The sequence below is a fragment of the Mustela putorius genome, unplaced genomic scaffold (assembly GCF_011764305.1).
Source record: "Mustela putorius furo isolate JIRA1106 unplaced genomic scaffold, ASM1176430v1.1 tig00000095_pilon_pilon_pilon, whole genome shotgun sequence".
In the NCBI taxonomy this organism is placed as follows: domain Eukaryota; kingdom Metazoa; phylum Chordata; class Mammalia; order Carnivora; family Mustelidae; genus Mustela; species Mustela putorius.
In genome coordinates this window covers 41,006,311-41,130,044 of record NW_025421280.1, presented here as the reverse complement: position 1 = coordinate 41,130,044, position 123,734 = coordinate 41,006,311, and the positions used below count along the sequence as shown (strand labels likewise).

Here is a 123,734-nt window from a genome sequence, read left to right as displayed (position 1 = left end):
TGTGTGTGTGTGTGTGTGTGTGTGTGTGTGTGTGTGTCTCGGGTGTGTGTGTGTGTCTCGGGTGTGTGTGTGTGTGTGTGTGTCTCGGGGTGTGTGTGTGTGTGTGTGTGTGTGTGTCTCGGGTGTGTGTGTGTGTGTCTCGGGGTGTGTGTGTGTCTCGGGTGTGTGTGTGTGTCTCGGGTGTGTGTGTGTGTGTGTGTCTCGGGTGTGTGTGTGTGTGTGTGTGTGTGTGTCTCGGGGTGTGTGTGTGTCTCGGGGTGTGTGTGTGTGTGTGTGTCTCGGGTGTGTGTGTGTGTGTCTCGGGGTGTGTGTGTGTGTCTCGGGTGTGTGTGTGTGTGTCTCGGGTGTGTGTGTGTGTGTGTGTGTGTGTCTCGGGGTGTGTGTGTGTCTCGAGGTGTGTGTGTGTGTCTCGTGTGTGTGTGTGTGTGTGTCTCGGGGGGGTGTGAGACTCGGGGGTGGGGTGAGGGGTGTGTGTGTTTCGGAGCAATGGTCGCCGCATTATTAGGATGGCGTTCTGCAATTTCCGCAGCGATTCCTGTTGCGATTTTCAGTGCCCCAGTGTCGACCGTGGGGCGGGAGCTGCGTATCCCGGAGGGCCCCAAACCAGGGGCATCGCCCTCGGCCACTCCCTCCAGGCTCAGGCCCCCCCCAGTCAGCTCCCAGACTCCGGCGGGCACCTAGAGCGCACGAACCTCCCGGTTTGAATGGATGACGAATGGGATGAGATAATCCGCAGAGCCTGGAGCTTCCCAGCCCCCGCCTTGAGAGCGACCCCACTCCCGCCTGAGAATCAGACCAGGAGGGCACTGGGGAGACCGAGGCCAGGAAGGGCGCGTCCGCGGGCATGGGAAGGACAGGAAGACCACTCTGGGGTAGCTGTGTTCCAGGCAGCGTTCCCAGCAAGTGCAAAGGCCCTGAGGCAGAGTCAGGTGTGGGCAGCTGGAGGAACTTGAGCAGAGTCGGAGTTAGGGACAGGAAGCAGAGACAGAGCTAGAGAGGCCCTCTGGCCAGACCATGGCGGACCTCAGGGACCAGGGCTCATGCTGCCGCCTGCCCTCAGATACTGAAACTTGGTTACCGCATCAGCCCAGAGTAGAAGCTGGACCTGTGCTCTGGGAGGGCCAGCCTCCTGGGCCCGGGGCCTCTTGACAGCACATTCCAGACGCAGCTGCCCACGCGGGCTTGCGCGTTATGATTCCACCGGCTGGGAATGTCTTCAACAGACGGCAGCGTCCTCACGAACCTGCCCCAGCCCACTCCAAGATGCCCTGGGGGCCTCGGCCTCAGATCTGACTCACACCTGGGAGTGCCTGCCTGGCCTGGGGGCTGAATCAGTTGGAGCCGGTCTCCCAAGACCTAGAGACACCCCCTTGACACCCCCCTGCCCCCAGAGAGCCAGGAACCAGGGCTGAACGGTCTCCGTTCCCTCTTCTGTTCTTTGGGACATCAGATGCCCTCAACTGGTATTTCCCCAAGGGCTGGGTTCTGGCAACCAGGAGTGAGGAAGTTACTCTTTCTGATCCCGCTTGACCGTGGCAGGTGTCACTCCACACCTGCCTGGTTCTGACTGCCGCCTCAGCTCTCTGCCCGCGAAGCTGTGGTCTGAGGGTCTGTCCCACGGCTCTCTCCTCGCCGCATCTCCTGTTATGGCTTAAGTCAGTGCACGGCTCTGGTGTTCCACTCCTCATGGTGAGATCACGTTCCCTTGTAAAACGTAAGCAGGAAAAATGGGAAGAACACACAAGACCGGTGGACAGAGGTATGACTGCACGGGAAGCAGAGCGTCAGAGGGTGGGGTTCGGAGGACACCGTGTTGCAGGAGCCGTTTGCTTCCCTCGGGTTCTCACCCAAAACGTTTGGTCCAATTCTTGCCCAGAGATGTTCCCACGAACCTGGGCCGGGCCTGTGTCGAGAAAGCCAAGGATCTCTAGCGGGAAGGAGAGGCTGTCGGATCCCTGGGATTGCCTGTAGTCAGCCACACAAACCAGGGCGCCTGGGTGGCATGGTCGCTTTCCGCGCAGGTTGTGATCTCAGGGTCGTGAGATCGAGCCCCACGTCGAACGAGGCCCCGCTCCGTGTGGAGTCTGCTTGAGATCTCTCTCCCCCGGCCTGCTCTCTCTCTCTAAAAATATATAAGTAAATCTTAAAAAAAGAACACAAAACTGAATTACCACACACCTAGTGCCTTCAACAACGGGAACGTATTCTTCCATTTCTGGAAACCAACCCGGCAGACACCCAACCTCGGTGTCCGCTGAAATCAAGGGCTTGCCCGGCCATGCTCCCACTAGAAGCTCCAGGCGCAGGGTCATTCCCGCTACCTCCAGCTTCGGGGGCTCCAGGCACCCCTCGGCTGTGGCTGCACTCCTCTGGTCCCCGCCTCCGTGGTCACGTGGTGTCCATGTCAAATCTCCCTGTGTTTCTCTCTTATAAAGACACTTGTGACAGTACTTGGGACCTGCTAGGACGGTTTCCTCATCGGGTGATCCGAATTATTTATTTATGTATTTATTTATTAAAGATTTTATTTATTCATTTGACAGACAGAGGTCACAAGCAGGCAGAGAGGCAGGCAGAGAGAGGGGAAAGCAGGCCCCCGGCTCAGCAGAGAGCCCGATGCGGGGCTCCATCCCAGGACCTGAGCTGAAGGCAGAGGCTTTAACACACTGAGCCACCCCGGCGCCCCAGGGTGATCTGAATTTAATTGTACCCACCAAGACTCCCGATGAGGTAGATTCCACAGGTGCCTAGGATGAGAATATGGGCCGGTCTCCGAGGGCCATTCTTCAGCTGATCTCAGACTAGCCTGCATTTGTGACGAGGGAGAAGTTAAGGTGTCATGGGGACAGCAAGGGCCGTCTGGGCACGGGTGGGGGATTGGATCATAGGCTGGTCACTCCGCAGGAGACATGTCCACGTGTTTGGAGATGAGGTGGCAGTGGCTCGGGGGCTTGTTCTCAAATAGCCACTTACATAAAATGGTGGCACCTGTGCGTTTCTCGAGGTGTGACGTCACACTGCACGTGTCAGGAATACAGCTTGATGTTCGCGCCCAGCCCCCGGCACCCGTCACAGCCCCATCGCTGGCTGCCAGCGTGATGCCCCTCATCCTGATGCCTCACGCCGAATTTGGTTTTGCCCGTTGAGAACTGCGACAGAAACGACCTCCTGGGTGAGACTCGTGCACGCTGTTGTTTCCGGGGCACAGTTGTCGCACTGTTTACTCAGCCCCCTGCTGACGAAGAGCAAAACGGGTGGAGCCGAGGACGCAGGTGCAAGGTACTCGCAGGGACACCACTGTGCCCCCATTGCAATGGCTGTCAGCCAAGACAGTGGGCACTCGCCAGCATCTGGGGACAGCAGACATCGGAACACCGGCACCCTGCTGGTGGGAGGTGGCTGGGGCAGCCGCCTTGGGAAACAGTCGGGATCACATGGCCCAGCAGCTCTGCTCCTATACGTATACACGAGAAGGGTGAAGACACACATGCACAGAAAAACCCGTACAGCCAGGTCCGGGACAACACCGTCCACAGCAGCCGGAATAGTGTCCGTCGGCAGACGTTACAGATGCTTCCCCCACACGCCGGAGCATCTCAGGCTCCAGGAGGAGCGAGGCCCCCATGTGCCGCCCCGGGGACAGACTGGAGCCCACGGTGCACAGGGAGGCAACCAGACACACGAGGCCACACAGGGCATGAGTCCACGCGTGTGACACGGCCAGACCAGGCTCCTCCACGGACGGGAAGGGAGCTCACAAGGGCCGGGGGCTGGGGAGTGATGGTTGATGGGATGGCGTTTCCTTTGGGGTGATGGAATGTTCGGGAACTAGATAGAGGTGACAGCTGACAGCCCTGTCCTGAAAACACTGAGTTGTACACTTGCATGGGTGAAATGTGTGGTATGTGAATTTTATTTCAATGAAGCTGTTATTAAATTCCAACAACTCCTGGGGCAGGACAGCTTCCTGGGCGTCCCTGGGCGTGGGTCCCACCCCCATCACACAGATCCCCGAAGATTGTCCTCCTGGAGGGCAGGGTGGGGACACTCCAGGACGGGAAGACTGAGTTTCTGGCGGGTGGGAATCAGGATGTTGTTCCAGGTTTGTGCGTTGCACCCTCTGCCCAGTGCTGCTGTGGATTACCTCATTCCGTCCCTCCTGCCTTCTCACCGGGCCCATTTTCCAGACGTGTCACTGAGGCTTGGGGAGGTGACACAGATACGCAGGATCCCTCAGGGGTTGGCCGCAGGGCTCTGGGGACACCCTCTCCCATCTCAGTCCTGGGGTCCTGCGGCTCGGGCACACCCCATACATGGCCTTCCTGGGACCAGAAAGAAGGATCAGGGAATCCCCAGAGCCACCAGGAAGACTTCCTGGCTTCTGGCGAGACCGGCTACCCCTCCTGCACCCCACTGGGTCAGGCTTGTCACCTTGTCTTCGCCCAGGTGCTCTTAGAAGGTGCCACCTGGGGCCCTGCCAGTAGAACTGGGCCTAGCGGAGCAGAGGGGCAGGGACTCAAGTCCTGGGATGTGGCCTGTGTGGGGCCTTGGGGAAGGTGCTGACCCCCTCGGGCCTCCGTTCTGCACCTATCAATGACGTCTCTCGACTCTGAGTCCATGGGGGTTCACTGCCCCTGTCAGGATCCAGGACACGGAGTGGCTCCCTGTGGGGCTTGGGTGTGTCTGTAAATGACAAGCAGGTATGGCTGGAAAGGGGGCCACCCTCGTCCGACATGCAGCTCTGGAGGACCATGGGGACAGGATGCTGGTGCCCCAGTCATCGTCCATGCCCTGCCGGCTGGCCACAGGCATGCACACATGCGGGTCCGCCGCCAGCCCCCCTCTCGCCTCAGCACCCCATCGCTGCCCCCCGGAACGCGTGTGTGCACCACAGTCCCTCGACCCACACGGCCGCCCGGGCCCAGCCCTCAGGGAAGACCCTGAGGGCCTGCCTCCTGGGGAGCAGACAAGGGCCCCGAGGCATGCCCAGTGCAGAGGCCTGGCTGGCGCAGACGCGCAGGCCGGAGCCGCCCACGCGCTGGTCTCGGACTGCTCCGGGTCCCCTGCCCAGCGCCTGTCCCTCACAGACTGGACTCTTCGCAGGCTTCCCCGCGTCCCTCCCTGGAGCTGTGTCTCTGTCTCCCTCCGTGTCCCTGCGGGCCCGCCTCTCTCACACCCACAGCCCCGCAGCCCCTGCAGGCTAAGCCGGTGACTCACCGACACGCACTGCCCTCCCCGCCCCGCAAGACAAACACGCGCCGAGGCAGGCGAGTTTTCCCGAATGGGCCCCGCCCCGCATCCTGGCCCCGCCCCGCATCCTGGCCCCGCCCCCGAGGCGCTGAGCCCGCCCGGCGCCCCGCCCACCGGCCTGCCGCCGCCTCTCCACTGGTCGGCTCCTGGCCCACGGCCCCACCCTGGCTCCCCTGGCCCGCCCCCCTGCGGCACAGGCCACGCCCCCCAGGCTCCCTATTGGCCCGCGCGGGCTGGCCCGGCAGAGTCGCCCCGCCCCCGCCCCGGCGATGGCCGAGCCGCGGACGCGCCGCGGGGAGGCAGAGCCGGCGGCGATCGGGGCGCGGGGCGATGCGCGGCCGCCTGTGGCTGGGCCTGGTGTGGCTGCTGCTGGCACGGGCGCCCGGCGCCGCGGGGACCCCGGGCAGTCCGCGGAGACCACGCAGCTACCCGCACCTGGAGGGCGACGTGCGCTGGCGGCGCCTCTTCTCCTCCACGCACTTCTTCCTGCGCGTGGACACCAGCGGCCGCGTGCAGGGCACCCGCTGGCGTCACGGCGCCGACAGTGAGTTCGGGGAGGGGTGCGGGGCAGACAGGCCGGCGGGAAGGACAGGGGCAGCAGCGGTGGTAAGGACCAGCAGGGCCCTCTGTCCCGTAAGGGTGAGTGGCGGCTGCTGGGGCCTCAGTTTCCCCATCTGTGCAGTGGGCCAACGCCCGCGCTGAGAGGGCTGGGCAGTTGAGGTAGGCGTCGCAGAGGAAGCTCCCAGCCCTGGCCCTGCTCCGCGGCACAGTAGCTGAGGCTGGGATCCCTGGGTCCCTTTCCAGGGGGGAGATGGCGGCGCCTGGAAGCCCCCCACCCCAGGGCCCGGCTGCATAAAGAAGCGGAAGCAGAGCGAGGGTCTGAGCCCTGGACCCCCCACACTGCACAGCCAAACTCAGAACTTGCTGGGGTGAGGGACCCCTGTCTTTCTTCCCACACATCATTGTGGTAGATGAGGGACAGAAAGGGAAAATGACCTGCCCAAGGGTCACATTGCTGGGGTCAGGGTGGGGGTGTTGCTGGGGCTCCTTAATGCCCAGAACTGTCCCTGATGCCCTGCCCAGCAAACAGTAGGCGCTCCATAATGTAGGAGTGATGTGTAATGTAGGAGGCAAGAGGAGGCACGGGAGCAAAGGAGAAGGAGCAGCCCCGGGATTGCCGGGGATCGAGAGCCTCCGTGACCCTGCAGCCCTGTCTTGGTCTGCCCAGAGCTCTGAGGCCCGGGCTGGGGATGGCTAATCACTGGCCACTACCTGAATCACCACCATTAGGGCAGGTAATCACCCCCTGCCCTTCCATCTGCTTTCATTGGGCACCCAAGGCTTTCATTACGCTCACCGGACAAGGACAATGACAAGGGGACTGGCTGGGCCAGTCCATCGGTGGTGGGCACAGGCAGGCAGGGTGTCTTCAGGCTGGGTGTGGGGCCTGGATCTTAGGTGGGTTGGGACAGTCACTGCTTCTCTCTGAGCCTCGGTTTCCCCATCTGGGCAGCAATAGTGGTGACATGGTTGACAGTTGTGTGGAGGGAGGCTCTTGGAGCTTTTCTCTTTCTTTAATTCTGTGGGTATTGATTGGGTACCTCTTGTAAACTGTAGTGGGCAGAAGGGGCACATAGGAGCGACCAGGACAGCCCACCATCATGGGGCTCCCGCGGCAGTGGGTAAAGTGAATGACTGATGCAGTAATTTCACGGGTGGCTATGTAGGGAGCAAAGAAAATGAAAACAGGGTGATGTACAGGGGATGACGGACAGGCAGCTTTACCGGAGAAGTCCGGGCGCTCTCCAAGGAGGTGGGCTTAAGTTGACTCTCATGTAGAGAGAAGGAGCTGGGTGCCTGCTAGGAGAGAGAGCAGGTACAGAGGCCCCATGTGACATGAGGTGAGTTCCCCATCACCTTAGGCATCCAAGTCCAGACTGAAGACCAGAGAGCGAGGCCTGAGCTCCAGAATAGGCCTGGTCACCCCTGGGTCAGCCTCGCTGGACCACTCCAAGTGGGCAAGTCTTCTCCAGGGTCTCCCATCTGCCACTTCCCAGGCCTCAGGGTTCCTCTCTGGGAAGCAGGCACATTGGCCCCTCCCACCTGGGGTTGTGGGGTGCAGAGATTGGCATACGGCTGGGGCTCCTGCAGTGGCAGTGACCACCATGGAGCTGATCATCACCCTGAGCCCCCCCCACCGCAGGGCCCGTCCTGCTTCAGGCCTTTACACTGGCTTCAGTGTCCTTCTCGCCCCTCCCACGCCCACCCTGGGGTGCTCCTGGCAGGGCCTGTGTGCCCCCTGTGTCAGCACACCCAGCACAAGGCCAAGCTCACGGCAGGGGCTGGGTGAACGCATAAGCGCCAGTGGGAGCGTGCGGGTGAATGGACGGTGGGCTGCCGGCCCTGAGCCCTGCCCCACCCCCCCACCCCCAGGCATCATTGAGATCCGCTCCATCCGCGTGGGCGTCGTGGTCCTCAAGGCTGTGCACACGGGCTTCTACGTGGCCATGAACCGCAGGGGCCGCCTCTACGGGTCGGTGAGTGCAGCGTGAGGGGTGTCTGGTGGGCGGGTGCTGGGGGGTGCAGAGGGTCCTGGGCCTCACATGCCCGACCCCCCGAAGCGGGTCTACACTGCCCACTGCAGGTTCCAGGAGCGCATCGAGGAGAACGGCTACAACACCTATGCCTCGCTCCGCTGGCGTCACCGTGGCCGGCCCATGTTCCTGGCACTGGATGGGCAGGGGGCCCCGCGGCGTGGCGGCCGGACACAGCGGCACCACCTGTCCACCCACTTCCTGCCTGTCCTGGTCTCCTGAGACCCCAGGTCTGCAGGATGCCTGAGCTGCACGGCCACGGACCTGGGGCCGGTGAGGTCCAGGCCGTGGCCAAGCCGGTCTGATCACTCCTCTTCTCCCCAAGCATTCATGGAGTGTGGGCCATGTGCCAGGCCGGGGGCACTGCAGGTCCCCACGGACACGACCTGACCCCCAGGAGTGCCTGAGTGGGGAGGAGGTGGACAATGAGCTGAGCAGAGGCCACAGGTGTCCAGTCACAAGCTGGGCCACAGAGGCCCATGAAAGACATGGCCATGTGTCACCAGAAGGGCTGGGACACAGCCTAGGCAAAGGCTCTGTGATGGGAGCCCACTGGGGTGTCTGAGAGAGGTAGGTTGGGAGAGGCTCGGGCAGAGCAAGGTCTGAGGCTGGGGGAGAGAGGGCGGCATGGACATGCCACAGGGTGACAGGTCCCTGTCCTCGTCCCGGGAGCTGGGACATGTCCCCTCCCACGGCAGAGGGGACCTTGTCAGGGCCCCAATGTGGGGGTGACTCTGGGCTCCCAAGGGTACCCGGCGTCCTCACCAGGTCCTCAGGAGAGGGAGGCAGAGGGCGGGGGTCCCAGAGACGGGCAGACCCGGTGCTGCTGGCGGGGAGGATGGAGGGGGCCGCAGGCCAGGCAAGGGCAGGAGCCGGGTCTCCCTGGGGCCCGGAGGAAAGAGGATGAGCCTTCCTTGCTGTATTTCTGAGCCTAGAACTGTCAGGGAATCGGTGTGTGGTGGTCACAGGGCGTAGAATGAACACAGAAGCACACGCACACGCACACGCGCAGTCTGAAGCTGCTTCAAAGGCAGCCGTGGCCAGGGCCCCCCGCTCCTGTGGTTGGGGAGTCGGGGAGGGCACGTGCAGGCCACAGGGGCTCCGTGCCTGCATCCTCCAGGGGCTCGGGGGAACCTGGGGTGGCCGTGCCTGCTGCCCTCCCAGCACCCCTGAGTCCTCACCCCCAGGCTGAGCCCCAGCAGACAGAAGAGGGGCAGAGGGAAGAGCCCAGGTTCAAAGCCCAGCTCTGCAGCCTTGGGCCTGGTGGGTCCGCTCAGGTGTCCCACCCCGGGCGGGCTTCAGGCGCCCACCCTCTCAGCAGCCACCTTCCACTTAAAACACGGAGAGTGAGGCCGGGGAGCAGGTGCCTGCCGGCCGGGCCGTGCTGACCAGAGGATGCTCGCCGCGGACAGGGGCGGCCGGGCTGGGGAGGCGCTGGTCCCCGGCAGCTGGGTCTACCCTCAGGGAAGCTCTGTCGTCTTCCGGCAGGGGGGGGGCGGGGGGGCTGCTGGCGAGCTCCTGGGTTGGGGTCCGCAGCCGGCAGAAGCGCCACAGCTCAGCCCGCCCCCAGCGCCCGCGCAAAAGGAAAACACGAACCACCTGCTTCTCTTTCTAAGTAGGTGTATTTTTAAATAGCTTTCAAGATACACATATTTTTTTCCTTTAAAAAACGTCTGTCGGAGCAGTTTTGTTCTTGTTTTGCTGGTCATCCCGTGGCCCCGAGCCCCCTGCGCCTGGGCTGGGGACGCCCGGGCTGGGGACTGGCAGCCTGTCCGGGCATCACGGAATCACGGAGACCCCGGGCCTCACGGTTCCACCCGGTCTTTCCACAGATCATGCAGGGCCGCGTGTGAGCTCAAACGTCCGTTTATTTCAAAGCGGTAATAATTTAAAATTATAAAAACCTTTCCGCCGCTGCTGTGTGGAGGGTGAGGTTAGAGACAGATGGGTGGGGGAGCTGGGGACGCCCCCAGGGGTGCCGTGTGCCCAGGCCCCTGTGCCAGATGCCAGCCTGGAGGCGGCGGTGCTCCGAGTCTCTGCCCGCGGCGGGGGTGGGTGGTGTGGGAGCCAAGGCAGGTGGGGCACCTCCAGGCTCCGGCTCCGTGGTGCCCCCCTGCCCCGGCCACAGCCCCACAGGGCCCGGTGCGGGTGGGGTCCTGTGCTCACTCTGGGGGCCGGCCGGAGGGAGGCGGGGGCTCAGGAGTTGCCGGCCGGGTTCTCGTTGCTCGGCGAGCTGGAGGACGAGGAGGACGAGGAGGACGAGAAGCTCACGCCGGTCAGGCCTGGGGGGTTGGTGGCCGTGTTCTGTCCCGTGAGACTTTTCCGGCACACAGGGCAGCTGTCGTGCTTGGTGGGGACACGGGGGGGAGGGGTCAGAGGCGGAGCACACGGGGGACCCCCAAGCCGCGGCCCCCGCTCACCTGTTGCAGCCAGGGCACGATGCAGCCGTCGTGGAAGAGATGACTGCAGGGCAGCTGCCGCACGCGCTCCCCCAGCCCGTAGTCGTCTTTGCACACGGGGCACTCCAGCCCGGAGCCTGCGGGGCCAGAGCCCGTGAGCGCCCCCAGGGCACTGCTGAGGGGGCGGTGCCGGGGAGGGAAAGCCGCCCAGCGGCCGAGACTACGCACCTACATGTTCCTCAGTGACGGGGACGGTGGGGAGGGCCTGGATTTTCTCTTTGTCTGCAGGCGGGGGGCCTGTGTTTTCAAACTGATTGAGGAGCTGAAAGACAAGAGGCCAGAGTGCCGGGAGCTCGGCAGGCAGGCGCGGCCCCTCGCCCCGCGGGGCTCTGAAATGCAAGGCTGAGCTACCTGCAAGAGCACCAAGGCTGTGTCTGTCCAGGTCCCCGGCCCCCCCCACAAAGCTGAGCCCCACGCTCCTCCCCACCCGTCTGTGCGTCCAGTCAGGGTCACTCGGCACCCAGGGCGACCCCTCCTGGCACCGGGGGTCCCGCCCAGGCGCTGGATCCTGCCCTGACCAAGCGCCACAGCCTCCCCAGTGCAAGCCCTCACAAGGCCCACCAGGGTCACGGGGACCACCCCATCCCAAGGACAGCTCAGGACTCCGTGGAGGTCCACGTGGGGCACCCCAGCCCCAGGATGGGAGTTATGGAGAACTGGGGAGCAGGGCATCCCCACCAGGGGCCCTTTCATCCTCTGGTAGCCTCGTCCTCAGCAGAAGGAAAGATGGTGACACCCCGGTGCCCACCTCAGGCACCCCACCCTGTACCTGCGTGATGATGGCATCCAGGCCGTTGGCCCCCCAGGCGTAGTCCATCGGATTTGAGTGCAGGACGCCCCTGGGCAGAGAGGTCTGGGGTTCAAGTGGCGGAGGGGCCGGGCAGGGCGCTAGGGGACCCACCCACCTACTCACCAAGGGCCCAGGCCCAGGCTGGGGATGCTGGCCGGGGTGATGATGCCATTAACCAGCTGCTGGATGATCCTGGAACAGAGCAGGCGGCCAGGCCTGCGGTCAGCACCCACCCGAGGGTGGCCCGGGCAGCATCTGTGAGCACCCACCACACCTGCTCCCCATGCGACAAGCCAGGGTGCATCCCAGAGGTTCCCGGCCCTGCCGTTCCCAGCAGCTCCGAAACATGCCGGCTGAGGGGTGGCAAAGCCTGGGCCTGGGGGAGCCAGGCAGGTCCCAGACGCCGGACACCAGGGTCATCGGCGCAGCCCAGGCTGTGTCCCGGGCTGGATTCTAACAGAGCAGAGCACGCCAGGGCTGCCCGTGCATCTGAGCCCAGCTTAAGTGACACAACGCGAGTCTGCACTTGGCCAAGTCCCCACTAGGAATCTCCTGAGAAGCCCGGCCCACGGAGGAATGTTCTCTTGTCAGCCCCGTCCTTCAGAACACGCCCCGGCCCACAGGGACGCCGCCCTGGTACCACGGACGGAGCTCCAGGCTCCACCGAGGAACCGCCCTGGGAGACAAGGACCTGAGTGGGAACCACGCCCCTGCCAGGTGAGCATCTGGGCAGGGGGCGTGGGGGAGAGGCAGGGACCCCATCAGAAGGATGGGGGCACCGAGGGGACAAAGGGCCCTCGGTGCTGTCCAGTTCTCGCCCGTCCTCAGGCCCTTGGGCCACACTTCCGGGCCCCTGTCTGCACCCCCCCAGCAGGGTGCGCTGAGGCAAAATCTGCCTGGACGTGCTGGGGACCGCCCTGCCCGGAGGTCAGCCCCAGAGCTAGTATCCACCCCTCTGTGCCCACAGACCCTTCCGGAAGGGCCGATGGCCGGTCCGCCTGCGCTGGGATGGGGCAGGCCTCAAGACTCCCCCAAGCATCCCGCCCGCCGGCTACCCCCCAGGGGCCTCACCCTTCCAGCGTGGGGACGCCTTCGTGCCGGCCGGTGGCCCGCCGTGCAGTGAGGCGGGCGCGGGGCTGCCGGGCGCCATACCGGTGCCGGGAGTGCTGCTCTCTCTCCCGCCGGCTCTCGGGGTCCCTGCCCTCATCGGCCTGCACCCCGGGGGGGAACGTGGGAATCTCGAAGCTGTCGTCAAAGATGCCGAAAGCAAACTGGCCGTAGCCCTGCGGCAGCGTGAACAGGTGCTGGTCCACGTTCTGCGGGGGAAGGGCTGTGGTCACAGGCCGGGCCCCTGAGCTGCCACCTGGGAGCCCAGGCGTCCTCCACGCACCGTGGGGTGTTGCCCCGACCCAGGGCTCTGGAGGATGGGGACACGCCGGGGGGGGGGGCCTGGCGTGTGTGGGAGGAAGGCGGAAGGTCAGGCCCGGCAGTCAAGGGTCAGGCGGACGAGGGAGGGCCGGGTGGCTGCCTGCAGGAAAGGCGCACGACCTGGGGCCGGACTCACCTCAAATGACGGCCTGCTCTGGTCTGGGGGTGCCGTGGAGGGGGCGGACCCATTTTCTGTACTCCTGGGAGGACGGGGGCAAGTCAGCACCAGGGGTGTCCCAGCAGGGCTCAGGGCGGCGATACCCCTCCGAAGCCCTGCCCGTGCCCCAGGTCAGGAAGTGGAGGCTGACTCCCCAACATCCCCCGCCCGCCTGCCACAGCCCGTCCAGACTCTCCCCGCCCAGAACAGAACCAGCATTCGGCGCAGCACCCCGTGTCCCAGCCACAACCCCGCCCGCACCCCGAGGGTGGTCCGGCCAGCGTGCACCCGGCCTGCGTCACCTGGTTTCTTCTGGAAGCTCCTCGATAAAGCCAGACTCGCATCTGGGGCAGATGTAATCCTGCAGAGGAGAGAGCATGTGAGCGCCGTCTCGGGGCCCCTGCCCCGGGCTGAGCTAGCGGGACCCCCCCGCCTCTAGCCGTGGCACACAGCAGAAGCTCCAGGCACACCTGGGAAGGTGCCCCAGGCCAGCGTCAGAACTGGCAGAGGCCCTGCCGGGTGGCCCTGGCGAGGGCATGAGCACAGACCCCCATCAGCCACAGCGACGACCTCTGTGTCTCCATGACTAGTGACCCCTGCACCTGCTGCCCCTCGTGCCGGTGAGGCCCAGGCTCCTAGGTCACCTCCTGCCGTCCCACAGTCCATCGGCCCACGCTCCTCAGGATCACAGAAGTCATTTCAAGGTCTCCACTCACCCACATCAGCTGTTAAAGGCTCTGACAAGGCCTGTAACAGGCCAGCTGCTGGGCCCACTGAGCAGTTCCCGACTTGGACAGACCGAAAACATTCTATGAGCACCTCTCCCCACCACGTGCACATAGAGGCCTCTGTACCAAGCTCTGGAAGGGTCGCAGGAGTGACCGTAGGGCCCCAGGACTATGGAGGCCTCAACAGTCCGAGTTCCAGGATGGGGGCACCTAAGGTGGGAAGTACCACCCAGGGACAGGGACCAGCCTGTGGACATCCATAGTGGCATTTCTGGAACATTCTAGTAGCCCCCGCACGGGGCCCGTGACCCCATTCCCAGTGGCACACCCCCTTCCCACCTCTGGCCCACGGGTGCTGTCCCGACTGGAGAGTGAGGGACTGGCCCCAGGGGAGCCACGGGCACAGGTGGGAGGCCAGGCCCCTCTGTCAGGGCCGCCGGAGCCATCACAGCACAGGCCACGTCCCCTCACCTTCCTGGACGCCACAAGCAAAGGGGGCCCCAAAGGAGTGTCTGAGCCAGATGGAAAGAAGCTGCACAGGCCACAGGAGCTGGTGTCCAGGACCCACACAGACCCTAACAGCTCAACAACAGAACCACAAACCACCCAGTGCAAAAATGGCCAAAGAACCAAAACAGGCAGTTTTCCAAAGACACAAGGGCAGCAGGACGCCGGCAGGACGCCCACCCCGTCGGGAGCAGGGAAATGCCAACCAGAGCCGGGGAGACGCCACGTCACGGCCCCCCGGACAGCCCGACCCCGACACGCAGTGACAAGTGCCGGCCAGGACGTGGGGACGTCGCTGGCGGGGACGTGACGCAGGACCGTCTCTTCGGAAACAGTCCCGCAGCTGCTCGGACAGTTGCACACGGACTCACGCGACGACCCTGCGAGTCCACGGCTGCGTACGTGGCCGAGACACACGGAAACACACGTCCCACCAAACCCTAAGTGCACGTCCACAGCGACACGACTCACGGCAGCCAAAAGTGGTGACGAGCACAGTGTCCCCGCACAGGTGGATGTAGCCCACCCACATGCGGGAGCATCCCCGGCCCCAGCAGGAGCGAGGCCCCCACGCCCCGCCCTGGGGACAGACCCCAAGCCCACCACACAGAGAAGGAACCAGACACAGGAGGCCGCATGGGGTGTCCACGCATGTGACACGTCCAGACCAGGCTCCTCCACGGGCGGGAAGGGGACTCGTGGGGGCCCAGGGGCTGGGGCAGGGGATGGCAGATGGGAACACGGTTTCCTCGGGGCTGATGGAAAGTTCTGGGACTGGATGAGGCGGTGGGTACAGGGCTCCTGAGCACACAGGAAACTCCGGAGAGCACGCCGTGAGCAGGTGGGTCATACGTCAACGAAGCCGTGAGAAGGAGCACGGATGGCAGGGACGTGGGGGCACTGGGCAGCTTGCGGCACAGGGAGCGAGCAGCCCTCAGGGTGCGGGCTCTCACTGCCCGGCAGAGCCTCTAGGGGAGGGAGGGTCAGCACGCAGGCTGGTGGGGCTGCCGGTGTCTGTGGCTGGCCTCGGTTAGGACGCCCGGACCCAAACCATGGCTTGGCACGGCCACGTCACAGTACCGGGCGTCACCCAGGGCTGCTTCGGCTCAGGGTGGGCAGGAAGGTCCAGGCTCTCTCTGCACCCTGCCGGAGCCCACCCGCCCCACCCCCGCCCTCCGGCTGAGCCGGAAACCAGGCCTGCGTCCGCCGTCACCAGGTGGGAAGGCCAGGGAGGGCCTTCGTGAGAGGGTGCCGCCCCCTCCCCTCGGAGCGCGGCCGCTCCCACCTCCACGGCCGCCCCGCGCCTGGCCCCCTCCCCGGCCGGCCTCGGAGTGTCTGCTGCCTCAGCCCAAACCGCGCAGCCCGACCTGCTGCAGAACAGGCAGCCCCTCCTCCCGCCGCGAGGCTTGGGGCGCTCCTGAGCGTCCCCGGGGGGCACAAGCCCCTCACCCCACTCTCTGCTCGCCACGCTGCCCGGCGTCAGCTCAGGACAGGCCGGCCGGCCGCTCGGCTGCCCTGCCCCCACCAGTCCACCTCCGCCTGCCCTCTCTTCTCACGGCCTGCACACCGTCCCCTTCGCCAGAGCGTTCTTCCCGGATAGCTACCTGGCTTGCCCCCGCTCGGAAGTCGGGTCTCTGCTCAAACGTCACCTCCTGGCTGCAAGCCTCGGTCTCCCCACCTGTAAATGGAGGATGGCCTCAACCCTAGGGCTCTGAGATCCGGCAGCCACCGAGGACCAGAGGGCTAGCTGCTGGCCGTGGTCAGGGCCCTGCCTCAGCGCTCTCCAGCCCCGCGCAAGCCCCACGGCCGAATCCAGGTTGGCCTAAGCCAGGGGCCCCCTAAGATGTCAGGCAGGACTCCAGCCCCTGCCTGCAGGCAGCGAGGAAAGGACCAGATCTGGGGGTGTCCCCGTGCCCTCCTCCTCCAAGGGCACACCCCAGAGACCTTTGTTCAACCTGCGCAGCCAACAGCAGACGCCTGCAACCCAGCAAGGACACCCTGGATGGAGTGCCCGCCGCCACGGGACAGAGCCTGCCCCTCCAGCCTGGGTCCAGGGGGTGGCAGCCCCAGGCTCCCAGCCCTCACCTGTGAGCCCCCGTCTCTGACCCATGGCTCCTCACGGTGAAGCAGTGACCTCTCCCCCTCGGAGGAGGGGCCCACCCCAGCACCATCGCCAACAGCGGTGGCCGGAGCACGGACAGGACGGACACTCAATCCAGAGCGCCCTGCTCCTGTGCTCAGCCCCCACGACGTGCCTCGGAGGTGCGACTCAGCCCCTCCTCCGTGACGGGGAGGACACGCGGGTGCAGACGCGGGACTGACCTGCCCAGGTCGCCCAGGTCAGCTGGGACGGCCCTCGGGAACAGCACCGGCCGCCCTGCCTTTACGACCTCCTTCACAGCATGGCCAGGCCAGGCCCCACAGGATGGTCTGCTCTAGGGTGACGCTGGGCTCTGGGGGCCGGGCCCCTCGGGGCCCCCTGCAGGACCCACAACTCCAGGTGCAGTGCAGACGCACCACAGGGACACAGACTCAGGCCCAAACACAGCCCCGCGTCCCAGCCTGTGCCCCACCAGCCCACGGACCTCAGGAGCCACCTGCTGCCCCACGCAGCTGTTCTCAGCAGTCACTGGGCGGAGGGACCTGCCCAGACCCCACAGGAAAGGAGACCCTGCCCCTCACCACTGCCCAGCCCCCCTGCCCTTTCTTCTTGCGCTCTGAGCAGCGGCCACCACGGCCCACGTCCACACCCCATCTGCCTCCGAGTGTCTGGGAGCGCCGTGCACACCGCTGGACGCCCGGGTGCAGAGCCGTACCACGACCCGGCCGTGGGGGAGGCCTGCTGGGAGCCGAAGATGTGCACACACAGCCCAGCACTCGCTTCCCCCCAGGGTCCCCATGCCCACCTTCCTCCGTCTTCCCAGGGTGCTTCAGACCCACGGCTAGCCGGGAGCCTATACGACAGGACAGTGTGCCCACTGCGCTGGGGGTGTCCCCTCGCTTCAGCTGCCACATGGCTCAGAGGCCTGGGGTGCCCTAGGGTGCGGCTCACCCCGGCACCCAGCCACCTCCTTGGGGCTCAGCCTGCTTCTGCCTCTGTTGACTTCAGAGCCTGAGCAAACATCAGCCCTCTTCGGGGCTGCAGGGTGGGGTCCACGTTCCCCGGGAAGTCAGGGCCCCCTAGGCATCTCCGGGGCCCGACGTCCACTCCATGCTCCGTGAGTCCAGCAAGCCACTGGAGTCAGTTCCACCCTTCACCTGCCCAGGGCCCCGGTTTCTGCAGCTGCAAACGGACAGCTCACCACGGGCAGGGCCCCACACGGCTGTCAGGTGGCCAGAGGGCCCAGAATGAAGCCACATGGTGCCCAGGAGGCAGGCCCAGCCCCAGGGCTCTGTGGGGAGGACTCCACTCATTCTGCTGAAACCTGAAGGCCAGGACGTCTCCAGACCCCCCAGGAGCAAGCAGTGGCCGCGTGAAGAGCGCGAGGGCAGCCTGGCTCTCCGCGCCCCGGCACCTCTGCAGGCCCGCTCTCCGTCCGGGCACGCACTCAGGGCATCTCCGAGAAGGAAAGCGGTCGCCGTCAACGAGACAGGGGAGAGAGGGCCACCTGCCGCAGGGAGCTCAGGGCGTGACGACCCCACGCTGCCGCCTGCTCTGTCCACCCGGTGGGACTTCCCGGAAGCCCTGCAGACGCCGGGCACAGCCAGGCTCTGCCCTCAGGGGCGCCACGTCCACAGCCCTGCAATCACGTCCACCCAAGCCGGCACCCCCGCTGCATCCCGAGCGCGGCCTTCTCCTGGGAAGGATCGAGTCCAGGCTTGTGCGCCAGCCTCGGAGGCCCTCAAGCCAGCCGGCCTGTCTGGTTCCTGCTCCCACATGCCCTGCGCCAGCGAGGCCGCCGCTGTCCCTGTGCACCCCGCGGGTCAGGGCCGGCACTCCTCCACACGACGCGCTTCCACTGGACCCCACAGGGCGGACACGGGTTAGCTCCTCAAACCCGTCTCGCAGGCCAAGAAACAGAGGTCCAGGGAGTGGAGTGCCTTGCCCGGAGCCACACGGTGGAGACGTAGCACAGCTGGGGGCGACCTCAGCCTGATCCTGCAGAGAAGCCCCTGAGAGCAGGCACTGTCTCAGGGCCTCTGGAGGGACCTCAGCGGTGACAAAAATCCCAGGTAGGAACTGCACAAAAGCCAGGCCCCATGTGTGCAGCGTGCGAACCCCGGGCCACCTTCCCCTGCTACGACGTCGACGGAGCCTGCGTTTCCGCCCCTGCGTGCCCCGCGTGCCCCCGCGGATCAACGGCCGGTCGCCTGCGCCTGCGCCGCGTGGAACCCTACCCAGGCCCGCGAGCAGGCACGTCCTCACCGTTCCTGGCTGTGACAGAACCTGCCAGCGTCCTAACCAAACATCTGCCAATCACGCATCCCACACGGCCTCTCTGCCCAGCCTGTGAACTCTGAGGACGAAGGCCAAGGGTATCTCCACACCACTGGATTCCGTGCTTAGGAAGGTCCTCACCAGCCCCGTGACAACTACAAAAGGTCAGGGTCCTCCAGGTCCAAGGCCACAGGGCCAGGCGGTGGCCACACCTGGCCAGGACCCAGGCTCTGGGAGGTGCTGGCCCCAGGGAGAGAGGCCCAGGGCGGACAGCTGTGCAGACCGCCCGGCCCCACCACACAGCAGGCCCCTGTGGGGGAAGCCCGAGACCCAGGGCCCGTGGCGGGACTGCAGGCCATTAGGCCAGGCCGGCGAGCCGTCAGGGGACCAGTGCCTTCCCACCCTGGTCGAGAGAGACGCGGAGCCGGGGCTAGAGGCAGAAGCGGGACTTCCAGGAGGGGCAGGCGCAGGCCGGTCCGCTCGGCTCCCCCCAGGGCTCCACATCTCAGGGCACCTTTTATTCTCCCTTCCCCGGAGGAGGGAGACCCTCGCCTCTGGAAGCCACACCTCCCTACCCTTCCCAGGCTCGGGGGCGCAGACACTGCGTGCTCCAAACCCCGACTTGAGCCCACTTTCCTCCTCTGTGGCCGGGAGGACACCGACAGACCCCTCGCCCTGGCCCCTCTCCCAGGGGTGCCCACGGCTGGAAAGGCGGACCCCAGCCCGCCTCCGATAGGGGAACAGCCTCCACCCGCCAGCCGGGCCGCTGCGGAGACGAAGTGCCAGGAGGGCAGGGAGCGGTGCTCCGGAGCCGCTGACACCGACCCCGCACCTCCCTCTGCCTGCCCCGCGGGATCGGCCAGGGCCAGCGTCGGGGCCGCGGCCGGCCCCAGCTTCCCAGGGTTTCCCCTTCGGCACCCGCCGAGGAGGAGAGGGTGCGACCAGGCCGCCGCCCGGGCCGGCGGGGGGACACGGCTCCCCCCCGGGACCTCCGCGATGAGGAGTCTGGGAACCCGCACCTGCAGCAAGCTGCCCCTGCCGCACCGCGCGGCTGCGGGAACGCGGGCCTCAGCGAGCAGAGAGCAACACCCGGCCCCAGGCCGGCCTCCGCGCCCCCGCCCCGAGCTCCAGGGAAGCTCGGAAACGCAGGCCCGCGGCCCCGAGAGCCGCCCGGGGCAGCTGTCAGGCCGGGCGCAGGTCCACCGCCTGCCCGGCCCTTCGCGACCCCGGGAAGGCGGGCGGGAGGGCTGCGGCGGGCGGCCCGCAGCCAGGCGCCCGCAGCGCCGACCACGCGCGCCGGGAACGGCCTCCGGGGCCCCCCGCCTCTCTCCTGCGGGGCGGCGCGCCGAGCGCGGGTCACGCGGCCTCCGCGGGCCTCAGTTTCCCCAGCAGGGACCGAGGGGCCTGCGGGGCGGGAGGCCGCGCATCTGGGGTCATCGGCCCCGCAGCGCCCCCGGCGGCGGACCCCGCCTCCTGGCCCTCCGCAGAGACCCGGGCCGACGCCTCCCGGGCCTCAGTTTCCCCGTCGGAGCCCGCTCGCCTCCGGCCGAGAGCGAGCGCTCCCGCCCGCCGCCCCGGCCCGGGCCTCACCGGCAGGCGCGGCACGATCTCGACCGAGCAGCAGTGGCAGAAGTACCGTCCGGGGTGCGGCGACGCCTCGGCCATGGCCACTGCCGCCTCCTCCGCGCCGCCCGCCCCCCGCGCGGCGCCCGCCGCCGGCCGTTTGCTGCTCCCTTGCCGGCCGACGCGCCCGCGCACGCACACGCACACGCACACGCACGGCACGCACGGCACGCACGGCACGCACGGCGTGGGGTGGGGAGCGCGCGGGAGCGAGGCGGGCGGCGCGCGCGGCAGGCGCGGGCCCGGGCAACGGGGGCCGCCGAGGGACAAACTCAGCGCGGGCGCCTTTCGCGCGGGGCTCCGGGCGGCCTCGACGACCAGGGGCGGGGGCCCGGGGCGGGGGCTCGGGGCGGGGGCTCGGGAGGGGCGGGCGCCGAGTCTCCCTGGCAACCCGGATCGGGGAGCGGCTGGGGGCGAGGCCCGGCTGCGAGCGGCGAGGAGGCCGAGGGGCGGGCCAGGCCTGGGCTGGGGGCGAGCCCCTGCGCTCCGGAACAGGCCGTCGCTTTCACTTCCCTAGTGGCGTCTCCCACCGCCGCGCCCGCGCTTCTGTCCCCTCGCCGTGCTCGCTGGTGCGGGGTGCCGGGCGCGCTCCCCCCTCCGGCCCTTTGCGCTGGCTGTGCCCCTTGGCGGGTGCGCCCCAGACACCGGCGTGGCTTTCTTCTCGCTTTTCTCCAGTCTTTGCTCAAATGTGTCACCTGCCGGGACGCCTTTCTCAATAGCACTTCTTTCCACCTGATCAACGGTAGGGCCGGCTCCACAGAAGGGACGCCTGTGTCTCGTTCCCAGATGGCCTCAGGACAGCGCCTGGCGCACAGGGATTCCATAAACACTCGTGCCCTGAATGCAGAGGACAGGCCAGTTCCGGGGTCGAAGGAGGACCGCCTCCGTGCCACAGTGTGACCCACGGGATCAGGGAGTCAGGCCCGCCAGGGGTGGCCTTGTTTCTGAAAACGAAGGAAGCCTAACCCCCCCGCCCCCCGCCCCATCCCACAAAGTAAGTCAGCCAAACATTCACTGTCACCCAGCACAGGCCGGGGTCAATTCTGAGGTTACGTCCAGCCCAATCATGCATTTATTGATGTACCCACTCAACAGAACATTCACTGAGCACCTGCTGCGCGCCGGACCTTGTGATGCCTGCGAGAAGACAACGTGGACAGACGGTGAAAATGGCTCCGTGGTTCCAGGAGACACCGCAGTCCCATGAGACTGGGCCAGGGGCTGGGTTCCTGGGGTGGTGCTGGCTCTGCCTTGGAAGACAGACAGGGTTTCCTAGGGGAAACCAATCCTAGGGGATTTGGGCCAGGGCTTTGAGGAACGAATAGGAGTAGGTTGGAGTTGGGCTTCCCACAAAAGCACTGGAACCAAAACGGAGCCTATGTATAAAGGATCTTGAATGGCAAGAGGTTAGGGACAAGGACTTGTCTGCCAGCCAGTCTTGTCCCCCTCAAGGTCGAGGGGTGATTGCAAGGCAGGCATTCCTGCTCTGACCACTGGCATGTATGCTGGTCCCATCACTGGGAATCCAGGAAACCCCAGGTCCAGGGAAGGGCAGTTTGCTTCCGGCTTCTCATGCCTAGGCCTAGCTCATTTCACTCTACAAACACGTTCATGCTTTCATTCTGCAGAAGTCTATGAGGTATCGCCCAAGAGGCCTCAGAACCAGCAGGCCTGTGTTCTAGACCCGCCAAGCATTGCTGGCTGTGCGGCTCGAGGTGGGTCACTTCATTCTCGGTACAGATAGCACAACCTGCCTCGGGGTTCTGGGGCTGCACGAGGCTTGGAGGACACAGGGGTACCCATGGCGCCTCCCGGGTCCCCATGGGACCTTGCTGCCTGCCCTGAGTTCACCTGCCCCTAGCCCACCCCTCCCAGCCCAGCCTCACTGGTTCCCTTGGGTGGGCCCAGCTGCAGCCCACCTCAGGACCCTTGTCTGGTCATGCCCTCTGCTGGGAGTGCCCTTCCCACTGTCCCTTCTCTTTCCTTGCTTCTCCAGAGGCTGCCCCAACCCCTTCCTGAGAGGGTCCCCTCCCATACTGCACCCTGATGCCAGCACCCCCTTTCCTTCTCCTGGAGCCATCCCCTACAGCAATCCAGGAGTAGCAACGACATTGCCCTAAACCTGAGACCACGGCTCAGCCTAAGTCAGTGTCCCACAGATTCTTGAATACATGAATAATTAGTGAGTCCCTGCTGGGTGCCGGCCCCTGGAACAGAAAGCAGGATTTTGTATATCCTAAGACCAGGAGCTCAGTAAGCAGGGTGCGTTGTTGGGAGGTGGGGAGGGGGGAGCTGAAGTTCAATCTTCTAGCAAGCACGACAACGTGAGGGCAATTGAGAACCCCCCCCCCCACCTTACATTTGAGACTGAGGGCGCACATGAGTTCATGCGCGAGGCCAGGACTCGAGCCCCAATCATTGGGCCTCTGTGTCCTCTGCATGGGCCCCTGCCTGCGGGCTACCCTGGAACTGGGGCATTGGAATGCCGGCTCAGGCAATGTCTGTGTATAACCCCATGGCTCTGAGGTTCTGGGGCCCTCAGGTACCCATTTTTGGCCAGGTGGCTGCCATGCTGCTGATGGGACAGATGGGAGGGTGCTCTGATGGCCTGGCACAATGAAACACAGGGGACTCCTGATGGATTTCCCAGCATTTCCTTGAAAGGTCTTGGACTGTGGATCATGGAGGTAGGTGGCACCTGGGCCCTACAGAGTCCCCCAGGACAGGGCCATGCCTACCCCCTCCGACTTCCCACAACACAGTTGTGCTCCCCTCTTAGACACTACAGGACAAGGACAGACATCCCCTCCAACAGTCTTCCATCCCTAAAACGGGTCTCCCTCCTGCCTCCCCGGCAGTTGCCTCTGTAAAGGGCATATGTCTCGTCACTAGACCTTTGTGTGTCCCCTCCCCTCGGCCTAGAGCATCCTCTCCTTCCGCTGCCCCAGGCTGAGTCAGGAGCCTCCCGGCAGGAGCAGTCAACAACCATCGGAGCTTCCCCCTGGGCAGGTGACTCTGGCTCTTTCTGGGTTTCCTCCTGTCCCCTGGGACACAATAGCTTTCACCTCTGAGTGGGGACGATTCAGGGGGTAAGGCCTCTCCTAACCCTCTTCCAGGGTCAGCTTTTTTTTCCGGCTTTGGAGTGGGTTTTGATTTTGGGTGAGTGACCATGTTCAGAGCTTTTTTCTAGCTATTTAACTTTCCATGTGAGTGTTAGGACCTCCTCTCTGGTGGGACGATTCCGTGGAAGTTAGGACTGGAGCGGCACTCAACTTGTTGAGCTGGTAGCATTCGAGGCCCTGTCCTGGCCCGGGGAGGCGGGGAGGGGGGGTGGTAGGGGTGCTCAGGTACTCGCCTACTGAGGTGCAAATCAAGCCTCAGAGGCCCTGGGGGGGTTTGGGGCCAGAGCAAGGGATTACCCACATTGCAGGCAAGAGACTAAGGCACTGAGCAGGCAGGCCACTGTCCCACTGGGCAACATTCCTCCAGGCCAACAGGCGACTTTTGCAGTTTTGGGGGTTTTCTTTTTAATCTTTTATTTGTAGTTTTTCAGTTATGTCTTTTTATCCTTTACATTTATATTTGTTGGTCTGTATTTTTTATTTCTATTTTTTCATTTGATTCATACACACCCAGGGGTACCTCCTCTACCTGAACCAACAGCACTTTACCAAACGGGGTGATCAGCACCAAAGACCCGAAGCCCAGGCCCATCTGCAGCCTCATCCACGCTGGCTGCTCACCTCTACGGTTGGGTCTCGGTTCCGCATCCCGCTGGGACATTCCTTGGCCGTGCCCTTGACACAGCGGCACGGGCTCGGATCAGGCCAACGGAGCGCTCAGGCTTCCTCTTTGCGCTCCCCGTGCGGTCGCCGGGGCAAACACAGAGGGTGGGCCGGGAGCACTAACGGATGCATGAATGAGAGGAGCAGGGGACCAGGTCGCCGCCTGCGGGAGGCGGGGCCGCGGGAGAAGCACCGACGGGGGGACCGCGCGGCGGAGGGCGGCGCGCGGTCCCGTCCCGTGGGACCTCACTGTGCGGAGCCAGCCGCCTGGCCACGGGCTTGCGCTCGTGGCTCACGCCACCCCGTGAACAGTGCCCGGCCGCCGGGGCGGGACTGCGTCCACGGTCCCCCTCTCGCAGGGGGCCCAGGGTGACAGCTTCCGGGCCGGGTCCCGCTGGCCTGGCTTCTCCTCCGGGTCGGGGGTCCCCCCACCCCCGCTCCCCTGGCGGCGGCGGGGCCAGTAATGCCCTGCTCACCGCGACCCCCGACACTCGCGCTGTCGGCCGCAGAGGCCGCCGCAGACTCCGGATCTCCAGCGCCGCGAGCAGACGCGGCGGCGCGGCGGGACGCGCCCTAATTTGTCAGAGCCGCGAACTGGACACTGATACACCCGCTTCCGCCGGTCACGTGCGCCCTCGCCCCGCCCGCGGTCCCCCAGGCCCCGCCCCAGCAGGCTCTCTCTCCCTCCGTTGGCCAGAGCTGGGTCACATGGTCGCCTCTAAGCCAACGGCTAGCGAGGGGAGTGGCTGAGACTACGTCGATTCGTTCGGCCTATCAGCTTTCGCCTTTGGCCTAGGGGTGGGCCCTATCGTCCACCGCAAAGAACACTGCCTGCGCAGAATCTGTTCCCTTTTCAGGGAGGCGCGTGGGGGCGGCCGTGGGGGGGGCGGGGGGCCTGGGGGCGGCGGGGGCGGCGGGGGCGGGGGGCCTGGGGGCGGCGTGGAGGAGTCGCGGCCCGGGGCCTTGGCTGAGCGGAAAGGGCCTGGAACCCGGCTGGAAAGCCAGGTCTTCGTCTGAGGGCCGCGGGGCGCCGCGCGTGCCGTCGGGGGGGGGAGGGCAGCCCCAGGAAGGCGCTGACCAGGCCCGGCTCCGACCGGGCTCTCCCGGAGCGGCCGCCACGCGCGAGGCTTCGGTGGCTGCCGTGGCTGTCCGCCTCACACGCGCGGTGAGAGAGCCCGCCAGGCTCCGCTTGCCAGAGCCCTGACCGTGGCCGGTCCTCGTGCACGGCCCGCAGACCTTTCGTGGATGAGGGGTCTGTCGCAGGCCTCCTTCCGACGGAGGACGGTGGGACGAGGTGACCCTGAGAGTCCTGGGGTTACATCTTGGAGGCAAAGATGGGCACTTCCGTGTGGGTGACTCCTACAGCCCCTGCGGATCCGCAGCTCTGGGTCCTAAAGGCTCGACTTGAATAAAATGTCAGCGGGCTTAGTGAAAGCTGGTTTTGTTCACTGCAAGTGACGGACACTCGGCTTAGATGGACTTCATCTTGGGGTGGAGGAATTCAGGCACAGCGGGATCCAGGACTTCCAACCACAGTACAGGGAATTTCTGCTGCCCCTCTTGGCTCAGTGTCCCGCTGGCCTGGCTTCTCCCTGGCCCTTGGTAGGAGCCACCAGCAGCTCCAGGCTCACACCCCTCCAGCTCAGGCAGGAAGTGAGTATCTCTTTCCCAGAAAAGAAAAATCTCAGACTTGACTCCTCCTGGTTTGCTGAATGCTAGATGACCCTAATTGGTTCAGCCTGGGTTGCTGCCCACTCCAGGGATCCTTCGGGTTGGGAGCCCAGGAGGTGATTACTCCAAGGAAAATCTGATTACTCCAAGAGGGGCCATGCCAGCCGCAAGTCTGGGGGCTGGCCATCATTGTCCAGTCCGGAATAGGAGGGCCTTGCCCCACAGCTCAGCACATGGGTCCTCGAATCTTGCTTATCTGGTACTGATGCCATGCCCCAAAACGGGGGCGCTTTGTGATGGCCAGAAAGTCACTTTCCTTCCTCCACCCTCTGTATAATGGAAGCCTGTCTCACGGCATCATGGTGAGTGGCAAAGAAAACTCATCAGGCATCTCCCCTGGACAAACACCTATCTGCTCATCAATAAGTATCTGTACACACATGTCCGCCCCTGCTGTGCACCATGCACTGTCCCTAGCCTCCTGGCTGGAATTGGCAGTAACGGGATTTGTGCCCATTTTACAGATGAGAAAATGGGGCACAGAGAGGTCCCACGTAGTCTGGCCAAGGTGCAGTTCCTGTACCAGGCTTCCACCAGACGGGTCCTTCCCCTGCGGGCCCAGGGTCACCGCCTTGCAGGCTCCACAGCCTCGCTGCTCCCAGGGCCTCTGCTCTGCCGCCTGCCTTCTGCTTGTGTTCACGCCTTGTTTGTGTCCAGCCGGCAGGGACCCTATCGCTGTGGCACTAGGCCCAATGTAGACAGCCTGCCTGCTGCTTCTGTGACAAATTGCCCCCTACTTGGCAACTTAGCAACACGACTTTTCCTCTTCTCATTCTGGAGGTCAGGAGTCCAACCTGGGTCTCACTGAACTAAAATCAAGGTCTTGGTACAGTCTGATTCCTTCTGGAGTCTCAGGGGTGGGGGGATCTGTTCTTGCTTTTCCAGCTTCTACTCGTTAAATTCTCTGAAGATTTTCTCATTTTGAGAGCAAGAATGAGAGTGCACAATTGTGGGGAGAAGAGGGCGAGGGAGAGAGAGAGCCCATGCTGACTCCCCACCGAGCGTGGAGCCCAACACACGGCTCGATCCCAGGACCCAGAGATCATGACCTGGGCCAAAGGCAGCTACTTAACCCACTGAGCCCCCAGACGCCCCAGCAAGCGCCCTCCTTCTGCCCATCACCCACCACCTCCCTCCATCAACTCTCACTTTGTTCTCTACCGTTAAGAGTCTCTTAGGGGCACCTGGCTGGCTCAGTCTGTGGAGCGTGCAACTCTTGGTCTCGGGGTTCTGAGTTCAAGTCCCATGTTGGGCATGGAGTCTACCGAAAACAGAAAGAAAAAAAGTAATGGTTTGCGATTGTGTAGTATTTGTCCTTCTCTGACTGACTGACGCTTTTCCAGCTTCTGGAGGCTACTCACATTCCTGGGCTCGAGGCCCCTCCCTCTTTGTCCATGGCCGGTGACGGCAGGTCACATGCATCTCTTTGACCACAGAGGGAAATGGTCTCTGCTTTTGATGACCCTCTGATTCCACTGGGCCCACCTGTGCCATCCAGGACCCTCTCCCCAACCAAACGTTTGAGGCGGGCTTTGTCTTACCTAGCACGAACGTCCGACCACTTCAGTCCCTGCCCCCTTGCCTCACCATTGTCCAGTCTAGTGTGATTTAAATGTCCTCCTCCTCTAAGAAGCCAGCCTTGACCTCCCCAGTCCGCACTGGGCCTAGCGCCCGCCATCAGAACTCTGATCGCTCTGGATGGTCATGGCCTGTTTTCTGTGGGGTCTGGAGGAGTGAAGCCTAGGGCCGTGGGGAGTCCTGGCGGATGCCTGAGCTGGGGAGGAGCCTGATGGTAGACACCTGTGGTAGGAAGTGGGCTGCCGAGGATGAGGCTGAGGCCAGTTCAGGGTGGAGAGAAGGGCATGAAAATAGGGCTCCTCAGTGAGGGCCAGTGACTTGCTGGAGGTCACCTAGCACATGGCCTCTGGGTTGGGGAGACATGCCAGGTCAGGTGGGGGCAGCAGCTGCTGGCAACCACTCTCAGTTCAGAGCCCACGCCAGGCTGACAATAACCCTTTGGTACCACCCAGGCTGGGGCAGCTGAGCCATGGCAGGGTCAGGTCTCGGCCAAGGTCGCAGTGTCTGGCTCTCGCACACCCTTGATGAGAACATCAGGTCCCATCCTTGCCCCACTCCCCAGCCAGGGGAGAATCCCCTCACACAGTCAGAGGTCAAGGACAGGCGAGACGGCTGGTGTCCTCCCTCAGTGCCACGGGACAGGAGCGTGGCCCCTGGCCGCTGGTGGGGGCCCATGGGGCAAGTTGAGCTGCTGACATGGAGGAAGGGGTCCCGGCGTGGCATACTCGGTGGCAGATCGCAGGCATGTGGGAGGTCTGGAATCTTTGGCTTCCACACCTGGGGCCGGGGGCGGGGAGGGGTGATGCAGCAACAGGAGGTCACTGCCCTTGAAAGACCCCATCGCTCTCATCCTTTTTATGTTCCTGAAAGCACTGCCACTCTTCAAAGTTATCTATTAACTTGTTCGTCTATGTATTTTGTTTTTCCAGCCCTTACAAACCGCGGGCGTGGGAGCGCCTGGGTGGCTCAGCAGGTTAAAGCCTCTGCCTTCGGCTTGGGTCATGATCCCGGGGTCCTGGGATCGAGCCCCATATCGGGCTCTCTGCTCAGCTGGGAGCCTGCCTCCCCCCCCCCCTCTGCCTGCCTCTCTGCCTACTTGTGATCACTGTCTGTCAAATAAATAAATAAATAAATAAATCTTACAAACTGCGGGCCTGGTGATGAGACTGGGTCAGCTTCGGTCACTCTGGTACCCCAGCACCCCCCAACAATCCTTGCCCTAGGAGATTGTCTTGATTTCTTACAAATTCAATCGGAATGGGGCTGTCCAGGACCCATGAACATGTGGAGAGGGCCCTGACCATTTGGGGGCAGGGAGACCCACAGATAGGAGGGTTAAACTCCCGAAGAGGAGGAACATCGGGCTGACCCAGTGCATTCAGTTCCTTCCGGGACCATGCTGATGTCTGGCGTCACTGTCACAAATTGTGGAAAGGCTGGGAGTCCCGGAGGCCGAGGGCTCCCGATACAAGGACTTTCCGATGTGGCCTGGGCGAACGACGTGCAAATGTCTGCGGGTGGGGGTGGGGGTTGGTGCCATCTCCCAAAGACCAGGCTTTTGGGGGGGGCACACTCTGCAAGTCTCGCCTATGGCTCCCGTGTGTCCCCGAGTCGGGGCCGTTTGTGACTCTGCCGCACCCCGCACCCCTCCGTCTCCGCGGCCAGCCAGCCCCCGCCCACCTGTGCCTGCTCGCACCCAGCCGAGCCCACGGGCTCCAGCCGCCAGGGGCCCGGGGGCGTGAGTGGGTGGGTGTTGCTGCGGCTGAGGTCTCTGGAGTGTGTGGGCGCCTAGGGCCGGGGAGGAGGTTGGGGGCCCAGGTCGCGCCTGGGCCGCATGAGCGCCGGCTCGCAAACCACGACGTGATACACGGATCCGCAGACCCGCTCCCCGCGGGACTCCAGCCTCAGCCACAGCCGTCCGGCTGAAGACACCCCCCCGCAAACGCAGCGTGAGCCCCGGAAATCACGGTCTGGCCCCACTGGCGCTGGCCGCAGGGACACCTTCCCCGAGCCTCGGGCTCCCGGGAATGACCCCCGCCCCACCCCCGCAGCTGCCCTCGGGGTGGCCAGGCCCAGCCCAGGCACACACCGGGCGCGACACGGCCTCGCGCCCCGCCCCGGCCCGGCCCCGCCCCGCCCGCAGCCCGCGGGACCTTTATAGGGAGCGCCCGGCCGCCGCGCGCTGGGAAGTCGGTGCCGCCGCCCTCCCAGCCGCCCGCCCGCGCGTCCGACGCGGGGGCCGCCGCCGTCTCTGCGTCCGCCATGCGTCCCGGGACGCCGGGGCCACTGTGGCCACTGCCCTGGGGGGCCCTGGCTTGGGCCGTGGGCTTCGTGGGCTCCGTGGGCTCGGGGGACCCCGCGCCCGGTGAGTGGGGCGGCCGGAAGGGGCGGGCGGGGTGGGCCACCCACGTGGGCCTGCCCCGGAATGCGGGCCTTGGGGGAGATGTCGGGGGGGCGCGGCGTTAGTGGCAGCCGGTGATGGGAGGCCTCCTCAGGTTCAGTCTGGGAGGGCTTGGGGCTCCCCTCCCCCAGCCCCAAAGGGCCTGAAGAAGGGTCACCACGAGGTCAGCAGATGTGGCTCTTTCACAATGGCCAAGAGGAGTAGTCCCAATGACTGCTGACATTTATTGGGTGCTGAGTCTAACCGTCGGAGAATGCATACAATAGCCCAACTGGGCGTGTAGCTCATTATGCCCATTTCCCAGATGGGGAAACTGAGGTGCAGGGTCACCCAGCTTAAAAGTGGCAAACTCAGGACTTGAACCTGAACCGCTTGAGTCCTGAAGACCCGGAGAGGTGGGGCTGGGTGGCTGGACCCAGGACTTCCACCTGAGGTCTCATATCTTCCCCAGGTTGGGCTGTTGGAGTCCCATAGCAGCCACTTGTTGGGGGATGCTGGGCAAGGAACAGCCCCAGTCCTGGCCTCAGTTTCTCGTTTTGTAAGATGAGTGCCAAGGTGATGAGCTCCCAGAGCGGGTCCGTGTAGGGCGCTCAGCGCAGCGCCTGGGAACCAGTGAGCTCTCTGGGCTGGGGGCTGTGGCCTCTCCTGCCCCCGTTTAGAGTGCAGAAACTGAGGGCTCTCTGCCTGTCCACCCCAGCCAGCAGCCCCACCCCAGCCCCGCTCGAAGGGGAGAGCTGAGCCCCCTCCCCGAAGGCCGTGTCCCCAGGGAGATGGTGAGCTCATGCAAGGGGAATGTTCCCAAGTTGGAGTGAGTAAGAGGCGGGCCAGGCAAGGGGGGGCTGCCAGGCGAGGGGGGCTCTGCGTGCCCTCGGGTGCTGTCTAGACAGAGGGCAGAGGCGGAGAGGCGGCTGCAGGGCCCACTGACCCTGACACGTCCAGCTCTGGGCGTTTGGCTGGTTGGGCAGGATGCCAGGCCTGGGTCTGGGGGCCTGGAGCGACAAAAGGTGGGAAGAGTTGGGGTTGTGTGGGGGGTGGAGCTCCGAGAAGACAGGGAATCCCAGAAGGACCCAGAGCTGAGCTGGCATGGGAGCACCCCTGCAGCTCTCTGGTCCTCCTTCCCAGCTTGGGAGCCAATCATCCCTCTGCAGTTACTGAGCACCAACTGTATGCAGCCCCTAGGGCCGGGAGCTGGGTGTTGGGAGTGGTGCAGGAGGGCACCCCTGGTGTGGCAGTGACGGCCCTGCGGTGCACAGGTGGCGTGTGCTGGCTGCAGCAGGGTCGAGAGGCCACGTGCAGCCTGGTGCTGAAGACCGACGTCAGCCAAGCTGAGTGCTGTGCCTCCAGCAGCATTGACACCGCTTGGTCCAACTTCACTCACCCGGGGAACAAGATCAGCCTCCTGGGCTTCCTGGGCCTCGTCCACTGCCTCCCCTGCAAAGGTGAGACCATGGGCGTCAGCCACAGGTCAGGGTCACTGGGGGAGAACTGGGAATGAGCTCCCCATCTCAAGGGTATGCAGAAGGAGGCTGAGTGTTTGTGGAGGGAATCCAGGGTTCAGAGAGAGGCTGGGGACTCTCTCCGGCCTCTTCTGAGGACTCAGGAAGAAACTCTGAGGGCTCCCCAGCCTCGTTTCCGGCCTGCCGGGGTGAGCTTTCCCTCCCGCACCCCACCTGGGAGAAATGCACTGGACTCACACCTGACTCCAGGGACAATGGGCTTTCCTGACTGGCCGCTTGGCTCTGTCGCCTCGCCCCCCAGTCAGTGTTCCCAACACTTCATCTGCCCGTAGCCCCCAAGATTCCAAGGATCTGTGCTGGGACAAGAGATGTGTATTTAACAAGCATGCGCCTTCTGGCCCATGTTCTGAGAAGTGTTCTCGGCTGCCTCCTCCATCAGACTGGGAACTCCTTGAGGACCGAATGCATGAATGAGCCAAGACACGTGCCTGGCCTTGGAGAGGGGCTGGGGGCCCTCCCGGGCCTATGGTCTGGGCCAGACATGCAGGGGCCCAGAGGGGGTGTGGGGGCATGGCTTGAAGGAGGTGGGCATTAGTATCAGGGTGCTGAGGCGTCATGAGGAGTTTGCCAGCTGGAGACAGTATGGGATCGGGCGCTAGTGGGTGGGGCCGGTGCAGCGAGGAGGCTGCAGTGGGCCGCTGGGACGTGACTAGTCTGGTCAGTCTGGCTGGGTGGTCTTGCACTCAGTGCCGTTTGCCCTGGCTCCCTCCGGAACCCCCGCTGGGCTCTGGGAAGAGGACCCAGCCGCGGTTCTGGAGGGAGCACAGACTTAAAAAATGGCCGGGCCTAGGCATAAGGTCCAGGTCACCCCGCCCCCCCATCTCATCTGGCCTTGGGGAGGGCAACTCAGTCCTCCCACTTCCGTTCCTGCTTGTGGAGCCACCCAGGGGGAGTATTTCCAGATGTGTGTGTGGGCAAGCCGTGTGGGAGGTGCCCAGGTGCGGCCCACATGCCCTGGCAGGGGTGACATGGGGGTGCCAGCACACACGCTCATTTTATGCGCGCGCTTCCCCAGTCAGCCTCACTTTACACACGGGGAAACTGAGGCTGCGCTCAAGAGCTCGAGTCTGCCCTCCAGGACCACAAGCAACAGAACTGGGGGGGCGGGGCCCATCTGGGGTCTGGAGTTTTCCTTTGGAGGAGCCCTTGGCTCGCGTCCACCCACAGCTGTGACGGGGCCTCAGTTTCTCCCTTTTGTAAAATGCTGACAACATGGCATCACCTCGTTGGGGGTGGCTGGGAGGGCCTGTAAGGGGAGCCGCCCACCAGTGGGGCTGGGGCCGGTCTGATCTGCATTTCCCAAGGTCCGGGGAGAGGGGTGCTGGGTGGAGTTGGAGACCCCAGAGAGAGAACTGCCCTGCCCAGGCCTGTTTCCCTGAGTGAGAATTGGGGGAGGGCAGGGGTAACCCCTGGTTCATCAGGCCCGGGATGTGGGAAGCCCCCTCCCCAGGAAATGAGCCTCAGGGCCCAGTGCCAACGCCCCGCCCTCCCCGCCGCCTCCTCGGGGTTGGTCCTGGCGGGCCCGGGGAACGGACGCTGCCCGTCCTCCCCAGACCCGCGCATGGACCCGGCGGGGCCCCCCCGTCCGCTGACGCAGCCGGGGCCCCCGCCTGCCGTCCCTTCCCGGCGCGTAGATCAGGGAACAGGCGCCAGCCCGAGCGGGTGGCCCAGCTGCGGAGCGCGAGCGGGACCGGGCCCTGGAAGCTCGTTCCCGAACCCCCCGATTCCGGGCAGACAGCCCCCCCCCCGCCCCGTTCCCGCCCCCTCTGAGCCCCGCCTCCAGAGCCCCAGCCTCGACTCCCGCCCCACCCGGCCCGGGGCTGATCTCGGCACCCACACTCCGAGCCAGCCGCCCTCGCCTGTGCTCTCCGGCTGCGGCCCGGACCCCGCTCCGCGCGGCCTCCGCGGCCCTCCGGCCTCGGCCACGCGGCCCCCTCCCACGCGCGCGTGCCCTGTGTCCGCAGATTCGTGCGAGGGCGTGGAGTGCGGCCCCGGCAAGGCGTGCCGCATGCAGGGGGGCCGCCCGCGCTGCGAGTGCGCGCCCGACTGCGCGGGGCTCCCGGCGCGCCTGCAGGTCTGCGGCTCGGACGGCGCCACCTACCGCGACGAGTGCGAGCTGCGCGCCGCGCGCTGCCGCGGCCACCCGGACCTGCGCGTCATGTACCCGGGACGCTGCCGCAGTACGTGGGGGCGGGGCCGGGGCGCGGGGCGGGGCCGGCGGGCGGGGCGGGGCCTAATAACTGGCCTCCAGGGAGGGCGCCTCTGGATTGGGTCAGCTGTGCGTCGCTGGAATGAGGGAAACCGGGGTGCGGTTTTGGAAGGGGAGGTCTGGGGCTCACGTGGGGTGGAAGATAGGAGTGCGTGACTCAGGGCGGGGCTTGCGGATGCGGCCAGAGGGGCGGGGCTTGGGTGTGGCCGGAGTGAGGGCGAGGCGCGCGGAAGGGGTGTGGCTTTCGCTCGGGGGCGGGGCCTGGGGTGGAGCCTGCCTGCGGCCCGCCAGCGCCCCTGACCCGCCCCCGCGCCCCGCTCGCAGAGTCGTGCGCGCACGTCCTGTGCCCGCGGCCGCAGTCGTGCGTGGTGGACCAGACGGGCAGTGCTCACTGCGTGGTGTGTCGCGCGGCGCCCTGTCCCGCGCCCTCCAGCCCCGGCCAGGAGCTCTGCGGCAACAACAACGTCACCTACATGTCCTCGTGCCACCTCCGCCAGGCCACCTGCTTCCTGGGCCGCTCGATCGGCGTGCGCCACCCGGGCAGCTGTGCAGGTGCGGCGCGGAGCGGGGAGCGGCGGCGGGGTCCAGCGTCCCGCCCCTCTCCGCGCCCCCATCTCTCTTTTCTTCCCCCCCGCTCTGCAGGCGCCCCTGGGCCGTCAGACGCAGAGTCGGAGGAGGAGGAGAACTTCGTGTGAGCCTGTGGGGTCGACTTGGGCCTGGCGTTCAAGGCCTCCCCGCTTTATTTATTGCCGCAGCCGAGTCTAATTTATGTCCCATGGACGCTCCCCAGAGCCTGGGCCGGGAGCCCCCTGACGATACTTTGGAAGGATTGGGGGAGGAGGCCTGGGGCTGTGGCACGGAGCTGCCCAGGAGGACCCCCGCTGCTTCTGCTCTAGGGGACAACTTAATTATCGCTGCTCGGAGAGGGCTGGGGACTCACCCCTGCTGACAGTTAGTGAAGAAGCTCCCCAGCCTTCTAGACTACAGACTGGGACTAAGGCCTGGGCGTGTAAGTGAGTCTCGAACCTGCCCAGGCCTCAGACAGGCCGAGGAAGCAGCCATCGTCCCCAGCCAGCTCGAGGACGCCAGGGCTACCTGCCGTCCTGCCCTTGTTTCCCGAGTATGTCCTGTGGTGGCCCCTTAGGAAAGCCCAGTTTGTCCCCTGGACGGGGTGAGGGGAGGGGCCGCCATCTGTGTCTCCTGACACTGGCCTTGAGCCAGAGCATTATGTCCAGTGGTGCCCCGTGCACTTAGGGCAGGACCCCGTGGGCACACCCCCTGCTCACCCACAGGCCCTGGGGTGGGGTGTGTGTGCCAGCACCCACTCCGTGCCCTGCCTCCTGGAGCTGCGTGTCTGAGCGGCACACTAGTTTTGGCAGTCCCATCCGCAGATGACGTCTGGATCAGAACCCCTGGTCCCATGAGACTGGTCCCGGCGGAGCCTCCGCCCAGTGCCCAGCTGGACCCTCCTCACCCTGCAGTCGGCTCGGGAGTCTTGACACCAACCAGGTGCTGGCCTTGGGTAGAGTCTCTGCCTTCTGTCTGGGCTGTTGCTGGGTAATCCCACCCCGTGTCTGTATGGGGGCCAGAGGCTCAGGCCACACATCAGGAGCCCCCAGCAGGCAAGAGCACAGCTCCAAGTTTGGCGGGGAGACACACAGGGCCAGCTGTGCTCACCCTCCCCTAGCCCCTCAGAAGTGCCTTACCTGTGACCCTGAGAAGTGCCCGTGGGCTCCCAACAAGGCCAGGGTGCGTCCACCAGCCTGGGGTTCTGCCTCACCAAAGAAATAAAGACTCCACTCCAGAGAGTCCAAGCCTTGGTTTGCTCCCTCCGCCTCTGTGTAATGGGTTACCACCCAGGCACCTGGGGTGCTGTTAGGGTGGTGAGTGGGGGAGACCCCTCCTGTCTCTGGGCCTCAGTGTGTACGTCTGGGCCACGGACAGCCGCCAGGGAGACAGCTGAGGACAATGATGTGTGGACCTGGAGGGCGGGGGAGGAAGCCTCTCTAGGGCAGGAGATGCAAGAGGGATCAAGGTGGCTGCGGTTAGCTGGGGGCTGAAGGAGGTCCACGTTGGGGGCACTGCGTGGGCAGAGGCCAGGAGGCTGGTGAGGGGCCTGGGTCCTGAAGCGAGTGGCCCCAGGTCACTCAGGGAGGCCGTGGCAAAGCCAGACCCTCAGCCACGGTGAGGCACGAGAGAAGCTCGAAGGAGTGGACGCACCCTGGAGATGAGTCGTCCCGTCTGGTTATTCGGTTAACGTTTTATTTGGTCATTTGGGTTTGGCACGGATGCCGTCTCCTGCCCCACCCCAACCCCGTACCCACCAGGCTTCCCCGGGGCCTGTGGGGGCCTGTGGATGACCTGCCAGGCCATGGGATTTCTGGGGAAGGAGCTGTCTGAGTCATTCGCCATCCCGTCTCTATCCCCAGTGCTGTTGTGGTTCTGGTGGCTGCGCAGGGACCCGGTGGTCCTGGGCAGGGGGCTGGGCCGGGGCCTTCGAACCACATCCCATATCCAGCTCACAAAGGCAGACACCTGTGTGTACACATCGGGGGTCTTGCGGTCGCCACACCAGAGTCCGGAGAAAGAGACAAGGCCATGGGCCCGGTTCCTGCACACCAGGGGCCCCCCAGAGTCGGCCTGAGGGGTTGGAGGAAAGGCAAGGTCAGGTCCATCTCTAGGCCTCTTTCCCTGAAGGGGCTTCTATGCGCAAATCTGACCAGGACCCTCCCTGCCTCGAGATCTTCCATGGCCGCCTCGTGTTCTTCCAGCAGGAACCACACTTGCGGCCTTCAGGGGCCGTGGGTGTCCCGCTCTCACCCACCTGTCTACCCTCCTGTCCCTGGGTTTGGCCCCACCGGCCTCGCAGGCTGTTCCTAGAGTAACCAAGCTTGCTTCGGTCTCTGGGCTGTTTCCATACCCTTGAGACTCGTTACTGTCCCCACCCGACGCTGCTGGTGTAACGATACAAGTCTGTGGAACTTTGTGCAGTAGGTGACCAGCACTGCTGTACATGGCAGCCCTGAGATGGGTCTCTCTGTCTGGCATACCTTCCCTCAGATCTCCTTAAGACTCCTTCAAATCTCAGCTCAAAGGGTGCTCCCCTCAGAGAAGCCTCCCTGAACACTCACCCTAAAATTCCCGCTTTCTGCCCTCCATCCCCTCTCCAGTCCCGTCACCCTAACTGTAATCTAGAACCAGCTCTGATGCTATGAAGGGGGTACTACTAGTGTGGCAGTTTTACAGATGGAAAAAGGTCCAGAGAAGTGAGGTGACTTTTCCAAGGCCACACACCTGGGAAGTGGCACAGTCTGGATTTGGGTCCAGGCAGCTGGACTCCAGAGTCTGTGTTTTGAATCATTATACTCTTCGCCTGGAATAAAAAATCCTCCAGGTTGAGTTTCTCCCTCAGCTTCAGGGCCAGGGCTGTCATTAGTCTACACAGGGTCTCAGGAGCAGGGACTGCTTGGTTGCAATGTGTACTGCCCCGCTACTGAACACTGCTTATGGATACACAAATCTGTGGCTCTCTGTGCAGTGTACAACCTGCACGGCTGTACATGACAGCCCTGTGACCTTGGAAAATTATTTGTCCTTCCAGGGTGTCAGGTGAGGTCTCAACTGGTCTCAAAGGTGAGCTGGGACTTAGTTCCCAAGCCTCTGCCCACCTCTAGCCCTCTCTGTAGGCCTCATCCTTTTCCCCATACCCTAGGCAGGCAGGGTGGAGACAGTATCTTACTGAGCAGAAGCCACGCCGCCGGCGGTCCCCACTTTGGGTGCAGAGCATGGCAGGGCTCAGCTGGCCCCTCCAAGAGCTGTTGCAGACGTCCAGGCTCAGCACGCGGACCTCAGCCTCCATCAGCCCGGGCGGCAGGTCCTCAAAGTCTGATACGGAGCCCCAGCCCGCCACCTGGCACTGTGCCCCAGCCTTGAGTGGCCTGGCGTCTCTCCGCGGCAGCTTCAGCAGCCCCACTGCGGGACCCAGGACAGCAGAGCTGTTCAGCTGCAGAGAAACCTCTGAGTTAAGGGTTACCCCCAACCACCCATCAGTGTCCCTGCCTCAGTTTACCCATCATGACACCTGGTCTCTTCTTGGCCTCAAGGACGGAAATGAGTAGCAACCATCACCAGGCCGTCAGGAGGCCCTTCCCATCAGGCCTCACCCTCCCGGACCAGGACACTGGCCTCCCCCACAGCTGAAGTGCTCTGCTAACCAGCATCTCCCCAGCTTGGAAGGCCTTCTGTAGCTCCCTGTTGTTCTTGGGACAATACCTCTTGGCTCACCATTGGGCCCTCCCCTCCAGGCAGAATGAATTTCCTGCAGGTCCCTGGTCCCGCCCCCCCCCCGCCCCACCCCTGGGTGGGGAACACCTTTCCTCTCCAGCTTTCAGGTCTCATCTTAGATGTTACCTCCTCAAGGGAGACTTCCTAGACTCCCAGGATAGGACGGAGCCTCCTCTGGTCTCCCCTCTGCCCCGTCAGGGCCCTTTGACTCAGCTGCCACCCTGTTGGACCAGAGGCTCTAAGGGGAGCAGCCCTGGGGCTGTTTGTTCACAGCTTTAACCCCGGTGCCCAGCACACGTTGGGGCGCTCAATCAGTGTTTATGGAATGAATGACTTGGGCCCCCAGTTTTGGTCCTCACTCCCTAGCCTTAGCCGTGCTGCTGACCGTACGCCAGCTTCAGTTTCCCCCGCTGCATAATAGGATGGGTGAGCTGTGGATTCCAGGTTTGGGGTTTCACAGATGAGCAAATCCACATGCGAGGTTTGCCGCTGACACATGCCGCCCCTTCTCCTTTTGCCAAGAGAACCCGGCACCCCAAGACCTGGTGTTCCCAGGGGCCTGTTTCTGTGGTGCTGAGTGTCCCTTGGTTTTGACTTTTCTCCACATTGGAGAGCAGGTTTGAAGTGTTTTCCCTTTAAGATTCCTGGGGTGCCTGGAATTGAATTTGGGCACCTGAGTGGGAGATACGGGGGTGGCCCCCAAGCAGGAGGGGGCCATGGGGACACCATAGGGATGCAGGCTGTGTTGGCAGGGAGGGAAGCCCACATTTATGGGAGGAGCTTCTTCCTGCCCAGAAAACCCACAAGGGGCCTGGGGGGGAAGGGGTCGGAGTATCTGTTGCCTCAGAGTCTCATCTCTTCTGAATGTCCAGGCCTCCTGTGGGCCGCAAATGGCCACGAGGGAGATAAAAACCCCTGTCCTCCAAGTCTGGAGGTGGAGGCGGTGACCCAAGAGCGGTGGGCCAGCGGGAAGGGCTGGGGAGACGGTGGGGGCAGGGGCAGCTTGCAGAGGGGCCCTCCTGAGAAGGGGGCACTCGAGCAGACTTGAGAGAGTTGAGGGGAGGAGAGAGCCAGGCGGTGTCTGTGGGAGCAGTGACCTGGAGGGAGCCACAGCCTGTGCAAAGCCCCGGGGGTTTGAGCATGCGGAGATGCTGACTGCTCAGCCCGCCCGGGTGGCGCTCTGCGGGGAGGATGCGGGAGGCACGGAGGGCAGAGGAGCGATGTGACCTGACTTGGGTGCTCATGGGATCCCTCCGGCTGGTTTTCGAACGTAGCCATTGGGCCATCATGGGGGAGGCCTGGGACAGGCCAGACCAGAGTCCAGCCCCCACCCCCCAGCTCACCAGCAGCAGACAGATGTCATTGGCGTGGATGTCGGGCTGGTAGTCCGGGTGCCTGATGACGGCGGAGATGCCAAACACTTGCTGTGTAGGCTCCGGGGCACGCAGGACGTGAGCCCCCAGCACCACCAGGCCCGTGCGGGGGTCCCTGCGGGGGCAGGAGGCTTGAGAGCGAGACCGGGGCCTCGGTGGCCCCTGGGACTCTGACCAGAGCCCCGCGATCGCCACCCTGCACGTCTCCATGCCCCCTGCAGTCACGGCGCTCACAAATCGTGGGGCAGTGACATGCGTTGGCATCAGAACGAGGTGCTGGGGTGGACACCGGGCTGTGGTCCTCACACCCTGAACCCCCCCGCCGCACCCCCGCCATCAGGTGAGCAGCCCACCCCCCGCAGCGGAGGTGGGGGCAGGGCCCCCCCTTGCGGGCTCACCTGTGGCTGAAGCAGTGGGCTGCGGAGACCACCCAGCGGGCTCGCAGCAGGAAGCCCCCACAGTGGTGCTGGCCCTCAAATTGCACAGATACCATGTAAGGTCGGGAGTGGGGCATCACTTCGTGACCCCCAATGATCCGGGCGCCCCAGGAGCCTGCAGGCGGGGCAGGACTGCGTCAGGATGGGGCAGGGGTAGGGGTGGTGGGAATGGACAGCTGGGGCCCTGCTGGAGTGGGGGGCGGTGGGGGCCAGCGGGTCGAGATGGGCAGGGGCAGGGAGCCGGGGAAGGTCCCCAAGCATGCTGGGAGGGGTCTGGACCCCAGAAAGCCCGGGCCTGGGCCTCCACCCACCCCCGCGGCCCCCAAGACAAGCGGGGCCACGACCCAGCCGGTCAGGGGCTCTCACCTGCGGGCCTCGGAGGCAGCGTGAGGACCACGGCCACGGTCAGCAGCAGGCGACCCCGCTCCCCTGCCCTGGGGCCCATGGTAGTCGCAGGCCCGCGGCTCCTTCCAGAGCTCAGCAAGACACGGCCCCCACCCTCACCAACGGCCCGGGAAGGGGAAACCTGGCTGTGGCCTGTGGTCAGAGGTCTGCCAGGCCCTGCCAGCAACGCCCAGTTCTGCCCTGCTGCTTCCGAGAAGCCACAGGAGGTCAGGAAACAGGGCAGCCAGGGGAAGAGCAGGTGGCTCGAGAGGCTGCCTGCCGGGGACAAACCCGGCTCTGTGGGGTCCTGTGACGCCAGCGGTCGCTCACCCTCTGTGCCTCACTTCGCCCAGCAGAGCCGTGCCCATGGCTGCCTCCCGGGGTGTCAGTGAACGGGGTCTGGCCTCCACGCTGCGTGGCCCCCCGTCGGCAGCCCCACAGAGACCTCGGGGCCTGTGACTGTTGCTGTCGGGTAGCATTTATCAAGTGCTGACGGTATACCAGCCTGGGGCAGGAGCCTGCAGTGGAACTGTGACAGGGACACAGCCCCCTGCCCCACGGTGCTGATGTTCTGCAGGGACACGGGGTGTGGGCTGGTGATCTGGGGTCACGGCTAATGCACACTTGAGCCGACTGGAGGACATGGACACGGACAGGGGTCCCCGGCCCACAAGGCAGAGGCTTCTGAGGGCTTGGGAGCCGGGCGCTAGCAGCAGGGCCTGGGGAAGCCTCGGGACACACGTCCCCGGGCAGAGGCTGTGCTGAGACCAGGGCACTGGCCCCGGGGCCCCCACTGGTACTGATCAGCCTGCATGGCGTGGAGGACCCAGCAGAAGAGGGTGGCTGCGGGTCAGAGGTGGGGAAACTGAGGCACGGGGGCCAGTGTTTCCACCTGGAGGGAGTTTCAGGCTCACCCCGTCCATGCTTCCAAGTCCCCAGGGCCAGCAAAGGTGCAGAGCACGTCCCTCAGGATGGCCCCCCACCAGACGCTCCACGGGCGTCCGGGCCCCGATGACCATGGATGTGTGCGCTGGCCTCGACCAGTGCTGGGGGGTTGTCGTGGCCTGAGGCACCCTGGGCGTGGGGGTGGGGGTGTCTAGCCTGGCAAGTGTGTGGGGCAGATGGAGAGGAGACGTGGGGAGACCCTGGGAGGGCAGAGACCGAGAGAGACGGGGGTGACAGCAGGAACAGTGGCCTGAGCCACAGGCGTGTGGCTGTGCACTCGGGCTTCGTCCTGAGCCCCTCGCCGAGGGAAGGCTCACGCACCCTCCCTCCACAGTGCCCTTCTGTCGCTTGCCGGCCTGGCCCCCTTTGGGCGCTGGAGGTGGTGACTGTCCAGCTGGCTGGTGTGGGGAGCCTGGTGAGCGGTCCACCCTCCCACCAGCACAGGGGACACTGACCTTCCCTTCGGGGCGGTAAGAGGACCGGGTGCTCGGCTGGAGCCCGCCCCAGCCCCTCTCTGGCCCAGCAAGCACGTGGCCAGGGAAGATGACTTCACCAGCTACAGGGACGCCATGAAGGGGCTCCTGGGGGGGCCACCACCTCGCGGGCCCCCCGTGACCCCACCTCCCTGGTCCCGTGGGGCAGAGCCACAGGAGTGAGGAGCCGCGGCCCCCAGAGGCTGCCCGGCCTCCCACTCACCCAGTGGATCGCGCCGGCACACACCAATTCTCTGATGGTTCTGGGCTCGGAAGTCCTAAAACCCCGGCGGGCAGGGCTGGTCCCCCCGGGGCTCAGGGAGACCCGGCTCCTGCCCTTTCCTGGTCCGCGGCCCCCTCCATCCTCCCCGCCAGCAGCGCGGGGTCTGCCCGTCTCTGGGACCCCCGCCCTCTGCCTCCCTCTCATGAAGACCTGGTGAGGACGCCGGGCACCCCGAGAACCCAGGGTCACCCCTGGCTCGCGGCCCTGACGAGGCTCCCTCCACTGCAGGAGGGGAGACATCCTGGGTCCCAGGACCAGGATGGGGACGTCTTTGGGGCCATATCTGACCCGCCCCAGTTCCTGATCTCATTTTACAGATGAGGCCCAGAGCCTCAAAGACCGTGGGGCAGGGGTGCAGCAGCCCAGCTCCGCTTGGAGGGAGCGGCCCAGCCAGCAGCCTGGCCCCCAGAGGTCAGCCTGGTGAGGCCCACTGCTCGGTAATAAGGGAAAATCATTCTAAGCCGCTGTGTCTGTGGGGACAGGTCAGAGCAGTGGGAGGAGCCACCACGAACCCAAGACCCTACGGGAAGTTCCCTGTGACAGCAGTCTCTGCTCGGGTCAGACCCTGCGTGGCAGCCCAGAGCCCAGCTGCCGGTGGCAGGGGATGTGTCTCCAAGGGCCATGGGGGACTCTGCTCTGGTCCACTGGGGCTGTCGTCCCAGGCCACACTCCCTTGGGGGCTGGCACACGCATCACCTCATGCAGGGGTCCTACAGCCACCCGGGGACGTTGATGTTGTTTCTATTCCCATGATCGGTGGAGAAACCGATGCACAGAGAGGGTAAGTGGCTTGGCCACGGTTGCACAGCGAGGGAACTACAAGGCGGGGCTGCTGCCTCTGACAAAGGCTGATTCCGCACCCCCCCCCCCGGCTCATTTCCTTCCCATCTGGGGAACGCTTGTGAAACTTAACCGTCCTTCCTGGTCTCAAACAACCAAGCTCCCCAAAGCCCCGAGGAGCAGGCAGCCTGGGGCTCAGCATTTCCATTTCCTCAGCGGAGGCCCAGAGAGGAGAGCCTGACTTGTCTGGGCTGCACAGCAGAGGGTCTGAAACCCAGAGCTGTGGACCTGAGTCCTTGAAGGGTCTTCCCACGGAGGATTTGGGTGGCTCTCCCAGTAGGACTGGACTCTGCCGCAGTAACAGTGGTGATGGCAGCAGTGATGCTCATAGCTCCCTTTACTGAACACTTACTTTTGTTATTGACTTGCTGGTGCTCTTTATATGTGGAGGAGTTTAACTCAGGGTCAGATTAATTTCTTTTTTTTAAGATTTCATTTATTTATTTATTCGACAGACAGAGATCACAAGGAGGCAGAGAAGCAGGCAGAGAGAGAGGAGGAAGCAGGGTCCCCGCTGAGCACAGAGCCCGATGTGGGGCTCCATCCCAGGACCCTGGGATCATGACCTGAGCCGAACGCAGAGGCTTCAACCCATTGAGCCGCCCAGGTGCCCCTCAGATGAATTTCTTTTTCTGAGCACCTGTCAGGTGCAGAGGACACAGCCTCCCCAGGAGCACATTTCGATTCTGCCCAATGGCAGATGGGACCCAAAGCTGACTCAGCCAGAGCAGCTCGCTTTGTGAGACCAAGAACAGTCCCGCACCCCTCACCTGCAAAGGCTGGGGCTCCCAGGGCCATGGCACAGGCCGGGAAGATGGTGGCAGCCGTGGCTCCTGACATGCGGCTCTGTGCAGGGCCTGATCCGAGCTGGGCCTGGGGTTCGGGCCATGAGGCTGGGGAGGGGGTGCCCCGGAGCCCCTTCTGTCTGGCTCATCCCTTCACAGCCCCTTCAGGGGGCGTATGAGAGTGGAAGTTATGGGACTGAGAGCTCGTGAGCGGCCGGCCCAGGTGGGGGTGCCCTCGAGAGCCTCGTAGCGGTGCTGGTCCCTCGGCGGCCACTTGTTTAACGCACACACTTTACTTCTCTCCGTTATTGTAAGGAGCGCTCCAAGGACATCGCTCCGTTTTTCTTGTGGCAGATGCCGGGCTGCCTCAGGAGTAAACACAGCCCCCAGTGACGTCCTGTGTCCCACGAGCGCCCCTCTGGACTCCGGGCCCTCGCGAGCAAGGGGCTGCATGCACCCGTCTACCTCTCTTAGACCCAGAGGCCTGGCAGAGAGCTGAAGAGGTGTGCAGGGGTGAGTGCCTTGTACATGGGGAACCAGTGGGTAAACTGAGGCTAGGGGTCAGAGCCCCACCAGCTCTGCCCACCTTGTCCGCCCTCACGGCTCCTGCTTTCCTCCCTGGGAGGGCTTTGAGGGAAGAAGCTTGGCCATTACTGGGGTCCCTAGAGCCACCCCACCTCTGGGGTAGGGGACTGGGGCAGCTCCGAGTGTCAGAGGGGGCTCAGCAAGGGCCTGGGTGCCCGAGGTTCCCCTTGCAGAGTCCCCATGTGCCCCTCTGCACGTGGCACTGGCGCCCTCTGCCTTACGGGGGACTTCAGAGTGGACCATGGGAGACAGGAAACCGGTCATCCCGTGGGTGTTTGCTGAGCACCTGCTGTGCGTGCTGGGAAGACAGGTCTGTGCCCGGGGGGACCGGGTGGATGACACCATCTGCCAGAAGGGTCAAGTGGCACAGGGGTGGCCAGAGAAGGACAGGGCAGGGTTCGGGCTCTAAGGCCGGGAACTGGAGAGACCCAGTAACCGTGGGCAAGAGTGGGAGATGCTCCTGGAGGCGGGTGCAGCGGGTGCTGACGTGGGGTGTCTGGGTGTGGGGTGGGGGCATGAAGAGAGGGCAAGGCTTGGCAGGGCTCCGCTGGACCTGGGAGGTAGGCCACGGGGCCCTGGAGAGCCACAGCAGGTGTCTAACGGGGACAGGTTAGGACAGAGCTGTCCCGTGCACAGAAGAGGCAGGGAGACTCGGGAAACTGTGGGGCTGGTGACAGGGGGTGGCGTGGACACAAGGCCTGAGCTGGGATCAGAGCCCGGGGAGGTAAGGGCGTCCCTGACTCAGGGACAGGGGAAGAGGGGGCTTTGGGGAGTGAGAACGCCCCCTGAAGTCCCAGGGTCCCAGGGGATGTCTGGCGCAGGCTGGAGCTCAGGGCAGGACAGGGGTGCTGGGCCAAGCCCTGGGGGTGGCCACGCCCAGGATGAGCAGAGGTGGCCAAGGCAGTGGTGTGTGGGTTGGGGGGTGTTGTCATGGAAACCGTGGGGGCACATGGCCCAGCGAGGGGCCAGCCGAGAGTGCAGTGAACCAGACTGGGATGGGGGCTGCCGGGCACTGAAGGGAGAGGACGGGGTGTGGCTGACGTGGCCTCTCCGGCCTCTCCGGGAGAAAGCTCGGCTCTGGCCCCCAGGTCGCCCCGCCCTGGCCCACCTCCTGGCCGAGGCCTGCCTCCCCTGCTGCCCAGGCTGCCTGCTCACTGTCTCTGCCCCGCCCGTGTCCCCGTCTCCTGGGGCGTCGCCTCCAGGCTGGTCCCCTGGAACATGCCCGAGACCGTGGGTATTGGAGCCCATGTTCGGGGGACCCTGCGAGGACCTTGCTTTTGATCTGAGGGAGGTGGGCACCCTGGGAAGGTTAGGGCAGGGAAGGGACCATTGCTCCCATCAGCCTCCCCAGGAGTACACTCTCCTGCTTTCCCTCCTGTTCTTGTGAAAAACACACCCATCAATCTCTCAAACCTCCAGACCCCAAACACCCATGTCCCGGGGCGAGGCTTCTGTGTCCAGGCACCTAACGGGTCAGGGGTACAGCAGGTGCCAGAGAAATCTACGTGGGCTCTCTCCATGGACTTGGAGGCAGAGGGGCAGTGATGAAACCACTCCCCCCACTCTTGCTGAGCACCTGGTGTGGTGTCAAACCTGGCCGGGCACCTGCTCTGTAAATAAAGCTTTACCGGCACACGGCAACACGGAAGCATTTGTGTCTTGCTCTGGTGGCCTGGACGCCGCAAGGGCAGAGCTGACTCCTCACGACAGAGACCGTCTGGCCCGCAATGCTGAGCACATCAACTATCCGGTCTTCTACAGAAGTGCTGAACCTGAGCTTGTGTGCCCGGCTCGCTCGCACCCTCTAGCAGCCCTGGGAGGTGGGGGAAGGAAGCCCAGAGAGGTTAAGAAACAGACCCAGGGGCACACAGGCTCTCTGAGAGAGAGACCCCTGAGACTTCTCGGGGCTTTTCTGTGTGCTCTTGGTGTGTGATCTCACCTCACGGTGCTCGTGCGGAGGGGCACGCATTCGCAGCAAAGAGGAAGAAGCAAAGACCCTCCCCACTCAAGGCTCGTTTGAGGTTACTTCCCTCTACGCACACCCCTCCTTTTACTGAAGACTCTACTTTCCCCCACTTCAGACCCCATATGTGTTCAGGGCCAGGGACTAGTGTTCTCGTGTCCTGGGTTCCTACCCGGGACGTTGGGGCCACTGTCTGCATGTTGGTGGGGACAGGTCCTGCCTCACTCCCGGCCTGTGGGGTCTACTTGGTGACACTTGCAACGTGACGAACTCAGGACGGACTACAAGGAACCAGGGTGGCATCACCTTGCCCAGGCCTCCCCAGGCTGGGGAACCCCATTGCTACCCCTGGGCCTCACACTGAACCCCAATGTTGGTGTCCAGATGTCCACCCAATGTCACCCTTATCATCCCTCCGACCCTGTCCATGTCATTGTGTCCTTCCGGGGGCTCCCCAGGAGACAGGGGGACTCTCATACCTGTGATCCCACATCCCATCTGGCGGCAGTCCTGCCGGATCCCCTTTCAAGATCTGTCCAGAATTCTCCTGCCTCAGCCCGGTCCGGCCTCCATCCTGTCCCTGGGGGTCCCCTTCTCGGCCTCCAAGCCTCCCCTCTTTGCTGTCCTTAGTCCACTCCCCACCTGGCCGCGGGAAGGGCCTTCACAAACATAAAACAGGCTGAGCCCTCTCCTGCTCTGAAGTCTGCTCTGGCTCCCCAGTGCTCTTGGAACAAGGCCTGCGCTCGGTGGGCTCTCCCCACTGCCCCTTCCCTCCCTCTGGCCGCAGGGACCTGCAGTGTGGCCACGGGAGCTGGGGGGCGCATTAAATGGATCAATTTTGATTGCCCAGCGCTCGGCAATGGCGGTGTTTTCATTCCTCCCCCGGCAGGCAGGTGCGGCTCAGCCCCACCAGCGCAGCTCGGCTCCGGCCGGCGCCCTCCACCTGGACGCTCTTCTCCCGGACCTTCAGGTCGCAGCAGCGGCCTGGACACCCCCTCCCCGGCCCCAGCCGTCCCTGGCTCGCTGGGGCTGTGTGCCCCCCGCCGCGCCCCCTCCGGGCCACGAGCTGGGAGGGGGCGGGGGGCACCTGGGCTCCGCAGGCCCCGAGCGGCGGCCGCCCTGGGACCGGGGCTGCACGGCGGGGGTGCGCGGCTGGGCCCCGCCCCCCCTCCCCCACTCCGGGGCGCCGCGCGGGGGGCGCTGCGGGGCGGGCGGCGGCCGGCAGGGGGCGGGCGCGGGGCCGCGGCGCCGGGAGCCGGCAGGGAGCGCGCGGGGAGCGAGCGCAGGACGCGCAGCGGCGGCGGCGGCGACGCGCGCGCCCAGCCCACCCCCTGCGCCCGCCGCCGCCCGGACAATAAACAGCCGCGCGCGGGGCGATGCCCGAGCCGGTGCCGCCGCCCCCGCGCCGCGCAGCCCCGGCCGCCAGGCCTTAGTCCGCCAGCCCCCCGCACCCCGCCGCCGCCCGGCCCCCGCGCCCGCCCCGCGCCCGCCCCGCGCCCGCCCCCGCCCAGCATCGCCGACCCACCCGGACCTCCGCGAGGAAATGGAGTGAGTAGGCGCGCTCGGGCCGGAGGCGGAGGGCTGGGGGGCCGGGGCGGGGAGGAGGGGGCGAGGGAGGGGCGAGGCCCTCCTGCACTCCAGCCCCGCGTAGGGCTCGTCGCGGCCCCCGCGCGGGGAGGGAGGCGGCGAGGGGCCTCCGGGACCCCAGCTCGGCTGGGGAAGCGCCCGGGTTGGGCCGCGCCCGTCCTGAGGCCTCCCCCACCCCCGACCCCGGCGGCCCACGGGCTAACGGGGACTCGGGCCGCAGCGGCTGGGAGCTGCCCAGGGGAGAGGGAGGCCGGGTGTCCGCCCGCGCCCCGCCCGCGCCCCCGGGCTAGCCTGGACCCTGGGCCACCTGTGGGCTCCAGAGCGGGAGTCCCGGGGTGATGGACCGACCCCTCCCCACCGCCTCGCGCCGGCCTGGAGCTCACCGTCGCCCCCCATCTCCAAGCCTGAGCTGGCGCTCCCTGTACCCTGGACGGGCCAGTCCGGGCTCTGGCTGGCGGCTCTCCCTCAGGGCCACGGCGCTGTCAGGGGCCTCTGCTCCTGCCTGGGTCCAGCCGCTAGACACTGTCCTGAGAACTGCCAGAGAGAGGGGGCTGTTCTAGCTTTCCTTGTCCGCGATGTGTGTGGCCCTGGAGGTCCAGGTGCTTTCCAGCCCGGGAGCCTGGGTCTGGTCTTTTCCCAAGGAAAGTGTTCCCGAGATGGGGCCCCAAATGGTGTAGCCAAGAGCCTGGCTGGCCTGTGGTGCAGGTGGGGTGGGCCTGGGTCCTTGCGGGGTTCAGGGTAGAGCTGCTGGGGGGCAGAGAGCTCTCACACAGGTTCCATCCATGAGGGTGCCTGGGCGTTCCAGGCAGAGTCCACTCTCTTCCTGGCATCAGGGTGACCCCCAGGCCCCACTCCCACAGGTGGGCGCTGGAAGGTTGCCGGGTGTGTTTACGACGCCAGGGGATGGGAAGCGGGATCTGGGATCCTGGAGGCCCCCTACTGTGTGCCGAGGCCTGGCAGGCACCTTGCTGTGGACCAGGTCCCCACCCTGGCCAGAGGCCTGGACACAGAGGTCCAGCCAGCCCACCGGACTGTCTCCTCCTGCCCTTCTCACTGGGTGTGAGCCAATGACTCCTCTCCAGGGATTCGCCCGTGACCCGCCACCCGCCACACCCTCGGCCGCCGGTGGGAGCTGCTGCCTCCCGCCCAACCCAGGAAGGCGACACCCGATGTCCTCTGCTTTTGAAAACTCAGACAAAAGCCCAGTTTGCTCCCCCACCCGGCCCTGGGAGCCCAGCCAGGGCTCAGGGGAGCCAGGGCCCGGATGTGTCTGCGCTAGGTTCCCCGACTTGTTTATCTGCTCTGCTCCCCAGGCCCACAAGGGAGCCTCCAGGCCTCCTGACAGCAGACCCTGAGTGGAGTGGGGGAGTGGGGAGGGGGCTGCTGAGGGGACAAGGGGTGAGGAACTAGGGAAATGTCCACGCAGAGCCAAAGAATGAAGGGGTAGTCTTGTCGGACTCCGCCTGGGACTCTGCGTCGGGCTCCGCCGTCGGGCTCCGCCGTCTCCTTTCCTGCCGTCGCTTTTGCTCTCCGTGGCGGTGCCGAGGCCCAGAGTGGGGCAGACACTGCCCAGAGTCACTCAGCACACGCTGAGACCCCTGCGTGCTTGCTGCCCTGCCCCTGTGCCCCTTGGATCTGCGCCGCATGGATCGCTGGATTTTCTGGGTGCAGACCTGGGCAGGGACTGAGGAGCCGGGAGAGAAGGCCTCTGTCTGGGGTGCTTGGGCGGATGATGGGTGGGGACTGGTTCCGTCTGGTGCCGGCCCGATGGAGCGCCTACCCCTCGCTCGCGCCCGCGCTCCTTTTCCGAGGGGCAGATCGGGCTTCGGCCTGGAGGCAGCAGCTGCGGGGACCGAACCCCTCATTCCCTTCCCATGGGTTTTTGCCATCAGAGTTGCGAGAGGTGGTTGTGGCTTATGGTGATGCTGACGAGTTTGTTTTAAAAATAAACTTAAGAATTTCACAAAATTTTGTTAATATAAGCATTAAATTAAAGATTAAATTAGTTTTTGTTAATTTAACAATTTGAGGATTTAACAGTTCTTTTATTTTTAAGATTTTATTTATTCGACAGAGATCCCAAGCAGGCAGTGAGGCAGGCAGAGAGGGGGGGTGAAGCAGGCTCCCCGCTGAGCAGAGAGCCCGACGCAGGCCTGATCCCAGCACCCGGGGACCACACCGAGCCGAAGGAAGAGGCCCCAACCCACTGAGCCACCCAGGCGCCCCAACAATTTTTTTTTCAAAGAGTTTATTTATCTGAGAGAGCGAGCTTGTGAATGCAGGTTGGGAGGGGGGACCCAGGGAGAAGGGCGAGCAGACGGCACGCTGAGCCAGGAGCCCGGCTCAGGGCTCGATCCCAGGACCCGGCGTCGCTGCCTGAGCGGAAATCCGGAGTCGGATGCTTTGCCGACCCAGCCACCCAGGCGCCCCTTAACAGTAATTCTTGAGTAACTCCAGGGAGGCAGAGAGCAGGCTGCTGAGGTGGGACAGACGCTCCTGAGAGCATCTCAGGCGCCGCCGGGTGGAAATCCTGCTCTGGGAAGGATTTGCTGTGGGCCCCGGGGCGAGGGGCTGCTACCCTAGGAGCCTCAGGGGCTGGCTGGTAATGAAGGCTAAGTTAGCTCAGCGCCTCAAACGCCCCTCCTCCTCCCCGCGAGTCTCAGACCCCAGGGCCAGAGCCGGAGAGCACAACCCTTCCCGGACCCCGTCCCTTCCCTGCCCAGGCCTGGACATCCTCCAGGAGGTGGTCTCGGCGGGGTGCAAATGGGTCCTTCGCGCCTCTCTCCCACTCGGTCATTTCACGAGAGATGGAGCCGGTTAAAAAGGCAGCACCATCCCCTGGTACCTGAACCTGAACCTAATAAGAAGATTCTATTCTCGTTGTATCTGTTTTGTGATGTTTTTACTCCGTTGCTTGTGGGAGCCCCTTCTGCTTCTCAGTCTTGGTAACAGTGTAGCATTTCCTTCTGAAACAAGGGGAATGCGCGGGAACAGCGAGTGGATTTGAAGGCAGAGAACATTCCGGTGGCAGTGGAGATGGTGGCAAGAACTCAAGAAGGTGGTTAACATTTAGTAAGCACCTGCTGTGTACTGGGCCCTGTTCTGAGTGCTTTGTCTATGTGAACTTGCGGGATCTTCACGGCAGCCCTACAAGGTAGGGGAAGTGAGGGTGCAGAGAGGTGACCGTGACACTCCTGGAGCCACACGGGACATACGTGCTTCTGGGTTCTTCCAGCTGCCAGAGTTGGGGGCGTGGAGGGGTCTTTGCACCTTCCTGTGTCCCGCCGGGCTGTAGTCTGGGCGTTCCTAGGTATCCTGACATTGGCTTTTCACCCTGGTTTGTTTCTTCGGCCACATGGAAGGTGGCTTTCGCCCCTAAAAGCATCTGCCTTGTACCTGTGGCCCCCCAGGGACCCCTTCTGTGTCTGCTGAGTGGGAGCGGTGCATGGACAGGTGGAGTCCTGACCCCTCCATGAGCCTTTGAGCATGTCACTCACTTTCCTTGGTGAAGCTGGTGCGTGGGGACATGAGTGCGCCGCGTCCCCTCCCGGGCAGGATGTGCGGAGAGACGCGGGCTGGCGCTGAGTGCCCGGCAGGGGCTCTTCCCCAGCCCGGTGCTGAGGTCCGTCTTCAAGATGCTCATGCTGGGGAATGAGTTGATGTTCTTTTAAAAAATTCGCATCATTTTCCAAGTCCGGGACCCTATTTCTCTCTGGCTTCTGCGCGGAGAGCTGTCGGGTCGTCCCGCGGCACCCGCTGAGCCGCCAGCCGTGTGCGGAGCAGGCCCTACGGGAGCCCGTGGACGGCCTTCTCTGTGGTCTGGGAGGGTTTCCTGGTCCCTCTCTTCACGGACTGTTTCTGCGAAAAGTATTAAGGGTGTACCTGGGGGCGCCTGTGGGGCTCAGCCGGTTAGACATCGGACCCTTGGTTTCAGTCCTGATCTCAGGGTCGTGGTGCGAGCCCGGGATCCGCCTGGAGCTCAGCGCGGGGCTGCCTGAGACTCTCCCGCTCCCTCGGCCCCTCCTGCCGCTTGCACATACGGACTCCCTCTCTAGTGAGTAAGGAAAGGTGTACATCGGTGGGCAGAAAGGCGTGCCTGGTGGAGGGTCTGGCCTGTGCAAAGGCCCGAGGGCCCAGTAGGGGAGCCATGGGCAGCCATGGATGGTGCCCTCGGGAGGGGAGGGGTGAGGTTCTGACCTCACCTCTGACCTCTGGGGTCTGAGGAGCAAGTCGGGCTCAGTGTGGACACTTACCATGGGGGCAGCTTGGAGAAAAGTGCTGGGGTTGTGGGGGTAGACCCCGTGTCTGGGCAGCAGAGACCTGAAATCAGAGCTGCCCCCAGGTCAGGGAGAGATGGCGCAGTCCCTGGACACACAGGGACAGGGACCCTTTGGCCGGGCTACAGAGGGACCCCACATGGCATGGGATGGTGGAGTGTAGGTCTCGGTGTCCGGAGAGTGGGACGTCAGGCTGAGGTGTTTGTCTTCTGCCCAGAGGCTCAAGGCAGGAACTCAGGGACCATCTGAGCCCATCACGGGACAGTCTGGATCAGGCTGGGAATCCGGAGGGGAGCCCAGGCCGGGCCTGGTGGTGGGAAAGAGAGGTAGGAATCGGAGTGGGTGGCAGTTGCTGCGTGAACAGAAGGGTAGTGGTGGGACGGAGCCCGGCCTGGGGGAGCAGAGGATCCATGGGGCTGTGAAGGCCAAGTGAGGGGCAGGGGCTTGGCGGGGGCACTTCTGGTGACATCTGTCGCAGAGTAAGAAGGCCCTGCCCGGCTGGTTTGCGCTCAAACCAGGCGGAGTTCAGGGCAGGGCTGGCGTGATCTCACAACGCCCCACGGGGTGGGCTGGACCCCAGCTTTGGCCGCAGCCCAGCCCAGCGTGAGAGGGTCCGCGTTCCTGCTGTACGGATGCACGTGTGTGTTCTCACTTTAACTGAGATGCACACACCACACGGTCCCCCTGCCGGCAGTATATAATCCAGGGTGTTTACACAGTCGTACAACCCTCGGTTCTGTCTAGGTCCAGAACATTCTGTCACACCCAGCCGTCACCCCCCATCAGCCGTGCCGTCAGCCGTCACCCCCTCCCCAGCCCCCCCCCCCACGAGTCCCCTTCCCGTCCGTGGAGGAGGCTGGTCTGGGCGCGTCACACGCGTGGACCCACACCCTGTGTGCCCTTCTGTGTCTGGTTCCCTCCCTAAGCGCCATGGGCTTGGGGTCCGTCCCTGGGGCTGCGCGTGGGGGCCTCGCTCCTGCTGGTGGCCGGGGACGCTCCCACGTGTGGGGACCTGTGTTTATCTGTTTATCTGTCAGTGGATATCGGGGCTGTTTTATACGTTAATTGTGTAGTCCCTTCTGAAGTGGTCGGGACTTGTCCCTTGTCCTCTGCTGGATGTGGGGGCCACGTCCTGTTTTCAATGAATGTAAGAGGTCACAGTAGGTTTCTTCAAAAAAAAGGAAGTGATCACAGGACAGGTGGTCCACAGGCGTGGGGTCGGGAACGTGACGGGGAGGGAGTTCTTGGGTGGGGACCCTAGCTGACTCCCCGGTCCAGTGACCATTTACTGAATGTGTATTGTTCACGCATTCACAGCATCCTGCTGTGCCCTGGGTGCTGGGGACATGGTGGGGACAGAAGGAGACACTGTCCTTGTAGCGAAATAAGAGACAAAATAAGTGAAATGGCTGTAGGGTGTTGGTTGGTGGTGAGTCCAGGAAGGGACTGGTGGCACAGAGGAGGCCTCCGTGAGGAGGAGACTCTGAGGGAAGTCCTGAGGGGGTGAGTGAGGCCCGGGAGACAGCATACCAGGCAGAGGACACAGCCAGTGCAAAGGTCCTGCGGTGGGAGCATGCCTGGAATGTTGGAGGGGAGAGGGGCCGGTGGGGACCTTGGCGCTCTGGGGCTGGTCTCTGCAGCTGATGGAGGCCCAGCTTACTTGAAGCTGGAGAAAGCCGCTGGATCCCTCATTCCCATTCGTGCCCCGCTGCCCTTCCCTCGTGAGGGCCCAGGGCAGGGTCCACCCGCCCTCCTGGTTAATAGGCAACAGGTTTGCTCTTCTGGGTCTGTGGCCTGCTCTGATCTCAGTCTCCACCATGGAGAGGATGGTGGAGAGCATTGAGCGTTCTGGAAAGCCTGTGCATGCCTCCTGAGCCGGCGACGGCGGCCGTCACCTGTGCCGAGCGCTCAGGGTCTCGGAGGAAGAGAATTCCTCCCCAGTGAGGGGGGTGGGGGGGGGGAGATCATCCGGAAGGCTTCCTGGAGGAGGCAGTGGCCCTTGACCTGAGCTTGGAGTGGAGGAAGGGCCGCAGAAGGCAGGGGCCGGTAGAGGAAGAGGGGCAAACGGACGAGAGGTGAGGTTTATGCAGGATGGTTTGGAGGAAGGAAGGTTCTGGGGCTAAGGGCACATGAAGGCCCCCACAGGGAGCTGGGAGCCAGCTGTGACCTTCAGGCCCCCCCATTCCAGCCACCCCAGTGGAGCAGGGGCCACGGGGCTCCCTCCCTTCCCCCCCGCCTCGGTGAGGCTCTGCTCCCCTTCCCTGCCCCATGGCCAAGGGCACAGTCAGCTGTTTCCTTTGAGTTAGCCCAGGCATGTTGCTGGGGTTGGGCTCAGTGCCAGTGCGGCCCGGACCCCTCATGCTGCTGCTGGGGCTGCCTGGCGTGGGCTCTGGCACCAGCACCCGCGACCCGCCTCAGACCCACCTCATCCTGCCTCCTGGGTGACCTTGGGCGGGTTGGTGACCTCTCTGGTGCCTTTAAAAACTACATGGGTCCCAAGGCTGAGGCCTCTGCAGGGCCGTTGGGTTTGGGCCTCATTAACTCATCTCCTGAAGCCAGGATTATCTCAGACGCGCTCAGCCCACAGCCTCCCCAGTCCTGAGCCGCCCACACTGGGGCTCGAGCCCGGAATTTGCTCCAAGCTCTGTAAAAATAATCAGGCAAGGACAGGAGTGTGTGTGCGGAGGGTGGGCCTCCTGGAGGGCGTGTCCCTCCTTCAGCAGCCGCGAGGTGGCCTCTTGCCCAGCGGAGCCTGTGGAGGCTCAGAGACAGGCTGGTTTGCCCTGGGTCACACAGCCCGTGAGGACAGCTGCCACACCTCAGTGTCTCTGCCCAGCGTGTCTTGTGATCTGGGCTCTGATGCTCCTCCTGAGCCCCGGCGAGCGTCTCAGCCACCCACTGACAATGGGGGCGTCCCCCCACCCTTGGGCGCCTGGCAGGGGCTCTGAGGGCCGCGTGTACACTGCGCACACACACGAATCTGGCTGGACCCGGGTCCCCGCTTCCCCATGGAGCAGCTTCAGGTCCTGCATTGACAGGACAGGGACGATGGTCCCACCTGCCCCGCACACCCCTCCTGATGGGCTCCGCAGGGGTCCTTGACACACGCACCCCCTTCTGCCGTCCAGCTCCCCTCCTGGAGACCGGGCTGGGACTGTCCGTGGGAGGCGGCGAGTGCGGGGCCGCATGCTCTTACTTTGCTGACGTTTAATTAGGTTCTGTGGTTGTACTCTGTTTTACTTTGAGCATTTTCTTGGCTTGACCTGAGCTACTTGGCCCCGGGGGCAGGTCCAGAACTGCCCTGGGGAGAGTCCTGTCCCCTGACACTAGGGCGGGAAGCAGCCCTAGGCGTGGGGGGCGGGTAGGCCCCAGTTCCTCTCTGCATCCTACCCTCGCCGGCAGCCCCTGAGGCCCAGGGCAGGAAACCCTTAGCCCCCAGCGCCTGGCTGGGGGCGGGAGATGCTTGCTCTGCGCCGGCCCAACCCCCCTGCGTGCCGGCCTCCGCGTTGCCATGGGGACGGCGCAGTTACCAGGGCGACCGCCTCCCGTGGGCCCCACCAGGGGGGGTGGCGCCTGGGGCGGGGCCGCTTTGGCGCCCTCAGGCCTGGGGAGTGGGGCTCACTGCCTGTGCCCTCCGGGCTGGGCCAGGGTCGTTGCCGGGAGGGATGGAATTCTCTTCCTGGGCCGGTGCACGCTTCTCACTGCCCGCCTGACCTTCCCCTGACCTGGCTCAGCCGGCAGGGACACACCACCCAGGCGAGGACACTGCCGGCCTTGTTGTCTGCAGCCCGGCAGGCTGGCCAGAGCTGTCCCTGTGTCCGTGTCCTGCCTCAGTGACCACCTGCCTGCTGGGCCGCTGGGCCTCTGCCCTTCAGGGCCCTGTGTGCACTGGGGTCTCGGCTGCTCCGTGCTCCTCCCCCAGCTCTGCCTCTGTCCCCGCTGGGTCCCCGGAGGCCCCGTGACAGCTGGGAAAGGGCCAGCTGGGAAAGGGTCCACATGTGGTGTGGCCCAGAGCTGGGCTGTTGTGGTTCTAGTTCCAGCTCTGCCCCTTCCCAGCTGCGTGACTGTGGGCAAGTGACTTGCCCTCTCTGGGCTTCACTTGCCAGCCAAGGAAAGAGCGTATCAGGCAGGAGGAACAGTAATGGAATGATTCTAAGTAAGGACTGAGATTGGTGCAGTTCAGGTGTGGCCAGAAGGTCCTGGAGGCTGGAGCAGCGTAAGCAAGCAGGAGAACAGAGGAGGTGAGGACAGAGAAGTGGGTAGGGCTGGGCTGCACTAGCATTTCTTTCAAGGGGTGATGGGAGCCAGGGAGACTTAAGAGCAGGAGAATGAGTCGTTCTGATCTTGTTTTGAGAATCTGGTTCTGGTTGGGACGTGGGTAGGGGCTGTCAGGGGCCAGGGAGGTAGCAGGCTACAGTAGAGGCATGGGATGGAAAATGTGAGGTTTGCAAAAAGTGAAGGGTGGGTCTCTATAGGGAACAGTGGAGGTGTCACCTTGCCTGGGTTACACAGGACGGTGTGGCTCAGAAATGTAGTTGACCTGGCCCTTTAGGAAGGGCCTCCAAGCTGGATTGCTGGATCAAGCCTTTCCTGAGCTCCACCCAACTGAACCCAGCCTCCCTGAGGAAGGAGAGACGGAAGCCACAGAGGGTGTGACCAGTGCTGGGGTCCCTGGGAAGCACAAAGGGGGCAGGTGCCACCCGCCAGGAAGGGAAGAGCTGGGTGGGGTCAGCTGTCTGGGGCGTGAGAGCCAGATGATTTTGTGTGTCTCAGCTAGGCCAGGAAACCGAACCCGAGTGGAGTGGGGGGAAGGTCACCGCAGTTCATGATGGATGTCCACCGGGAGCAGCCACCTGGGCTGGGGGAGGGCTGAGGCTCAAGAGTGGGCCCAGCACAACGTGTGACTTTGGGTCTCCGTTTCCTTTCTGAAGCACAGGGGGAGGGGGCATAGAACAGGAGCTGGGGCGTCTGTTCCTGCTGTTTGTGCAGAAGGAGAACCAAGGCCTAAAAGGGGTGGGGGGTCTTTGGAGGCCACAGAATGGCTCCCAATCCCGATCCGGGGCCAAAGGCTGGGGGTGTGTGTGCGTAGCAGAACCAAGGGGGGGGGTGTCTATAATTTCAGTCCCTGTGCAGATACGGGGCTTGGAGTGGGTAGGGGGACGTGAGAGGTCTGGTTCCCAGTGCTCAGAGCCCCTCCTTGTGGGCACAAGGCCCTGCCCCCGGGAGACCGTTGAGGCCTGCGTGAGTGGCCCTGGGGTCATTCAGGATTTGGGCTGAGAACAGACTTCCGGACCCCGCCTCCTCTTCAGGCCGCATCTGGTCCCCCAGCCCTGGAGGCCGAGGTTACTATCAGGTGCCTTGTATGCAGTCGCTCAGGGCTGCACAGGTTTCACTGAGCGCCTACTGTGTGCCATTCCCAGGGACCCCGGGAGAGACCGTGGAAGGGAGCGGCCAGGTTTGCAGTCTCCTCCCTGGCCTGCCACGTGGGTAGTGGGGTTCAGGGGAGCCAAGGGGAGGGGAAGGGCAGGAAGGATTCACCCGCCCTCCTGGCCCTGGGCCTGCGGCCTGCCCCCACAGGGCCTGTCCCTTCCTTGCCTCTGACATTATCAAGCTCCTGGTCCACACGGCTTTAAGGCAAAAACCACACCGCGTGCCTTTCGGAAAGCATCCAGTGGACAGAAGAGGGAGTCTGGGGCCGAATTCGGGTTTGCCTCTTCTTCCTGCGTGTTCTCGGGATGCTCGGAGCCCTTTCTGTGTCTTGGGGCTCCGGGCAGACGCCAGGGAAGCAGCTTCTCGAGAGAGGACGTCCCAGGGGCAGGGCGGTGGGTCTGGTGCGGCTGGGTCCTGCGCGTGTCCCTCCCAGGGCTGGAGGTGCTTGGTGGGCGGGAGCGTGAAGCGGGGGCTGTCCCGGTCGTCTCCCTCTTCCTGATCAACCCCTGACCGCTGGGAGTCCCGCCGCCTCTTTCTTGGCTCAGCTCAGCCTCTCGCCTCCCCAAACCCTTCCCAGGTCTCTGGGTAGAGCCTCACCCTCCCGTCCTTGGGCCCTGTTCCCAGGGAGCCCCAGGGGGCTGTGGGGGGGGTTGGGGGGACTTCGTGATGTCGTAAGGCCAGGTGGAGAGAAGGACGCTGCCTCGGAGGCGGGGGAGGGACCCCACTTCGCAGCAGGGAGCCTGCGAGGCCAGGCCGCACAGCTGGACGGCGGGCTGGGGTTGGGATCCGAACCAGATCTGTGGAGGGCAGGAAGGGGTGGTCCCCACCGTGACTTTGCATCCCCGCCCCCAGGGTCCTGGCGGCAGAGACCACATCTCAGCAGGAGCGGCTCCAGGCCATTGCAGTGAGTTTCCTGCCCCCCAGCCATGTGGACGGGGGGTCGGCGGCCCTCACCCAGTCCGGGGCCTTGGGGACTCCGAGCCAGGGTGTGGCAGGGTCCCCGGGGAACCAGTGCCTCCCCTTGAAAGGAAGAGGAAGGGAGGGAGCCTCTGTGCGTGGCAGGGTGCGGGCCCTCACACCGCCGGCTCATGAGGACCCTCTGTGCGTGGCAGGGTGCGGGCTGGGGTAGATTTCTAGAACCTTGCCCTTATGCTGGAGCTGGGGGTGGGGGGGACCTGGGGGTTAGCGGGGGACAGGGGGCTGGGGAGGGTCCAACGGGCCACTCCACAGAAAAGCAGGGTGCGCGTGGGCAGAGCCTCCGGAACTTTGGGGGGTCGGCGCGCCCCTGGCCTCGTCCTGACCTCCGTGCCCATCCCCGTCGCCAGGAGAAGCGGAAGCGGCAGGCCGAGGCGGAGGCAAAGCGCCGGCAGCTGGAGGATGACCGTCGGCAGCTGCAGCACCTGAAGGTCCCCCCCCCCACCCCGTGGACCCAGCCTGGTGGGGGTTGCGGGGGCGGGGGGCGGCCGTTCCCTGGGGACCAGGCACCGGGCGGGCCTCGGGCGAGGGCGGGCAGGGCCGCACCTGAGCCCGATTCTGACCTCCAGCCCCGTGCCCCCAGTCCAAGGCGCTGCGGGAGCGCTGGCTGCTGGAGGGGACGCCGTCCACGGTCTCGGAGGGCGACGAGGGCCTGAGGAGGCAGATGCAGGAGGACGAGCAGAGGGCGCGGCTCCTGGAGGAGTCCATCGGCAGGTGCGGCGCGGGGCCGTGCGGTGGCTACGGAGCGCGGGGGGGCTGGGGGGGGCCCACCCTCGGGCCGGGATGGGGTGGGGCCCGGGGAGGCTCCTGTGCAGGTGGGAGCAGGGAAGGGCCCTGTTCGCTTCGACGGGGCTGCGGGCGTCCAGGCTGGGCTAGACGGGGCTGGGGGCTGCCTGGTGGGACCCCTTCTTCTAACCACGCAGCAGAGCGGGTGCCGGAGCCGGGGAGGACGGGAGTGGCCGCCGCCTTCTCCCTGGGGCCTTCCTGGCGCCAGCCCATCGGGTGAGTCTCCCCCCGCTTGGTCCTGATGCCCCACAGCCGGGCAGCCGGGCCTGCAGCAGGCCGGGGGAGAGGGGCCGGCCCCCACCCCCCACCGCCCGTCGGCCCCAGAGCTGGACAGAAGGACTGGAGTTTCCAGGCAGGCAGAGGCCCAGGCTCAGCCCCAGGGCAGCAGGGTCGGGTGGGGGGATGTGGCGGCCAAAACTCCAGACGTCCGCTTGGCCAAGGAAGGCGCAAGAGGCCCGGGCCCCGCGGCACGCTGGCTCACCGCCTGGCTGGGCACGAGGCACACCCGCCGGGAAGACCTGGGGATCCTGGGGGGTCGGGTTTGGAAGAAGAGGGGACAGGGGTCAGCTGGGACTTTCCTCCCCAGGCCTGTTTCCCTGCATCCTCCTGGGCCAGAGCAGGGGTGAGGGGGTCAGACGGGCCTGCACGCCCATAGCCAGGACTGACCAGGCAGAGGACTGTGGGCCAGCGGGACAGAGAGCTGTGGAGATCTCTGCCCATGGGGGCTGGACAGGGCGGCTGCTTCTCGATCCGCCCTGCTGGGTCTAGCCCTGGGTGGGGGCACCCACCTAAACTCGGGTGCCTTGATGCCAGAGGGGCCCTGCTGCGAGCCCTACCCTGTGTCTGGCATACACGGAGGGCTTTGGGGCTTGGCTTTCTTCCTCCCAGGGAAGCCCACTCCTCAGGTGCCCCGCCACCGGCATTTTGCCCGGTTGGTGCCCTGCCTGGACATCTCCTCCAGGAAGCCCTGCAGGCCGACCCTAATGGTGGCCGCTGTCGCTCCCTTCCGTAGGGGCCTCAGACTCACCCCCAGGGCCCAACAGGCCCGTGGCCCCAAGCCTCCGGTGGGCACTGGCTGCCAGGGGACTGGAGATCTTTGTTCTGTTCCCGCCGGGTCACATGCGCCGTTGTCGTCTCGTACTTGGAAGGTGACATGGTTTTTCCAGTGTCCCCGGAGAAATAAAGCTTCCCGTAAAAATACACGCCTCTGAGCGGAAAGCAGGAGCGCGGGTTGGAAACCAACAGAGAAGAGAACTGTGGCAGTGAGGTGCCCGTGGACGGGCCGGCCTGGGGTCACACTAGCCCTGCTGCTGGCCGGCCTGTGCGGCCGCCGCGCTGCGTCTCAGTTTCCCCAGTTGTAAGGGGGAGGGTGAGACCACCTCACGGCTTGTGGGGAGACCTCGCGGCCAGGAACCCGGAGCAGTGCGGGTGCCCACAAGTGCCCAGTGAGGACCGTGGCTCCCGTGCCCCACCCCCAGGCTGCAGAAGGAGATTGAGGTGCTGGAGGGCGCAGGCCTGCCCGCCGCCGCCGCCGGGGAGAGGCCCGCCGCCCGGAGCCCAGCCAAGGACCAGAAGGCAGACGTGGTGTTGGAGTCTCAGCAGGTGAGGGGGCGGTGATGTTCCCGGGGCCCCGGCCCTCCCCGGCCCTCCCCGACCCTCCCCAGCCCTCCCCAGCCCCAGAGCTGGGGCAGGGGCCCCTGGGGCATCGTGACGACCGACATCGCAGCTGTGTGTCTGAGCCCTGTCCAGCTGTTCCCCTGGCAGCACTGGTCCCCCTCTCGCTGTCTGCCAAGGCCTGGTGTGGGGCACACTGGGGAGATGCGGGCTGGGCCCAGCCTCCCTGACTCACGTCCGTTGAGCAGAGGGAACGTGGTATCAGCGACCAGAAATGCAGCGAGGATGGTGGGCCCGGGATGGGTAAGCCCAGGGGCACCGTGCAGTTCCTGGGGAGGAAGCTGACGCATGGGAGCTCTAGGCAAACTTCCTGGAGAAGGTGGGTTTTGAAAACTGAATAGGAGTTCTCTAGGCATGGACTCAAGATGAGAGGGGGCTTCCCCTGAGGTTGATGGAGCGCAGACTGTGGGGTCCCTGTCCTTGAGATGCCCACATCCGGAAGGAGCCAGAGACAGTACCTCAAGGGACAGAGACATGACTGGGGGGACTTTGATTGTGGTCGGGGGGCTGAGTGGAGAGCTGGCCAGGCAGAAGCCACGGTGCAGGGGATGCCACACACAAAGGCCCCAGGGCGGGAATGTGTCCCAGGAACAGTGAGGTTGGCCAGCGATGGTGGGGGGAGCTTATAGGCCGGGGTCTATGGACACAGGGCCCTGGGGGTCATCTAGAAGGGTTTCGGCTTTGTTCGGGGAGCACTCGGGAGCCATGGGAGGCTTCTGCCCAGGGCAGGGATGTGAGGTGGCCGTCAGGCTAGGGCAGGGCTGGGGAACCCCTTCAGGAGACGGCCCCCGCAATGGGGCCTCCAGGGGCAGAGTCGAGCCCTCCGCGCACGGGGGGACCTCCATCAGCGGGAGGGGAGCGCTGGCACCCTGACCTCTCTCCCTTCTTTCTTGCAGGACCCGGTGGGCACGCCCAAAGGTAGGCTTCCGGGGGGGCCTCCGTCCTGTGGCCCGAGTGGGGTGGTGGGCATGAAGCCGGCACCTGCGGCCTGACGGCTTCTGTCGCTGATAAAACCAGCAGCAACAGGGACCGGGTGCCGGTGCTTCCCCCGAGCCCAGACCCCAAGCCCGTCCCACGCCATCACCTCCCTTAGGGCAGTGACCCTGGGTGGAGCTGGTGCAGGTGAGGGACCTGAGGGCTCAGCCCGAGAGGCCCGAGGCCCGGGGTGTCCCCCCCGCCTGCAGCAGGTGCCCTCGCCCAGCCCCGCCTCTGCCTCACGTCCGGCCGCTCTGGGCAGCGGCACAGGTGGGCAGGCCTTGGTTTTCACGTCTGCAAAATGGGCTCTGCGGGGTTAGGAAATCAAGGTCTCAGCCGTTCTGGGAAGGGGGCACTATTAAAACAGAAGGGTCCCCCCCCCCGCACAGATGTGGAAGGTGGTTATGCAGGAAACAGACCAAAAAAAGAGCCAAAGTTTGGAGTCTGGGATCTGTTTTTCCCCTTCCTCAGCAATTATTACAGGTAGATAATGTGCATTTGCAGGTATCTCCCAAATTTGTAGGACGTTTAAATATATTTAATTTAAATGTAAGAGCTTATGGAACATATGAAAGTATTAAGTTATATTTTTAAAATGTATTTCAAACTCATCTATTTTCCCATCTAAGGCACGGAGGGAAAGCCGCCAGCCAGGGTTGGGTGTGGTGGTCAGAGTGTCTTCGGCCTGATTTGTTGTGTGTTAATTATTCAGGGGAGTGTCTCACTGTGGAATTAAAGTTTAATCATTAAAAAGAAATTCACAGAGGCCTCTCAGGGATTTTATGAAAATCATCTGGGCTGAGAGATGGAAATGGACCAGGGGCTGGTTGTGTTTGGGGTTCTGGGTACGCATGCGGTGGGGGGTCTGGGTGCATGTGTGCATCAGGGGAGGCCCAGGCGTCTGGGACAGTGTCTGGGGGTCTGGGGGGTCATGGGGGTGTCTGCAGGTGTGTAGGTGTCAGGGGTCTGGGGGGTCGTGGGGGTGTCTGCAGGTGTGTAGGTGTCGGGGGTCTGGGGGGGCCGTGGGGGTGTCTGCAGGTGTGTAGGTGTCGGGGGTCTGGGGGGCCGTGGGGGTGTCTGCAGGTGTGTAGGTGTCGGGGGTCTGGGGGGCCGTGGGGGTGTCTGCAGGTGTGTAGGTGTCGGGGGTCTGGGGGGCCGTGGGGGTGTCTGCAGGTGTGTAGGTGTCGGGGGTCTGGGGGGCCGTGGGGGTGTCTGCAGGTGTGTAGGTGTCGGGGGTCTGGGGGGTCGTGGGGGTGTCTGCAGGTGTGTAGGTGTCGGGGGTCTGGGGGGTCGTGGGGGGGTCTGGGGGGTCTGGGGGGTCTTCTCCCTTCCGACCCCATCTCTCTCCACCCTTTGCTTACTGAGCAGAGAAGCGAGTCTCCAACACGCCGGTGAGGCCGGTCGAAGGCTCCACCCTGATGAAGGCAGGTAGGTCATCTCCGGACCCGCTGCTGTCCTGGGCTAAGCTCTGGTCCTGGGGAGCCTGGAGAGACGGGCGCGAGGTCCGACGCAGACATGCCCTCAGCAGGAGCTGTGGTCCTGGGGGTGGTGGCTGGCCCCAGGCCCCCTCTGCTTTGGCTCCATGGTCACACGCTGGCCCAGCTTCCCTGAGAAGATGGGCCCCTCGCATGGCAGCGCTCTAACCCAGCATCCCTCGTGGCATCCCCCAACCTTGCTGCTCATTCCCGGGGCCTGGCAGGGGCCGCACACCTGCCCACACACGCTTGCACACGCCCGCACACGCTTGCACACGCCCGCACACACTCGCACAGCAGCTCGCACACGCCCGCACACGCCCACGGCGGATCTTCCCTCCTCCACTGTCCCCAGGCTGCCTCAGGATAGGGAGGGAGCATCCTGTTCCTGGAGGGGACCAGGCGGGGACTCCGACTTTTCTGTGCTTCTGGGAAGCCGAGGGAGACGGGGTAGTGCTAAGCCTGCCAGAGCTGCCGTTGGGATCGGGCTCTGCCCCAAGACAAGCGCCCCTCCAGTCCCTGCCTGCTGGCACTAGCCCAGAGAAGGGACCAGTGAGCACAGCGGGCAGAACCTGACTGCTGTACCGGGGTACTGGTGTGAGCTGTGCAGCCCCAAACCTGAGGGTGGTGAAGACCCTCTTGGGGACGCGGTGGCCGGGCCACCAGGACACCCAGGAAGAAGAGGGCGGCAGGGGTGGCCCAGGGTCTCGTGCAGGGTCAGGCCACTTTGCCCCAGGAGGCAGGAGGCAGAGGGTAGCATCTGCCAGAGAAGGGAGTGTCTTCGGGGCCTCTCTGCCATTTAGACCAACCCTGCGCTGACCCTTAGCCAACGGCCTTGTGTGGTGCACAACCCACCCGACTGTATGGAGGTGAGGGTATTAGGCTGTGTAGGGATGTGGAATTAAATAACATTCATTTGATCAGTCATTCAAGAAGCACTTACTGAGCACCTGCTGTATGCAAGGTGTGAGGGCCCCAGCCTGAGGGAGCTAACGTCCTGATAAAGACCCTGCCCTGCCCGGGCTTTTGTTCACTCCAGGAAGCTGTCCACCATGAGCTGCTGGAGCAAACACAGCAACGCACAGAGCTGGGGGGGTGCGGGTCAGTCAGAGGGCTCGGGGGTCAAACTTAGCAGGCGACCTTTGAGCGAGGCCCCAAAAGAAGTGAGGGAGTCGGGGGTGGGGGGTGGGGGGCAGAGGTGTGTCGGGGGAGGGCACAGCACATGCAGAGGCCCTGGGCTGACCCCTACCTGCCTTGTCGGAGGAGGAAGCGGAGGCCGTGGAAGGAGTGAGGGGGAGAGGGAGGACTGGGGCCTCGACCGCGAGGCACCGGGAGCCCCGGAGGGCTTCAGGCGGAGCCGGGACCGGCCCCACTCGGTGCGCGCGGCGCCCTCTGGCGGCAGCGGGGCGAACAGGCCGTGGGTGTAGCGGGAAGCGAGGGGGTGGCCGGCCCGGATTCCCGAGGAGGCCTGGACAGGGGCCCTGGGGGCGCAAGATGTGGGCGGGTTCCAGGTGTTCCCAAGGCAGAAGCCACAGGACTGCAGAGGACGTGGGGGGTGAGCAAGAGGAGGAGGAGGGTATTGCCTCGACCAGGCTGCGAAGACCCCGCAGGGGCAGCTTACAGGGCCCCCTGGGAGCGAGGCTGGGACGTGGGACTCCGAGGCTCCCAGGGGACCCCAGGGGCAGGCGTGGAGGAGAGGGGCGATCCTGGGGCCCAGGGCGAGGTCCTGAGGCTGCGGTCAGCGCCCGGGGGCGGGTGTGCTGTGGGACCGTCTCCTCACGTAAGCTTGGCGGTGATGATCTCTGCGGAGTGCAGTGGCTCCTGAGCCACGGTCCCGACTGTCCTGACGCTCGCAGGGTCTCGTGCACCCTTCGTAGCGCAAGTGCTGGGGACCGGGTCCCGCGCTGACGGAAGGAAGGTGCGAAGCAGACCCAGGCTGAGCCGGGGGTCCGGGGTGGGGCCGAGACCCAGCTGGGAGCGCGGGCTAACCCCAGCTCACCCTGGGCTGTGCCTGGGGTCAGGGCCCGCCTCCCTCCGACTTACTGTGCGGCTCCGAGGAAACGGGAAGAGTCTGAGGCTTTCCCGACGGGGGGGACAGCGAGCACGGGCCTCGAATGCCAAGCAGAGGAGCTCAGGCGGCCGCCCGTGGCGCAGGAAAGCTGTGGCGGGTGTGGAGGTGGGGGTGCCGCGGAGAGGGCGTCCCCACTGCTTGGCTCCGCGCTGCCGGCTCCCCTTCCCTGGCTTGCCTGCCGCCGGCGGGGGGCACGTGGGCGGGTGGCCTCGGGTAACCCGTGCCTCTCGTGCCAGCCATGTACTCGGTTGAGATCACGGTGGAGAAGGACAAGGTGACTGGGGAGACCCGGGTGCTGTCCAGCACCACCTTGCTCCCTCGGGAGCCGTTCCCTCAGGGCATCAAGGTCTACGAAGACGAGACCAAAGGTATGCAGCCCCCACCCCCCAACCCACCCCGCCCCCTTCCCACAGCCTGAGCCAGCGCGTGACCTCCACCCCGATCTGGCACAGACACGGTTCAGGGCAGGGTCCCACGGCTGTAGCCTGCTGTTGGCGCAGAGGCTGTTCCCGGCTGGACCTGCAGCCCCGTCTTTCGTTCACTCCAGGAACCTGTCCTCAAGCTTGGCTGAGCGCCAGGTCCTGGGCTGGGCTCTGGGACTCGAAGCAGAGTGGAAATTAGCTCTGTCCTGGGAGAGCCTTGCAGCCTGAGGTTCACAAATAATTTGAATAAGTATTGTTTTGACGAAGGTGACAAAACCCCCAGAGATGCACAGGGGGCTTGGGAGGTTCTAGCAGGACAGGGAGGGGGCCAGGGGGTGGCTCCTCAGAGGAAGTGCACAGAAGCTCCCTGAATGTGCAGCAGTGTGCAAAGAAACGGTGCGTCTCACAGAGGCCACAGCATGTGCAAAGGCCCTGTGGTGGGATGAGTTTGCTGGACTAGAGGAACTGGAGGGAGCCTGTGGGGCTGACGTGGGGTGGAGGGATGGGGTCCGATGAAGCCCTGGAGGGAGGGGTGAGCAGGGGACTTGGTGCTGAGATCCGGTTTCGTTTTGGGGTTCCCTGTGGCAGCTGGGGGGGGACAGGGAACGAGAGATACCCACAAGGAAACCTGACTGGGAGGAGCAGGGCGACCTTAGTCCAAAGCCCCAGCGTGTCTGTCTGTCTCTGTCTCTCTGCCTATAGATAATTCACACATACAAAATTCACTCTCTGTTTTTAGGTAAGTAAGACTTTCATTTAAACGGTGTTATCCATCAGTATTTGGACGGCGATTTTATAAGTGGTTCAGCATTTCAACGTTGGTCATTTTTGGCCTGGCCTGTAAGGGTAGTTTACAAGCGAACCTAGGGAGGGCAGTACTGACTCTGATGGCAGAGAAGGAGACGAGCCCACTTTAGTTAAAATATGTTTTAAGAAGACGTTAAAAGTACATTGAACATGAAGGCAAACATCTTTCCGCCCGCAGTGGCGCTCGGGGAGGTGATCACCTAAGCCAAGTGTGAGATCCCAGCACCCGGCTGCGGAGTCCGTTAGCAAGTCCGCAAACGCCGTCTTTACACGAAAACGGCGTCCGGGGTGGGAGCGCCCGGGCCGCGCAGCTCCGCGTCCGGTTCAGTGGCTTTCGCTTATTCACAAGGTCACGCAGTCTCACTAATTCCGGAACATTTTTCCTCCCCAAACCGAAACGCCATCACCTCCTATCCCCACCAGAGCGTCCACGGGCCCCTTCCTGCCTGTGGATTCGCCCAGTCTGGGCGGGTCACACGCGTGGACTCACACCCCCTGTGGCCTCCTGTGTCTGGGTCCCTCCCCGAGCGTCGTGGGTCAGCGTCTGTCCACGTTCATATTTTAGGACAAAATAACATTCCGTTGTTTGGCTGGGTCACATTTTATCCAGTCATCAGCTGATGGATGTCTGGGGTGTTTCCACCTTTTGGTTTTAGAACGCTGTACAGGTTTTTATGTGGACGTATGTTTTCATTTCTCTTGGGTGATATCTAGGCATGGGATTTCTGGGTCGTGTGGGATTCTGTGTTTAACCTTTTGAGGAACTGCCAGGGTAGGGTTGTCTTCGGCAGCGGTGGCCCCACGCCCCTTCCCACTAGCTGTGTGTGACGGGCCCCTCTCCCACATCCTCAGTAACACTTGTTACTGTGTTTAAGTTATCATGATCTCGTGGGCACCGTGGTGGCTGTGGAATGATAGCTCACCGTGGTTTTGGTTCCCAAGGCCTCATGTTCTTAGAGGCTGGTGGGGCTCTGCAGCATCCAGGATGTTTTGAAGGGGGCCTAGTATCAGCCATAGGTTTGGGGACATAGACCTGAGTGGTACCCGGTTCCAGCTCTCACTAGCTGTGTGACCCTGGTCAAGTCTCAGCTGCTTCATCTCCTGTGCAAGAATGAGCTCATGGGGCTAGAGGCAGAGGACTCGGCCACTCAGTGCAGCCTGGCCCAGCCCTGGGGGACTCTGGACATCTGCCAGACTGGAGTCTGGTTGCTTAGCAATGGGAAGGTGAGCCATTTCCATGGCAACTGAGGGCTCGGGTTCCTATTTGGGGGCAGTGGCCGGGGGAAATACTCAGCCTGATTCTGTGGGCCTCCAGCCCAGAGTTGCTGCAAAGCCTTGAGGTATGGACACTCCTCCCCAGGGGTTTGGAAACTGAAAGCAGAAAACACTTTCCTCGTGGCCAGCAGCCAGGAACCGGCGCCCTGACCCTTGGCCCAGGAGGAGGCAAGTCCGAGGGCCGGTGTGTCCCTCCCTCCCACAGGCGGGCAGCTGTGTTTCTCGGAGTTTGCTGGGCTGGTGTCAGAGTGTGGTCGGTACTCCTGCCCGCGTTCAAACCGGCCCTCAGGACACGGCAGATCAGACCCCATGGGGCAGTTGGAGAGGTTTGGAAAAGATACTGAGCCAGATTCCCTGCACACAGGGAGCTGCCTAGGGGACACCGTGGCTTCCTTTCAGACGCAGGGAGCACCGTTTCAGAAAGTGATTGTGCCCGAGGTTGCAGAGGTGGCCGTAAGGAACGTTAGGAAGTTTCTATCTCATGCCCTGTGTTCCTGGACCAGAGTCCCCTTCCTCCCCAAATTTAAAAGTACCCTTCTCCATGACCCTTGGTTTCAAGAGACAGGCCATCAACGTGGGAATCATAAAGTGCTTACATGTGACAGAGAAGGCCAGGGCGCCTGGGTGGCTCAGTGGGTTAAAGCCTCTGTCTTGGGCGAAGGTCATGATCCCAGGGTCCTGGGATCGAGGCCCGCTTGGGCTCTCTGCTTGGCGGGGAGCCTGCTTCCCCCTCTCTCTCTGCCTGCCTCTCTGCCGACTTGTGATCTCTCTTTCTCTGTGTCAGATAAATAAATAAAATCTTTTACAAAAGTAAAATAGAGAAGGCCATCACTGGTTTCAGGGACAGAGTAAAGCAGACCTGGCCTGCAGCGTGTTTCCTAGGGAACAGGACACTGAGTGACCAAGCTAAACCACAGGGACCCAAAGACGGAAGCTGTCACAGTCCCTGAAATCCCTCATGGAGGGAGATGCACTTAGCTCTGGAGACAGAACAGCGGCTCGGCCCGGCCAGCTGTGGGACCGTAGGCTGGATGCAGCCTTTTCCCGAGCCGGACCATTTTCGCAGTGGGAGAAGCAGACTGGGTTTGCCGGGGGGCCGTGCGGGACCCAGTTGCAGGCAATGTGGAAAGGCCGCAAGAGGCGGGCACACAGTCCGCAATCCAGATTCCAGTCCCCCAGTCTCTGACCGGCGCCCGGGCCTGGACACTGCCCTCTCTGGAGCTTGGGGAGGCAGCTGGTTCTAAAGGTGTGACTCAGTTTCTCATTCCTCCCAGCCTGGAGGGCGGCCCGCAGCCTTGCCAGGCCTCCGCCTCGAAAGCCCGCTCACTCTCTCTCTCTCTCTCCCCGCCCCCGCCAGTGGTCCACGCCGTGGACGGGACCGCGGAGAACGGGGTCTGCCCGTTGAACTCCTCCGAGGTAGACGACCTCCTTCACAAGGCAGACGAGGTCGCGCTGAGCGAGGCCGGGTCCACAGCTGGGACGGCGGAGACCCGGGGGGCGTCCAAGGAGCCCGTGCAGACCACACCGTCCAGGCGGGAGATCCCCGGAGTGCAGGCGCAGCCGGGAGAGGCCACGTCCGGCCCGCCAGGCGTCCAGCCCGGCCAGGAGCCCCCGGTCACCTTGATCTTCACGGGTTACCAGAACGTGGAGGACGAGGCCGAGAGCCAGAAGGTGCTGGGTCTTCAGGACACCATCATGGCGGAGCTGGTGGTCATTGAGGACGCGGCGGAGCCCAAGGAGCCCGCCCCGCCCAACGGCAGCGCCGCGGAGCCCCCCACCGCCGCGGGCTCCAGGGAAGAGAACCAGGTGGGGCCCGAGGCCCCCGCCAGCGACCCCCAGGACCTCGACGCGAAGAAGCAGCGCTGTAAATGCTGCTCCGTCATGTGAGCCCCCCGGCCCCCCCGGCCCCCCAGCCCCGCCCTCCACACCACAGCCCCCCACCAGCCCGGCCCCGGCGTCTGCCCCCGCCACCTGCAGTCACGGGCCCCAGGATGTGCGGTTGTCACATGTTCCTTCCGAGGTTTCTTCTGTTGGAGAGAGAGGGACAGGGGTCCCCCACCCCATCACCACCCGACACCCCCAAACCACTGAGCCATGCACCTACGTCTGGTAGGAGAGAGACATGGACAGACCCGCTTTCCCCGAAATGAAGGGCCCCCCCTCCACGTCACGGCAGCTCCACAAAACGGCCCCCAGCCCCAGCGGTCCTGGCCAGGGTGACCGGGGGCCTCGACGCAGCCCCGGGCCAGCCAGCCGCCCTCTGGGCCTCCTGCCTGTGCCTTCCTGCCACTCCAATGAGGTCCCTGAGGGGACATCCTGCCAGAGAGGGACCCGGAGAGCCGAGGGCTCCTGGGAGCGCGCTCTGTCCCCGCTTAGCCCCTGGGAGTGGGGCTTCCTGGCCAAAGCTCTGGTGTCCATAGCTTGGACAGTTGGGGTAAGGCCATGCCTCTCTGGGGAGTCTTGGTCAGAGGTCAGGTTCAAGGTCGTGGAGAGGAGCAAGGCCCCTCTAGGCATCCCCAGCCTGACGCGCTCCTCCCCCCATGCCCTCTTGGGGCATGGCCAGTGGGTGATGGAGCCTGGGAAGGGAGAGCCCCCCCCAAAATCCCCCCCACGCAGGAGGGGTCCGTGACCCCTGCACTGTGTCCTGCAGGCCGGGCCCTTCGAGCCGCCCCTTGCATAAGGCAGGCCCCTATGAGCCACTTCCTGTCCTAGCTCCGACTCCCATTGGGCCCTCCTTCCTCCTGGTGCTAATTTGGGGACCCTGGGGGGCGGCCCAGGACCTGCTTGGACCAGGGCGCTGGGTCCCTCCAGCCGTACCCCAGAGATCAGGCCACTGCCAGCTCCACTGGGCTTGGCACATTTCGGGCAGCGGCGGGCGCACGCAGCCCGGGGCAGGGGGCTTCCTCAGCAGAGTCCCCTGCGCTGCCCCGCCCGACGTGAGCCTGTCCCCCTCTGGCCAGGAGGGGTGAGGGGTTCCCCCCGGATGCAGCCACACTCGCCCCCAGAGGCACATCTGTGCGCACGCTCACAGACCCACACCTGTGGGCGGTGGCCCGTGAGGCCCCATCTCGGCCCGCCCCCGGGGCCTCCGGCCTGGTGCCAAGGGCAGGTGCAGGGCCCACCTCGGGCTGCAGCCTGGACCCCGACTCAGCTCTGCCCCTCGGTGGCGGGGGGGGGGCGTCTCTGAGGTGACCCTGGGCAGTGGCCGTGGGACCCCTCCTCCTCGAGTCCTTGAGCTGTGAGCGTCCGCGGGAGCGCCCCTCTGCTTTGATGTGCGACAAGGCCCTGATGTTCCTGACTTTCCCAGAGAAGCAAATAAACCGTGTGAACAGCCCCCGGCCCCGCAGTCCTTGGCTTTCACCTGGGTGGGAGGGTGTGGCCAGGCCAGGGGGCGGCCCCACGGGGGCGGCACGGCCGGGAAAGGGGCCCCCCCCCCGCGGCCAGGAAAGGGGCCCTCCCGGGAGCTGGCTTTTCCCTCCATCCGCAGTCTCCGGGCCCCCTCGGGCTCAGCCTAGTGCCGGGGGCGGGGGTGGGGGGTGTCAGTGGGTGCCCGCCTGTCCCGGCTGCCCGTCTGAGCAGCACCTGGGCGGGGGAGGCCTGGAGGTAAGGGGACCCGGCGGGGACAGCACCGGCTCTGTAACTTCCCCAACCCGCCCCGCCCACGGCGGCCCCTTGCTGGATTCCCAGCTTTCCCCCAGCTCTGCAGAGGAACCAGTCCCTGGGAAACCGGGTGGGGGGCACGGGGGGGGGGCGGTCTACAGTGGCTGCCGTCCTGATTCTGTCTCCCCAGCTGAGCTCGGACGTTCTCCGCCCTCTCTGTGCCTCAGTTTGCCTCTCCGGGGGCAGGATGGTGTCCTCGTCTCCGCCACTGTCCCAGTAAGCGGGGTGACCCAGTCTCTGCCCTTTGGGGCCGCACTTTCCCTGTATAAGCAAGCTGGGGGAGTGGATAGGATGAGGGGCTCCAGTTCAAATCCCAGTCCTCCCATTTGATGAAAGAGGAGACGGAGGGTCCAAGGGTCCCCAGAGCCAGCCACGGGGCAGTCAGGACAGAGCCCGAGAGCAGGGGATGAAGGTCCCGTTCACAGTGTGTGTCCCTCTCCTGTCCCCACTGTGGACTGACCGCCGGGCCGCTGGGTCTACTCCCCAGAGAGACTGGGCTTCTGCAGTCCTTGACGGAGAATCAGGCAGGACCCCTGCCCACGCCAAGCCTCGGTGCCCCGTCCATCAGGGGTCCTGGGCTTTGCACACCCTGCGCGTGTTTTCTGGCACTTTCGATGTTCTCCTTTGGTCTTTTATGTCGAGGTGGCCGGGGGGACCTTCCCAGCCCTGTAATGTCCCCATCTCAGAGGGGGGGGACAGGCTCCGGGAGGCTTAGTGGGGTTTGAATCCAGGCTCGGCAGAGGTGCCGCCCACCCCGACCAGCCCCCCACCCCGACCAGCAGGCCGGGCCTGCACCCGAAAGGGATCTCCGGGGTAGTAGCCCCACAGGATGGGCTGAGCCAGGCGGCAGGGGCGCAGGGGGCTGGGCGGGCCCCACTGTGGGACTCTGGGCAGGGACACCCCCTCTCTGGGGTCCTGGAGAGCCTGGCAGCGGCAAGAAAGAGGCCTCTGTGAGCTCTGGCTCCGTGGGGCTGGAGGCCCTGGGGGCTGAGGGACGGCGGGCCATGGGCATGCTGCCTGCCCTCCGCCCTGCCTGGGTATCGTCTTTCTCCTTCCTCCTCTGGACTTTGTTTCCCGAGCCCAGGTGGAGCCCGGGAGGAGGGGTGCACCTGCTTTCCCCTGGCAGGGCCCTGTCCCCTGGCAACCTGTGGGCGGGGCGGCACCCGGCGTCTCTGCGCCTGTCGGCAGGTCGGAGCCAGGCTCAGGGGCTGCTGGGGGCCAGGAGCCCGCAGGTGAGGCCCGGGATGTGGCAGGCCGGGGCGGGGGGTCCTGCGTGGGGCGGGGGCGGGGCAGGGATCCCGCCGCGCAGGGACGGGGCGGGGGTCCCGTGGGGACTGGGGGGGGGGGTCCCGTGGGGGGCGGGGTTTGTTTCCGGCATAGGGGGGCATTGCCAGCTGGTACCCTGTAGGGTCCTCAGGGACCCATCCCCCCCCCCAGTTATGCTCTCAGGGGCTGGGGGCTTCCCTTGCTCTGCACCCCTGGTGCCTGTGAAGTCGTGAGGGGTCTCTATCCCTCCTGTCTCACCCCCACCGGGGAGCAGAGACTCAGTCCCAGAACCTTGCTGGGGCCTCAGCGTCTGCCCTGGGCTTCCGGCCCCCAAACCCAAGGACCTTGAGCCCCGAGTCTCCAATGAAGGGATCTGATTGCACCCGCCCTGGTCCTGAGAATCCTGTGGGAACAGCCATCAGCACCAGCCAGAAACTTGGGGGCAGAGACCTTGCCTGATGGGCGACACCCCCATGAGGTCCAGGTCCGGACACAGGGGTGGTGGGTGAGGCAGACACTCTGTTTAGAGTCCCGGGGTCTCCAGGTGTTGGAGGCTTTGCCGTGAGACCTTGCCCTGTGGGAGCCTCCGCGCCTCCAAAGGGAGTTTGCTCCAGAGCGGGAGGCAGGTGCGTGGCTCTAGGGGCCATAAACCCCACTTGGGTCTGGTATCGGTGTGCGGCGGGGTGGGGCTGGGGAGCTTCCTGGAAGGGGAGGTGACCGACTGGAACAGAGCCTCGGGCTTCAGGACCTGCCCTCTGTCCCTACATGACCTCGGGCGTGCACCTTCCTTCTCTGGGCCTCAGTTCCCTCTGCTCCGGTCCCAGGGCCCCAAGAGGAGCTGCCTGGAGGCTGGCGTGTGGTGCTCTGCGCAGGGGCGGCTCCGGGAAGGCCGCGAGGGGGGCTCTGGGACTGTTGTTACCACTCACCTGTGAGGAGCCTCTGGGGGCCTCCCTGGGGCCCATCCACCCAGGCCACCTGCTCCTCTGGCCCCGTGTGGGTGCAGTGTCCTCCCCACGCACACACAGGGAGACTGAGGTGTTGTAGGAGGGGGAGCCTGCCTGAGCCCCTGGTGGGTTAGGGTTTGAATAATAATGATATTAACAACCACCATGAAAGCATTTAGGCGGCACCTACTGTATACTGGGTTCAGGGTACTGACCGTGCATGGCAGGTCTCAGCACGGAGCCAAGTGCCGTGGGCTCTACCTACAGTCCAGGTGTGGACACTGAGGCCCACGGGGAGCAGAGAGCTTCCCAAGGACGCAAGCCCGTGGGGCCCTGGGCCCTTGAGCCCGAGCTCCCGCCCGAGCCCCACCCCAGTGGCCTCGGTGAATCACCCGGCAGGAGCGGACCAGGAACAAGCGGCGTCCCCACCCGTGCTCCACCCGACTCCACCAGGAGCCCGACGCCCTCCCGACAGGTGGTTCTTCTTCCCGGAGCCGATGTCCTGTGTGGCGTGTAGGTCCTGCCGGGTGAACGTCCACTTGCTAGCTCAGCAAACACTCCTGCGTCACCCCCCCCCCACGCCTGCCCTCCCTGAGGATATCCGGGGCCTGGGCACACTCCTGCCCAGCCCTCAGGGTCAGCATGGGGCTCGGGGCTGGAGGGGAGACCCTGGGGGGCAGCCAGGTCTGTGGCAGAAACGAGCCCGACTCCCACGTCCTGGGCACCCGGGAGGAGCTGTGTGTGCAGAGACCACGCCTTACGCAGCAGTCCGGATGAAATCCATGCGGTGTGCCAGACTCTGGGCTGCAGGGAAAGGCTCGTCTGGGCTGCTAGCGGGAGGGACCTGGGCTGATGGCCTCCAGTGGGAGAAGACAAAACTCGAAGAAGCTTACCCCCTTTCAGAGATGTCCCCACCCCTGTGAGTTTCAGGGAGAACACTCCATGGGGGCTCTGTGCTTGTGGGGGCGGGGCTCCGTCCCTGGGCTGGGGTTTATGACCCAGGCCTGCTTGTCTCTAACGACTGGTTTTCCAAGTATAGTTTCAGTATTTGATACACACAAAAGCCGATGTGATGCGTGCCAGTTCCAATATTGTTCCCAGGATGGATTTCCGGGTGCTTTAATGCCACTTCTCCAGCTCAGGGAGGGGCTGCGTTTTCTGTTTTAGAACCACAGCCTTTACAAGCAAGTTGGCCAAGAGACAGCCGATGACAGTGCAGCTCTGACGGAACCGAGGGTGGACGCAAGGACCGGGCTGCTTGGAGAGCTGGGAACGGCCAGTCTTTTCTCCTCGGCTGCGGAAGGGGACGCCCAACTCGCTGCTGAGCCGGGCTGCAGATGCTGCTCAGACAACAGGCTGCAAGGGCACACGCTCTGCCTCTGCCCCTCTGCTGGGGCAATTCGGGGGGGGTGCTCCCTGGAGGAGGTGTCCTGCAGGCTGCTGGTAAGAAGGCTGTAGAGGAGTAGAATTGAAGCCTTCCAGGCAGAGGGAGTTGTGGGAGGAGGGGGGTCGGATGTGGGGTAGGGATGCCTGTGAAGTTTGGGGGTTCGTGTGGGGGCCAGACAAAGGCCTCGAGCATTGCAGGAGAGGCCGGGGGCCCCGGAGCTTTGAGAGCAGGTGCGTGACCTTGGCAGACAGGGCTCCTGGAGCTGTGCTCAGCAGAGCTCCAATGCTAGAAGGGGTGCAGTCCCCCTGGGGCACTGGATTGGGGTGTGGCCCAGAGGCTCCAGGCCTTCCGGTTCAACAGGACAAGGTCCAAGGTGTTCCCTAGCCTGTCCCAGCTTTATGGCACGGAGGTGGGGGACTGAGTGGGACTGGACAAAGTGTCCGTCTACGCAGGGAGAGGAACCGGGAGCGGGAGTCCCTGCTACCCACCACACCTCTCTGAGTCTGTTTCCCCTGACATCTCTTAGTGAGGGGCAGGCCTGCTGATGAAAACATCACATCAAGAAGAAGCCTCATGGTGTGCGTCTGGAAGAGAGGCGGAGCGTGTGCCCGCAGGGGCCCGGGGGACAGGCTTTGGGTCTGGCCAAGGCGAGCTGGGAGGGGAGGGCAGTAGCGGGAGTGGAGCACCCACAAATATCAGACACTCGGGGGCAGACGGGCGAGTCAGTACAGGAGTGGGATCCAGGTGTGGCTGGATCCAGGAGCTCAAACATTCCCAGTGCCCCAAGCCAGGGTGGGTCAGGGTCCTATTTTCCAAGGTAATTGCCAAGGCTCAGATCAGGATTTCAGGTCTAGGGCAGTTTGGGTCATATGTCCATCCCTGAGCCAATCACAGAGGCCAGAGGGTAGAGCGCTCTGATTGGCGAGGCCGGCCCATTCACCCATCCCGGAACCAATCACAGAGGCCCCTTGACCAGGACTTTGCCCTTGAAGAGACTGGAAATCGAGCCTCTCCCCAAGAGAAGTTCTGTCGCCTGACCTGTTGGCCCTGTTCCCTTCTCCTTCCTCAGTGAGCCGGGAGCACCTCCGCCCCTGGGAGCCTCAGGGAGCTGAGACCCCCAGGACATGGACCGAGTGACCAGATACCCCATCTTCAGCATCGCTCGCTCACCTCGCCTGGCTGGCTCGGACCCCGGTGGGGACACCAGCTATACGTCTGAGGTGGTGGATGTGGGGCCAGAGGCCAGCGGCTGGAGCCAGGACAAGCCACAGGCATGGCCCACAGAGGCTCGCCTGAATGCAGCCAGGACGGGGGCGTCCTCTAGCCCACGCGCCTTCGCTGGCCGGTCATCCCCGTGGACGCTCTGGCAGGAGGGTCACAAGGATGAGGAAGCGAAGGCCTGCCACCTGGACGCCAGGGACGCCCAGCCTCGGCGGCCAGGGGACCTGGAGCAGGAACGCTGGGTGGTCATCCAGGGCCAGGCCCTCAGGAAGAGCAGCACGGTGGCCACGCTCCATGGAGCCCCTGGCCCCCCGGATCCCAGCAGCCCCCAGGCACAGCCTGGGCCCCCGGAGGAGAGCGCCGTGGACAGGGAGCAGATTGACTTCCTGGCGGCGAGGCGGCAGTTTCTGAGCCTAGAGCAGGCCTGCGCCGGGGGGCCTCTGCACTCTGTGGCTCCCGTGGCTCCCGCTCGTGCTCCACCTGGCGGCGGTCAGGCCCCCAGGGCCTCAACTGGGCCGCTCCGGGGCAGCTTGTCTGCTGTCCCGCCGCACCCCCAGGAGAGGGAGGTGCTCCCGCCAGAGAAGAGGGTCGGGGGCCTTCCGGCTGCATCTGGCGTCCAGCCTGCGCATGACGCAGCCTCCCTGGCCCAGGCGGGGTCCCCGCAGCTCCCCAAGGAGACCCCCATCGAGCGGGAGATCCGGCTAGCCCAGGAGCGGGAAGCGGACCTGCGAGAGCAGAGGGGGCTGCAGCGGGCGAGCAGCCAGCAGGAGCTGGTGGAGATCCCCACGCGGCCGCTGCTGCTGACCTCGGTGAACCTGACCGCGGTGCCACGGCGGGAGCGAGGGCGCCCGTCCCTCTACGTGCAGCGGGACTTGGCGCAGCGGACGCGGCGGGAGGAGGACCACCGGCGGCGGGAGGTGTCGGCGCCCATGCAGTCTGGGCTCCGGCGAGCCTTCAGCTCGGACTCCATCCTGGACCTGGCCTCGGCCGGCGGCGCGGCTGACCCCGGCCCCCGGGTGAGGAAGGTGAACCGCATCCCGGCGGACGCCTACGAGCCGTTCCTGCGCGCTGGCAGCCGGGGCGTCCCCGCCGTCCAGGCGCGCGCCCAGCCCCGCGGTCTTTCTGCGGACGAGGCCGGGGCTGCGGGCTCCGTCGGGGCCCCGGGGTCTCCGAGGCGGCCCTTGGAGGCCCCTGGAACCGCCCCCGGCACGCAGCGCGAGTACCCACGGGCCCCCCAGGGGCGCGGGCTAGCGCCCGGGGGTGTCGTCCGCTGGGAGTATTTCCACCTGAGCCCGCTGCGGTTCCGGGTCCCTGATGTGCCCCCGCGGGCCGAGGGCCCCGGTGGCCGAGGCTGGGAGGCGGGGGACACCCCAGCGCCGGGGCGGCCAAGGCCCCCGTCGTCGGAGCTGCTGGAGCGGGAGGTGGAGAGCGTCCTGCGGCGCGAGCGGGAGGCGGCGGCGGAGCGGCGCACTGCCCTGTTCCCCGAGGTGTTCTCCCCGCCCCCCGTCCACGACGACGACGACCAGGACTCCGGGAGCTCCTCCGCGGCCTCGGGTGAGGACGGCGGCGCGGGCAGCGGCGGCTCTGCTCGGGCCTGGGAGGCTGGAGGGCGCGCGTGGGCGCGTCAGGAGGGGCGCGGCGTGGGGAGTCCCGGGGGCGGGGTCCCGTCCCCTCCCCCAGCCCACTCTGCGTGCTGGTGGGCGCCGACGCCCTGGACTCCGCACGGAGACCCCAGCTTTGCCGGGGGTCTGGGCTTGTCAGCGTGGATGCGGGTCTCGGTGCGGACGGTCTGCGGACGCCGTGCCTCTGGGTCGCGGTCTGTGTTCGCGGGGCAGGGGGCCTGTCTGTCCACCCAGTGTCTCCTGGCCGCTTATTCTGGTCAGTCTGTTCCTTTCCCCAGCTCGCTGTCGCTTTGTCTGTCTGTCGGCTCGCCTGTCTCCTCACCGGGGTCCTTGGCCAGAGACTCTGAGTCTCCCAGGCCTTGGGCCTTCATGGCCTAGGGACCCTCCCTGATGGCTCTTCTTTCCCCGCAGGCATCTCGGGCAGCTACACAGTGTCGGAGACCCACTTCTTCAGCCCGGTCCACCTGCACTCGGGCCTGGTGTGGACAGCGGAGGCCCCCGCCAACACGGCTCCGGAGCAGAGAAGGAAGGAGCAGCGGGTGAGTCTCAGCCCTGGCCGGCCCCCCAGGCCTGGCGGAAGTCTGGCCCCCCGTTAGGACCACAGGTTGCTTGAGGGAGCCTCCGGTGTGACCTGGGTTGAAGCCGGCCTCCCTCACTGCCCTGTGGGAGGCTGTGCCTCAGTCTCCCCCGCCTGGAAGTGCAGCAGACTGGGTACAGAGGGTGTCTCCACACACCCAGGCTTCCCCCGCCAGGGGCCGCCTACGCACGGGCCCCAGGTCCGTTTACAGGAGGGGGGATGAGAGGTAGGCCCTGTGTCCGCCGCAGTGGTCTCAAGGCATCGCCCTCCGAGGGCTGAGGCCATGGCCTCCCTGGGCGGGATCTCTGGCCTGCGGAGAACACCACCAGCTCTAGCCCCCACCGAGGCTCACAGCCTGGTCCCACAGTCCGGGCTCCAGTCCCGGTCCTGCCCCTTGCTGGCGCCAGACCCTGGGCCAACCCTCACCCCTCTCGGAACCGCGGGCTCCCTGCTGTAAAGTGCACAGGACGGTCAGAAGGCCCCCCTCTGAGCCTGGGCACGGGGCCTGGGCACGACGGCTCAGCTGACCGTGACCGGCTTCATCACGATGGCCACGTTTGCAGAGAGAAAGGGGTTGGGAATGAGGCTTCAGGCCATCCCTGAGGGGAGTGCATGGCGCACCGCACTGAGTTTGGGGTGGTGGCGGGCACTCGCGGGACCGTGCCATCCGCGGGCTCTGGGGGGGGCGTGGGGCCAAGGCTGATGCGTGTCCCCTTCCTGCAGTATGCCGGCATCAGCGCCTCAGACCGCATCGACTCGGAGGTGAGTGTGCCTCTGGGGTCAGGGCCCCTGCCTGGGGCGTGCAGCCTTTCTTCTGCACGCGGGTCCTCCGTGGCTGCCTGGGGTGGGCTTTACTGGGACCTGCTTTGGGGGCCGTGGGCACAGAGCGTGAGCGAGCTCTACGTGCCACCCCTTTACCCCACCGTGAAGGCTTGGGGTGGGTCGGGCCGGAGACAAAGGCATGTTCTCTGAGAGAGGGACTCCTCGGAGACGGCCCGTCTGTGGATTTGTGGAATCGGTGTTTGCACCGGGTCCAGAATGGCAGAGCCCAGCAGCTGAGCTGCTGTGGGTCTCAGCGTGGGTTAGCACATTCCTTGGCTCTGTTCCCAGAGGTAGAGGGTCTGACACGGAGGAGGGGAGTGGGCCTGCGTTGCTCTGCTCTAGATCCCTCCTCCAAGCTGGAGTGGGGAAAGACTTCTGGGGGTTCGGGATCCCAATGGAGACTCCCTGTCTCCTCGTACAGGTCCTGGAAGCCACGCGGGTGACCCACCACAAGAGTACCATGGCGAGGCGCTGGGAAGCGGGCATCTATGCCAGCGAGAGCCAGGACTGAGCAGGGGAGAGGACGCCCTTGCCCGCACCCTGCCCGTGGGCGCTGCTGGGACCGTCCCCGGAGCCCCTGCCCCTCAGGACATAGGTCCCTGTGGGAACCTACCACTGGTCGACCACGGGTCCCGAGCTGCCAGTCGGGTGCCAAGGGTGGCTATGTTTTCAGATGGAGGGTTTTCCTTCCTGTTTTTATCGTCCTGGAGCAGTTGCTCTGCTTTCTGTATCTAAAGTTGGGGATGAAGTGGGACCTGTGTCCATGGTGCTTCTCAGACCGAACCCCCGGGTCCAGAAGGGGAGGACAGCAGCCCCTGGTGCCGATGTGAGTGTCCCTGCTCGTCCATGGCAGTGGGGCTGGTGAGGAGGGAGACCTGGGTCCTGGCCCCTCGGGAGCTGCGGGTCTGAGGGGGGAGCACCCAGTCTGAGGGTCTTTGTGCCACCCACCCTGAGCCCCAGACCCGCCACTTGCCCAGCAAGATATGGACGTCATGGGGCCCCGAGGGGAGGGCCCCGCACCTGGTGGAGAGAAGGGCCGTCTGCCCCGTACCCCAAATGCCGGAGCCGGCCCACTGTGGACGGATGCCCGGGCGGGCCAGCCGGCCTGTCCCAACCCCCCCAGCCTCAGTGCGAGCCGGTCCCTTGCCTGGCTGGCCCCCCCAGCATCAGCCACGATGCCAGCCGCATGCACGGCAGGTGTGAGCCGCCCAGCACCAGGGGATGGTGCAGGGGTGCGGCTCTGGCTCTGTGGTGCGGGGCTCACTCCTGGGACATGGTCATTCTGGGCGAGGCTGTGGATGCCGGGCCCCAGTCCCAGCTCTGCTGCGGCCCTCTGCGTGGCCTCGGGGCTCCCCGGCTGCCCCTCCACACCCCGGGAGAGCGAGGGGACCCGGCTCCCAGCCCGCTCCCCGCCTCAGCCTCCAGGCCTCTCCCACCACTGCTCTGCGCTGCTGCTGGGGAACAGACGGCTCACGCGGGAGGGTGAGGGCCTGGGGTAGCCGGGCAGGAGCAGGACTGTGGTGGCTCCCCCAGGGCAGGGCTGTCTGAGGGAGAGGCAGGGTCTGTGTCCGCAGGAATTGCCTGAGCCGTGCAGGGTGCGCCTCACTGACCAGAGCTTCCTCTGGGACTCCCCGCCATTTCCTGTCCTGTCAGCGCACCAGTGCCAGTAAGGCCTGTCCCTCCTTCCCCAACCTCTCACACCGATTCTCTCACAGTTCTGGGCTTGGGAGTCCTAAAACCCCGGTGCGGGCAGGGCTAGTGCCCCCTGGGGTCCCAGGGAGACCCGGCTCCCGCCCTTTCTTGGCCCACACCCCCCCATCCTCCCCGCAAGCAGCACGGGGTCTGCCCGTCTCCGGGACCCCCGTATTCTGCCTCCCTCTCGTGAGAATCTGGTGAGGACGCCGGGTGCCCCGGGAACGCAAGGTCACTCCCACCTCAGGGCACCCTCTGCCGCAGGAGGTGGCATATCCCAGGACCAGGATGGGGACGTCTATGGGACTGTTACTCTGCACACCACACAGTCTCCTGGTCCCCCTCTTCAGCTAACCTTCCTTTGCCTCTGCTCAGGGCTGCCCGGGACTGTTGCACAGGTCGTGTACAAGGCACCCAGCTGAGGTGCAGAAGGTCTGGGCTCCCCTGTGACCCCTTCTGTCACCCCTCCCAATCCTGCCACACCTCTTTGCATATGGGTCGTGTCCCGAGGGGCATATTCATGAGTCATCTGGGTTCGAAGACACCCTCCCCCGCCATTGTCCCAGGATTGGGACCGTCCCATGATGGGATCAGCTCTTGTGGTCTCAGTAGACTGTCCTCTGGGCCCAGAATGTCTCCAGCCCTGTGGCCTGTGAAGGTTCCCCCAAAACACAGAGCGACTGCAGCGCAGGAACGACTCCCGCAACTCCGTCTTCCTCTGTCCCCCGCACGCTCCTCTCTGCCCTTGGTCCCCGCTTTGTCCGGTGGGCGCCGCAGCAGCCCTCAGAAACAGGAAGCAGCTTCCCCAGCCTGAGTCTGAAAGGGGCCCTTGTGGTCTGGCCCTACTGTCTGGGGGAGAAGGGGCCGGCAGGTCACATCCACAGGGCCACCCGCCTGTCACCCAGACCGGGCTCTGAGGCACAGGGGCCACGTGACATCCACCCCCAGGCCCCCCAGTTCTGGGCTCTGCAACCCACGCAGCTCTGTCGTGTGCCAGTCTGTCCCCAGAGGGGCTCAGTTGGGGGCACGGGATCTGGAGCCCCGGGGCCTGTGCCGTTCGAGGTGCTGGGTCTGTTTTGGCCGCTGGGGCGCCTGCCGGCTGCTGCCCGACCCCAAGGTAGGGGTCGCAGAGCAGGCCATCTCCGGCCCGTTCCCCCAGCCAAGAACAAGGAACAGTGTTTCCTGCACGACCCCCACCCCCGCCGGGCCACCAGGTGGAGGGAAGACTTGCATGTCCCGTGGGCACATGAGGGCCCCGTCCCCTCGCACCTGTAAGGGTCCCTGGGTGTGCACAGGGGAGCAGACAGATCAGTCACAGGAGCACAAGGCAGTCCTTTTTGTGTTCAGTCTGACGAGTGCCCTTTACACAACCAACAAGTTCCTCAAAAAATGAAACCTAGAACAACTGTGTGACCCAGAGATTCCAGTACTGGGTGTGTCCCCAAGAGAGCAGGAATCAGGGACCGGGAGAGAAACGTCCCCCCTCCCCGGTGCTCACACTAGCACGGGTCACGGCAGCCTAAAGGGAGAAGACCCAGCGTCCGCCCACAGGTGGACACACACGGCGCTGTCGTCCCCAGGCAGGAACACAGTCCAGCCTCGGAGGGGGGCCCCTGACCCTGCCACGATGGGGAGGGACCCGAGGCCAACAGCCTGACGGGTGGGATGTCCTTAAACTCCGCCGTGCCCTCCGGACCGGACGCGGACGCCGAGGGAACCCTGCCCTCCTGCCAGGCCTCCGGTCCCCAAAAGGTCTGCGCTGAGGGCGCTGTGGTCTTAGGAGGATCCGGGAGGAGGGAGCGAACTCAGAGCAGGCCCTGGGGTGAGGGAGGCGGGAGTGGGGCTGACCCAGGCGTGCGCCCGTCAGAGACCCGGTGTCTGCGTGACCCTGGCGCCCCACGTTCTTCTGTGCAAGAGACAGACGTGCTTTCCCGAGGCTCACGATCCAGGGGAGGAGCGTTCTCTCCGGGCCCTTGGAGAGGCTGAGATGCGGGCCAGGCTCTGTGCTGGGCTCCTTGACCCAGTCCACCGCCAGGCGGCTGTGCTCTCGTGGAGCGCGGAGCGTGCACTCTCGAAGGGCCAGGAGCCAGGCTGCGCTCCCCACTCCCCGGCACACGCGGTGGCCGCCCCCCCCCCCCCCCCCCCGGCCCGCTTGGGAGCCTGCACTGAGGCCATGCGTCCTACCCTGGGTCCCCGCAGCCAGCAGCCAGCCAGCCGAGGCCAGGCCCAGGGGTGCGCGCCCCCTCACACGTGTGGAGGCGGGGCTGCTGTTGGCAGAGGTAAGCCAAAATTCAGGCTCCTCAGCCAAATTTGATTTCAGGCCAACAACGAATGACTTCTCTACGTGCCGTGCAATATTTGGGGCCTCCTATCGCTGTAAAAACATCCGCTCATCGTTTCCCCGAAGTTCACGTGTACCGTGTGCCGTGTACTTTTATTTGCGAAATCTGGCCACATCCTCTTTCCCCTGGGTCGTCCCGGGAGCAGCAGGGAGCCGGGGGTGGGGGGCCCAGGCCGGTGGGAAGGCAGAAAGAGGCTCCTCTGGAAATGGAGTTAGGATGTGTTAGGCCGAACTTAAAAACCAGACGCGAACTGTTACAGAGAAGGGCCTTTTGGCAAACGGCTGGCGTCAGCTACATTTGCACTTAGTGGCTGGCCACGACACCCGTGTGTTTTCTCAGGGCATCTGGGGATCGGCGGTGGTCTGGCCCAGCGGGTCAGTGCCCCGGCTCCGGGTCCCATGAGGCTGTGGACAGGTGTCCCCTGGCGGCCTGCACAGCCAAAGGCGCAGCTGGGGAAGGACGGGCTTCCAAGCCCTTTCAGGCGTTGGTAGAATTTTGTTCTTTCTCTGGGGGGCACAGGGTCTCCATTTCCTGGCCGGTCACCCCAAGTGCTGGCCACGCGCGGTGAGCTGTCGGGGGCCTGGCTGTCCCCTCCTCTCTGGCCTGTTTAAAGGTCCTCTGGATTAGGGCCGGCCCACGAGCAGGATCTCCCTCCCGAGGGACTCCAAGCTGACTGATTTGGAGACCCCGGTCACATCAGAAAAGCCCTCCACCTTGACCAGATCCACCCACGCTCAAGGAGCTACACTGGGAGGGGGAGGGGGACAGGAATCTGGGGCCACCTCGGAATCCTGGTCATCTTGGGACAACCCGAGGTGGGCTCTGCTGGCAAAAACTGGGCTCAGACCTCAGCCCCGGGTCCTACTCACCAGGTTAGCGTAAGTCGCCCACTCGCTTCCCCTCTCCAGGACTCAGTCTCCCTCTGAGAAATGGGGCAGCCCGTGGCTCGTGGTCAGATGCAGTGCAGTGGGGAAGACTTCCTCGTCCTCGGGTTCTCGGTGTGGCGGCTGGAGGGCTGCGGTCGAAACTCCGACTCCTATTACCCCCCATCAGCGGCTTACATTAGAAGGTGCTTTCAGAGGATTTGCCAAATTTAAAAATCAGGACATTTTTTCTTAACGCTCGGAGTTCTCCCTTGTTTACAGAATTCCCTGTTCTTGGGCCACGGCGGACTGGGTTTTAGGGAGCCACGCTGGACCCGGGCCCCTGTCTCGTGGCGAGGAGCTTGCTAAAGGCCCCAGGGGCGCCCGGCACCCGGAGCCAGAAAAGAGGGCCGTGGGGGACCCGGCGTCTGTCCAGCAGGACCCGAGTCACAGGAACACCCGGCCTTTCACCTGAAGCTGCTGGCAGGGTGCCTGCTCCCCACTCTGCAAAGGTGGCTGCTGCCGTGGCTTACGTAGGGCCCCCCAAATTCACATGCACCCTGAACCTCGGCACGTGATTTTCCACGGAAGCTTTTCGGAGTATGACTCGTGGCGTTCTGACTGGGCGGCCACGGCAGGGGTCTCTGCTCCTCGGCCTGCTGATCTGTGACACGGGCCGGTCCCCGGGGTTTGCAGTGCCCGCAGGATGTCCCAACACGGAAGAAGCGTGGCCCGTGGCCCGGGTGGCTGGTGGCCATGGCGCGGCCGGATGCTGAACGTGCGTATGGCGCGGGCTGCTCTGTGCGCCACTCTGCTGTTGGGGGCACTGCTGTGTTTCCCGGGCTGGCTCACAACACCAGAGAGCTGTCCGCCCGTGGCTCCGGAGGCCCCAGGGCTGTGCCCCCAACCCCCCCTTCCTGCCAGTCAGGATTCATGGGGGCGCACAGGGCCCTCCAGGACAACCCGGAAAAGCCGCCCTGCCTCGAGGCCCTTAGGCACATCCACAAAGACACTTGCTAAATCAAGTAACGTTTGCCATTTTCTGGGGTCTGACATCTCTGGGGGCCGGTCGTCAGCCCGTGACTGCATGCGAATGGCTTCCCGACCAAGCTGTGTGAGAACACGCGGCGTCCGGATCAGCTCGGGAAGCTGCTTCCACACCCACAGGATGAGCGTCCCCAGCGGTGAGAAAGCCTGCATCTCTAGAGCCTGAAATAGGGGTGGGTCTTTTCATCAGGGACCTCTGAGCTTTGGTGAAGGTCAGTATCTCATTTAATGCCATCGAGGCTGCCTGAAGCATTAGATGACTCACAGAGGGTCACAGATATGGTCCGCAGGACTTGGGGTTAATACCGATGCTGGATTCAGCCACAGCCGAAGGGTCTTTGATCCAAAGCAAACTCAACTCACGGGCTTTGACACAAGGATTTACAGTCAGAGTCAAATAGGACTTCAGGCTCAGCTGCTTCTAGGACCCAGACCTGCTATTTGGGTTTCCCTTCACCGTTGAGAGCATGAGGTTCAAGGCCCAGGTCTGCCTGGAACCCCTGAATGATCCTAGGCAAGGCGTATCTCTTCTCTCAGCCCGAGGTGGCACATTTTGAGGGTTACCAGGCAGTGGGTCATACAGTCAGTGCTGAACAATGTTGGCTCTCGGCTCTTACACTGACCAAGTGGATAAATGAATCCTCACCAGACAACCAGAGACCTACCTACAAACTTCCTGGTCGGAGGCCGACAGGGCACACGCACACTGCCACCAGAGGGCGGCAAGACCTAATCGGTGCCGCCGCTGCGCTCGCCCCCTCGCCCTCTCCCTCGAGGAGCCAGAGGAGGCGGTCTGCGGCTGCTTTGGAGCACGATAAGGGACAGACACTTCCCCAGAGCCCCCTGACCTGCAGATAGGGGTAAAGGCGTCCCAGTCCCACAAAGTGCCCCAGGCTGGTAGAGACATCAAAGAGAGGAGTGGTGGCGGACAGAGCCTGACCAAGCTGTTTTAGAGGAAAACATGCCCTTTGTACATGTATCTAAAACCTGTATCTAAAAACCTTTCGAACACTGAAGTAGTTTAAAAAAAAATGGAGGGGCGCCTGCATAGCTCAGGGGGTTAAAGCCTCTGCCTTCAGGTCATGATCTCAGGGTCCTGGGATCGAGCCCCGCATTGGGCTCTCTGCTCGGCGGGGACCCTGCTTCCCCGTCTCTCTCTCTCTCTCCGCCTGCCTCGCTGCCTGCTTGGGATCTCTGTCTGTCGAATAAATAAATAAATCTTTAAAAAAAAAAAAGGAAAGTAGGTGTGTTAACACAGCATTATTTTAGTATATATCTGCAACTTCCTTGTCATTTAAACTCCCAGCAGAACGTATCATTTTGTTCCCAGTCCTGCCCCCGTGAGCCGAGCTTCCTGCGTGGGGTCTGGGGAGCAGCTCTGCAGCGCTCCCTTTGCCCTGACCTCAGGAGGTAAAATGAAGCCCCCAAACGGGGCCCCAGCCCGGGCCCGCCACACAGTCGGTGCTGATACGTTTTTGCCGGGTGAAGCAATGGAAAGGGGTCCCTCCAGCAGCCCCGTCGTTGGGGTCCCCCCAGCAGCCCCGTCGTTAGGCTCCACACACAAGACGGGATGAGATCCTGGTGCTGTTTCCAGGGCTGCGGGGCGGCTCCCTGACCCCCCAACCCTGCAGGCATCCAGGGCCACCTGGCCAGAGCCTGGAATTACCCTCACGTGGGAGAAGCTGCTGGACCTCGCTGTGTCCCTCATCTGGGCGGCGGGGCCTGTCATGCGGCAGTAGAGCTTTCCAGGCGATCCCAGCAGTGACAACAGCAGACACCGGCCAGCCCCCTGAGTGGCTGTGGCCGGCACCCAGCCCCACGGTCTGACGCGGTGGCAGCCACCTCTGTTGACCCTGTTTTTACAAGTTGTGGGAAGATTGGCGTGACATAAAACCACCCAGTAACCACTGTGCAGTGTACAGTCTGGGGGCTGATCAGACATTCACAAGGCTATGCAGACATCACCTCCATCAACTTCCAGAACATTCTGGAAAACAACACGGTTCCCATTAGCAGTCACCCCCTCCACCCTCCTCCTCAGCCCCAGGTAACCCGTATTTGCTCTCTGTCTCTATGAACTTTCCTGTTTTAGGGATCTCAGATAAATGGGGTCACACACCACGTGGCCCTTTGAGCTTTTGGCCCATTTTCTTAAATTAGCTTGTTTGAGTTTTGTCATTGATTTTGGGGTGTTCTTTACATATTCTAGACCCTAGTCCTTTGTTGGATTATGCACTGCAAGTATTTTCTCCTAGTCTGGGCTTTGCCTTCTGACTTTCCTAATGGATTATTTGGACAGACCAAGTTGTTTAAAGTAAAATATTGCATGTTTTAATTAGAAATAAATTTTACAGGCGAGGAAGCTCACGTATGAGTCACTGGGAAGCTAGTTTGCCAACCGCGGCTTCAGGTTTTCCACACAGAGGGCAGAGGGAAAGGGCTCTGCTCCGTCCGCAGACGGTGACCAGGGCTGCCCGAAGCCCGGTCCCCGACCTGTCCGGGCCGCGGGGGACAAAGCGGCAGCTCAGCGCTCCTGCCCTGCGGCGGGCAGCCGTCTGCCAGCCCAGCCCTGGCTCCTCGGTGTTTCTTTTTTTTTTTTTTTTTTTTTTTAAAGATTTTATTTATTTATTTGACAGAGAGAAATCACAAGTAGATGGAGAGGCAGGCAGAGAGAGAGAGAGGGAAGCAGGCTCCCTGCTGAGCAGAGAGCCCGATGCGGGACTCGATCCCAGGACCCTGAGATCATGACCTGAGCCGAAGGCAGCGGCTTAACCCACTGAGCCACCCAGGCGCCCCTCCTCGGTGTTTCTCAGCGGGTCTGCAGGTTGGGCACGAGACTCCCCATTTGAAGTTACAAAACCTCATTTTCTGCCAAGGCAGTGGAAAAGGCCAGGGACGCGGAGGCCACTGTTTACGTCTCGTCCGCTCCGGCCGGTCGGCGTTGGTGTAATCACGTCGTGTGGAATGCGAGTGTGGCCGCCCTCGGGGCCCCAGAGGGTGGGTGTGTGACACGGCGCCTGAGCTGGGTGCTCCCGCTCTTGCCCCGGGGACATCACGGCCCAGCCTGTCTGGGCGTCAACCCGTGGGTCTCGTGGCCCTGCCTCCAGGTGTGCTCAGGAAAAGCCTAGCTGACTGTTCACAGCAGCGGAAGAGGCAGACAGACCCAATGTCTGTCTGTCTGTCTGTCGGTCTGTTGACGGCCAACTGGCTCCACTACGCGGAACGTCCCCAGCCCCAGCAGGAGCGAGGCCCCCACGCGCCGCCCCGGGGACAGACCCCAAGCCCACAACACAGGGAGGGAACCAGACACAGGAGACCCCACGGGGTGTGAGTCCACGCGTGCCACACCCCAGTCCAGGCCCCTCCACGGATGGGAAGGGGGCTCGCGGGGGCCAGGAAAGGGGGAGCTGGGGAGGGGAGGTGTGACGGCCGGCGGGGACGGGCCGGGGGCTGCTGTTGGGGAGACGGCGTGTCCGGAACTAGGCAGGGCAAGGTCGCACCATATAGTCAATGCACCAAGTGCCATGGGGATCGTTCACTTAAAATGGTTAATTGTGGGGCACCTGGGTGGCTCAGTGGGTTGGGCCGCTGCCTTCGGCTCAGGTCATGATCCCAGGGTCCTGGGATCGAGCCCCACATCGGGCTCTCTGCTCAGCAGGGAGCCTGCCTCCTCCTCTCTCTCTCTGCCTGCCTCTCTGCCTACTTGTGATCTCTGTCAGATAAATAAAAAAAAATCTTTAAAAAAAAAAAATGGTTGGGCGCCTGGGTGGCTCAGTGGGTTAAGCCGCTGCCTTCGGCTCAGGTCATGATCTCAGGGTCCTGGGATCGAGTCCCGCATCAGGCTCTCTGCTCAGCGGGGCAGGGAGCCTGCTTCCCTCTCTCTCTCTCTCTCTGCCTGCCTATCCATCTACTTGTGATTTCTCTCTGTCAAAAAAAAAAAAAAAAAAAAAAAGGTTAATTGTACATTGTGCGAATTTCCCCTCAAGTTAGGGAAGCACAGGAACGGTGCCGGGGCCACGCTGACAGCCACTCCCCGGGACCGGCCGGCGTGCGGCTCTGGGCTGGGCTGACTGAAGGCGGCGGGAACCGGCGCAGGCCCCGCGCGGGAGCGAGGCCCCTACTGCGGCCAGAACTGGCCCGATTCTCCCACTTCCCAATCTCAACCAGCGTCCCTGAGGTCGGCGGGCTTGCGCCGAGGCCTGGCGGATGTTACCTGCCAGGAGGAGGTCAGAGGCTCGCGGAAGAGGCTTCCGCAGTGCGCTGCCCACCGGCAGACCTTGAGGTCAAGGCTCCCCGTGGACCTGGCCCCTGAGCTCTGTAAGGGGCCGCTCATGCCCGCATTTTAGAGAAACCGTCAGTGTCTGGGCAATAAAACAGCTCCCACCACCGCTGGCCTCCCCGGACCCCTCCGCGGGACCCCTGCCCGGTGACCCCTCCGTGGGCGGTCCGTGTCTCCCAGAGTGGCCGCCTCACCCCCTGCTGGGCTCTGGGACACTCAGCAGCAGGGCTGCGGAGCCTGGTGGCATCCCACCGGGGACCTTGGGACTCAGGACCGTGTGTAGAGGGCACAACAGGGTCACGCACGCCCGGTGGGGGTGCCAGCAGCCAAGAGAACACACAGACCCGCTAACCTGATAAGCAGCGACCCACGCAGGCTCTTAAAGGGCCCGGACAGATCCAGTCCCTTCAGAAGCGGAGGACTGGGGGCAAACCGACAGACGACAGCCGCCACCCGAGCCGTCGGGGAAGACTTTGCCCTCTGACCCCGGAGCAGAAGGGACACCACGAGCCGCCCCAGCCCACCGCCCGACCCCACCACCCTCGCTGGCGGCCGTGGGGAGAGCTTGGGTCTGGCTGGCCACCCTCCTGCCCTGGTACTGTCTGGTTGGTCGTGCGACTTCAGCTCGCGCTGGGTGTTGTGCGAAAGGCGGTGAGTCTGGAACTGGGGCCTGCTTCACCGGGAGGCTGACCTGGGGCCGCCGGGTGGCTCGGCCGGAGGCGTCTGCCTGCCCACAGGTCATGATCGTGGGTCCTGGAATCAAGTCCCGCGTGGGGGCTCCCTGCTTGGCTTCTCCCTCTCCCCTGCTCATAACCATTCTCTCTCTCAAATAAATAAGATCTTTAAAGAATGGCGGGAACCTGGCTTTATGACTGGGTAGAGCAGGGGCCTGGGGGGCTCAGTGCGTTAAGTCTCTGCCTTCGGCTCAGGTCGTGATCTCAGGGTCCTGGGATCGAGCCCCGCATCGGGCTCTCTGCTCAGCGGGGAGCCTGCTTCCTCCTCTCTCTCTCTGCCTGCCTCTCTGCCTACTTGTGATCTCTGTCAAATAAATAAAGTCTTTAAAAAAAAAAAGGGTAGGGGGGACGCTGTGGGAAGACGTGACTGGGGTGTGCGCCAGACGAGCGGGGCCTGAGCTTAGTACCTGCCTCAGTTTCCTCACCGGGGAGGCTGGATGCGGGTGGTGATGCGGAGTGGTGTCCCCGCCCCTGGACCCACGCTCTGGGGTCCACCACAGCCCAGCCCCGCCTGTGAGCAGCCCCGGCTACAGCCAGAGCTGTGGGGGACATGGAGGGGTGTCGGGGTCTGACGGGGGAGGCTGATAGTGGAGGCTCAGGGACCTCGGGGCCGGGGTGGGGGCGCCCCTGCCGGCCTGGGGGCTTGTGGCCAGCTGCACACAGTCCAAGGGAAATAAGCCTCCCTGGGGGGCGTCTGGGGGGGGAGATGTAGCCTGGAGGGTACTGGAATGTTCTGTGCCCTGGCCAGGAGTTGGTTCTTCGAGGGTTACAAAGTCCCAGCAGAATCTGAAAGGAAATGGAATTCCTGGCGGCCCTCATTTAAAACAAACAAACAAACAATGTGGGAAGGAGAGGAGGAATGCCAGGCATGTGGGACTTCCCCTCCCATGGGCCTCCAGGGCCCACCCAGGCTCCCTCCAGCCTCTCTGTGCTCCCTGCGGAGAAGCAAAGAGAATCATTAACAAAAAAGCAATCAAAAGGGCCCCAACCCTCCTTCTGGTGCCCTTCTACGCCCAGTGTGAGTCCTTGATAAGAAATTATCACCCGCAGAGCGGAGCGTGGTAAGCCAGCGTGTGTCCTTGTCAGGGCAGTTGGGGGTCCGGGTGGGAGGTCCCCGTATTTCAACCCCCACGGAAGGTTCCAGAGACATGTGTCACAAGAAGAAATAACCACGAGGTTTCCGGATTGTTGGAGAAACACAGGCTTTTTAAGACACCATGTCTCTGGCCCCGTGGCCCCGTGGCGCGGGCACGTCCCAGCTCTGTCCGTGCGCTCTGCCGGAACCCCACACAATATCTGGAAATGACACAAGAACATTCCGGAGGCCAGAGGCCTTTGGAGATAAACACGCCATCTCAGTAGGTTCGTTTTTATTGTCGGGACCTATTTTATCTTCAGCGAAAAGGAAGTTGCCCAGAAAACAAGGCAGGGCACAGAAGCTGACTTAGGGGGCCTGCACCTGCCCTCCTGATTCTAGACTTTTCCATCAGAAGAACATCTGGAATTTAAACCCTGTTGGCTGGACAGAGAAGCCTGGGGTGGGAGGCAAAATGTCGCTTCTTTAAAAATAAAATAAAATAAAATAAGGACATTGGGTTTTGGAAAAGAAAGATTGTCACCTCGGCCCTCCTGGGCATTTCTTCTTGTTGTTTGGGGCCTTTGCTGTTCAGATAGGAAGGCTCTTGGCTAACAGGCTGGTTGAAGGGAGGGGCCGCGGGCCAGAGGATCAGACTGGTGGCAGGGCCTGGCCCGTCTATGCTGGGGAGGCTGGGGAATATGGGGCCGGGAGAGCCAGAAGCAGGCGTGTGCTGACCAGCACCTGGGCTTAGGGCTGGCCGCGGCCCGTGGCCCCGCGAGTCGTGCGTGCACATCGAGAAGCCGAGTCGGTGTCGAGCGTGCGCAGCCCCGGGGCAGGAGGGGCAGGGCCAGCGAGATGAGGGCCCATGGCCGCCACGGCCCGGGGCTCCCTCGTGGCGGGTGGACAGGGAGGAAATGCCGCTGTCAGAAACGTTGAAGACGATGTTTTCCAGAGCCTTGGTTTGGGGAGGTGGAAGGTTCTGGAGACGGGCGGGAGGGGCGCTGCCCCAAAGTGAGTGTGCTTGGCTCCTGAGGGCCGGGCCCTTAGGGAGCGGTTAAAGGGATACATTCTATGTTTCGTGTGTTTTGCCACATTTTCCTTTAAAAAATCATGTTTCGGGAAGAATTTCAGGATCCTCCACGAAGTTTCAGGTTACCAGTGGGCACGAGGGAGAAAACTGACTAAAGCTACAAAATGCAAAGTTTAAAACCCGCTTCGGGCAACAGCCTTCAAGGCCTTCGAAACAGCTGCTGTGGTCCCCTCGGGCTGACCCCTCAGGCTGACCTCCGGGAGGTCCGTCGCCAGCCTCCACGCAGCCCTGGGTTGAACTGTCAGCCAGCCGAACCCAGGCTTGGGTTCAGGCGTATCGAGGTGAAGGGGACACGAAAGGCTCTGGGGCCGGTTTTGGACCCGGGGAAAAGGGGTTGTGTGGCCAGAAAGCACAAGGGTGACGGGTCTCCGGGACACCGGGTCATTCACAGCTCGGGAGGTACCCGCGGCCCCGGGCCGGGCGTGCGGTCTGCGCACGACCCATGGCGAGCGACTGCCCTCGTCCTCCAGGAGGCACGAGCAGCTACAGGCCCGTCCTGCCAGGATGTACCCTGGTGCCAGAGGCAGGTCTCGTGGACTCGGGGCGCTTCAGCCGGCCTCTGTGCCGTGGCCTGACGCACGCGGTTCGACACGCGGATTTTAAGTTCCCGGAGGACATATGTGGACAAACAGCCAGAGGAATGACTAGAAGTGCCGACCCCGTCAGCGGCCACCCCCCAGCTCCCGGGGTCCGCAAACCCCTTCCCGTCCATGGAGGAGCCTGCTCTGGGCGTGTCACACGCACGGAACCACAGACCTTCTGTGTCAGGGTCGAACGGTGGCCGTGTTTACCCTCCGGAGGAACGGACATCCCGCCGGGCAGGGACGGGGGTTTGAGCCCCGACATCTGAGCCCACGTGTGTGACCTGCCCTCGCTCCTTCTCCTGGTGCAGCTGGTGGTCCGGCCAGCCTCTGGGCAGAGACGTCCATCCAGGGTGACCCTGGAATCTGGAGCCGGGGCTCAGCCTTTCCTGTCCCTCCGATTCCCCCGGCCTCCCAGGCAGCTGGGAGCAGACGCCCCGGCGGGTGCAGGACGGGCCTCACCAGCCCCTTCGGGTTCACCCCCCAGCCCGGCGCCCGTCCCTCGGGGCCCCGGACAACGGCAGATGGGGACACAGCGTCTCTGCTGTGGAAAGGAGCGGTCTGGGCTCGGTCACCTGCTGGCGCCTTCGGACCAAGGAGGGGGGCTGGCGCTGCCCTGGGCTCAGGCAGGTGTCCCTACAGCCCCAGAAGCAGCTGCCCACGACGCGGGCTCAGGTGTCTGTCCTGCTATGAAATATTGATGTGGCCCCAGGGAGGGGCTTGGTGTCGCAGGTCTCACGTGTCACCTGCCGTGAACCTGCGGCTGCTCGGCCTTTGGCCCAGAGTCCAGGCCTGCCTGGGGTGGGGGACAGTCCTTCCTCTGTGCCTGGATCCTTCCAGAAGTAGCTTCTGACCAGAACTCCCCGTCCGCTGACACGGGGGCCCAACTGCGGGGGTGCCTGAGCCCTGAGGACACGTGGGGCAGGTTGCTCTGGGGGGCCGCCCCGCCCCCAGGCCTGGAGCCCCCCTGGAGCACGGCAGCACAGGTGTCCCCGCCCCAACTGGTGGGCATGGAGCCGGCCTGGACCCGTTGGACCCTTTGAGAACGGGCCTCAGGTCCTGAGCGACAGGAGCCACGGCGCCCTGTGGGGGGGGGGGTCCCAGTGCACCAGGCCGGGGCTGGGGCGGTGGGGGTGGCCGGCCCCTCTGTGCCTGTGACCCCGAGGACAGGCGGGGGCAGCTGAGCAGGTGGCCACGGGATCGCTTACTCGGCTCACGTTCCGGCCCCATAATCGAGACATCTTCCTTGTCATGAATTTTGCAGAGCTGAGGAGGCCAGCGGCTCTGCTCGCCCGTCACAGCCTCTGTCCCGCCCGCCCAGCCCCCCACCCAGGTTTGCGGGAGAGCCAGGCTTCCTGGGGCCCGTCACCATCACCCAGGGCCGCGAGCGGGCAGTCGGGGTTTCCGCAGGACGTCGCAAATGTCCTCCAGTGCAGAGGCTGGCAGCCGGGACCAAGCTGTGGGTGGCCAGCTCTGTGTGGAAGGGTGGCCTGGCATCACCGGCAACCTTGGTGCCCCCAGGTCAGGGCCACCTCCCCCAGTCCCCGCCTCTGTCATCATACAGCTTCTCCCCGTGTCTGTGTCCGAATTTCCCTCTCACGAGGGCACTGGGCGGTGCCTCAGGGCCGCCGCCCGCCCGATTCCCAGGCCACCTCATCGTAACCTAATTCCATCTCCAAAGACCCTATTCCCCAGCAAGGTCGCGTTCAGGGAGCTGGAGGTCAGGATGTGGACACATGAGCTGGGGGCCATGATGAAACCCACCACAGACCTTTGTGCTCCTCCTGTGCTCTCGCCCCTGACTCCCCAGGGACCGGCTTGCACCCCGGGTTCAGAGCAGCGGTCCCCTTCCTGCCTCGCTCTCTTGCAGCGGCCACTTCCTGTGGGGCGGGCACAGCTGCCCATGTTGCTACCTGTGGTCCTGTGCGTGTCCACCTCCCCGCGGCTCACCGCCCAACAGACATCCGGGCATGACCACAGGCCTCTGGGCCTGCGTCTCTGCCATCAGCACCTCGATGGAGAGACCCTGGCCCCCCTGCGTGGGCGGCGCAGAGAGACCCCTTCTCACGAGGATGGTGTGGACCGACCAGCACAGCAGGCCAGGAGACAGGGCCAGCGTCCGCAGGCAGGAGCCGTGTGGGCAGCAGGGACCCCTGATGGGACGAACGCAGCCTGGGGACGTCCTGCAGGACCCCCGGCCAGCCCTCCTGCGACCTCCCAGGGCACCACACGAGGAACAGTGGACTCAGGGTCCCGGCCCGGAGGGGCCGAAGCCGAGGGACAACGGAAATCCCGTGGGGTCGGGACGGGGTCCGGGGACAGAGCGAGGATCTCTGCTGAAGGAGGGGACGGGGTCCCGGGACACCAGGGGGACCACAGCAGTGACGTCCAGCGTAGCTGGAGGGACACGAGCCCTCGACACGGCTGGTGGGTGGCAGATCGGGGCAGCCACGGGGGGGCACTGTCCGCAGGTCCCTCAGATGTTTGGACATGGAGCTGTCGTGTGATGAAGTCAGTCCACTCCTGGGTGTTTGTCCTGGGCTAGTCGTGTCACCTCAGAACACAGGTGTGCCGGAGTCCCAACCCCCCGGTGAGGGCCATGTGGGACGCAGGGTCTTTACAGAAGGGACCGAGTCAGGCTGAGGTCATGAGGGTGGCCCTGAGCCCGCGTGACCAGCGTCCTTACCGAAAGAGGACAAGATGCCACACAGGGATGCCCGCGAGGACACGGGCAGAAGACAGGGTCCGCGCGCCACGGAGAGCGGCCTCAGCAGGCGTCCGGTACCCCCCATCTCCACCACTGGCCTCCGGAACCCCTAGTCTCCCCAGAGCGGCTGGGCCTGCGGGTCCCTGCTGCAGCTGCCACAGGAAACGCAAACCAAATCCACCCAGAAGTGCGAGGACACAGGCGTCCACACGGACGCCCGCACACGTGCCCGGCTCGTGGCGTGGGACAGCCCGGATGCCGCCAAGGGACAAACGGACAAGCACCACCCGTGGGAGCATCCCTGGGCCACAAGCAGGAGCTGCCCCCAGATGGACCCGAGTCACGATGCGCAGGGAGGGAGCCAGACACAGAAGGGCACGTGGGGGGTGAGTCCCCGTGCGTGACACGTCCACGGGATGGGAAGGGGGTTCCCAGGGACCAGGGACGGGGGCGGGGCTGGGAGCTGACGGCTGATGGGGACGGGGCTTCCTTTGGGGAGATGGAAGGTTCTGGATTAGCTGGTGGTGTCACGGGACCGTGCGAGTGCGTAGGGACCGTGGACGGTACAACACACACGGGGGTCGTGGTGTGGCAACTGCGTCTCGCCGAGGCCATTGCCGGGAAGAACGCGTAGTGCCGGTAGCTGTAAGTCTTCCGGATACCCGCCCGCAAGCACAGGCTCGAACGGGCCTCCCGGAGCCGGGAACCGCCTGCCCGCGACTCTGCCGTCCCCAAGAGTCCACTTCCGGAGTGCAGGTTGGCCGGCCCTGGCCTGTCTCTGGACTTTCCCCGAAAACAGGCGCAGCCCATCGGTTCCCAGCCTGTGGCGCGTCTCCCCAGGCCTGCCCTGCCTGCACGCGCCCTCCCGCGGCTGCTGCCTCGCCCCTCCGGCTGCCCGTCCCGTCCAGGGACACTCCGGTGTCTGTGGCGGGACGTCTCCCAGCCGGGGCCCTGCGGCTGAGACGTGGGGCTCCCCAGTGTCTTACCGGACGCTCCCACCTTGCTGGTTAGCGTCTGTGCACTTCCCTCTCTGCTTCTGGGCCGCCCAGCCCAGCTCCCCAAGGCCCTCCACTGCCCAAGGTTACTGTTCCCTCTGCCTTCGATGCTGTTCCCTCCACTCGGCTCTTTGGGACGACGTCAAGCCTGCGCCTCGGCCCTACCACCTGCCCACGTGTGGGGGCCTGAGACACTGGAAGGGGCATCGGATGGGGGAGATGGACCTCTGGTCCCGCAAAGCAGCGAAGCGTGAGGAAAGGCACGAAGCCGCCGTGTCTGGCTGTGGCTGGGACGCCTGCCTGTGCCGGTGTAGACCCCGGAGTTTAGGGCAGGTGTGGCAGGGACCCACAAGGCTGATCGCACTTGGGTTGTGATTACTGTAGTTTAAACAGCCACGTGGGGCCATGGACCACTTTACTGGGTGCCGCAGACTCAAATGATGGTAGGTTCTCATTCTGCAGGGACTCGATCTGCAAATTCACTGACCCCGGGGCTTTGTATTTGCAAAGGTGTTTGGACAACCTCTTGCAGGTTTGTCAAGTCTATTGTGGCTTGATGCTCCGGGTGAGTTTTCAGTCATTCCCGAGTCCACCGGGGGTAACTGGTGGGTACCGTCTTGCTGGGGAGAACCAGGCCTTGCGGGGTCAGCTCAGGCTGGAAGGAAGGGCCCTTTCTTTCTTCTTTAGATTTTATTTATTTGAGAGAGATGGAGAGCATGAGCAGGGCGGGCAGAGGGAGAAGCAGCCTCCCGCTGAACAGGGAGCCCGATGCGGGGCTGGATCCCAGGACCCCCGGATCACAACCCGACCCACAGGCAGATGCTTCACGACGGAGCCCCAAGAGGACCCCTATCTGCGGTCTAGTTTGCGCACGTGTTTTGCATGTTTGTGCTTTTGGCAAGTGCTTTAGGTCGGCCCCACGTGTCCCTCGCTCAAGAAGGCTGCCACGTGCCCTCTGGGGGAAATGCGTATGTTGGACGTGCTGTGTTTGTGGCGCTTGTCACCTGTGACCTCGACATTAATGAGTCCCTACCGCGCGCCCCGTCAGGGGTCTTTCGACAGACCTGCGTGCGAGGACAGGCGGGGGCGATGCCGTGGCCGGAGGCTCCCCCCATTTCCCGCGGGGCGCCCTTCTCCAGGCTCGGCCATCCCGTGCCGTGGGGACCTCGTGGAAGAAGGGCCATCAGCAGTATTTCCTGGGCCGAGTTTTTACTAAGCTTTAACTTACATGTGGCCTGTTGTCCCCACCACCGAGCCTCGCCCCCAGATGCCCCCCCCCCGGCCAGTACCATCTCCCATACCGGCTTCTGTGACCCGTTCCTGCACGTTTCTCTCGGGTAAACACACGGGAGATGGACGGCCTGGGCTTGGGGGAAGCACACGGGCGACTCAGTAAGACACCCTTGCCCCCTGCCGGAGCTACAGCTCTGCCCCCCCCGCCCCCCCAGCGGAGGGCGTTCCCGGCGTCACAGGAAGTTCTCAGTGGCTTTGAAGGCCCACAGAGCTGTGCTGCTCTCACCGGTCAGCCTGAGAATACGCAGGAAAGACATTCTGGCCTCAGCCGTCACCCCCGGCCCCTCCCCAGCCCCCGCCGGCACGGGCACCTTCCCTCCGTGGAGGGGCCCGGTCTGGCGGCGTCACACGCGGGGACTCACACCCCGTGCGGTGCGGCCTTCTGTGTCTGCTTGCCTCCCTGAGCGACATGGGCTCGGGGTCCGTCCCTGGGGCAGCGCGTGGGGGCCTCGCTCCTGCTCGTGGCCGAGGGACGCTCCCGCGTGTGGGGGTCACCTTGGGGGTCCACCACTTACCTGCGGGTGGACGCTGGGTTCCTCCGCTTTTTGGCCGAGTCCTGCAGCGGAGGGCGAGGGTTGGGTGCATGCCTGGAAGCGGAGTTGCTGGGTCTCATGGTGACTCTAGGCTGAGCCCCCAGAGCACTGGCCAGACTGTCCGCCCCACCCCCGCAGCCCCCCAGCCGAGGTGGAGTGGCCTGGGTCCAGCCGGGTGGGGCCTCGCGGGGGCTGGAGGCTCAGGCAGCTCACCCAACCTCTCTGTATTTGGGAAAAGGAAATGAAAGTATTTCCTAGCTGAGGATTAAACAGTTACAACAGGAAAGCACACAGGGAGGTGCGAGTCAGGCTGTCTGGGGGGAAGAGACAGCTCGGGGGCAGGCCCTGGAGAGAGGAAGGGTTCTTGGGTTTGCGGAGGGGAGTGGCTGCATCTGAAATGGGGTCAGGGATGAGAAGGCCCTTGAGAGGTGACAGGATCATTCACGGCAGAGCCAGGGTTCCCCCAGGGCCTGGGGGCTGGGCAGGACCTGGCGGGGGCGGGGAAGGGAAGGAGAAGCCAGAGGCTCCCCCCACCCACCTCACGGAAGAGGAGGATGGGCTCGAAGCCTTGGGACTGGGGAGTCTGGCCCCGTCCCAGGGCAGGACAGGGCAGGAGGCAGGCTCTGGTGTGTCATCAGGCCGGAGTAAGCCATGTTGGTTTTGCCTCCCTGCTCTCTGTGGTCCAGGCCAGGATCCCGGCCACCCAGCTGGGGCAGGGCTGGGGCTCCAGCTTGCAGGGGCTGGGGGCAGCCTGCTTGGTTCCCCCCAGCCCCTGCTCAAACACAGTCTGGATGGAGAATGGCTCCGAGAAGCTGGGAGGCAGATGTGGTGGCGTCCCCGAGCCACTCCCTGGACCCTGCACTGCCTCCCCCCAACGATTGCTTTTATAATCCAGGCACGAATAAACCGACACACGAATAAATATTCTGAAAACATTAACCATTTCCATTTGAAACACAGGGGAAAGCCTACAGGGAGGCCTGGCTTGGTCCTGCCTCTTTGTTTTGACAAAGGAGTAAACTGAGGCACCAAGGCACACCCCCCCTTCTGATCTGAAGAGAGGAATGGGGCCCCAGCAGGTCTCCCTGCCCGGGCCCGGGATGCTGGCCGTCTCCAGCCCCGTCTGGCCCCTCTGTCCCTTGCTTCTGCCGTGGAGAGGACCCTTTTCCAAACCCTCTAAGGAACACGGGGCTATCGCCAGTCCACAGTCATCCCTGAATCATTCATGAGGGAAGCAGCTGGCGGGCTGGGGCGGGAGAGAGGGGAGGCGGGGCGGCTCCTGCTGAAGTCAGGGGCGTCCATCTGATCCACACACGCTGGGGGGTCCAGTCAGGAGGGTACGTCCGTGTCACAGGCCTGCAGCCTGCGGATCTCCTGAGCCTGGAGATCAGTATGGACTCTCACCAGGGGCCCTGGCCCCTTCACCTTGGGGTCCAGCCACCAACAAGATTCGGGGCGCCCTGAGACACAGAGGACCTCATGTCAGCCGCAGGCCGTCCCCGTGTGGCCTCCTGGCCCCTGCCAGATTCGCTACCTAACCCTGGCCTGGATTTGAGTGGGTGCCAGCGCATTGTGGAAATGAGAGGTGACGGCCTCCGCCACCTCGTGGGGCACTTCAGAGAAAGGCCGTGGGCAAGGGCCCGAAAAAGGAGCATTTTAGGGAAGAGTCTCCCCAAAAGGGTCAGCCTCACACAGGAGGCCTGTGTAAATGAGGTCAGAACCAGGCAGGCGGGCAGTGTGGGGGTGTGAGCCTGCTGGCCCCGCTGCACCAGGACCCCTGGCCCGGGCTGTGAAGGGAAGTGGTTTTCAACACCATTCGGACGGTCTACACTCTCCAGTGCCAGCTGCGCTCCCCCCGCCCCCCCGGGCTGTGACACTGCCATGTCCCCTCGCTCCCCGCTGCTGTCCAGTGCCCAGGGAAGGAAGACCAGCAGCCGGCTCCTGGTGGCGCCCACCGCGCGGCTCAAGGGGGAGACCTGGAGGGAGCAAATCCGCGGGAGCGTGTCAGAGACCCTCCGAAAGCCACGGAGACAGGCCTGATTAGCGGTTCTGGGGCTGGATGGCCTGTCCAGGGGCCACAGGCCGGGAGGCCTCCGCGCAGGGGTGTCGAGGCTCGGTGGCGCGGGGTCTGGTGCTCCTGCGAAGCCGGCCCGACGCAGGGCGCCCACCCAGGGCAGCAAAGGTCCCTCCTCCCCGGTCTCCGGTCAGGCCCCGACTGGAACCCCCTCCTCCGCACGGACGCACAGCGAAGGGCATCGGGGCGGTGGCCTCCGCGCCCGACGTCCACTCGGGGCGGTCTCCCGGGTCCGCGCGCAGCGCCCCGCGCGACCGTCCTAGGGCCCTGCGCGACCCTCCCTGCCGTCAGCGCTCTCGGGAACACGTTCAGGACTTTCCCGGGCCGCCGAGTGGAGACGCAGCCCGTCCTGCAGAGCCCAGGACGGCGGGACGGGGCTCTGCGCGCCCGGGGCGCAGCCCCCCGACGTGGGCAGGGCGGGAGGGCCGTCGGGGGCCGTCCAGCACCACATCACGCTCTCGATATCGGAGACCAGCCGCGCAGACCGAGCCCTGGCTACTCTGCGACGGGCTAAGCGGCCTCCGCTTCCCCGCGTGCCAACCTAGGAGGAAGGGCTCGGGGCGAACCAGCCTTTTCAGCCACGTGCCCTAAAGCAAGATGGAGCCTCACAGGTTCCCTGCCCGACTCCAAGATGGCGACCCCACCCTCCCCGTGGACGGCCCCTGCCCATTTGCAAGATGGCGGCAGCCTGGTGGAAAGCGCGCTGCCCGCCGCCTGACTCGCCACGTACCCACTCTCAAGATGGCTTCTCTCGCAAGCCCCACGCAGGAGAGCAGCTCGCTCACTGGCTCAGCCTCCGTGATAGGATCCCGCCTTCTCTCCCCTCCCCCGTCTCCACGGGTCGTTTCCGCTTCGAGCCCTGACGGACGGCCGCCTTCCCCAATGGCCGCCTGCCATTCCTCTTGGCTCCACCCCCCCCGACAGCCTCCGAGCCATTGGGAGGCGCTGGCAGGGACCCGCGGTGCCCGCCCCGCCCCCTCCCCGTGGCGGGAGCCAATGGGCAAAGCGCGCGGGGGACGTGTTCGGGCGTCTCCGCCATTTTGTGAGTCTATAACTCGGAGCCGTTGGGTCGGTTCCTGCTATTCCGGCGCCTCCACTCCGTCCCCTGCGGGTCTCCTCCGTGTGCAATGGACGGGTAAGCATTGTCTCTCCGCGCTCCCCGACGGCCGCCTCGCGCTCCATCCCTCCCCTCGCCGCCGCCCGGGCATCTTCGGGGCCGCGGGCCGCGCGTCGCTCCGCCTCCGCCCGGGTTCTCGGGCGCCCCCGGGGTTCCTCCTCTCCCTGGGCCTGGGGCGCGGCCGCAGGGGAGGTTGCCGGGGGCCGCCAGGCGGGCAGCGCCCCCTGGGCTGGGAGGGGGTGGGCCGGGCCCGAGTCCGGCCCCCGCGTACCTCGGCCCGAACGCACGCGGCGGCCGCGCGGCCCTTCCCGCTTCCCGTCCGTGCCCTGCGCGCACGCGCCAGCCTACGCGCGCCCTGTGAGGGCCTTCCCGCTCCCCGTACCCCCTTCGCGCGCCCGGTGTGGCCCTTTCCGCTCCCCGTTGAGCCTCCGCGCTTGCGTGCGCAGCTCTCCGCGTCCCCCCTCCCCCCCGTTGGGTTTTGCGCGTGCGCGGTCTTTCCCGCCGCGCGGACTCTGTCCTGGGCCTCCCCCGCCCGCCGGGGGCCCGGGCGCGGCCGGGAGACGCCGCCCTCCTGCCCGGAAGGGTGCGGGCCCTCCTCCGCCTTCTCCGGCCGCCGGGCCCCTCCCCGTCTACCCACAAAGGATGGCCGCGCGCCCGGCCCCCCCACCCCCCCTTTGTTCCTGCCCGCGGGGGGCGCTCCGGGCCGGCCGTTCCCCGCGGGCGGAGCCCCCGGCGGCGGGGCAGCCGCTCGGGCCGGGGCCGTGGTGGCGCTGGCTCGTCGCAGGTCCTGGGACGCGGGGCCGACGCGCCGGAGTCGGAGGGCACTGGGTGTTGGGGCGCTGCTGGGCCGGGGGGAGGGGTGGGCGCTCGCGTGGACCGGGCGCCTCGTCGTTGCCCCGCGGGGCGGGGCGGGCGGGGGCCGCGGCTTCCGGAGCCGGAGGGTCCCGCGGGCGGCGCGGCCTCGCCTCCCCGGATCCCGAGCGTCGAGCGCGCCCTCCTTCCGGCCCTGGGCTGACCCTCGGGCGGGGCGCGCGACGCCTGCAGGGTCACGTGTGCCGGGGCCTGGGGTTGGAAATGATCGGTCTCGGGCTGACTCGCATCCGGGCCTCGAGCGGGAGGAGCGCGGGCCGCACGGTCTCGGCCGTGCCCAGGGAGGGCCCCCCGACCGCCGCCGACCTGCGCGCGAGGCCCGGCCGGGGAGTGGAAGCCGGAGCCGCTCCGGGTCAGCGCGCCGAGCCGCGTGCTTTTCATTCTTTGCGGTTTTCTGGGAAGCTGCTTTTTGGCTCCGGAAGGCTTTTTAAGAGTCAGTTGATAACCGGTGCGTGGGACGTTTTCCGCGTCGCCCTTTGGCAGCGGGAGGTGAAGGCCCTGCTGTGAGGGTCCCCAAACGGGTGAGAAAGGGCAGGTGACCACGACCACAGCGGTGTTTTGAGTCCTGCAAGCTTGGTTCCCCGAGGGCAGGAGGGCAGGAACCAGGAGGTCTCCGAACCAAAGAGGGAAATAGTGCAGGAAGCTGGCTTTTGTCCAGGCGGGGGGCGCAGGGGGCTGCCCCAGGGCCCCTGCCAGGTCTGAGTCTGCCACAGCCTTTCCCTGGCCCGGCTGGGGGCCGTCGTGACGACAGGGTGGGTTTGTCCGGGGCCTCCAGGCCTTGGCACACGGTTGGGTAAACCCCTTCCTGGAGCGATGCCCGTGGGTCGGCGAGGACCTGGTCCGTTTGTAGGTGCCACAGCAGTGCCCTCGCATGTGCTGAGAGCGGAGGCGGGCAGGGCTGTGGGAGCCTCCCTCCGGAGCCATGTTTTCTTCCCGCCTAGCGCGCAGCCCGCCTGAGGCAGGGAGAAAGGCCAGGCGCGCGGAACCAGGTTGATGAGTAACCGGCGTTCATTTTACGTCTCGGCTTCTGCGGAGCTGCCCCCCAGATCTCAGACGTCTGACCCCAGGGCCTGAGGGCCTCAGACCTGGTCTCCTGCCCCGTTAGAAAACGTTCCCGAAGCGCTTCCGTTTCCCGTGATACAGACCACAGTGCTCGAACCTCCGCGTCAGGGGTGTCAGGGGTCAGGCCCGGGGGCGGGGCCTGGTCCTGCGGGGAGGGAGCGAGCGGCAGGACAATGGTGGCTCCTCTGCACGTGGAGGCTACTCCACGCAGAGCGTCGGCTTCCTGCCTTCCGCGGTCTCCTTAGCAGAGGGCCCCGGAGGGGATGTTGTGCAGCCAGAGGCCACGCTGGTGGCGGTGGGGGGGCCTCCCAACATCCCGGTGGCGGCCGCTGGGAGAGGGACGGCCTCCGGCCTGCCGAGATGGCGGCACACCCGGCTAACTGTTGTCCTCTCTTTCTCTCTACAGCATCGTCCCAGACATAGCAGTTGGTACAAAGGTAGGCGCTCTGGCTCCGGTTCCTCCTCACGCTCGCGCACCGAGTCTGCGCTGACCCGCGTGGGCCCGTCTGCTCGCCTCCAGTGCAGGCCTGCTGTACCCACCCGGGCTGAAGCGGCTGCACACTGGGGCTGAGGGGACGTCTGGTTGGACGTGGGCCGCGTTCACGTCTGGTTATGCCCCGGGCGGTTGGTGGGGGGGGCGGAGGACCGTCGGGGCTGCTGCTGGTGGTGGTCCGGATCGCAGAGCTTTTGCTGCGAAGGACTCCGTAGCCTCTTTGAAGGGAGGGGAAGGAGAGCCCCGCGGCCTCTGCGCAGCGGTTGTGTCACCTCTGAGTGGGAAGGCTCGGCGGGGGAAGTGGGGCCGCGGTGATCCTGCCCCCCAGTGGGGGACCAGGCCTGGGTGCACCCACGTGTGTGACCTCCGGGAATCCTGGGGCTGACCGAGCCCCGGAGTCCTGCCGGTTCCCAGCTCTGCTCTGGGGGTGGCTGGGAGCCAGGGGAGTCCCCCCGCCGCGGTCGAGGTTCCTGAGCTCCCTGCTGGGGGCTCGGGTGACCTGAGCCGGCAGCCAGATGGTTTCTGGTCAGTCGGCCATGATGCCTGGGCTGGGTTTCACTTTCCCAAGTGGGTTTTTGTCTTCACCCACTGGCTGTCCTGATCTTCCTGCAGATAAAACCTGTTTGTTTGGCGGCAGGAGGGGAGAGGGACTTTGATCTGGAGCATTTGTCACTGGGCTGCGTGTCGACCTCCCCTTCCGTGGGAGCCGCTCTCCAGCTGGGACAGCTCTTCAGCGGCTGTCCTTGGAGTGGTCCCCCTTTGGCCATCCTCTTCCCAGGGGACCTTTGCTTCCAGAATCCGAGCTGAACAGACAGAAGCCCTGGGGGTGTTCTGCTTGGGGCAGGGGCTGAGGCGCACTGCCCGGCGCTACTCCTCAAACCTGTGTCCAGCCTGCAGGGGAGGATGTGGCCAGCTGTGCAGGAAGAGGGTGCTGTCGAGGTTTTTAGCTCTCGATGGGAGAGGTGGTTACTCGCTGCTGTCCCGGCAGAGCGGCCCCGAGCTCAGGAGCGACTACACACTTGAGGGTCTCATTCTGTTGATCCTAGATGGGTTCCGGGGTACGTGCCAGTGGGGCCTCCCAGCACCGGCTTCAGAAGAGGGCCTGGCCTAGTCCAGCTGCGCATGGGGTCTGTCCTGCGGGCAGTCGCCCCTTGAGCCCCGTGCTGTCCCAGTGCCATAAGGTGCTGCTGAGCACCCTGGCCCTGTGTCCTGGGGGTGGGGGCTGGGAGCGGGAGCTGACAGGTGGGCACTTGGTCCTCAGGACATGCTTGCGGGGGGACAGGGTGGCCAGGAATGCTGCTGCTCCTGGAAGTCACAGCCCCACCAACCCGGTCAGAGGCAGGCGCCCAGAAGCCCTTTCTAAGGCTGCATGGCTAACAGACGGGGATTCCTTTGTGAGCCTGTGGGGGCAGGTCAGGGTCTCAGGCCAGAGACAGAAGGGGCTTTGCTGTGGCTCAGGTTAGTGGGATCTGGACATACCTCCCCTTGGTGAGTGTCCTAAATGCTCTAGGTCCTGGGCATGGACGTCGCCAGACTCAGCAGTCTTGAAGGCCAGCGGCAGCTGGGTGATGGTTTTTAACGTGCTCTGTGGTGTCAGACTTCCGCGCGGGACCAAGTCTTAACGGTTCATTCCTCTTTCTGAGCTGTGATGCCGACCTGTGGGCCGTTGGCCTCCAGAGCTGTGGGCTGGGAGGCCCTCTGCAGGTGCCGGCCTATCCTGGGGCCTGGGTCTGGGTTGTGACAAGCCTGCTGGAGCTCTCTGAGCCACGTGGGTCAGCCGTTCCTGGTCCTTATCCCCGAGGGCAGTCTGTAAGCGTCGTGGCATTCCTGTGCTGCTCTCGCGGGCTGCGGGGCGTGGAGGTTCTGAGGGGTTGTCGGGCGCCGGCACCAGCAGCGGGGGAGCCCGAGCATCCCTAGGTGGCTGTGCGAGGCTGAGCGGGCGGTTCGGAGCAGGGGTGGGGAAGCGGTGTCGGAGACGCGGTGTTCTTGAGACGTAAGCAGCTGGAAAAGCGGTTTTGGGGGAGAAGGGGTGAGGCTGCTGGCGGCCCGACTGGGCTCGTCTTCCCCATCCCTGCCGCGGTGCTGGGCCTCGAGACTTTTGGCTCCCGGTTTTGCATCCAGACATTCCTTGAGGAGTTACTCCTGGTTCCTGGTCATGGAGCCCAGGACACAGATCTCGATCCTGGGGTCCGGTCTGCAGAGGGCAGAAGTGTTAGGTGGGAGCCAAGTCCACGTCCCGTGTGGCTCTTGTCGAGAGTGGCTCCGTCCTCGGGCCTCCGTGGGAGGGACGGCTGCCTGCTTGCTAGGCCCCGGGTCCGTCTGACGTGCGCCACACCGAGACCAGCAGGTGCACACGTTTGTGGAGAGACAGTGGCAGGCCACACGTCCCAGATGGCGTACACAAATGGGCCTTTGGGGTTCCTCAGGCCCTCATGGGCTCCCCCAGGTGCCCCCACCCGTCTCTGGACGGCACCTCCTGCTGCATTGAGGGGTAGTATTTCTGTCCAAAAGCCGTGAGGGCAGGCTCAGGTTCCCTCAGACGCCTGGAAAATAGGGCAGTCTCCTGTGGCCAAGCCGAGTGGCTGCCACGGGACAAGGGGGCTTTGTTCCCCGGGCCTGCCAGCGGCCCTGTGGTTGTCGAAGATGGTCCCCCAGTCTTGACACGGGCAGGGCTACACTGAGCTCTCCAGGACAGTGGGTGTGAGCTCGTGCTTGTGCAGCCCTGTCCGCGCACACGGAGGGTCTGCAGAGCGGGGAATGGCAGTGACGTACGGGCAAAGCCCCTGGGGGCGGTGGTCCCCTACCCCGCTCTCGGAAGAGGAGCAGTGTTTGGGGTTAGGACCATGTGGCCATGGTGAGGGAGGAACGGTCACAGCTTCGGGTATCGTCATAAAGCCAGTGTGGAGCAGAGAGGCGGGCACAGGGGGTCTGGGGGAGGTCCTCTGCTGTTTCGCTCTGCTCCACACACCCCCTCTCTTTTTCCAGCGGGGATCCGACGAGCTTTTCTCTGCCTGCGTCAGTAACGGACCCTTTATCATGAGCAGTAACTCGGCTTCTGCAGGTAACCCCGAGCGCAGTCCCTGGTTCTGGCTTGGGGGGGTGTTCCTCCCGTCCATCCGCGCGTGCTCTGCTGCTTTGGAGGACACTTGGGTGAATTGGTCCTGGCTGTTTCGCCCTGGAGCCCGGTTTGTTCTCACCTGACTTCCTGTGGACGGTCAGACAGGCGGGGTGGATGCCAGGCGTGGGGGCTGCCCTGTCCTGGCTGTGGCTCAGCAGTCAGCAAGCTGGCTTCATGGGACCCGCGCGGCGCTCCGTGCCCTACAGTCCGCTCCTCTTTGCAGCAAATGGGAACGACAGCAAGAAGTTCAAGGGGGACAGCCGAAGTGCGGGCGTGCCCTCCAGAGTGATCCACATCCGGAAGCTCCCGGGCGACGTGACGGAGGGCGAGGTCATCTCTCTGGGGCTCCCCTTTGGGAAGGTCACCAATCTCCTGATGCTGAAAGGGAAGAATCAGGTACCCGCCTCAGCCGTGTGAGCCCCCATTCCCAGGAGGGCCCCGGGGCTCTGGGCGCGGCTCATGCCCTTGCCCCGCCAGGCCTTCATCGAGATGAACACGGAGGAGGCCGCCAACACCATGGTCAACTACTACACGTCCGTGACGCCCGTGCTGCGCGGCCAGCCCATCTACATCCAGTTCTCCAACCACAAGGAGCTCAAGACGGACAGCTCGCCCAACCAGGCAGTGCGTCCCCGGGCAGGGGACGGGGCGGGGGAGCACGGGAGCTGGGGGCGGGGGACTCAGGGCCGGAACTGCCCCTCTGCCCCCACAGCGGGCCCAGGCCGCGCTGCAGGCGGTGAACTCCGTGCAGTCAGGAAACCTGGCCCTGGCGGCCTCGGCTGCCGCGGTGGATGCTGGGATGGCCATGGCCGGCCAGAGCCCAGTGCTGCGGATCATCGTGGAGAACCTTTTCTACCCGGTGACTCTGGATGTGCTCCACCAGGTGAGATGGCCGGGGGCTCGCGGCTGCTCAGGTCCTAGTCCGGACCGCGGGGGTCCCCGGACGGAGGCTGACCGCGCTCCTCTGGCAGATCTTTTCCAAGTTTGGTACGGTCCTGAAGATCATCACTTTCACCAAGAATAACCAGTTCCAGGCACTGCTGCAGTACGCCGACCCTGTGAGCGCCCAGCACGCCAAGCTGGTGAGTGGGGCCCTGGGATCCCCGCCCGGCCAGCACGCGGCCAGCTCCGCTCACGGGCCTCTCCCCGCAGTCGCTGGACGGACAGAACATCTACAACGCCTGCTGCACGCTCCGAATCGACTTCTCCAAGCTCACCAGCCTCAACGTCAAGTACAACAACGACAAGAGCCGGGACTACACGCGCCCTGACCTGCCTTCCGGTGACAGCCAGCCCTCGCTGGACCAGACCATGGCCGCCGCCTTTGGTAAGATGCCCGGCTGGGTGCCCAGGACCGCCGTGTGCCGTGGGAGGCGAGGACGCATAGCTCAGGCTCTGCCCCAGGCGCCCCGCGGCGCTGGCTCTGCCCAGGGAGGTTGGTGTGCGTTGCTCCTTGCAGGGCCACACAGCCCTCGGCCCAGGCCGCCTGCTGGGTGTGGGTCACGGACACACGCAGCCCTCGCTTGCGGCCGAGGCGGTGGGTGCGATGATTAGTGTCTCGTTTGTTCCTAGGTGCGCCTGGTATAATGTCAGCCTCTCCGTATGCAGGAGCTGGTTTCCCTCCCACCTTTGCAATTCCTCAAGCCGCAGGTACTCACACACTTGACCTGGGTCCCCACCGTCGCTCGTGCATGCCCACGCGCCTTTCAGTAGCTCTGCTTCCACTGGCAGCGGACGTGGGCGCAGTCTCGGGGGGAGCCCGCCTTCCTGGGTGCGGGCCTCTGGGTTCCCCGAGGAGCCTGGACAGGGCAGTCATAGGGCAGGGCCATGCAGAGAACCTGCTAACCCCACAGTGTCTGGTCTGGTTCCCTTAAAGCACCTCTGGGCGAGGACGAGCGCGCACGGTGGTTGGAGGGCTGTGTCCCTCGTAGATGCGTTTAAGTGGTCCGGTAAGCAGAGCCGCGTGGGCGCCCGTGAGCGTCCCCCCGGGGGGCCGGCCTGCACTCAAGACAGGCTCAGGCCTGCGGGGCCCGCCTGCTGGTCGTCTGCATGGGGACGGGCGCCTGCATGCACGCTCGGCCACGGCCCGCCCGGGCTCGATTCTGTGTCCGCAGAGCGGAGCTGTTGTACTGTTGGGCGCATGTAGACGGGTCCAGACCCGGTGCAACCTGTGCCGTGGACAGAGGAAGGAGAAGCCGGCAAGCTGCCCAGCGGGCACTGGGCCGAGTGGCTGCGGGCACCTCCTGCGCGACTCCTTTGCATGAGGACAGGCAGGACCCGTGTTCGCCTCTTGGCGGTGAACCCTGGGCGCTGTTGCTGACCTCCCGGCCGCCCTTCCCTCCCCAGGCCTCTCTGTCCCTAACGTGCACGGGGCGCTGGCCCCCCTGGCCATCCCATCCGCGGCGGCGGCGGCAGCGGCGGCGGGCCGGATCGCCATCCCAGGCCTGGCCGGGGCAGGGAATTCTGTCCTGCTGGTCAGCAACCTCAACCCCGAGGTACGTGCCTCTTCTTCCAGGCTGTCGGTCCCGGAAGCACAAGCGGGGGAGTCACAGTCAGGGTCCTAGTGCGAATACCAACAGGCTGGGCTCCTGTCTGCCCCAGGAGCCAGGGTCTCAGGGTTCTCCCTGCGGGGCGCGGTGTAGCCCCTCTGCACTGGCCCGCTCGCTGCTCCTTCCTCCGTGCTCAGAGTTCTCTCGTTCTTCACGCCTTGTTGACGTTTCCAATTCTGTAATACGCAGTCGAAATGGTTTTCCATACGGGAAAGTGGTCCTTAGAATTTCTAGCCCAATTGGGCGGGTCTGAAGCAGCCCGTGGGAGCAGGAGCGCCCCGCAGCCTCGGGCCGGGGGATGGCCATGCCATGCCGTGCCCGTGGCTGCGTCCGGCTCCTAGAGAGCTCGGGTGAGCTGGCGGGGGCTCGCGGTCTTTAACTCTGGGAAGTCGGGACCGGCCTTAATGAGCACTTCAGACTGTTCTGTCATCTGTCTGCCCCTCCTGTGACTTCCTGGCCTGGGGTGGCCGGCCCGCGGCTCGTCGGGCCCGACGCCAGCGAAGCCCTCCACTAACAGACTCGCTCCGCCTTGTGCTTGTGTGAGCCTGGCGCAGGGGCCCGTCCGGCGGGCGCGCAGGAGGCAGCGGCCCCCCCGGTCTCCTGCCCGCCTCGGGGAAGGGCCTCTCCTGCTGTGTTGCGAGGTGAACCTGTGACTTGTAATGTGTGTAGATCTGACTGATGGAGCGCTCGTATTTCTTATGTATTTACTGACCTGTGTTTTTTTGCTACTTTTTTTCTTTTCTCCCCTTCCCCTTTCCCAATTTGTTTTCTTGCCCTGATCCGGAATTTCTTTGCCAACTGACTGCACGGTTCTTCTGCTTCCTGTTGTTGCTTGAAACAAAACAAAACCATAAATAAATAAACAAACAAAATTCCCCCTCAAACCCTGCTCTCCGGAAACCAACCTGCCCTTGAATATTAACATCTTGACAACTTCATCATCCATCAACCTGCACGCCTGCGGGGCTGCCTCCTCGTGGTGGACGATTGGCGTCTCGCCCCCTGACCTCTCCCTTTCCCTGTCCCTCGCTGCCTTGCTCTGCTGTCCTCTAAAGAGAGTCACACCCCAAAGCCTCTTTATTCTTTTCGGTATGTTATCATTCACACTTTTATTACCTTGTTTTCATTTAATGGAGGTTATTTTTGACGCCCTAAGATGTACTATGAGTTTGCAGTTGGGCCCTGGGCCTCGTTACGTGGCTTGCCTTCGGTTTGCGTATTTCCCCGACTGCGTAGACGCATGGTTTATTGCCCTGCATGCTTTTCGAAGAGTTAAAGCGTGTTGGTAGCATGCTAAAGTGATGGTTCTTGGCCATCGGCCTTTCCTGGATTTCAGGACTTCTCTGCTGAAGGTAGTCCTCCTGGTCACGCTCCCTGCGCTAGACACAGGGCCCAAAGGCAGAATAAGCAACCTTCGGGAAGAGCCGGCCCTCTGCGGGGTGCGCGGGGCGGGGGGTGGGGTGCTGGCAGGGGAGGCGGCTCGGGGCTGCAGGCGGCTCAGTGCCTGTCCCTGTGCTCTTGAAGGCGTGTACGGCGACGTGCAGCGGGTGAAGATCTTGTTCAATAAGAAGGAGAACGCGCTGGTGCAGATGGCCGACGGGAGCCAGGCGCAGCTGGGTGAGGCGGCGGGCCGGGCCGCGCTCGGGCGGGGGTTCTCGGGCCGGTGCCCAGGGCACCTGCAGTCACACTCATCCCACCCCTGCACCCCCCCCCAGCCATGAGCCACCTCAACGGGCACAAGCTGCACGGAAAGCCGGTGCGCATCACGCTGTCCAAGCACCAGAATGTGCAGCTGCCCCGTGAGGGCCAGGAGGACCAAGGCCTCACCAAGGACTACGGCAACTCCCCCCTGCACCGCTTCAAGAAGCCGGGCTCCAAGAACTTCCAGAACATCTTCCCGCCTTCAGCCACCCTGCACCTCTCCAACATCCCGTAGGCGCCCGGCGCGGTTGGAGGGGGGCCTCTCCCGATTGTATTCAGAACTTGCCCGACTGCTAGGGGAGGGGCTGGGGCGCGCCTGTCGGACACGCCTGCCGGACGGCCTTCCTGGGCCCCCCAGGCCGTCCTGGGAAGCAGCCGGGTCCAGCCCCCTTCTCCCCGCAGGCCCTCGGTGTCTGAGGACGACCTGAAGATCCTTTTCTCCAGCAACGGCGGGATCGTCAAGGGGTTCAAGTTCTTCCAGTGAGTGCCCCCTGCCCCCCCCCCAGCCCTGTTCTGCCCTCGGGCTCACCCCCAGGCCCGTCCTCACCGCCCTCACCCCCCGGCCCCCAGGAAGGACCGCAAAATGGCGCTGATCCAGATGGGCTCCGTGGAGGAGGCCATCCAGGCGCTCATCGACCTGCACAACCACGACCTGGGCGAGAACCACCACCTGAGGGTCTCCTTCTCCAAGTCCACCATCTAGGGCTGCCGTGGACCAGCCTGCCGGTGCCCGGCCACAACTTCCATCATTCCAGAGAAAAGCCACTTTAAAAAGCAGCTGAAGTGACCTTAAAAGACCAGAGATTTTATTTTTTTAAAAGAGAAATCAGTTTACCTGTTTTTAAAAAAATTAAATCCGATTCACCTTACTTACCCTGGGGAGATGGGGTGCCGGCCTCAGGCTCTCGGGGACTAGCGGACAGTGCGCCCTGCTCCCCCCCCAGCCCCCCCAGCCCGTGCCTTCTGCAGCCTCTGCGGGGTGGGCGTTCCCAGACCTCGACTCGGCTTTCCTGTGCCTTACAACCCACTGCTCTGGCAGAGCCCCTCTGTGGGTGGGGGGGGCCTCCCGCGTGGGATCATGTGCCTGGTGCAGCGGGGGGCTGTGAGCTGCAGGGTCCAGCCGGCACCCCAACCCGTTCAATCAAGTGTGTGATTCGCCCCAGCCCCAGGGACCCTGACCCGGGGCAAGGCCCCGAGGGCACCGGCCACCTCCAGCTCTGAGCTCCGCCCCCCAGAACCTCTGTATTACGCTTCGACGCAGCTGCAGAGTCTGTGCCCAGCAATATTTCAACTTGACCAAATACTCTAATCTCATTTATATGCAAAAGAGATAGTTTTAAGTAACTTTTTATATAGCCAGATAAAAGTGGTGTGCGTGTACTCCGTTTCCTCGTGTTCTCACCTTGCATACTGTACTCTGACCTTACTCCTTGTGCTGAAGTCGTGGGGCAGGATCCAGATTCCAGGGCAGGCCGGCTGGGGGCCGGTGCAGGGGAGCCCCGGTCTTTCCCGAGGACACCCCCGGATGCCTTACACCTAACGGTACCCCCACCCCAGGGGGGGACAAGCGCTCTTAAAACTTCAGGGTTTCCGCTCTCCTGCAGATTTTGGACCAAAGTTTTGTTTTTTTGTCTGCCTCTTAACGCTGGGGCCCCAGGAAGAGGGACAGCGGCCCCCGAGTCTTAACTGTCTCCTGCCCGTCGTCCTGCACTCACGGGTCCAAGGGGCTCCCCTGTGAGCAGACCCCATGCTGGCCAGCCCCTCCCTCGGGCCTGGACCCTCAAGTTTCCGTGTTGGGGTGGAACAAGGGTGTACATATTTATAATTTTTTATACCTGTTGTAAAACGAGGGGCAGCAAACATGGTTTTTTATAAAGGTGACACAGATGTATATTTTGGTAACCCACAGTTACAGGCTCAGTATTGTGACGGGGAGCGCGGCGCATCCCACGGCCCCCCCCCCCAGCGGCTTGTAATGCAGAGAGAACCGAATTAAAGCAATTTTACAACTCCTACCTTTTCTGTAGGCTCTTTCTTCTGTCCGTATTGTAGAGGGCAGCTGGCCAGTCTGCTGGACTTTGGAATAAATGTCTCTGCACCCCGCATTCGATCTCTGTGCTGCTTTGCTGCTGTTCCCCTTCCGCGTGAACTGCTGCTCTCGCTGCTGAGGCCCGTCGGGCTCAGGGGAGCCAGAAACGTGGGTGCCCAGGGTCTGGCCGCCTGCCTCTGCCACCCCACCCCCAGCTGCGGGTCGGGGCCTGGCTCCCCGCACCTCGTCCCTTGTGTGCGGGGTTGGGGCAGGGGACGACGGCCCTCACACCAGTGACTCAGCCAGGACTCTGGTTGCTTTTGACCTTTTATTGTCTGACGGTGAAGCCTCCTCCCCCCTCCCCCGCCCGCCCTGTGGCCTCCACCCACGCCCGCATGCGCCACCCCCCCCATCAGTCCTTGAATCTCCGGGCCGCCTGCATCTTGCGGTAGTAGCTCTCCGCCTCCGCCTCGCCCGCGGTCTCGCGCTCGCCCAGCACCAGGCCGCCGGCCTTGCGCCTCAGCGTGGACTCGCGGCTGGCGGGGCCCAGCGCGCCATCGGCCGCGCCCAGCGGGGGCAGCCCCTCGCCGGTGGCCAGGTTCACCGTGGCCACCGCCCCGAAGCGCGGCTCCTCTTGGTCCACGTCACTGATGGACGAGCCGGGGGACACCCCTGGCGGCTTGGGCCCCACGCGGAAGCCGCGAGCCAGGTCCCCCAGCTCGTAGCCGCCCTCGCCCTCCACGCCCTTGGCTGCGCCGCCCGCCGCCTTCCACTCCCAGGGCCCGTTCCCCGCGGACAGGTGGACCACGGGGTGGTGGGGCGCATGCGCGTCGATGGTGACGATGCTGGCCGAGTCGCGGTCCGACGGCGAGCGGTACTGCGAGGAGTCGGAGCTGGCGCTGGAGGACGAGGCGGTCTCCGCCAGCTTGGGGCCGGGCCCGCCCGGCGCCCCTGGCGCCTTGGACATGGCGATCACCTGTAGCAGCCGCGGTGGGTTGGCCACGCGGGGCTGTGCGGAGGCTGCGGCCGCCGCCGCCCCACTCTTCTCCGCCATCATGAGCCACTTGGCCCGCACGGTCGCGCTGCTCTTGGGAGACAAGCCCGTGGCCGCCTGCGCCCCCTCCTCAGGGATGTGCACCAGCGGCTGCGGCCCGGAGCGCGGGGGTAGAATGACCCGGGGCCCGAGCCCCGGCCGGGCCTGGACGGTGGGGTAGAGTGAAGGTGGGGCTCGACCCCCTTCCTCGCCCTCCTCCTCTTCCTCCTCCTCCTCCTCTTCCTCCTCCTCCTCCTCCTCCTCTTCCTCCTCCTCCGCCATGGGCTCCGTCGCTGCCCGCAGGTGGCCAGGGCTGGCCTCGTCCGGCAGCCCGGCCAGGCCCCGGCCCTCCAGCGACTTCTGCTTCCACTCGCTGATGAGCTGCTTGGAGCGGGAGGCGTCGAGGGGCACGTGGATGGTCATGTGGCGGCGAGCAGGGTCATCGAGCGAGGGGGTGCTGACACGGGGCAGGGTGTGGCTGAACGTGACCATGTTCTCCTTGCCCATGGGGCTGCGTGGGGCCAGCAAGTCCACGTCCACACTGGCCCGCTTCAGGCTGCCCAGGGAGGTCTTCTCTCTGGCTACCGGCCGGGGCCCGCCTTCCAGCCGCCCGGGGGGGCCCAGCTCGTCCGTGCTCACGGACTTGTTCTGCTGGTACACGGAGTCGTGGCCCCGCTGGGTCAGTGCCCGCAGCGCGTCCTTGGCCGGGGCCAGCGCCGTCGGCTTCTCTGTAGTTGGGGCCTGAAAGTTGCCCACGGCGTGGCAGGCCTGGGGGTGAGGCGGGGGCTGAAGACCAGACTTCTCACCGGGCAACAAACCTGCCGAGGCGGTCTGAGGGGAGAAGGCTGGCCCTCGATGCAGATTCAGAGGGCGGAGTCCCACCCTTTCCCCAGGGCGCCAAATTCTGGTCAGGCCACTCGTGCTCTAAACACTCAGCAAGTCGCCCCTGAGACTCGGACTCCCGCATCCCAAGGAAGGAGACCCAGCAGAGTCCGCCCAGCGCAAGGCCAGTCCTACCCCCTCCCACCTCCTCGCTGGGGGTCCGCCTCACCCTGCTCACAGACTCCCCAATCCCACCATCCCTTGGGGACCGCCCCCCCACCTCGGACCTCCCTCTGGGGGCCGGCCTCGCCCTCGGACCGCCCCCCACCTCCAGCCTCCGCCCTCGGACCGCCCCAACCATCTCGGACCGCCCCCTGGGGGCCGGCGTCCGCCCTCGGGCCGCCCCCCACCTCCAGCCTCCGCCCTCGGACCGCCCCAACCATCTCGGACCGCCCCCTGGGGGCCGGCGTCCGCCCTCGGGCCGCCCCCCACCTCCAGCCTCCGCCCTCGGACCGCCCCAACCATCTCGGGCCGCCCCCTGGGGGCCGGCCTCCGCCCTCGGACCGCCCCCCCACCTCGGACCGCCCCTGGGGGCCGGCCTCCGCCCTCGGGCCGCCCCCCCACCTCGGACCGCCCCTGGGGGCCGGCCTCCGCCCTCGGGCCGCCCCCCCACCTCGGACCTCCCTCTGGGGGCCGGCCTCCGCCCTCGGACCCCGCCCCCAGCTCGGCGCTCCCCAGACGGGGTCGCCCTCCCCCGCCCCTCACCAGGTAGGCGGCGATGCCAGCCCCGATGAGGAAGCCCGCGTAGACGTCCACCGGGTGGCTGCGGTACTGCGTGATCTGCGTGAGGCCGCAGACGCCCGCCGCGATGGCGAAGGCGAACACCAGGATGGGCTTGAGCAGCTTCGTGGTGTCGGAGATGACCGAGTTGAAGTACATCTGGGGGCGGGGCGGGGCGGGGCGGGGCGGGTCAGAGCGCGGGCGGGGGCGGGCAGGGAGCGGGCCGGGGGCGGGCCGGGGGCGGGCCGGGACTCACCGACACGTAGACCGCCGCGAAGGCGGACAGCGTGGCGTGCTGCGACGGGAAGGTCTTCCTGGAAGAGGCGGCGGGTGAGCGCGGGCCGGGGCGCTCCGACCGCCCCCCGTCCCCCCCGCACGGCCGGGCCGGGCGGCTCACCGCGCAGACAGGATGGCGTGGGTGTCGTGGCCGACGCAGATGTCCTGCGTGATGTAGGGGTTGGCCTCGCACGACGTGCCCAGCAGCGTGTAGTTGGGCTTGCACACGGTCAGGAAGAAGGGCGCGTGGTAGCCCGTGGCCAGCTGGATGACGTCGGTCACCAGGGCGGTGGCGCACAGGCCGAACACGTGGACGCCTGCGGGGCAGCGCGGTCAGGCGCCGGGGCTGGGGACGGGGAGGGGGGGTCGGGGGGGGGGGCGACTCACCCACGAAGCGCACGGTGCGCCGCAGGAAGGAGTTGAAGCTGCAGCCCCCCGCGCTGATGCTGCCCTCGGCCCCGCCCGGGCCCCCGCCGCGGCCCCACAGCCGGGACTGCGCACAGTACAGCAGGCCCTCGCCGACCATGATCTGCCCGACAGCAAGGCGTTCAGCCGGGCTCGGGCCCCGGGGCGCCCGCAGGCCAGCCCAGGCCCCCGCCCCACCCCCCGCCCCGTGCCGGGCACTCACGGAGGCCGCAGGGGCGGCGAAGGCCAAGCTGAGGAGCATGAGCAGCGGGATGAGCTCCTCGTTGGTGCCCACGTAGGGCATGGAGAGCGCGCGGTCGTAGCACTGGAACCCCACCTTGGCCGGCTTGAAGAGGTCCGTCAGCTCCAGGAAGTAGAGGGACACGATGGACGACGCCACTATGGGGAGCTGGGGGCAGCAGCCAGGGTCACCCCACCCTTGCTCACCAAGCCGCCGCCCATCGCTCCCCATGCAGCCATCTGTCCCTGTGGTCCGTCCGGCGGGCTGTCAGCCATCCTCCACTCCCCCCCGCCGCTCGCAGCTACTGAGCTCAGATTTGAGCAGGACCTCCTGAAGGACACTGGCGCTCCCTTCTGGGCCCCGGGTCTCCAACCAGAGCACCCACAGGGGCCAGGCTGGGGCTGGCACTATGGGGACCGGGTACGCGGGCGCCAGGGGAAAGGGTGGCCTGGCTGCCCCAGGAAGTAGCGTTCTCCATTTCATGGATGGCGAAGCAGACGCAGGTGAAGCCCAGAGAGGCCTCCGAGTTCACTTCTGCCTTCGATGCCACTTTCACGGGGGTCCTGGCCCTCCGTCCAGCCCTGACTGGGGGTCTCCAGAGGAAAAAGCACCAAAGCTGGCCTTGTTAAGGAGTTGGCTCTTGTCCAAGGAGCACTTATTGAGTGCTCCCTGTGTGCAGGAATGAGGCCCAAGGCAGTTAAGCGACGGCCCCAGTCTTCTGCGGGGCTTGAATCCTGGTTCCACCATCCCCTTGCCTCGGCTCCCTCGGCTGAAAACGGGAATGCTAATCACCACTTCTCAGGGCTTCAGGACAGAACTGGATGAACTGAGTATACAGGAAGCGCCTACACAGAACCCAGCACATGCGGGGCGTTTAGTTATTCTCTCCTCCGCAACCATGAGCACCATCGGACTGGGGCGGCCATGGACAGTGGACAGGGTTTCCGGCAGGGCCTGGGAAGAGCGTCCATGGGTCTGTCCTGCTCTGCGGACATGGCTTTCCAAGCTCCCAGGCGGTGTGGCTGCGGCCGTGACACCTGCCTGGCTCTCGCTGGGGAACTCTGCCCCAGCCTCCTCCCCGCCACCAACACCTGCTGGCAAGGCCCGCTCCGGAGCCCACCACCCCCAGAGGGTCTCTGTGCACCCACTTCTTGCATCTGGAGACCTGGAGACCAAGGAGCATATAAGGCCCACAAAGCACGATGCCCCGCCGCCGGACGTGTGTGTGTGTGTGAACACACTCAGGGAAGAGTCACAATCGGAGAAAAGCAAATTTTGCGCAGACATGGGGCCTTGCGAGCACCCGACTCGTCAGCCTCCGAGGGCCACTAGCACGCAGTGCTGATGCCTGGTGGTAACGGGCACAGGCGCCCCATAAAACGGCCTGGCCTCCACGGTGGGGGGCCCTCTGGGGCCCGTCCCCAGGGGTGGGATCTGCAGAAAAACTCACGTGGGGCAGACCAAAGGGTTTTCCTCCCAGGAGCGTCTGGGACAAGCCCTGAATGTGCAGCCGCCCTGAGCTGCAAGGGGAGGACTCCCCGGGAAACAGCCACGAGCAGAAGCTTGTCTGAAAAGATGGGGGGGGGGGCGTCTGGGGGGCTCCATGGGTTGAGCCTCTGCCTTCCGCGCAGGTCCTGACCCCAGGGTCCTGGGATGGAGCCCCGCATCGCATCTCTGCTTGGCGGGGAGCCTGCTTCTCCCTCTCTCTCTGCCTGCCTCTCTGCCTGCTTGCGATCTCTGTCCGTGTGAAGTAAATAAATACAATCTTAAAAAAATAAAAAATAAAATAAATAAAAAGGTGGTGGGGAAGGGCTCAGATCTGATAGATTTGAGTGGGCGTGGAACTCTCTGGAAGGATGCAGGTGAGGAGGACCTGGGGGGGCGTGAGGAGAAACGGGGGCGGGGGGCAAGAGGACCGGAGTGGGGGGGTTTGGAGGATGGGGCGGGGGGAGGGGTGGTGAGGACGACTGCAGTGATCCAAGAAGATGGGGATTTGAACGCAAATTTGAAAAACAACCAGTTTCTGCTCCTTGTGGAGGGACCCAATGGCTTGGCCCTAAGCCACTGACTCTGTGACCCTGCGGGGGAGGGGTGTTGCCCAGGACCAGGGGTCCTGCCTGGACCCCTCCATGGGGGGGCTTCCCCCCTACCCACGCCCCGGGTGGATGCAGCGGGGGAGATATGGCCACAGGATGTGTCCCAGGCTGGACCAACCTCCCCTGTGCCGTCATCAGCACTGAGTATGTGCCACCTGACTGCATGGCAAGTCTATTCTCCTAAACACTCGTAAAGCCCTCGCCGTGTGTCAGGCCTGTTCCGCCCGAGGCTTGTGCGACGCCAACCTCCCGCATTAGCAGAGGAAGGCTGAGAACTCAGACCCCGAGGCCTCACAGCCCACCCGCGGGAGGAGGACCCTGCAGCCCAGCCACCGGGTGGCCCCGGGGCCTTGCTCAAGCCCTCCCTCCCCGCACTCCCGCCAGGTGAGCTACCGACCGGGACCCCAGAGTCTGCAGGTCCCACTCCTCAGCATTTACCCAGGCTGTTTCCTTAGCCCGGAACACGCGGCTGTGCCTCCCGAACTCCTACTCGGCCTGCACAGCCCGACTCCTCTGACCCGCCACACCCGGGCACCCTGGCTGTGCCCACCCCTGTCCTTGAGCCGCAGAGGCCCCCGAGGGCGTGTGGAACCGGGGCCTCCGCCCCGCCCCCACCGGTACGACGCCCCCCGCCCCCCTCACCTCCACGAAGTAGAAGCAAGGAAGAAGCGTCATGCTGTCCTTCGGGCTTTTATTCTTCTCCTTGGTCGCGATCATGGTGCCGCGGGCTCCACAGGCCGTGGCTGGAGGGGACAAAGGCGCGCTGGAGGAGGGGAAGCGCAGGCCGAGCCCTGGCTGGGGGGGACCCGGTGCCCAGCGCCTGCGGGGGAGGGGCGGGCCCAGATGCGCAAGAACCGCCCCGGGGAAACTGAGGCTGGGGGAGAGGGGTGCCCCTGCGTCCTCCCCCTCCCCGCCGCCGCGCAGTGCGGCGCTGCCAAACAATCCAGCTGCCGCGCCCCCCCCCCCGCCATGCACCGCAGATGGGGGGTGGGCAGGGGCCCAGTAGAGGGCGGGGCCGGCCGGATTTAGGAGCCCCCCCCCCCGCCGGCTGGGGCCCCTCTTGCTGCGTCAGGGCGGGGGACCCCGGGGTGGGGCAAGGAGGGTCCCGGCGGCCGGAAAAGGGGTGCGGCCCGGGCCCTCCGCCCGCAGGCCCCTCACCTGGCGCGCGGGCGCTCGGAGGGCGGAGCCGGCGGGCGCGCGGGGCGGGGGCTGCGGCGCGGCGAGCACAAAGCGCGGCCCCTCCCCCGCGGGGGCGGAGGGGCGCGGCGCGCGCGAGGGCTGGGAGCGGAGGGGGCCGCGCCCGGCCCGAGACCCCGCGCCCGCGACGGCCTACGTGCGGCGCGAGGGGCGGGGGCTCTTTGTCTCGGCGCGTCGGGGGCGCCGCGCGCGTCCGTCGCCGGGCTGGTTCCCCGGGCGCGCGCCGGGCCCCCGCTTCCTGCGTCTGGGGACCTCGGGGGTCTCTGGGGTCTCGGGTCCCCGTAGGGACGGACTAGGGCCGGGGTCGGCGCTCCCCTCCCCTGCCGGGCCCCTCGCGTCGGCCTCGGGAGCCCCCTGGACGCTGGGCGCGGGGCGGGGTGTCTGGGTCCCGGGGTCCCCGGCTCTCCGTGTGTCTCGCGGGGTCTCCGCCTGTCTCTGCCCGCCCCACGCCCGGTCTCTGCCCCCTCCCCGGGGCCCGCCGCTCGCCGGGGCGCGTTTCCATGGCGAGGGCCCCGGGCGCCGGCGCAGTCTGGAGACTAGAGAGGCCCGGGGAGCTTGTCCGGGTCCCTACCGTGCCCCCCAACCCCGCCTTCGCGCGCCCCCCGGGGTCTGCCCTTTGCTCTGCGGGTCTGCAGGCCCCTCGCCAGGCTCCCAGCGGGCCGAGGCGCACGGCACGACGCCCCCGGGATGCGGGGCGGCAGGTACGGGTCTCGCGATGAATGCGGGGTGCGCACCAAGGCGGCGCTTGGGGCTGGCGGGCGCTTCCCCCTTCCCACGCACACCGTGTGGGGTAGGGACTGGCTGACCCTTCATCTTGCGAATGGGGCACCCGAGGCCCCAGGGAACTTAAATCACTGTCCGAGGTCGCCAGGCCTCAAACGGCAGGATTTTACCCGGTTCATTTATTCACAAACTCTTGAGCGCCCACTGTATACTGGACCCTGTAGAGTGTCTGGGGAGCCACTGAGACGTGGGCAGACCCTGACTAATCCTGAAGTTAAGCGCCTCGTGGGAACAGAGGGTGGGGGCTGCATTAATTGAGCGCCTACTGTTTGTCGCCTGTGGTCTATTTCTCTTCAGCCATTTAGACCCCATCCCTGTTGTGGCTTGGACCCTTCCGGCTTTGAAAGAGGCAGCTCCTTGGGCTTTCAAAGACCATGGTCTGTGTGGTGAAGACTGAGCTCCAGAGGGTTCAAATCCACCTCTCCGGGGCCTCAGTTTCCTCACCTGTAAGTGGGCGTGACGAGGGCTGCATCGGACTGGCTGGCCCACCTCCCCAAAACCTCGGGTGGGTGTTGGTTTCCTCTGCCAGCCAGGGGCAGAGCGAGGGCAGCGATTCGGAATCCCAGTGTCGAAAGGTGTCCACAAACAGCCCTCCAAAGGCAGGAGGAGAAGGGGGAATGGGGCTATCTCTCTTGGGTGCTTCCTGGGGGGCAGGAGCAGGAAGGGTTGTCCTGGGGCCCCCCCGACATCGCAGGGGTGGGTGGGAGAGGGTGAGGGGGGGATCTAAGGGTCCTGGGTGGAGGTCCTTCTTCCCATCGGATCCCCAGTGCTGGAGATGGGCAAAGCCTGGCTTGGGGGCACATCGCCCAGCTGGGGAGCCTGGACTTATGTCTGGGACACTAGGGACCCACAGGAGGGTTTAGCAGGAAAGAAGGGTTGTGCACAGGGCGTGCTGCTCAGAAACACACCCGTACTAACTCACTCACAGCAGCTCCTGGGGGATTGGTGCGCCGGGACCCTGAGGGCTCCCAGGTGGGGACGGACGGAGCTTTCTCCCACTGTGCTCTGGCCAGCCTGGTCCATGGGAGAGGAAAGGGTGGACGGGCAGGATCAGGAGGGGAGGAGGAAGCAGACTTGAGGGCCCTGGACGGAGGCAGAGGCCTGATGGGCAGAAAGGGACACTGCACCATGAGGCTTGGAGAGGACCTGGCCGAAGCCCCCACGACCACAGCATTCCACCCTGACACCCACTCCCCAAGCCGCCCGTGGGAGGGGAAAAGCACCCTGGAAGAGCCCCCCACAGCTCCAGACACTCTGGTGTCCCGGAGCCATGGGGGCCACCACCCTTCTCAAACCTCTCAGTCTCACCTTGGAAATAAACCCATTTTAAAAAATGAGCTGTTTGGGGGCGCCTGGGTGTCTAGGTCGGTTAAGCTTCTGCCTTCGGCTCAGATCAGGATCCCAGGGTCCCGGGATCAAGTTCCACGTCGTGCTCCCTGCTCCGCGGGAAGCCTGCTTCTCCCTCTCCCTCCGCCTCGTCCACCTGCCACTCCCCCTGCTTGCGCACACTCGCTCGCTCTCATAAATAAATAAAATCTCGGAAAAAAAGAAAATAAATTAAAAATTAGTTGTTGTAAGGGACACCTGGGTGGCTCAGTCAGTGAAGCATCAGCCTTGGGCTCAGGTCATGATCCCTGGGTCCCGGGATCGAGCCCCATATGGGGCTCCCTGCTCAGCAGGAGGCCTGCTTCTCCCTCCCCCTCCCCGTTTGTGTGCCCTCTCCTGCTGTGTCTCTCTGTCAAATAAATAAATAAAAGCTTTAAAAAAATGAGCTGTTTTAAACTGCCATGCAGTGGTTTTTTAATATCTTCACAGAGTTGTGTAAGCATCATCACAGTCGAATTCCAGAACATTCCATCACTCCAAACAGACCCCATCTCATCAGCTGTCAGTCCCCAGCCCCGGCCCCGCACGAGCCCCTCCCCTCGCACGGAGGAGCCTGGCCTGGACGTGCACTCACACCCCGCGAGGCCGCCTCTGTCTCGTTCCTTCCCTGCGTGTCGTGGGCTCGGGGTCCGTCCCCGGGGCCACACGCGGGGCGCCTGGCTCCTTGCCGCTCCCGCGTGTGACCGCACGTGTATCTGCTCACCGGCGTAGGGACATGTGGGGCCGTTCCCACCCTCTGGCGGCCGCCGGCGTCCATGCGCACCGGTCTGTCCGCGTCCCTGGCCCTAAACTGCTCCGGGGTGTGTCCTCCGCGGATCTTCCTGAGAGCGGCCAGACTGTCCCCCAGCAGTGTCTGTGGCCCCGGTCCCCCACGGCCTTCAGAGCCCCGTTCCAGGGTCTCTCCTTGGGGCCGTCCTGGGGGGGACAGGGCGGAGTCTAGTTGTGGCTCCGCCCAGCTGCGCCTGCTCCCCGGCGCCGGTTTCCAGCATCTTTTCGCCGCCCTTGGCCGTTTGCATCCTGGCTGTGGGCAGTGTCCACTCAGCTGCTTTGCGGGTCTCGAAACGGGACCATCTGTCTTTCTGTTGTAATCCTAAGACTTCCTAATTTTATTTTATTTTTATTCTTTGTAAGATTTTATTTATTCATTTGACAGACAGAGATCACAAGTAGGCAGAGAGGCAGGCAGAGACGGGGGAAGCAGGCTCCCTGCTGAGCAGAGAGCCCGATGCGGGGCTCGATCCCAGGACCCTGGGATCATGACCTGAGCCAAAGGCAGAGGCTTTAACCCACTGAGCCCCCCAGGCGCCCCCTAAGGCCTTCTTTATGTGCCCCAGCCTTGCTTCTCTTTCCCCGTCGGGGTCCTGCATCTCAGGCCTCCGGAGACCCTGCTGAGAGGTGTGGGAGGTGCGGCCGCTTCCGCAACCCCAGCTCGGGGGGGGGGGGGGGGGGGGGCTCCACGGGGGGCTCCACCCGCTTTGTAGGTGCACACACTGAGGGCGGGTGAGGACCCGCCCAAGTTCCCGGATAGAAACTACCCCTGAAGAGCTGGTCACAGGAGGCCAGGTGGCCTGGCATTCCACGTGCGCAACACGGCCAAACCAGGCTCATCCCAGGACAGGAAGCGCGGGGGCCGGGCGGGCCCGCTAAGAGTCAGGAGGCTTCTTTCTGAGGTGTTGGGATGTTTAACACGGTGGAACTGTAGGAAGGGCCTAAGGGCGCCCGCATGGC

The 123,734-nt window shown here is 64.7% G+C and overlaps 9 protein-coding genes and 1 long non-coding RNA gene across 24 annotated transcripts; 6 read left to right on the top strand and 4 right to left on the bottom strand.

Annotated features, from left to right (window-relative positions):
- The first annotated feature begins 5,509 nt into the window (after positions 1 to 5,509).
- Positions 5,510 to 9,490, top strand: FGF22 (fibroblast growth factor 22). The gene is made up of 3 exons (XM_004778132.3): positions 5,510 to 5,794; positions 7,684 to 7,787; positions 7,872 to 9,490. Exons 1-3 carry the CDS (start codon positions 5,581 to 5,583, stop codon positions 8,064 to 8,066), a joined length of 513 nt encoding a protein of 170 aa, XP_004778189.1. The 5' UTR covers positions 5,510 to 5,580; the 3' UTR covers positions 8,067 to 9,490.
- A 204-nt stretch (positions 9,491 to 9,694) lies between these two features.
- Positions 9,695 to 20,063, bottom strand: RNF126 (ring finger protein 126). 2 transcript variants are annotated; one of them, XM_045088209.1, is made up of 10 exons: positions 19,882 to 19,948; positions 15,518 to 15,591; positions 12,940 to 13,039; positions 12,658 to 12,721; positions 12,165 to 12,409; positions 11,217 to 11,285; positions 11,073 to 11,142; positions 10,472 to 10,565; positions 10,265 to 10,380; positions 9,695 to 10,190 (listed from the first exon to the last, which is right to left on the bottom strand). In XM_045088209.1, exons 3-10 carry the CDS (start codon positions 13,020 to 13,022, stop codon positions 10,041 to 10,043), a joined length of 891 nt encoding a protein of 296 aa, XP_044944144.1. In that variant the 5' UTR covers positions 13,023 to 13,039; positions 15,518 to 15,591; positions 19,882 to 19,948; the 3' UTR covers positions 9,695 to 10,040. The 2 variants fall into 2 exon arrangements, with proteins under 2 accessions (XP_044944144.1, XP_044944136.1); XM_045088201.1 differs by lacking the exon at positions 15,518 to 15,591 and having other exon boundaries at positions 12,981 to 13,039; positions 19,882 to 20,063.
- A 52-nt stretch (positions 20,064 to 20,115) lies between these two features.
- LOC101689034 lies at positions 20,116 to 25,133 on the top strand. Of its 5 annotated transcripts, XR_006609055.1 has the most exons (6): positions 20,116 to 20,908; positions 21,010 to 21,077; positions 21,543 to 21,629; positions 22,475 to 22,601; positions 22,837 to 22,923; positions 23,551 to 25,133. It is a non-coding gene; the product is annotated as an uncharacterized LOC101689034 (long non-coding RNA). The 5 variants fall into 5 exon arrangements; XR_006609054.1 differs by having other exon boundaries at positions 21,010 to 21,629; XR_006609057.1 differs by having other exon boundaries at positions 21,010 to 21,629; positions 23,031 to 25,133.
- Positions 25,134 to 29,170: 4,037 nt separating this feature from the next.
- On the top strand, positions 29,171 to 34,949 carry FSTL3 (follistatin like 3). 2 transcript variants are annotated; one of them, XM_045088187.1, is made up of 5 exons: positions 29,171 to 29,373; positions 30,582 to 30,848; positions 32,891 to 33,106; positions 33,460 to 33,687; positions 33,778 to 34,949. In XM_045088187.1, the coding sequence occupies exons 1-5, from the start codon at positions 29,271 to 29,273 to the stop codon at positions 33,828 to 33,830; spliced, it is 867 nt and encodes a 288-aa protein (XP_044944122.1). In that variant the 5' UTR covers positions 29,171 to 29,270; the 3' UTR covers positions 33,831 to 34,949. The 2 variants fall into 2 exon arrangements, with proteins under 2 accessions (XP_044944122.1, XP_044944128.1); XM_045088193.1 differs by having other exon boundaries at positions 29,172 to 29,373; positions 30,663 to 30,848.
- A 426-nt stretch (positions 34,950 to 35,375) lies between these two features.
- On the bottom strand, positions 35,376 to 39,828 carry PRSS57 (serine protease 57). The gene is made up of 5 exons (XM_004778129.3): positions 39,596 to 39,828; positions 39,191 to 39,344; positions 38,763 to 38,907; positions 36,875 to 37,138; positions 35,376 to 35,775 (listed from the first exon to the last, which is right to left on the bottom strand). Exons 1-5 carry the CDS (start codon positions 39,672 to 39,674, stop codon positions 35,389 to 35,391), a joined length of 1,029 nt encoding a protein of 342 aa, XP_004778186.1. The 5' UTR covers positions 39,675 to 39,828; the 3' UTR covers positions 35,376 to 35,388.
- Positions 39,829 to 46,927: 7,099 nt separating this feature from the next.
- Positions 46,928 to 70,574, top strand: PALM (paralemmin). Of its 4 annotated transcripts, XM_045088175.1 has the most exons (9): positions 46,928 to 47,035; positions 57,634 to 57,685; positions 58,107 to 58,187; positions 58,340 to 58,470; positions 60,021 to 60,144; positions 61,113 to 61,134; positions 62,560 to 62,619; positions 64,974 to 65,105; positions 68,599 to 70,574. In XM_045088175.1, exons 1-9 carry the CDS (start codon positions 47,031 to 47,033, stop codon positions 69,126 to 69,128), a joined length of 1,137 nt encoding a protein of 378 aa, XP_044944110.1. In that variant the 5' UTR covers positions 46,928 to 47,030; the 3' UTR covers positions 69,129 to 70,574. The 4 variants fall into 4 exon arrangements, with proteins under 4 accessions (XP_044944110.1, XP_044944112.1, XP_044944115.1 ...); XM_045088177.1 differs by lacking the exon at positions 64,974 to 65,105; XM_045088180.1 differs by lacking the exon at positions 46,928 to 47,035 and having other exon boundaries at positions 58,326 to 58,470.
- Positions 70,575 to 71,126: 552 nt separating this feature from the next.
- LOC101687703 (mitotic spindle positioning) lies at positions 71,127 to 79,494 on the top strand. 2 transcript variants are annotated; one of them, XM_004778126.3, is made up of 6 exons: positions 71,127 to 72,133; positions 74,279 to 74,554; positions 75,568 to 77,273; positions 77,753 to 77,880; positions 78,642 to 78,680; positions 79,162 to 79,494. In XM_004778126.3, the coding sequence occupies exons 3-6, from the start codon at positions 75,623 to 75,625 to the stop codon at positions 79,249 to 79,251; spliced, it is 1,908 nt and encodes a 635-aa protein (XP_004778183.2). In that variant the 5' UTR covers positions 71,127 to 72,133; positions 74,279 to 74,554; positions 75,568 to 75,622; the 3' UTR covers positions 79,252 to 79,494. The 2 variants fall into 2 exon arrangements, with proteins under 2 accessions (XP_004778183.2, XP_012904189.2); XM_013048735.2 differs by lacking the exon at positions 71,127 to 72,133 and adding an exon at positions 73,651 to 74,030.
- Positions 79,495 to 82,839: 3,345 nt separating this feature from the next.
- On the bottom strand, positions 82,840 to 103,589 carry LOC101687512 (collagen alpha-1(I) chain). Its single transcript, XM_045088168.1, has 3 exons — positions 97,957 to 103,589; positions 83,644 to 83,810; positions 82,840 to 83,377 (listed from the first exon to the last, which is right to left on the bottom strand). The coding sequence occupies exon 1, from the start codon at positions 102,957 to 102,959 to the stop codon at positions 101,097 to 101,099; it is 1,863 nt and encodes a 620-aa protein (XP_044944103.1). The 5' UTR covers positions 102,960 to 103,589; the 3' UTR covers positions 82,840 to 83,377; positions 83,644 to 83,810; positions 97,957 to 101,096.
- On the top strand, positions 101,049 to 112,973 carry PTBP1 (polypyrimidine tract binding protein 1). 4 transcript variants are annotated; one of them, XM_004778121.3, is made up of 15 exons: positions 101,049 to 101,183; positions 103,504 to 103,534; positions 106,576 to 106,651; positions 106,932 to 107,104; positions 107,186 to 107,332; positions 107,421 to 107,591; positions 107,680 to 107,790; positions 107,861 to 108,035; positions 108,281 to 108,358; positions 109,055 to 109,203; positions 110,313 to 110,346; positions 110,782 to 110,874; positions 110,973 to 111,189; positions 111,361 to 111,438; positions 111,529 to 112,973. In XM_004778121.3, the coding sequence occupies exons 1-15, from the start codon at positions 101,176 to 101,178 to the stop codon at positions 111,659 to 111,661; spliced, it is 1,674 nt and encodes a 557-aa protein (XP_004778178.1). In that variant the 5' UTR covers positions 101,049 to 101,175; the 3' UTR covers positions 111,662 to 112,973. The 4 variants fall into 4 exon arrangements, with proteins under 4 accessions (XP_004778178.1, XP_004778180.1, XP_044944107.1 ...); XM_045088169.1 differs by lacking the exon at positions 101,049 to 101,183 and adding an exon at positions 101,930 to 101,949; XM_004778123.3 differs by lacking the exon at positions 108,281 to 108,358.
- A 340-nt stretch (positions 112,974 to 113,313) lies between these two features.
- PLPPR3 (phospholipid phosphatase related 3) lies at positions 113,314 to 119,792 on the bottom strand. 2 transcript variants are annotated; one of them, XM_045088160.1, is made up of 7 exons: positions 119,283 to 119,792; positions 116,527 to 116,712; positions 116,286 to 116,427; positions 116,020 to 116,215; positions 115,879 to 115,936; positions 115,608 to 115,781; positions 113,314 to 114,851 (listed from the first exon to the last, which is right to left on the bottom strand). In XM_045088160.1, the coding sequence occupies exons 1-7, from the start codon at positions 119,355 to 119,357 to the stop codon at positions 113,400 to 113,402; spliced, it is 2,283 nt and encodes a 760-aa protein (XP_044944095.1). In that variant the 5' UTR covers positions 119,358 to 119,792; the 3' UTR covers positions 113,314 to 113,399. The 2 variants fall into 2 exon arrangements, with proteins under 2 accessions (XP_044944095.1, XP_044944097.1); XM_045088162.1 differs by having other exon boundaries at positions 113,315 to 114,788.
- Positions 119,793 to 123,734: the final 3,942 nt, after the last annotated feature.

What these genes read in the sequence shown, in the direction of transcription:
- FGF22 (XM_004778132.3), top strand. Translation starts at nt 5,581, where the DNA reads ATGCGCGGCCGCCTGTGGCTGGGCCTGGTGTGGCTGCTGCTGGCACGG. An exon ending in CTGGCGTCACGGCGCCGACA is followed by an intron (nt 5,795 to 7,683) that starts GTGAGTTCGGGG and finishes CCCCACCCCCAG; the next exon opens with GCATCATTGAGATCCGCTCC. An exon ending in GGGGCCGCCTCTACGGGTCG is followed by an intron (nt 7,788 to 7,871) that starts GTGAGTGCAGCG and finishes GACCCCCCGAAG; the next exon opens with CGGGTCTACACTGCCCACTG.
- RNF126 (XM_045088201.1), bottom strand. Translation starts at nt 19,956, where the DNA reads ATGGCCGAGGCGTCGCCGCACCCCGGACGGTACTTCTGCCACTGCTGC. An exon ending in CGTCACTGAGGAACATGTAG is followed by an intron (nt 10,381 to 10,471) that starts GTGCGTAGTCTC and finishes CTGGCCCCGCAG; the next exon opens with GCTCCGGGCTGGAGTGCCCC. An exon ending in TCGTGCCCTGGCTGCAACAG is followed by an intron (nt 10,191 to 10,264) that starts GTGAGCGGGGGC and finishes GTCCCCACCAAG; the next exon opens with CACGACAGCTGCCCTGTGTG.
- FSTL3 (XM_045088187.1), top strand. Translation starts at nt 29,271, where the DNA reads ATGCGTCCCGGGACGCCGGGGCCACTGTGGCCACTGCCCTGGGGGGCC. An exon ending in CCACTGCCTCCCCTGCAAAG is followed by an intron (nt 30,849 to 32,890) that starts GTGAGACCATGG and finishes CTGTGTCCGCAG; the next exon opens with ATTCGTGCGAGGGCGTGGAG. An exon ending in GTACCCGGGACGCTGCCGCA is followed by an intron (nt 33,107 to 33,459) that starts GTACGTGGGGGC and finishes CCCCGCTCGCAG; the next exon opens with AGTCGTGCGCGCACGTCCTG.
- PRSS57 (XM_004778129.3), bottom strand. Translation starts at nt 39,674, where the DNA reads ATGGGCCCCAGGGCAGGGGAGCGGGGTCGCCTGCTGCTGACCGTGGCC. An exon ending in GCTGCCTCCGAGGCCCGCAG is followed by an intron (nt 39,345 to 39,595) that starts GTGAGAGCCCCT and finishes CCCCGCCTGCAG; the next exon opens with GCTCCTGGGGCGCCCGGATC. An exon ending in GGCGGCGTGGCTTCTGCTCA is followed by an intron (nt 35,776 to 36,874) that starts GTAAGATACTGT and finishes CCAACCCCTCAG; the next exon opens with GCCGACTCTGGGGGGCCCCT.
- PALM (XM_045088175.1), top strand. An exon ending in TGGTGTTGGAGTCTCAGCAG is followed by an intron (nt 60,145 to 61,112) that starts GTGAGGGGGCGG and finishes TCTTTCTTGCAG; the next exon opens with GACCCGGTGGGCACGCCCAA. An exon ending in CTACGAAGACGAGACCAAAG is followed by an intron (nt 65,106 to 68,598) that starts GTATGCAGCCCC and finishes CGCCCCCGCCAG; the next exon opens with TGGTCCACGCCGTGGACGGG.
- LOC101687703 (XM_004778126.3), top strand. Translation starts at nt 75,623, where the DNA reads ATGGACCGAGTGACCAGATACCCCATCTTCAGCATCGCTCGCTCACCT. An exon ending in GAGCTCCTCCGCGGCCTCGG is followed by an intron (nt 77,274 to 77,752) that starts GTGAGGACGGCG and finishes CTTTCCCCGCAG; the next exon opens with GCATCTCGGGCAGCTACACA. An exon ending in AGAGAAGGAAGGAGCAGCGG is followed by an intron (nt 77,881 to 78,641) that starts GTGAGTCTCAGC and finishes CCCTTCCTGCAG; the next exon opens with TATGCCGGCATCAGCGCCTC.
- PTBP1 (XM_004778121.3), top strand. An exon ending in TGCTGAAAGGGAAGAATCAG is followed by an intron (nt 107,105 to 107,185) that starts GTACCCGCCTCA and finishes TTGCCCCGCCAG; the next exon opens with GCCTTCATCGAGATGAACAC. An exon ending in AAGCCTCTTTATTCTTTTCG is followed by an intron (nt 110,347 to 110,781) that starts GTATGTTATCAT and finishes GTGCTCTTGAAG; the next exon opens with GCGTGTACGGCGACGTGCAG.
- LOC101687512 (XM_045088168.1), bottom strand. Translation starts at nt 102,959, where the DNA reads ATGGCTCCGGAGGGAGGCTCCCACAGCCCTGCCCGCCTCCGCTCTCAG.
- PLPPR3 (XM_045088160.1), bottom strand. Translation starts at nt 119,357, where the DNA reads ATGATCGCGACCAAGGAGAAGAATAAAAGCCCGAAGGACAGCATGACG. An exon ending in GCGCACCGTGCGCTTCGTGG is followed by an intron (nt 116,216 to 116,285) that starts GTGAGTCGCCCC and finishes GCTGCCCCGCAG; the next exon opens with GCGTCCACGTGTTCGGCCTG. An exon ending in CTGGCATCGCCGCCTACCTG is followed by an intron (nt 114,852 to 115,607) that starts GTGAGGGGCGGG and finishes TTCTCCCCTCAG; the next exon opens with ACCGCCTCGGCAGGTTTGTT.